This window comes from Bubalus kerabau, chromosome 9, assembly GCF_029407905.1.
Source record: "Bubalus kerabau isolate K-KA32 ecotype Philippines breed swamp buffalo chromosome 9, PCC_UOA_SB_1v2, whole genome shotgun sequence".
NCBI classification, from domain to species: Eukaryota; Metazoa; Chordata; class Mammalia; order Artiodactyla; family Bovidae; genus Bubalus; species Bubalus kerabau.
Genome location: NC_073632.1, coordinates 92,760,035 through 92,879,150, shown reverse-complemented (window position 1 = coordinate 92,879,150; position 119,116 = coordinate 92,760,035). Strand labels below are relative to the sequence as shown.

Genomic DNA, 119,116 nt, shown 5'->3' with positions numbered 1-119,116 from the left:
TATAGTAAGATCATTAATATTCACAGGAAAAATAATCCCCATAGCACTTTACAAGAAATTGATCAGTGATGAAAAGTATAATTAACAAAAACTGTAAACAGTATCTTCACATTCATTTTCAAATGAAAAAACATAATATATGGGCATAAATTTCAATTCAAGAAAACAAACACCCTGAAAGGGAAAAGAACAAAAAGAGGACACTTAAAGATAGAGAAGTGCTCTTTTTCAAAGTAAATACAGATATTCCTAGACTTTTTAATCTGTATTTACTTTGAAAAAGAGCACTTCTCTATCTTTAAGTGTCCTCTTTTTGTCCTTTTCCCTTTCAGGGTGTTTGCTTTCTTGAATTGAAAATTCTGCTTTATTGAATATGCCAAAGCCTTTGACTATGTGGATCACAATAAATTGTGGAAAATTCTTCAAGAGATGGGAATACCAGACCACCTGATCTGCCTCTTGAGAAATCTGTATGCAGGTCAGGAAGCAACAGTTAGAACTGGACATGGAACAACAGACTGGTTCCAAATAGGAAAAGGAGTACGTCAAGGCTGTATATTGTCACCTTGTTTGTTTAACTTATATGCAGAGTACATCATGAGAAACGCTGGACTGGAAGAAACACAAGCTGGAATCAAGATTGCCAGGAGAAATATCAATAACCTCAGATATGCAGATGACACCACCCTTATGGCAGAAAGTGAAGAGGAACTCAAAAGTCTCTTGATGAAAGTGAAAGTGGAGAGTGAAAAAGTGGGCTTAAAGCTCAACATTCAGAAAACGAAGATCATGCCATCTGGTCCCATCACTTCATGGGAAATAGATGGGGAGACAGTGGAAACAGTGTCAGACTTTATTTTTCTGGGCTCCAAAATCACTGCAGATGGTGGCTGCAGCCATGAAATTAAAAGACGCTTACTGCTTGGATGAAAAATTATGACCAACCTAGATAGCATATTGAAAAGCAGAGACATTACTTTGCCAACAAAGGTCCATCTAGTCAAGGCTATGGTTTTTCCTGTGGTCATGTATGGATGTGAGAGCTGGACTGTGAAGAAGGCTGAGTGCCGAAGAACTGATGCTTTTGAACTGTGGTGTTGGAGAAGACTCTTGAGAGTCCCTTGGACTGCAAGGAGATCCAACCAGTCCATTCTGAAGGAGATCAGCCCAGGGATTTCTTTGGAAGGAATGATGCTAAAGCTGAAACTGCAGTACTTTGGCCACCTCATGCGAAGAGTTGACTCATTGGAAAAGACTCTGATGCTGGGAGGGATTGGGGGCAGGAGGAGAAGGGGATGACAGAGGATGAGATGGCTGGATGGCATCACTGACTCGACAGACGTGAGTCTGAGTGAAGTCTGGGAGTTGGTGATGGACAGGGAGGCCTGGCGTGCTGTGATTCATGAGTTTGAAAAGAGTTGGACATGACTGAGCGACTGATCTGATCTGATCTGATCAAACTGATAAGGAACAAATTCTATAAACTACAAAATAAAAAACCTTCATTGACAAAAATACATAAACTCTGTTTTCATTTTGGAAATTTATTTTTTAAAAAGGTAGAAGAAAATATCTGGAAAACTATTTTAAATATATATATATATATATATATATATATATATATATATATATTAAACAATAGTTAAGGTAGGCATCCAACAGCAAGCTGCAGGTATTGAGAAAGACCTTATAATTATTGTTGTGAGAATTTTCCCCCAAATAAAATTAATATTTGAAAATGCTCAATAGAGGGTTTCTTTTAACCATAGGAATGGTATCTTTCCTGTCATGTGTGAAGACTTTTGAATGATGTATTATTCTTTAAAATTAACTGTATCTCGATATGAGATACCAGTATTTCTTATTATAAGCATAAAACAACTTTTTGTATGGATAATATACATACTTTTTAAGTACTTTGACTTAAACTTAACAAGTTGACCATTTTTAAAATTAAAGAATACACTTATAAAAATTATAAAATTCCATTTTAAAACTAAAAGTATATTGTCTAGCAGTATGTATAAATATAACACTTTCAGGGTGATGCTGGAGGAATAATAAAAACACTAATGAAGTAGCTACTGCTATTTTACAGAGGAGAAAAATGAGGTTTAGAATGGTGACCCTATGGACTGTAGCCCACCAGGCTCACTGTCTCTTTTCTCCTCCGAGTCCTTCTGGCCCCTCAGCTCTCCTCCCCATTCCTGCCTGCAGTCTTCCTGTGGTGGTTGTTGAGTTGCTCAGTTGTGTCCAACTCTTGTGACCCCGTGGACTGTAGCCCGCTGGGCTCCTCTCTCCATGGGGATTCTCCAGGCAAGAGTACTTCAGAGGGTCACCATGTCTTCCTCCTTGGGATCCTCCTGACCCTGGGATCGAAGCTGGATCTCCTACACTGAAGGTAGAGTCTTCACCGACTGAGCTATGAGGGAAGCCAAGATTTCCACGCCACCCACCACCCCATAACCACCCACACAGGAGAACTCTGTGGATCTCTTGAAAGGGCCTGAAGACAGCCCTTAACTGCAGTGTCATCAGCAATATGTTTTCTAGTAGTTTCTGCCCCAGAGTAGTCCTAGACCTTTGGTGGGCCAAGATCAGATCAGATCAGATCAGATCAGTCGTTCAGTCGTGTCCGACTCTTTGAGAACTCATAAATCATAGCACGCCAGGCCTCCCTGTCCATCACCAACTCCTGGAGTTCACCCAGACTCACGTCCGTCGAGTCAGTGATGCCATCCAGCCATCTCATCCTCTGTCATCCCCTTCTCCTCCTGCCCCCAATCCCTCCCAGCATCAGAGTCTTTTCCATGAGTCAACTCTTCGCATGAGGTGGCCAAAGTACTGCAGTTTCAGCTTTAGCATCATTCCTTCCAAAGAAATCCCTGGGCTGATCTCCTTCAGAATGGACTGGTTGGATCTCCTTGCAGTCCAAGGGACTCTCAAGAGTCTTCTCCAACACCACAGTTCAAAAGCATCAGTTCTTTGGCACTCAGCCTTCTTCACAGTCCAACTCTCACATCCATACATGACCACAGGAAAAACCATAGCCTTGAGTAGACGGACCTTTTTTGGCAAAGTAATGTCTCTGCTTTTCAATATGTTATCTAGGTTGGTCATAACTTTCCTTCCAAGGAGTAAGCATCTTTTAATTTCATGGCTGCAGCCACCATCTGCAGTGATTTTGGAGCCCAGAAAAATAAAGTCTGACACTGTTTCCACTGTCTCCCCATCTATTTCCCATGAAGTGATGGGACCAGATGGCATGATCTTTGTTTTCTGAATGTTGAGCTTTAAGCCCACTTTTTCACTCTCCTGTTTCACTTTCATCAAGAGGCTTTTGAGTTCCTCTTTACTTTCTGCCATAAGGGTGGTGTCATCTGCATATCTGAGGTTATTGATATTTCTCCCGGCAGTCTTGATTCCAGCTTGTGTTTCTTCCAGTCCAGCGTTTCTCATGATGTACTCTGCATATAAGTTAAACAAACAGGGTGACAATATACAGCCTTGACGTACTCCTTTTCCTATTTGGAACCAGTCTGTTGTTCCATGTCCAGTTCTAACTGTTGCTTCCTGACCTGCATACAGATTTCTCAAGAGGCAGATCAGGTGGTCTGGTATTCCCATCTCTTGAAGAATTTTCCACAGTTTATTGTGATCCACACATTCAAAGGCTTTGGCATAGTCAATAAAGCAGAAATAGATGTTTTTCTGGAACTCTCTTGCTTTTTCCATGATCCAGCGGATGTTGGCAATTTGATTTCTGGTTCCTCTTCCTTTTCTAAAACCAGCTGGAACATCAGGAAGTTCACGGTTCGCATATTGCTGAAGCCAGGCTTGGAGAATTAAGTAACTGCTAATTAGAAAAACTTTGAGGACTGAGGCCAGAACCTGAATTTGCAGGTTCCCCATGGAGACCGGGATGCAGCGCTGCCACCGAGCGCCACCTGGCGGTCTCTTCCGGCTGCTTGTTCTACTCTGGTGCGTTTGTGCATGATAAGTCGCTTCAGTCGCGTCTTGACTCCTTGGGACCCCATGGACTTTAGCCCACCAGACTCCTCTGTCCATGGGGATTCTCTAGGCAAGAATACAGGAGTGGACTGCAATGCTCTCCTCCAGAGGATCTACACTGGTAGCCTATGTGATCCATTTACTTCCCCCATCATAATTTACTTTTATGCAGTGTCCAAGCAGCATTGAGCATCTCACGCTCACATCTCAGGGCTATCCGCTGATGAAGAGTGAGATCATCCATCACTCGTTGGGACTGACAAGATCTTCTAGTTCTTAGGAAATGGGTCTACCAATGACATTGAGAGGTCAACATCTGTGACAGAGGGCTCCATCTCTCTGTTATCATGGGGCTCTTGGAGTGCGCCCTGACCTCGGAGGGTCGCGCTGACACGTCAGCACGGGCAGTGCTCCATTTCAGTCTTGTCACTGAGTGACGCTGGGCTCCCTATTTATAAATTTGGAAATGGATGCCAGCAGAATTGTAAGGAAGTGTCAAGAGCAATCAGGTGGAGTTTCATGTTCTTGGAAGTATGCTCGTTGTTGACACTCATTAAAATCACCTCCCAGTTGATTCCACTCCCATCTGGGGTCTACTCTGTGTCCAGCTGCCAGGAGCATGCACGTGTGGGGGTGGCCAGGGCTGTCCATAGAGCCGCGTCTTCCCCCACCTGGCTGTTCTGATCAGAACTCTAATGCTGTCCTTCTGCCTTTCTCCTCTCTCCCAGTCACTTGCCTCTTCACCAGCCTCCTCCACTGGGCTACGTGGTCCCCATGTTGCCTCTTGCCAGAGATTAAACCCAGGCCTCTGTCTGCCGGGCCTATTCATGAGGGTCTTCCCCTGACACATTGGTCACCTGAACCCACCAAGTTGGTGCCCCACCCAAGCCTGAGTCCTGTCCTCCTCCCAGCCCCCATGTGTCTCTTGTTCCCAAATTGTTACACACCAGGCTCTTGGCCTCCTTCATCAATATAAATCAATCTGAGGCCAGACAATAGAAATAAAACAAATTTCTTAATCAAAAGAAATTGAGGCACGGCTTTATTGGGGCTCCTGGTTCAGCAAAGGGGAGACAGAACAAGTGACAGTTTCCTTGCTTGCTCACTCCCCGAGGTGGTGGGGTGAGCTGGTTCCTTCTATGGGGTGAGGGGAGGGGTGTTCCCAGGGGTCAGTCAGAGGGGTGGCTTAGGGGACTGGCTGAACCTTCAAGTGTTGTGTGCTGGGGGCATGTGAGGCATCCTGCTTTTGCTCTGGGCTCTGCAAAAGTGGCAGTTGGGTTTTTCATCTCTTTGTATCTTTCTCCCAGAATAGCTTCAACTACTCCAACTAAAAAACAGTCTATTTTTAAAAACCTTTTTATTTTGTATTGCATATAGCTGATTTACAAACCGTGTTAGGATAGTTTCAGGTGAACAGCTAAGGTACTCACCTGTACACATACATGTATCCATTTTCCCTACACTCCCATCCTGACAGGGCAGTCACATAACATTGAGCAGAGTTGTGCGTTCGTTCTTTGAGCTGGGAAGATTCCCTAGATAAGGAAAGAGCAACCCACTCCAGTATTCTTGGTCGGAAAATCCCATGGACAGAGGAGCTGGCAGGCTACAGTCCGTGAGGACAGAAAGAGTTAGACACACAGAAAGAGTGCACACACACAGACACACCATGTGCCATACTCAGGTCCTTGACAGCTATCCATTTTAAATGGAGCAGGGTGTACATGACCTTTCCATACTCCCTAACGATCTCTTTCCTCCATCCTACCCCCAGCAACTATAAGTTTGTTTTCTAGGTAAGTCTGTGAGTCTCTATCTGAGAATGCAAAACGTCCTTAATTACTGATATGAAGAAAGTTTTATGGGTTTGGGTAGAAGATCCAACCAACCACAACATTTTCTGAAGCAAAAGCCTAATCGAGATCAAAGCCCTAACTCTCTTCATTTCTATGAAGGCTGAAAGAGGTGAAAAAGCTGCAGAGGAAAAATTTGAAGATAGCAGGGGGTGCTTCATGAAGTTTAAGGAAAGAAGGCATCTCCATAACATAAAGTGCAGAGTGTAGTAACTAGACCTGATATAGAAGCTGCTGCAAGTTTTCCAAAGGATTTAGCTAAGAGAATCTGTGAAGGTGGCTCCACTGAATCAGAGATTTCCAGTGTAGACAAAATATCCATCTACTGGAAGAAGATGCCTGCCGGGACTTTCATATCTAGAGGGGAGTGGTCGATGCCTGGCTTTAAAGATTCCAAGAACAGGCTGATTCTCTTGATAAGGACTAATGCAGCAGATTATTGGAAGTCGATGGTCATTTACCACTTGAAAAATTCTAAAGCCCTTTAGAATTCGGCTGAATCTGTTCTGCCTGTGCTTTGTAAATGAAACAATGAAACTTGGATGACAGCATACCTGTTTATGACATTGGCACCAAGTGTTTAAGGTCCAATGTTGAGACCAACTGCTCAGAAAGAAAGATTCCTTTCAAAATATTACTGCTGATTGATGAAGCATCTAAGAATCTGATGGAGAAGTACAATGAGATTCATGTTATTTTCATGGCTGCCAACACAACATCCATGCCAAAGTACATGGATCATGGAGTAATTATGATGTTCAATCCATAGTATTTAGGAAGTACATTATAGACTATAGCTGCATAGATAGCTATTCCTCTGTTGGATCTGGGCAAAGTCAACTGAAAAATTTCTGCACTGAATTCATTTTTGGAAAAAACTTATAGTCTTTTAAAAAAACATTTACTAATTTATTTTTTTGGTTGCATTGGTTTTATATATTTTTATTTTCATGTCTTTATTTTTTTATTTTTTTAAATTTTATTTTATTTAACTTTACAATATTGTATTGGTTTTGCCATATATCAAAATGAATATGCCACAGGTATACATGTGTTCCCCATCCTGAACCCTCCTCCCTCCTCCCTCCCCATACCATCCCTCTGGGTCGTCCCAGTGCACCAGCCCCAAGCATCCAGTATCGTGCATCGAACATGGACTGGCGACTCATTTCATATATGATATTATACATATTTCAATGCCATTCTCCGAAATCATCCCACCCTCTCCCTCTCCCACAGAGTCCAAAAGACTGTTCTATACATCAGTGTCTCTTTTGCTATCTCATATACAGGGTTATTGTTACCATCTTTCTAAATTCCATATATATGCATTAGTATACTGCCGGGGTCCAGCCCCGGCTGATCCAGGGTATTCGAACCGGGGACGGCGTCGGCGAGGATAAGGATACAATAGCTTCAATTAGATATTAATTAAAGATATAAAGAGTAATAGAATGAGGATAGCTCAGTAGGAAAATTCAGTGGAGAAAAGAGGCTGAGTAGCTTGGTTTACGCGGGAGACCAATAAAACTTCAAGACAAGAAGTTTGCACCACTTACGTAGGCCGCAGGCGTCCTTCCGTTCTCTCGAAGGAGAGGAGACACTGAGGCCTCCCCGGTCGGATCTTAGAAGCCCAGGCATAATTAGCAAGCATGGCGGGTTCTGCGCTCCAGATGGAGACTCAGCCAGAATTTGAGAGAGAGAGCGACATGGGGAGACCAAGTTTCAGTGAACAAGGCCCGCACTTTATTTTCCAAAGTAGTTTTTATACCTTAAGTTGTGCATAGAAGATAATGGGGGAAGGGGTGGAGTCATTCAAGGACAGCAGTTCCTGGTCCTAATCGAAGCCAGGCTTTCAAACTTATCATATGCAAAAGTTCAGGTGAATTACATCATCTTCTGGCCCGGAGGCCTGTTAACATTTTAAGAAACTTATTTTTCTCTAAAGGTGATTATTCCAAAGTCAGGCACCAGCCTCCAAAAAAGCATTGGACAAAGCTGCATTCCTATAGGGCAAAGGTGAGGTGGGCTCAATCAAGAAAAGAATTAACTCAAGGGTCCAAGGTTACAAACATTGAAGCTACTACTTACATTTCTATACACCCATTATATCAATCAACACACTGCCAAGGACACAGTAGGTAAGGAGTATGGAGACTTAGCAGCAAACATTGGCCCAATAAGTGAAAAACCCTTCACCAATACAATTTCTAATCAATCTTTTAACTACTCAAAGGAATCTGTGTTTAGACAGTTTAGAACATCTCCTGCCTCTCACAGTTGGGAGGCTCTGAACAATCACATGTGGCCGGAAAAACCTATTCAGGCAGGCTAGAGGATTTCCAAAAGAGTTTGTAGGTTAAACACTGTCACACCCAGGAATTATTAACTGGAGCTGTAAGCTAACTCTTTTTTCAGAGAGAGGTAGTGGGGGACTGCCCCCGTAAAGTCAGAGGTGTAGGTGAAAGCACAAAGCCGAAAGTAGGCAGACTCTGGTTTGGGGGTAGATGCTCGAGAATTTCCAGGGGGACTCCTGAGGCTTGATCCCGCCTTTGTGTGTGCCGAGCCTCCTTCCTCATGACCTTTGCCATGAGCGGAGCTCCTGCTCCCAGCAGTGATAGAATTCCAGTTGAGCTACTCCAGATCCTGAAAGATGATGCTGTGGAAAGTGCTGCACTCAATATGCAATATGCAATATGCACTCAATATGCAATATGCCGGCTCCCGGCAGTATACTGTATTGGTGTTTTTCTTTCTGGCTTACTTCACTCTGTATTATAGGCTCTAGTTTCACCCACCTCATTAGAACTGATTCAAATGTATTCTTTTTAATGGCTGAGTAATACTCCATTGTGTATAAGTACCACAGCTTTCTTATCCATTCATCTGCTGATGGACATCTATTGGTCTTAACTGAGGCATGTGGGGTCTTTGCTGGGTCGTGCAGGAACCTTCACTGCAGCACACAGACTCTCTAGTGGTGTCACCTGGGCTCAGTAGTTGTGACATGTGGGCTTAGTTGTTTGGCGACATGTGGGATCTTGGGTCTCTGAACAGGTAGCCTTCTGAACAAGTATCAAGCCATCATTCCTTGCATTGGAAGGTAGATTCTTCACCACTGGACCACCAGGGAAGTCCCTTTACATTGGATTCATGATTATAGATTCACTGAAAACAGTGAATCACGGGAATAGGTTGAAATGTCAACATTAATGTGAATATGGGAGAAGTAGATTTCTACCATCACAGATGACTTTGAGTGGTTCAAGAATTCACTAGAGAAAGTAAGTGCAGATGTAGTGGAAATAACAAGGAAGCTAGAGTTAGAAGTGGAGCCTGAAGATGTGGCTGAATTGCTGCAATTGCATCATAAAGCTGAAATGAATGAGGGTTCATTCTTATGCATGAGCAAAGAAAGTGGTTTCTTGAGACAGAAACTGCTCTTGGTGAAGAAGCTATGAAGTTTATGGAAATGACAACAAAGGATTTAGAATATAACATAAACTTAGTTGAAAACAGCAGCAGCAGACTGCAGAGGATTAACTCCAATTTTCAAAGAACTTCTACTGTGGGTAAAAACACTGTTAAAGGGCACTGCATGCTCCAGAGAAATCTGTGAAAGGAAGAGTCAAAGGATGTGGCAAACTTCATTGTTGTCTTTTCAGAAATTGCCCAACCCAACCCAACCTTCAGCAACCACCATCCTGATCAGTCAGCACACATAGACACTGAGACAAGACCCTGCACCAGCAAAAAGATTTTGACTTGTGAAGACAGAGATGATGCTCAAACTACTTTATTTTAGAAACAAAGTGTTGTTAATGAAATTCTGTATGGTATTTATTTAGTTGTAAAGCTATTGCACACTTAACAGATGTCGGACAGTGTCAATTAACTATATACAAAGTGAGAAATGAAAAATTTGTGTGACTCACTTTATTATGATATTCAATTTATTGCCCTGGTCTGGAACACAGCCTGGACTATCTCTGAGATTTGCTGTATCTACATGGCTTTTGGTCTACATTTTGCATCTGGAACTAACATTGGGTTGGTTGTGTAGTAAGATGGACAAACGATCTACTGTTGAGATACACTGAAATATACATCTCAAGACAGGATTCAGTTTTACTTCTACAAACAATGTACGAAAACTCCTGTTATTGCATTTCCTGTACCACTTGATTCAGATTTATTTTAAAGGCTGTCAGTTATATGAATATATGAGGATATCCCAGCAATTTTTTGTCAGGTTGATTATTCAGGATATGTTCAATCTTTTCACAGGTTTACAGTTCTATGAAGACCTACATGACCTTCTAGAACTAACACCAAAAGAGATGTCCTTTTCATCATAGGGGATTGGAATGAAAAAGTAGGAAGTCAAGAGATTCCTGAAGTAACAGGCAAGTTTGGCCTTGGAGTACAAAATGAAGGCAGGAAAACTCTACTTTGAGTTTTGTCAAGAGTACACACTAGTCATAGAAAAACACTTCCAACAAAACAAGAGAAGACTCTACACATGGACATTACCAAATTGTCAGTACTGAAATCAGACAGATTATATTCCTTGTCGCCAAAGGTGGAGAACCTCTATACAGTCAGCAAAAGCAAGACCGGGAGCTGACTGTGGCTTAGATCATGAGCTTTTTATTGAAAAATTCAGACTTAAATTGAAGAAAGTAGGAAAAACTACTAGGCCATTCAGCTATGACCTAAATCAAATCTCTTCTATTATCCAGTGGAAGTGACAAATAGATTTAAGGGATTATATGTGGTACACAGAGTTTCTGAAGAACTATGGATGGAGGTTCATGACATTTTATAGCAGGTGCTGACCAAAACCATCCCCAAGAAAAAGAAATGCAAGAAGACAATATGATTTCTGAGGAGGCCTTACAAATAGCTGAGAAAAGAAGAGACGTGAAAGACAAAGAAGAGAAGGAAAGGTCTATCCATCTGAATGCAGAATTCCCAACAGTAGCAAGGAGAGGTAAGAAAGGCTTCCTAGATGATCAATGCAAATGGGGGGGGGGGAACAGAAAGGGAAAGCCTAGAGATCTCTTCAAGAAAATTTGAGATACCAAGGGAACATTTCATGCAAAGATGGGCACAATAAAGGACAAATTGAAAGGACCTAACAGAAGCAGAGAGATGAAAAGGGGGTAACAAAAACGGACATAAGAAGTGTACAAAAAAGGTCTTAATGACCTGGATAACCATGATGGTGTGGTCACTCATTTAGAGCCAGGTCTCTTGCAGTGTGAAGTCAAGTGGGCCTTGGGAAGAATTACTAGGAACAAAGATAGTGGAGGTGATGGAATTCCAGCTGAGCAATTTAAAATCCAAAATGGAGATATTCTCTAAGATGGCAGAGGAATAGGACAGGGAGACCAGTTTCTCCCCCACAAATTCATTGAAAGAACATTTGAACGCTGAGCAAATTCCACAAAACAGCTTCTAAATGCTGGGAGAGGACACCAGGCACCCAGAAAGGCAGCCCATTGTCTTCAAAAGGAGGTAGGGAAAAAACTATAAAAGATAAAGAGAGAGACAAAAGAGGGAGGGATGGAGACCCATTCCAGGAAGGGAGTCTTAAAAAAGAGAGAAGTTTCCAAACACCAGGAAACACTCTCACCGGCGAATCTGTAGCAAGCCTTGGAACCTCAGAGGGCAACATAACTGGGAGGAAAAGTAAATAAATAATTAAAAGCCACAGATTATGTGTCTAAGGCAACTCCCAGCGGAGAAGCCGGCAGTCCCTTGCATCCGCCACTAGCAAGCGGGGGCTGGGCAGGGAGGTGTGGGCTGCATTGCTTAGAGTAAGAAATGGGCCTGAATGCCCCGAGGGCAATCTGAGGGAACTAACTTGAGGTAGCAAACCAGACTGTGGGATAGCTATCCTGAGAAAAGCCCTAACCTAAAACACTGCCAGGTCCGCTCATGGAACAAAGGACTGAGCAGAGCTAGCCGGCTGCAGACTGGCCCATCCCCCGCTGGAGACAGACAGGCGAGGGCTGCCAGAGCCAGAAGAGGGCAATCAGGGCCCCAGAGACGCATCATCTACCAAACTGCAAGCAGGCTTCATTGCTAACCAAGATTCCTTGGGATTCTGGATAGTCAACATCCGCCGGGAGGGTCGCAGCCGGAGATCACCTCCCCAGAGGGGACATATGGCACACATGAGAAGGCGCGCCTGTTGTACACCCAGAAAACTGAGCCGCTGGGATGGGGGAGGCGATAAGTAGCAGCCCACCAAGCACCTGGTCACCAAGCTACTTGGACTGGGGAAGCGCACAAAATGCAGGCCCAATCAAGTCTGCACCTTTGTGGAGTACCCGAGAATATGAACCTGAGTGGCTTTGACCTGGGAAGTCCACTCAACCCAGGACTGGCCTCAGACAGTTCCTGGCAGAGCAACCTAGATACTGAGCAGTGTAGATGGGGAAAGCTCACACGCCATGAGCAGGGGCAAACCCAGTGTGGCCGAGACACTGGGAGCACTCCCCACAGATGCCAGTGATATTTGTTTGCCGTGTTCCTCCCTCCCCACAGCATGACTGAACAAGTGAGCCTAAAAAAAAGTGACCACCACCACCCCCTTGTGTCAGGGTGGAAATTAGACCCTGTAGAGGCCAGCAAATAGAAGCTAAAATAAACAGAGGGAACCTCATTGGAAGTGACAGTTGCAATAGATTAAAACCCTGCAGTTAGCACCGACTACATAGGAATGGGCCTATAGATCTTGAGAAGTGTAAGCCGGATCAAGGAAGCATCTGCAAATGAACTGACCCCACACTGTCCACAACAACAGAGAAAGTCCTAGATATATTTTTACTTTTATTATTTTTTTAAAAAAATTTAACTCCTCTGCTGCTGCTGCTGCTGCTGCTAAGTCACTTCAGTCGTGTCCGACTTTGTGCGACCCCATAGACGGCAGCCCACCAGGCTCCCCCGTCCCTGGGATTCTCCAGGGAAGAACACTGGAGTGGGTTGCCATTTCCTTCTCCAATGCATGAAAGTGAAAAGTGAAAGTGAAATCGCTCAGTCGTGTCTGTCTCTATTACTTCTTTAATTTTCATTTTTATAACCTACTATTACTTTGCAAAAAAAAAAAAAAAGAAGACCCTATTTTTAAAGCAAATTTCATATATATGTATTTTATAATTTTTGTGACTTTGTTCTTTTCTTTAATATTGTATTTTTGAGAATCTAACCTCTACTCTAGATTTTTAGTCTTTACTTTTTGGTATTTGTTATCAATTTTGTACCTTTAAGAACCCAATCTTCAGTACCTGTTTTTACTTGGGAGTGAGATTACTGGCTGGATTACTCTCCCCACTTTGGATTCTCCTTTTTCTCCACCAGGTCGCCTGTATCTCCTCCCTCCCCCTTCTCTTCTCTATCCAACCCTGTGAATTTCTTTGTGTGTTCTGGGCTGTTCAGAACACTTAGGGAACTGATTACTGACTGGATCTGTCTCTTTCCTTTTGATTCTCCATTTTATCCTCCTGGCCACCTCTGTCTCCTTCCTCCCTCTTCTCTTCTCTGTGTAACTCTGTGAACATATCTGAGGGATCCAGACTGTGGAGAGCACATCAGTTCAGTTCAGTTCAGTCACTCAGTCGTGTCCGACTCTTTGTGACCCCATGAATCGCAGCACGCCAGGCCTCCCTGTCCATCACCAACTCCCAGACTTCACTCAGACTCACGTCCATCGAGTCAGTGATGCCATCCAGCCATCTCATCCTCTGTCATCCCCTTCTCCTCCTGCCCCCAATCCCTCCCAGCATCAGAGTCTTTTCCAATGAGTCAACTCTTCGCATGAGGTGGTCAAAGTACTGTAGTTTCAGCTTTAGCATCATTCCTTCCAAAGAACACCCAGGGCTGATCTCCTTTAGAATGGACTGGTTGGATCTCCTTGCAGTCCAAGGGACTCTCAAGAGTCTTCTCCAACACCACAGTTCAAAACCATTAATTCTTCGGCGCTCAGCCTTCTTCACAGTCCAACTCTCACATCCATACATGACCATTGGAAAAACCATTGCCTTGACTAGACGGACCTTTGTTGGCAAAGTAACGTCTCTGCTTTTGAATATGCTATCTAGGTTGGTCATAACTTTCCTTCCAAGGAGTAAGCATCTTTTAATTTCATGGCTGCAATCACCATCTGCAGAGATTTTGGAGCCCCCCAAAATAAAGTCTGACACTGTTTCTACTGTTTCCCCATCTATTTCCCATGAAGTAATGGGACCAGATGCCATGATCTTCGTTTTCTGAATGTTGAGTTTTAAGCCAACTTTTCCACTCTCCTCTTTCACATTCATCAAGAGGCTTTTTAGTTCCTCTTCACTTTCTGCCACAAGGGTGGTGTCATCTACATATCTGAGGTTATTGATATTTCTCCAGCGTTTCTCATGATGTACTCTGCATAGAAGTTAAATAAGCAGGGTGACAGTATACCAGTCTGTTGTTCCATGTCCAGTTCCAACTGTTGCACATAGGGAAGTGATTAATGGCTAGATTACTCTCTCCCCTTTTGATTCCCCCTCTTCTCCTGGTCACCTCTATCTCCCTCTTCTCCATGTAACTCTGTGTACTTCTCCGTGTGTCCCTCACTGTGGAGAAACTTTTCACCATTAACCTAGATGTTTTATCATCAGTGCTCTATAGATGGAGAAGTAAGTCTTGAGGCTACTGTAAGAATATGACTGAAAACCAGAGGCAGGAGGCTTAAGTCCAAATCCTGAGAACATCAGAGAACTCCTGACTCCAGGGAACATTAATCAATAGGAGCTCATCAAATGCTTCCATACCTACACTGAAACCAAGCACCACCCAGGGCCAAGAAATTCCAGAGAAAGACATACTACGCAAATTGTCCAGCAGCACAGGAACATAGCCCTGAGCTTCAATATACAGGCTGTCCAAAGTCACACCAAACCCACTGACATCTCAAAAATTATTACTGGACACTTCAGCACACTCCAGAGAGAAGAAATCCAGCTCCACCCACCAGAACACCGACACAAGCTTCCCCAACCAGGAAACCTTGACAAGCCACACGTCCAACCCCACCCACCACAAGAAACGTCCACAATAAAGAGGAACCATAAACTGCTAGAATACGGAAAGGCCACCCCAAACACAGCAATATAAACAAGATGAAAAGGCAGAGAAATACCCAGCAGGTAAAGGAACAGGATAAATGCCCACCAAACCAAAGAGGAAGAGATAGGGAATATACCTGATAAAGAATTTCAGATAATGACAGTGAAAATGATCCAAAATCTTGAAAACAAAAGAGTTACAGATAAATAGCCTGGAGACAAGGATTGAGAAGATGCAAGAAATTTTTAACAAGGACCTAGAAGTAATAAAAAAGAGTCAATATATAATGAATAATGCAATAAATGAGCTCAAAAACACTCTGGAGGGAACCAACAGTAGAATAATGGAGGCAGAAGATAGGATTAGTGAGGTAGAAGATAGAATAGTAGAAATAAATGAAACAGAGAGGAAAAAAGAAAAAAGAATGAAAAGAAATGAAGACAACCTCAGAGATCTCTGGGACAATGTTAAACACCCCAATATTCGAATTATAGGAGTCCCAGAAGACAAAAAGAAAGGCCATGAGAAAATACTTGAGGAGATAATAGTTGAAAACTCCCACAAAATGGGGAAGGAAACAGTCACCCAAGTGTAAGAAACCCAGAGAGTCCCAAACAGGATAAACCCAAGGCAAAACACCACAAGACACATATTAATTAAATTAACAAAGATCAAACACAAAGAACAAATATTTAAGCAGCAAGGGAAAAACAACAAATAACACACAAGGGAATTCCCATAAGGATAACAGCTGATCTTTCAATAGAAACTCTTCAGGCCAGAAGGGAATGGCAGGACATACTTAAAGTGATGAAAGAAAATAAACCTACAGTGCAGATTACTGTACCCAGCAAGGATCTCATCCAAATATGAAGAAGAAATCAAAAGCAAAGGCTGAGAGAATTCAGCACCACCAAACCAGCTCTCCAACAAATACTAAAGGATAATCTCTAGACAGGAAACACAGAAAGGGTGTATAAACTTGAACCCAAAACAATAAAGTAAATGGCAATGGGGTCATACTTATCAATAATTACCTTAAATGTAAATGGGTTGAATGCCCCAACCAAAAGACAAAGACTGGCTGAATGGATACAAAAACAACACCTCTATATATGTTGTCTACAATAAACCCACCTCAAAACAAGGGACACATACAGACTGAAAGTGAAGGGCTGGAAAAATATATTCCATGCAAATAGAGACCAAAAGAAAGCAGGAGGAGCAATACTCATATCAGATAAAATAGACTTTAAAACAAAGGCTGTGAAAAGAGACAAAGAAGGACACTACATAATGATCAAAGGATCAATCCAAGAAGAAGATATAACAGTTATAAATATATATGCACCCAACATGGGACCACACAATACGTAAGACAAATGCTAACAAGTATGAAAGGGGAAATTAATAATAACACAATAATAGTGGGAGACTTTCGGAGAAGGCAATGGCCCCCACTCCAGTACTCTTGCCTGGAAAATCCCATGGACAGAGGAGCCTGGTAGGCTGCAGTCCATGCGGTCGCTAAGAATCGGACACGACTGAGCGACTTCACTTTCACTTTTCACTTTTATGCACTGGAGAAGGAAATGGCAACCCACTCCAGTGTTCTTGCCTGGAGAATTCCAGGGATGGGGGAGTCTGGTGGGCTGCCGTCTATGGGGTCACACAGAGTCGGACACGACTGAAGTGACTTAGCATAGCATAGCATAGTGGGAGACTTTAATACCCAACTCACACCTATGGATAGATCAACTAAACAGAAAAGTAACAAGGAAACACAAACTTTAAATGATACAATAGACCAGTTAGACCTAATTGATATCTATAGGACATTTCACCCCAAAACAATGAATTTCACCTTTTTCTCAAGTGCACATGGAACCTCCTCCAGGATAGATCACATCCTGGGCCATAAATCCAACCTTGGTCAATTCAAATAAATTGAAATCATTCCAAGCATCTTTTCTGACCACAATGCAGTAAGATTAGATGTCAATTACAGGAGAAAAACTGTTAAAAATTCCAACATATGGAGGCTAAACAACACGCTGCTGAATAACCAACAAATCACAGAAGAAATCAAAAAAGAAATCAAAATTTGCATAGAAACGAATGAAAATGAAAACACAACAACCCCAAACCTGTGGCACACTGTAAAAGCAGTGCTAAGGGGAAGGTTCATAGCAATACAGGTATACCTCAAGAAACAAGAAAAAAGTCAAACAAATAACCTAACTCTACACCTAAAGAAACTAGAAAAGGAAGAAATGAAGAGCTCCAGGGTTAGTAGAAGGAAAGAAATCTTAAAAATTAGGGCAGAAATAAATGCAAAAGAAACAAAAGAGACCATAGCAAAAATCAACAAAGCCAAAAGCTGGTTCTTTGAGAACTTAAATAAAATTGACAAACCATTAGCCAGACTCATCAAGAAACAAAGGGAGAAAAATCAAATCAACAAAATAAGAAATGAAAAAGGAGAGATCACAACAGACAACACAGAAATACAAAGGATCATAAGAGACTACTATCAGCAATTATATGCCAATAAAATGGACAACTTGGAAGAAATGGACAAATTCTTAGAAAAGTACAACTTTCCAAAACTGAACCAGGAAGAAATGGAAAATCTTAGACCCATCACAAGCACGGATGAAACTATAATCAGAAATCTTCCAGCAAACAAAAGCCCAGGTCCAGACGGCTTCACAGCTGAATTCTACCAAAAATTTAGAGAAGAGCTAACACCTATCCTACTCAAACTCTTCCAGAAAATTGCAGAGGAAGGTAAACTCATTCTATGAGGCCACCATCACCCTAATACCAAAACCTGACAAAGATGCCACAAAAAAAGAAAACTACAGGCCAATATCACTGATGAACATAGATGCAAAAATCCTTAACAAAATTCTAGCTATCAGAATCCAACAACACATTAAAAAGATCATACATCATGACCAAGTGGGCTTTATCCCAGGGATGCAAGGATTCTTCAATATCCGCAAATCAATCAATGTAATACACCACATTAATAAATTGAAAAATAAAAACCATATGATTATCTCAATAGATGCAGAGAAAGCCTTTGACAAAACTCAACATCCATTTATGATAAAAACCCTCCAGAAAGCAGGAATAGAAGGAACATACCTCAACATAATAAAAGCTATGTATGACAAACCCACAGCAAACATTATCGTCAATAGTAAAAATTGAAAACATTTCCCCTAAAGTCAGGAAGAAGACAAGGGTGCCCACTCTCACCACTACTATTCAACATAGTTTTGGAAGTTTTGGCCACAGCAATCAGAGCAGAAAAAGAAATAAAATGAATCCAAATTGGAAAAGAAGTAAAACTCTCACTGTTTGCAGATGACCTGATCTTTTACATAGAAAACCCTAAAGACTCCACCAGAAAATTACTAGAGCTAATCAATGAATATAGTAAAGTTGCAGGATATAAAATTAACACACAGAAATCCCTTGCATTCTTATACACTAACAATGAGAAAACAGAAAGAGAAATTAAGGAAAAAATTCCATTCACCATTGCAATGAAAAGAATAAAACACTTAGGAATATATCTACCTAAAGAAACAAAAGACCTATATGTAGAAAACTATAAAACACTGGTGAAAGAAATCAAAGAGGACACAAATAGATGGAGAAATATACCGTGTTCAAAGATCAGAAGAATCAATATAGTGAAAATGAATATACTATCCAAAGCAATCTATAGATTCAATGAAATCCCTATCAAGATACCAACGGTAGTTTTCACAGACCTAGAACAAATAATTTCACAATTTGTATGGAAATACAAAAAAACCAAAATAGCCAAAGCAATCTTGAGAAAGAAGAATGGAACTGAAGGAATCAACCTGCCTGACTTCAGGCTCTACTACAAAGCCACAGTTATCAAGACAGTATGGTACTGGCACAAAGACAGAAATATAGATCAATGGAACAAAATAGAAAGCCCAGAGATAAATCCATGCACCTATGGTCACCTTATCTTCGACAAAGGAGGCAAGAATATACAATAAAGAAAAGACAATCTCTTTAAGAAGTGCTGGGAAAACTGGTCAACGACTTGTAAAAAAATGAAACTAGAACACTTTCTGACATCATACACAAAAATAAACTCAAAAAGGATTAAAGATATAAACATAAGGCCAGAAACTATAAAACTCGTAGAGGAGAACATAGGCAAAACACTCTCTGACATAAATCATAGCAGGATCCTCTATGACCCACCTCCCAGAATATTGGAAATAAAAGCAAAAATAAACAAATGGGACCTAATTAAAATTAAAAGCTTTTGCACAACAAAGGAAACTATAAGCAAAGTGAAAAGACAGCCTTCAGAATGGGAGAAAATAATAGCAAACGAAGCAACTGACAAAGAATTAATCTCAAAAATATACAAGCAACTCCTGCAGCTCAATTCCAGAATTCCTGGTCTGCTCTCCAGACTCTAAAGTGAACAGTAGGAGAACAAAGGCAGCCAAGCAAAGACTGAATCCTGAGGCTGACAGAGCACCTGTTGGGGCTTCCTGGGAGCAGCATCACCTGCAGAAAAGAAAGAGGCCTTTGTCCAGGAGGCTGAGGAACTCCTTTCACTTTCCTGGGGCTGCCCCTCCCCAACCCACCCTCCAGCCCCGCCATCACTGAGGGGCTTGTATGTCCTCCACCCCCACCCCCACCCCAGGCCCAGCAGCTTCTTGTCACCTCCTCCTTCCTTCCTGCATCATAGAGTCACCCCAGGCCCTGACACCCCCTGCTCAGGCTCAGAACTGGAGCCAGTGAGGAATCAATCTGCTCCCTTTACTCAGGTCCGGATACTCCCCAAGGAGGAGGATCCAAAAGGACCAGGGAGCAGGTCCCCGGAGGAGGGGCCTTGCTTCCTGACAGTCTAGGGGGGCTGCAGGCAAACTTCCTTCCTTTGCTCCCCTCCAGCCTCTGAGCCAGCAGCACACACAGCTCTCAGGACCAGGGTCCCTGGTCCCCATCTCTTCCTGGTCCTGCCCAGCTGGGCGCCTCCACCCCAGCTCAGGCTCACCATTCCCAGGCACCTCTGCTCAAGGCAGGGCAGCTCAGTGATGGAGGCTCTGGGTCCCCAGGAGGCTGGTGATGTGCAGGCCACACTGAGTCAGAACTCCTGCTGCTCCAGGAGCACAGGCCTGGCCTCAGCCCTTCTCACAGTCTCTGCTGTGGGGCTCCTGCCTTGCCTGCTGTGACCCAAGCCACTTCCTGTGAGAACAGGCCTTTGGAATTGGGTCTGCAAAGGCCTTCCCACCCCTTCCTCCTGGGATGAGAGCCTGGCCCCTCTCATCTTGGCCCCTGGGTGGGTCCCCTCCCCGCTGACACATCATGTGGAGCCCCCGTGCTGCTCTCAGCCCCCATGAGTCCTGCCCTTGCCCTGAGTGCCTGCTGTTCTCACACCACCTACTGGGGGCCCTGTCAGCCAGCAGTCTGTGCTCAGTCAGGGGACCTGGCTGAACCCTTTAAGCATCAATAGGCCCTCAGCCTAGTGAGGGCCCCTCCCTTTTCACAATGTCACCTGACAGTGGGGACTTTTCAGAACTCAGGGCTGAGCTTGTCGAGTTCTGCTCTCAGGTGATATGGGGTCTTTCCCCCTGCTCATTTCCAGGATGAGGAGGTTCAGTGAGGGGAGGGGTTGGCTGGGGTTCACCTTCCCTGGCCTCACACCAGGCCCCATGCCCCTGCCTTCCCTCTGAATTCTGCCCTCAGTACCTGTTCCTGGAAAGGACTCAGCCCAGGAAGACAGTTATGATGAAACTGGTGAGGAGCATGGGAGGATCCAGGCTTTGGACTTGATGGCTGTGGCCGTGGGCTGCAAGGTAGAGGGGCCCGTGGTTGGTGATGCTGCAAGGAGAGTAAGAGTGAAGCCCTTGTCCAGACCCCAAACTAAGCTGATGCCTCCTTGCCCCCCTGACTCAGGTACCCCTACTTTTCACAGTTTACACACATCACATGGAGGCCCCTGAGATAGATCCTCAGGTGAGATGGGGGGAAGGGAGTAGTCCAGTCCTCAGGGGGCTCTGACAGCTGATGGGGGAGCAAGGTTTCCAATACAGCCACTGAGTCCTGCTGTGACATGGAGATGGTGACATGAAAATGGAGTCCTCAGGAGCTGACAGCAGAGGTGGTATTGACAGATTTCCAGAAGTAGGATTGGTGACATTTGAAAAATGATTCTGGAAAGAGGGTAGAGTGAGAAATAAATCCATGAAATTAAAAAGATATCTACAGGTTTGGGATCAGCAAAAATCCATGTTCAATCGTCCAAAGGCCTGTGCTGTGAGGAGAGACATCAGGGGGTAGAAGAGGAAGGAGGATGACAGAGCATCCTGGGTCATTTCTCTCCCAGGACAACTCACCTCCGATGGATCACATTCTCAAACACACACACACACACACACACACAGGGGTGGATCCATGTCACTATGAGAAGACTATCACTTTCTCCTCCCTTCTCACTTACCCATGGTCTTCAACATTTTCTCCCAGCACGCCATGAAATCCTGAAGCCAAGCCCAACAGTCTCCCATGGAGACCTTCTTCAAGAAGTCAGTCACAGCTCTGTCATTCTCCCACTTCTCTTTCATCCATCTGCCTCCAGGGTGATCCACTCTCCAGTGTCCATTCTCCGAATCAAAGTGGAGTCTCATTTGTCCATTCAAGCCAGGATCTACTGACATGTCTGTCATCCTCATAGCGACATGGCATCCTGGCCTGCAGGGTGAGAGGGTCTGCTCCCACCATGGGAAAGAAAGAGCTCAGCCTTTGGGCTTGACAGATTCTTTGCCCCACCTGGGTCCACCTCCCCTGGGTCCACGTCACATGGGCCCAGCTCATCTGGCCCTGGTCTCTCATGCAATAGCTGCTCTTTCCACTGGACAGCTAGGGAAGGACCAATATCCAACTGTATTTTTAAGCCTCCAATTTGCTCCTCCTGTACTTGGACTTTCTAACGTACCTGTGACTGTGTGTTTCTCCATTGTAAAGTCGCGCAGTTGGTCCCTGATGTCTCTGAGTATTTCGATCTGTGTTTCCCAGGCCTTTAGGGTTTCACTTCTTCTCCCAATGGACTTGTGAATATGATCTTAGCATGACGACAATCATAGGAGAGAAAAACCTCTCTGTCCACCTGGCCTTGAACCTCACAGCACGGCTGTCCAGGTCTGGGCTGAGGATTGACAGTGAAGTTAAAGGAAAGAGAGTGAGGATCTGTGAAGGCAAACCGCAGTGAGGGTGAGGTTGGGAGAAGAAGACCCATAGGCCTCTTCCCCCAGTTCTGTGAGAGCAGAGTAGGCTGCAGGGCTGGGCTGACAGAGTGGCATGGCCCACCTGTCCCCCACCCCCTCACCAGTTACGACTGAGGAAGATGATGAAGCCTCAGTCAGGCAAGAAACACCACAACCCTGGATATGCCCCATTTCCACTCTGCCCACAAGCTCCGCATGTGGCACTAACTGACACATATATTTCCCAGGGATGGGCCAGGCTGATTCAGAAGGAAAGGCCTAAACGCAGAGGACTGTCAGCTTCTCTCTGAGTGTCCTGTGGGAGATGCAGAGGGTGAGGGGTCTGTTCCTGAGGAAGCGGATCACAGCCAGAGGGGCTGAGGGTGGGGAGGATGAGCTCAGAACCCAAACCTAGATAAGGGATAGTTTATAATCACGGGTCACTGGGCTTAGCAAGGTCGGGGAGACGTGGTGATCTCCCACTAGGATGGGTCTTGGAAACCTAGAAAAAGGCCTGGCTCACATGGCATGAAAGAGAAAATCTAGAACTTCCGAGGCAGGTGGTAGAGGAGGGGATCCAAGGCTCAGAGAAGTGAATCTGCCAGGGTGGACACGGTGTGAAAGGGCAGGAAAGAGTGCAGTCCACCAGCTTCATGGGAAAGCCTGATGGACTCCATGGAGCCTGAGAGGAAAGCGTGGATGAGAAGCATCTCCAATAGCTCAAAGATGACTTTTGCAGAAGGTCAGGGATGGTGATAGGACATGGTGTTCCTGTGGGCTTCTATCAGGAACAGGGATGGAAGTTGTGGAAAAATCAGATTCAGGTGGGGGTGCTCTAGGTCAGCAGAAAAGTAGGTGCAGTGGTCAAAGTGATTAGGGAGTCTCAATGCCAGCCAGGGCCTGACTGCAGAGAATATGATGCTGGCTCATAGCACAGGGCGATCCTAAAGGCAAGCAGATGGGCATGAACCTAGATACAAACTGTACCATTGAAAGAAATAAAGAGAGACAGAACACAGGGCTGGATGATCAGGAAGCCAAAGGCAGTCATCCCTACCAAACACCTGATCCAGGCCCATTTTCTGAATCTGAGCCACTTCTCAGAAGGCATCACTGGAGAAGGAAGCCACGTTCTAAAGAGGAGGGCCCTTTCATCACCACGTCTAGTGCAAAAGCCCTTCCATTCTTTCCCAAAGAGCCACATGGTTAGTCACTGGGGTAAGTGAACCTGCAGAAGCAGAAACTACTCTCACATTCACATTGCACCTAGTGTGGTCCTAATATCAGGCACAGGAAACATAGCATCATCATGGTCCCCTAATTGTTGAAGCAATGCTTGGAGTACCAGGCCATCAATGGACAGTAGTCCCAGGTTCTGCTTACAGTGATTATCACTGGGTCCATGGACCACATAGTGGTCATTTCACATGCCCTGGCCTGTGACATTCATTGAGACCTGTGTAGCTAGTAAATTATTGTGGGATGAAGGCTACCATATTAGTGAATTCCAGATTCTAACTTCAGACACTACCTCCCCATCCACCAATAGTACGTGTACACAATATCCTGGAGGAAATACAGAGACAAGTACCAACTGACAACCTCTCAAGGGCTGCAGGGGTGTGGTCCCTATCCTATCTTCATTTAATACCACTGTGGCCTTAGATTTCCTGTAAATGGTACAGAAGAAATAGTTTAGGCTTCGCAGACCCCAGGTCCCTGCTGTAACCTGCTGTCCTAGCACAAAAGCAGTCACAATTGGTGAATGATGAGCATGGCTGGAGCTGCTTCTTGGGCAGATGACCCAGCAGAACCGGTGATGTCAGAGGTATCTGTGGCCAGAAAGGTGCTACGTGCCATTTTCTACTTGAAGGCTCACAACACAGACCCTGAGTGTTGCACTGGAGAAAGTCACACCATTTAAATGTGGCTCCTGGTATGTTCCTGGGGCCTGGCAGAGATGAGGCCTCTCTGGTCATGGAATGTCAGAGTTGACCATCGTGATGAGGGTTCATCAACCCCTAATCATTAGTTCAGCTAGACCAGCCATCACAGGATAGAAGCGATTATGTGTTTTGGCATAAGCAGGGCCACAGGGAACAAACAAGACCCACCAGAAGCTGGCCTAGATGTGACACTAGAGTTGTTATATGGCCACTATCCTCTGCTCACATCTGTGGTTTCCTCTATGGCACTTTGGACCAAGGTAGCTACTCTGCAGCAAAGGAGAGGGGGGCATTAGCCCATAACTGCTGGACAGTTTTTATTTTCCTTAGAAAAAGTACTGTATGTTGAAGACAAATCACTCCCAAAAGAAAGAAAGCAAAACTTTAAAGGTGAATCATGTGCATTATCTTGCAGAAGTTAAGAAAATAAAAAGCAGTTGGTAGTAAGATTAATATGTATGTTTAAACAATTTTAAAAACTATTTTGTAAGAATATACCTATACCTCAAAGGCAACTATCTGTAAAAAATTTACACAAACATTTTCCGTTAAACCTAATAAAAGTGATATTGAGAAAGTATTCCACATCCGTAAGTCTGTCTTAGAAAGTTCAGATGCTAAAGCATTCCTAAGGCACGTTGTTCTGGAACACAAATCTGCTTCTGTGATTCTGGGTGATGTATGCGACTGGCTGGCTCCAAGTGGGCCTCGACAGGCACCTTCCTCCTGATGCTGGGGGACTGTGAGATGAGAGTCAGACACAGGCCCCCAGGGCTGCATGGACCTCTGTGAGACACTGGGCCAGCTTCTGGAACTCCACCTCTCCTCTGGATCGAAGGCCCAGGACAAGCCATCACAGCAAATCAGGACAGTTGATAATCTGGGGTATTTGGTAACCCTCTTTCAGGTACTGGCCCACATCAGACGGGTAGATGCCCACTTAGGGTGTTTGGCCAGAGTCATAAACACATGGGCTCTTTTAGTAGCAGCATGCTGACTTCTTAGTTGTGGCATGCAGGATCCAGTTCCCCCACCAGGATTGAACCCAGGCCCCTTGCACTGGGAGTGTGGAGTCTTAGCCACTGGATCACCAGGGAAGGGAAGGCTGGAGAACTCATTATTAACCAGACTTTCAAAAGCCATCCATCAATCCCACGTTTTTGTTGTTCCCCAGACAGTGAGAGTCCATGGGGAACAAGACTCTGGAGAGGGATTGGCTTTGCTCTTGACTTGAAGTTGTCATCAATGACAGAGATCCTAGGAGCCAGGTCTTTGCGGAAGACTTCTCTTCTGACCAGGTAGCTCATTCCACAGGCAATCTGAGCAGCCATGTGAACTAACTTTTGTTGAGAAGTTTCCTGCTGACTATTGGCCTCTACATATTTGCACTGTCATAAAAACAATTTAAGATACCCCCAGTTCATGTAAGGCAACCCACCATGGGCTTTTCCCCTTCTTATGTTCACACATGGCTAATAGGAAGATTTCTGTGATGAAGATGTAGCTCACAACTTTCAGGGAGCATCGTAGTCACTTGAATTTCAGAAGCTCGATCTCTGTTTTTACAAATGCTTGTTGCTCTTTATCTGGATATTATTCATCTACATAAACCCCATGGGAAGTACACCAAAAGGTACCTTCTTAGAATATATCTTTTGAGTTCCTCTCCCTGGATAGATATTTTGATATCATTCACCTAAGCTCTGGCCTCCAAAAGAGCAACACTTCTCAAGTCGTACTCCTCTAGCCACAAGGTCGGATAACTGGAGATTGGAGTTGTATTGTTGGGTGTGTTGCCTCTCACATACTGAGACATCTGGGAATGACTGGGACTGAGACAGCCCTTGGGAACTACTGCTATCTCCCAGTTCAATCCTTTTCACACTATGAAGATGCAAAACAGCTAATACTAGTACCACAAGAAATATAACTGGACAGCAAACCCCTAGGCTGATATAAAACACACATGTAGACACGGCAGGAGCTACATGTACAGGATCATAAATGGGTTCTTCCACTAGTGGTTTTGTCCAAGGCTGAAGTTTTCCTTCCTCAATTTCTGGAGGGCAACTTTTCCTTCGTTTCAACTCTTAAGATGTGAAGCTTTTTGAAGTTACTGTCAAGTTGAGGTGCATTTAGTGTCATAACTTCAGAATCTACTTTGCCAGGACAGGACAGCTCGAGCCCAAACACTGATATAGTGCCTGGGAGTTCCAGGAGCAGGGAGGGCAGGGGGGCCCAGGCCACAGGCAGCCTAGGGGACCCAAGCTGTACCAGCGGCAGCCTGCCAGATCCCCATCCCAGGGAGACCACCCTGCACATCCATCCTGCTGTGAGCGCCCACCTCCACCACCCAGGAGAAGGAAGCTAGGACACTTGCTGCTGCCCACCTGGCCCGAGTCCTTGAAGGATGAATAGCTCCTACCCCGGCCACCCTGCCAGTGTTAACTGATCTGCCTTAAAGAGTGCTAGTCCTTCAAGGGCCCAGAGCGGTAGGGAAGGGACCTAATTCCCTTCAGCAGTAGTAAGAAGGGACCAGAGAGCAGTAGAGAAGGGACGTACATCTCTTCAGCAGTAGTAAGAAGGGACCAGAGAGAAGTAAGGAAGGACCTGCTGGTCCTTCAATGGCCAAGAGCAGTAAGAAAGGGATCTACTCCCCTTCAGCAGTAGTAAGTAGGGACCAGAGAGCAGTAGGGAACGGAGGTACATCTCTTCAGCAGTAGTAAGAAAGGACCAGAGGCAGTAGGGAAGGGACCTGGTGGTCCTTCAAGGGCAGAGAGCAGTAGGGAAGGGACCTACTTCAGTTCATCAATACTACGAAGGGACCAGAAGGAGCTCTGTGCACAGATCATCAATTCAGTTCAGTCACTCAGTCATATCCGAATCTTTGCAACCCCATGAACCGCAGAAGGCCAGGGCTCCCTGTCCATCACCAACTCCGGGAGTCCACCCAAACCCATGTCCATTGTGTCGGTGATGCCATCTAACGATCTCATCCTCTGTAGTCCCCTTCTTTTCCTGCTCTCAATCTTTCTCAGCATCAGGGTCTTCTCAAGTGATTCAGCTCTTCACATCAGGTGGCCAAAATATTGGAGTTTCAGCTTCACCATCAGTCCTTCCAATGAATACCCAGGACTGATCTCCTTTAGGATGGACTGGTTGGATCTCCTTGTAGTCCAAGGGACTCTCAAGAGTCTTCTCCAACACCACAGTTTAAAAGCATCAATTCTTTGGTGCTCAGCTTTCTTTATAGTCCAACTCTCACATCCATACATGACCACTGGAAAAACCAAGGCCCTGGCTAGATGGACCTTTGTTGGCAAAATAATGTCTCTGCTTTTTAATATGCTGTCTCAGTTGGTCATAACTTTCCTTCCAAGGAGTAAGTGTTTTTTAATTTCATGGCTGCAATCACCATCTGCAGTGAGTTTGGAGCCCAGAAAAGTAAAGTCAGCCACTATTTCCATTGTTTCCCCCTATTTGCCATGAAGTCATGGGACCAAATGCCATGATTTTTGTTTTCTGAATGTTGAGCTTTAAGGCAACCTTTTCACTCTCTTCTTTCACTTTCATCAAGAGGCTCTTCAGTTCTTCATTTATCCCATATCAAAAAGGCTGGAAGTTAGGGTTCACAAGGGGCTCTTATTGTATAGTTAAAATATGGGCCATTGTGGTGATCTGAAAAACAAGGGATGAAGTCACAGTGGCCACATTGCCCTGATGGGCATCCTGTTTCTTCCTTAAGGTGATATCCTGCTTTCCCCTGCTGGTGCCAGTTTCTCAAGACTCCTTGACCACCCGACCATGAGAACCCTTTGACTAAGTGACCACAAGACCCCAGCTGTGGGCTAAAGATCAATTGTGGCCCCCTCCCTCTGGGGAACAATTTCCCATCGATAGGGTATAAGAAGTGTTGGCTGTGAAAAGACAGCACTGGTTTCTCTCTAAATCCAGTTGCTTTCTTTCTTTCTTCTTATAATAAATCTTTCTCTGCCTGAATTTGTGGCTCATTCTCTTTTTCTCCACGCTCGCCTTAAAGCACATGCATCTTGGGGAGGTTCCATGGACCAGGCAGTTGTGAAGAAAGAAACAAGATAACTGGCCAAAGGTAAACAAAGACCCGAAGGACTGTCCTACATAAGTAATTTGCATCACCTTCATACTGAGCTCCTCCTCCCTCAGGATGCCTGCACTCCTCTCCGGTGTGTGTCTCTGCAGAGCTTGTGACATACTGCACTCCTCCTCATTATAGACAATGCCCATGCCCTTTCTCTCTGGGTATTTATTTCTGCCTTGCTTCTGTCTTAAATAAACAGCCAGTTTTTCTATGTTCTCTCTCAAACATTGTGCTGTGTCTCTAATAATAAGCTTTGTACCTATTTACAGTTTTTGCTTCCTTGAAACATTCTTGATTTCAAATGGGGGAAAGGACCAGGGACACTTTGCTTCTAGCCTCTAGTCCCTGGTGGTCTTGTGGCTAGGGTTCCGGGGTTTTCATCCAGGCTACCAAGGTTCAATCTCTGTCCAGGGAAGAAAAGTCTCTCTTCAGGACAACTCACTGCTCTCCCTCCAAAATCAATGGGAAGATTTCAGCTCAGTTCAGTTCGTTCTCTTAGCTGTGTCCAACTCCTTGTGACCCCATGAACCACAGCATGCAAGGCCTCCCTGTCCATCACCAACTCCCGGAGTCCACATAAACCCATGTCCATTGAGTCAATGATGCCATCCAACCATCTCATCTTCTGTCGTCCCCTTCTCCTCCTGCCCTCAATCTTTCCCCCATCAGGGTTTTTTCCAATGAGTCAGCTCTTCGTATCAGGTGGCCAAAGGACTGGCGTTTCAGCTTCACCATCAGTCCTTCCAATGAACACCCAGGACTGATTTCCTTCAGGATGCACTGGTTGAATCTCCTTGCAGTTCAAGGGATGCTTAAAGAGTCTTCTCCAACACCACAGTTCAAAAGCATCAATTCTTTGGCCCTCAGCTTTCTTTATAGTCCAACTCTCACATTGACACATGACCACTGGCAAAACCAAGGCCTTGACTAGATGGACCTTTGCTGGCAAAGTAATGTCTCTGCTTTTTAATATGCTGTCTCAGTTGGTCATAACTTTCCTTCCAAGGAGTAAGCGTCTTTGAATTTCATGGCTGCAATCACCATCTGCAGTGATTTTGGAGCCCAGAAAAATAAAGTCAGCCACTGTTTCCATTGTTTCCCCATCTATTTGCCATGAAGTGATGGGAGAAGATGCCATGGTCTTAGTTTTCTGAATGTTGAGCTTTAAGCCAACTTTTTCACTCTCCTTTTTTACATTCAAGAGGCTCTTTATTTCTTCTTTTCTTTCTGCCATAAGGGTGGTGTCATCTGCATATCTGAGGTGATTGATATTTCTCCTGGCAATCTTGATTCCACCTTGTGCTTCTTCCAGCCCAGCGTTTCTCATGGTGTACTCTGCATATAAATTAAATAAGCAGGGTGACAATTTACAGCCTTGACGGACTCCTTTTCCTATTTGAAACTAGTCTGTTGTTCCATGTCCAGTTCTAACTGTTGCTTCCTGACCTGCATATAGGTTTCTCAAGAGGCAAGTCAGGTGGTCTGGTATTTCCATCTCTTTCAGAATTTTCCACAGTTGATTGTGATCCACACAGTCAAAGGCTTTGGCATAGTCAGTAAAGCAGAAATAGATGTTTTTCTGGAACTCTTTTGCTTTTTTGATGATGCAGAGGACGTTGGCAATTTGATCTCTGGTTCCTCTGCCTTTTCTAAAACCAGCTTGAACATCTGGAAGTTCACGGTTCTTGTATTGCTGAAGCCTGGCTTGGAGAATTTTAAGCATCACTTTACTAGCATGTGAGATGAGTGCAATTGTGTGGTAGTTTGATCATTCTTTGGCATTGCCTTTCTTTGGGATTGGAATGAAAACTGACTTTTTCCAGTCCTGTGGCCATTGCTGAGTTTTCCAAATTTGCTAGCATATTGAGTGCAGCATTTTCACAGCATCATCTTCCAGGATTTGAAATAGCTCAACTGGAATTCCATCACCTCCACTAGCTTTGTTTGTAGTGATGCTTCCTAAGGCCCACTTGACTTCACATTCCAGAATGTCTGGCTCTAGGTGAGTGATCACACCATTGTGATTATCTTGGTCATGAAGATCTTTTTTGTACAGTTCTTCTGTGTATTCTTGCCACCTCTTCTTAATATCTTCTGCCTCTGTTAGGTCCATACCATTTCTGTCCTTTATCAGGCCCATCTTTGCATGAAATGTTCCCTTGGTATCTCTAATTTTCTTGAAGAGATCTCTAGTCTTTCTCATTCTGTTGTTTTCCTCTATTTATTTGCATTGGAAGGCTTTCTTATCTCTCCTTGCTATTCTTCAGAACTCTGCATTCAAATGGGTATATCTTTCCTTTTCTCCTTTGCTTTTTGCTTCTCTTCTTTTCACAGCTATTTATAAGGCCTCCTCGGACAGCCATTTTGCTTTTTCACATTTCTTTTTCTTGGGGATGGTCTTGATTCTAGTCTCCTGTACAATGTCACGAACCTCCATCCATAGTTCATCAGGCACTGTATCTATCAGATCTAGTCCCTTAAATCTAATTCTCACTTCCACTGTATAGTCATAAGGGATTTGATTTGGGTCATACCTGAATGGTCTAGTGGTTTTCTCCACTTTCTTCAATTTAAGTCTGAATTTGGCAATAAGGAGTTCATGGTCTGAGCCACAGTCAGCTCCCAGTCTTGTTGTTGCTGACTGTATAGAGCTTCTCCATCTTTGGCTGCAAAGAATATAATCAATCTGATTTCAGTGTCGACCATCTGGTGATGTCCATGTGTAGCGTCTTCTCTTGTGTTGTTGGAAGAGGGTGTTTGCTATGACCAGTGCATTCTCTTGGTAGAACTCTATTAGCCTTTGCCCTGCTTCATTCTGTACTCCAGGGCCAAATTTGCCTGTTACTCCAGGTGTTTCTTGACTTCCTACTTTTGCATTCCAGTCCCCTATAATGAAAAGGACATCTTTTTTGAGTGTTAGTTCTAAAAGGTCTTGTAGGTCTTTATAGAACTGTTCAGTTTCTTCAGCGTTCCTGGTCGGGGCATAGACTTGGATTACCGTGATATTGAATGGTTTACCTTGGAAACAAATAGAGATCATTCTGTCATTTTTGAGATTGCATCCAAATACTGCATTTCAGACTCTTTTGTTGACCATGATGGCTACTCCATTTCTTCTAAGGGAGTCCTGCCCACAGTAGTAGATATAATGGTCATCTGAGTTAAATTCACCCATTCCAGTCCATCTTAGTTTGCTGATTCCAAGAATGTTGATGTTCACACTTGTCACCTCCTGTTTGACCACCTCCAATTTGCCTTGGTTCATGGACCTGGCATTCCAGGTTCCTATGCAATATTTCTCTTTACAGCATAGAATTTTGCTTCTATCACCAGTCACATCAACAGCTGGGTATTGTTTTTCTTTGGCTCCATCCCTTCATTCTTTCTGGAGTTATTTCTCCATTGATCTCCAGTAGCATGTTGGGCACCTACCAACCTGGGGAGTTCATTTTTCAGTGTCCTGTCTTTTTGCCTTTTCATACTGTTCATGGGGTTCTCAAGGCAAGAATACTGAAGCGGCTTGCCATTCCCTTCTCCAGTGGACCACATTCTGTCAGACCTCTCCACCATGATCAAACTAGAGTCTGGCTGCTTCCCGCTCAAAAGCCATAAAGAGGTCATGTTGATGGAAAGGAAAGTTTGCCTTATTTTGGATGCCAGCAATGGTGGAGCGGAAGAAGGTAGAGGACTTCCATGATGGCTCACTGGTAAAGAATCTGCCCAGAAGCCACCCGTCAATGCCCGTCTTGGGTGGCCCCACATGGCATGGCTTGGTTTCACTGAGTTAGACAAGGCTGTGGTCCATGTGATCAGATTGGCTAGTTGTCTGTGATTGTGGTTTCCATCGGTCTGCCCTCTGATGCCCTCTCTCAGTGCCTATGGTCTCACTTGGATTTCTCTTACCTTGGATGTGGGTTATCTCTTCATGGTTGCTCCAGCAAAGCACAGCCACTGCTCCTTACCTTGGACGTGGGGTACCTCCTCTCGGTTATTTAATCAATAGAAATTGATAAGAGGCCAGATGAGAAATTCAGGCTAGGTTTTATTGGTGTTCCTGAAACTAGGGTCTGGCTGCTTCCCGCTCAAAAGCCATTAGAGAGGTCATGTTGATGGAAAGGAAAGTTTGCCTTATTTTGGATGCCAGCAATGGTGGAGGGGAAGGGGGTAGGGGACTTCCATGGTGGCTCAGTGGTAAAGAATCTGCCCAGAATCCACCCATCAATGCAGGAGGTGTGGGTTCAATCCCTGCCTCAGAAAGATTCCTTGAAGAGGGAAATAGCAACCCACCCCAGTATTCTTTCCTGGAAAATCCTATGGACAGAGGAGTCTAGCAGGCTACAGTCCATGGGGTCACAAAGAGTCACACACTTAGCGACTAAACAACAAATGGAGGTGAGTGGGGTGTGGAAAGGATGGACATCTGTCCAAAGGCTGACTCCCCCCAACTGACCATCAGTGGGCAAGAACTTTTATAGACAGAGGGATGGGGCTGCATGCAGAAACAGCAGAGTCAGCTCTGACAGTCATCTCCAAATTGGTCATGGATGGTCTGACCAGAGTCATCTTGATTGTTTCAAGGACAATTAATCTTTGGTTCCATGGTTGGTTTGTTCTCATCTCCTTGAGGACAATTCTTGGAATTGTGGAAGCTTATATCATGGCGACAGTCTGGTCATCATGTAGCTAATTTCTTCCAGCTGGTGGGAATTTATGTATCTATGAGACAGCTCACAGGATAGAGCTCAGAATATTATCAATAGCCCTTGAGAAGGACCTCAAAGTCCTTGACTACACTTAGTGACTACATTATTCTTATTTGGTCTCCTTTGACTATTTTCCTTAGTTTCTGCATTTTCTCACTTCTCTGCTTAAGCTTAGTGTGTGGCTAAAGCTTTTCCACAGACAAAAGGCAGGCTGAGGACATGGCGGGGCAAGGACCATAGAGTCCCGCTCTGTTTCATCAGAATTCTTGCTACAGTTTGAGGGAAGGGAAACAAGTTCCCTCGCTTGATCCTGAGGGGGACAAGCTGGTCCCTTATGTGGGGTGAGGGTGGGGGAGGATCCATGGGTCAGGCAGGAGGGGTGGCTTAGGTGGTCTGCCCACCCCGTTGGTGATGCTGTGTGTCGGCTTATATGCACTACCTTGCTTTTGCTCCCAACACCTCAGTAGAGGCAGCTGGAATTTGATCTTTTTGTATCTTGTTGCTCATAATTTGTCCCAACTGTGCATACATGCAGCACTTTTTCTCCCTTTATACTGTCTTTGCATTTTTATGCTTCATGAGACCTTTGTCCAGGTCCCAGCCAGTCTCAGGTGTGACAGAAGCAGGAGGAGAAGAGGGAATTCTGGCTTGGACTCCCTGGTCATAAACTTTCCCATGGTCTATACTCAACACCTAGAAAATGATTTTTAAAAATAACTGAACCCCCTTCCATCTGATTTCATCAATCTAGTTAATTGGAAGAACTGCTGTATGGAGTTAATTTCACAGTGTGTAGTGAATTCTTCTCATCCAGACATCTAAAACTGCTTCTGGCTACATGCCATCCTTGTGGGATGAATTGAGGAAATAGTCACTGAACTCAATTACTGTGCTCTGTGGTTCAGATGAAGAGTGTGGTTGACACAGAGAGAGATCCTGGCCACACTGTGTGAGGAGATGCGATCTCTGTGGCTGCCAAGTTCCCATTTTTCAGCAAGAGCCCAATAAATATTTATTCAATGAATACATGTTCAGTTACTGCTTTTTTTCTAGTGTTAATGAATATGTTATCAGTCCAGGATCATCAATAGATGGTAAAATTATGGGCTGAAATATTGTCAGGGAACAGGATATTCCTGTTTTATTAATAGAGGAATATTACAATATTCCTATTATTATTACTGTTTTATAATAGAGGAATATCCCTCTATTCTAACACAGAAGTGAAGCTTCAACCCACATTTTTTTTGTCTGTGCAAATATCAGAATCAAACTCACCTTTTATTTATATCATTATCTTTATCATTATCATCATCATCACTCGCTAGTCTGTATCTTATTGACATTCTGGAGACTTTGGTTTGACCTCCTTTATCCTGACTATTGAGGACTTTTTCTTCCTTATGTGAGTTGCTGTGTGGTTTACCCTGGCTTTATTCTGACAAGTGTGACCAGGGTAACCTTAATATTTCTTATAGCTGGACTAAAATACCAGACCACCTGATCTGCCTCTTGAGAAATCTGTATGCAGGTCAGGAAGCAACAGTTAGAACAGGACATGGAACAACAGTCTGGTTCCAAATAGGAAAAGGAGTATGTCAAGGCTGTATATTATCACCCTGCTTATTTAACTTATATGCAGAGTACATCAAGAGAAACGCTGGACTGGAAGAAACACAAGCTGGAATCAAGATTGCCGGGAGAAATATCAATAATCTCAGATATGCAGATGACCCCACCCTTATGGCAGAAAGTGAAGAGAAACTCAAAAGCCTCTTGATGAAAGTGAAAGTGGGTTAGTATACTATATTGGTGTTTTTCTTTCTGGCTTACTTCACTCTGTATAATAGGCTCCAATTTCATCCACCTCATTAGAACTGATTCAAATGTATTCTTTTTAATGGCTGAGTAATACTCCATTGTGTATATGTACCACAGCTTGCTTATCCATTCATCTGCTGATGGACATCTAGGTTGCTTCCATGTCCTGGCTATTATAAACAGTGCTGTGATGAACATTGGTGTACACGTGTCTCTTTCCCTTCTGGTTTCCTCAGTGTGTATGCCCAGCAGTGGGATTGCTGGATCATAAGGCAGTTCTATTTCCAGTTTTTAAAGGAATCTCCACACTATTCTCCATAGTGGCTGTACTAGTTTGCATTCCCACCAACAGTGTAAGAGGATTCCCTTTTCTCCACACCCTCTCCAGCATTTATTGCTTGTAGACTTTTGGATCGCAGCCATTCTGACTGGTGTGAAATGGTACCTCACAGTGGTTTTGATTTGCATTTCTCTGATAATGAGTGATGTTGAGCATCTTTTCATGTGTTTGTTAGCCATCTGTATGTCTTCTTTGGAGAAATGTCTATTTAGTTATTTGGCCCATTTTTTGACTGGGTCGTTTATTTTTCTGGAGTTGAGCTGTAGGAGTTGCTTGTATATTTTTGAGATTAGTTGTTTGTCAGTTGCTTCATTTGCTATTATTTTCTCCCATTCTGAAGGCTGCCTTTTCACCTTGCTAAGTTTCCTTTGATGTGCAGAAGCTTTTAAGGTTAATTAGGTCCCATTTATTTATTTTTGCTTTTATTTCCAATATTCTGGGAGGTGGGTCATAGAGGATCCTGCTGTGATGTATGTCAGAGAGTGTTTTGCCTATGTTCTCCTCTAGGAGTTTTATAGTTTCTGGTCTTAGGTTTAGATCTTTAATCCATTTTGAGTTTATTTTTGTGTATGGTGTTAGAAAGTGTTCTAGTTTCATTCTTTTACAAGTGGTTGACCAGATTTCCTAGCACCACTTGTTAAAGAGATTGTCTTTAATCCATTGTATATTCTTGCCTCCTTTGTCAAAGATAAGGTGTCCATAGGTGCGTGGATTTATCTCTGGGCTTTCTATTTTGTTCCATTGATCTATATTTCTGTCTTTGTGCCAGTACCATACTGTCTTGATAACTGTGGCTTTGTAGTAGAGCCTGAAGTCAGGCAGGTTGAGTCCTCCAGTTCCATTCTTCTTTCTCAAGATAGCTTTGGCTATTCGAGGTTTTTTGTATTTCCATACAAATTGTGAAATTATTTGTTCTAGCTCTGTGAAGAATACCGTTGGTAGCTTGATAGGGATTGCATTGAATCTATAAATTGCTTTGGGTAGTATACTCATTTTCACTATATTGATTCTTCCAATCCATGAACATGGTATATTTCTCCATCTATTAGTGTCCTCTTTGATTTCTTTCACCAGTGTTTTATAGTTTTCTATATATATAGGTCTTTAGTTTCTTTAGGTAGATATATTCCTAAGTTTTTTATTCTTTCCGTTGCAATGGTGAATGGAATTGTTTCCTTAATTTCTCTTTCTGTTTTCTCATTATTAGTGTATAGGAATGCAAGGGATTTCTGTGTGTTGATTTTATATCCTGAAACTTTACTATAGTCATTGATTAGTTCTAGTAATTTTCTGGTGGAGTCTTTAGGGTTTTCTATGTAGAGGATCATGTCATCTGCAAACAGTGAGAGTTTTACTTCTTCTTTTCCAATTTGGATTCCTTTTATTTCTTTTTCTGCTCTGATTGCTGTGGCCAAAACTTCCAAAACTATGTTGAATAGTAATGGTGAAAGTGGGCACCCTTGTCTTGTTCCTGACTTTAGAGGAAATGCTTTCAATTTTTCACCATTGAGGATAATGTTTGCTGTGGGTTTGTCATATATAGCTTTTATTATGTTGAGGTATGTTCCTTCTGTTCCTGCTTTGTGGAGAGTTTTTATCATAAATGGATGTCGAATTTTGTCAAAGGCTTTCTCTGCATCTATTGAGATAATCATATGGTTTTTATTTTTCAATTTGTTAATGTGGTGTATTACATTGATTGATTTGTGGGTATTGAAGAATCCTTGCATCCCTGGGATAAAGCCCACTTGTTCATGGTGTATGATCTTTTTAATGTGTTGTTGGATTCTGATTGCTAGAATTTTGTTAAGGATTTTTGCATCTATGTTCATCAGTGATATTGGCCTGTAGTTTTCTTTTTTTGTGGGATCTTTGTCAGGTTTTGGTATTAGGGTGATGGTGGCCTCATAGAATGAGTTTGGAAGTTTACCTTCCTCTGCAATTTTCTGGAAGAGTTTGAGTAGGATAGGTGTTAGCTCTTCTCTAAATTTTTGGTAGAATTCAGCTGTGAAGCTGTCTGGACCTGGGCTTTTGTTTGCTGGAAGATTTTTGATTACAGTTTCAATTTCCGTGCTTGTGATGGGTCTGTTAAGATTTTCTATTTCTTCCTGGTCCAGTTTTGGAAAGTTGTACTTTTCTAAGAATTTGTCCATTTCTTCCACGTTGTCCATTTTATTGGCATATAATTGCTGATAGCAGTCTCTTATGATCCTTTGTATTTCTGTGTTGTCTGTTGTGATCTCTCCATTTTCATTTCTAATTTTATTGATTTGATTTTTCTCCCTTTGTTTCTTGATGAGTCTGGCTAATGGTTTGTCAATTTTATTTATCCTTTCAAAGAACCAGCTTTTGGCTTTGTTGATTTTTGCTATGGTCTCTTTTGTTTCTTTTGCATTTATTTCTGCTCTAAGTTTTAAGATTTCTTTCCTTCTACTAACCCTGGGGTTCTTCATTTCTTCCTTTTCTAGTTGCTTTAGGTGTAGAGTTAGGTTATTTATTTGACTTTTTTCTTGTTTCTTGAGGTATGCCTGTATTGCTATGAACCTTCCCCTTAGGACTGCTTTTACAGTGTCCCACAGGTTTTGGGTTGTTGTGTTTTCATTTTCATTCTTTTCTATGCAAATTTTGATTTCTTTTTTGATTTCTTCTGTGATTTGTTGGTTATTCAGCAGCGTGTTGTTCAGCCTCCATATGTTGGAATTTCTTATAGTTTTTCTCCTGTTACTGAGATCTAATCTTACTGCATTGTGGTCAGAAAAGATGCTTGGAATGATTTCTATTTTTTTGAATTTACCAAGGCTAGATTTATGGCCCAGGATGTGATCTATCCTGGAGAAGGTTCTGTGTGCGCTTGAGAAAAAGGTGAAATTCATTGTTTTGGAATGAAATGTCCTATAGATATCAATTAGGTCTAACTGGTCTATTGTATTGTTTAAAGTTTGTGTTTCCTTGTTACTTTTCTGTTTAGTTGATCTATCCATAGGTGTGAGTGCAGTATTAAAGTCTCCCACTATTATTGTGTTATTGTTAATTTCTCCTTTCATTCTTGTTAGCATTTGTCTTACATACTGCGGTGCTCCCGTGTTGAGTGCATATATATTTTTAATTGTTATATCTTCTTCTTGGATTGATCCTTTGATCATTATGTAGTGACCTTCTTTGTCTCTTTTCACAGCCTTTGTTTTAAAGTCTATTTTATCTGATATGAGTATTGCTACTCCTGCTTTGTTTTGGTCCCTATTTGCATGGAAAATCTTTTTCCAGCCCTTCACTTTCAGTCTGTATGTGTCCCCTGTTTTGAGGTGGGTCTCTTGTAGACAACATATGTAGGGGTCTTGTTTTTGTATCCATTCAGCCAGTCTTTGTCTTCTGGTTGGGGCATTCAACCCATTTACGTTTAAGGTAATTACTGATAAGTATGATCCCGTTACCATTTACTTTATTGTTTTGGGTTCGAATTTTACACTGTTTTTGTGTTTCCTGTCTAGAGAATATCCTTTAGTATTTGTTGGAAGCTGGTTTGGTGGTGCAGAATTTTCTCAGCTTTTGCTTGTCTGAAAAGCTTTTGATTTCTCCTTCATACTTGAATGAGATCCTTGCTGGGTACAATTATCTGGGCTGTAGGTTATTTTCTTTCATCATTTTAAGTATGTCTTGCCATTCCCTCCTGGCTTGAAGAGTTTCTATTGAAAGATCAGCTGTTATCCTTATGGGAATTCCCTTGTGTGTTATTTGTTGTTTTTCCCTTGCTGCTTTTAATATTTGTTCTTTGTGTTTGATCTTTGTTAATTTGATTAATATATGTCTTGGGGTGTTTCACCTTGGGTTTATCCTGTTTGGGACTCTCTGGGTTTCTTGGACTTCGGTGATTATTTCCTTCCCCATTTTGTGGAAGTTTTCAACTATTATCTCCTCAAGTATTTTCTCATGGTCTTTCTTTTTGTCTTCTTCTTTTGGGACCCCTATGATTCGAATGTTGTAGCGTTTAATATTGTCCTGGAGGTCTCTGAGATTGTCCTCGTTTCTTTTAATTCATTTTTCTTTTATCCTTTCTGATTCATTTATTTCTACCATTCTATCTTCTAATTCACTAATCCTATCTTCTGCCTCTGTTATTCTACTATTTGTTGCCTCCAGAGTGTTTTTAATTTCATTTATTGCATTATTCATTATATATTGACTCTTTTTTATTTCTTCTAGGTCCTTGTTAAACCTTTCTTGCATCTTCTCAATCCTTGTCTCCAGGCTATTTATCTGTGATTCCATTTTGATTTCAAGATTTTGGATCAATTTCACTATCATTATTCGGAATTCTTTATCAGGTAGATTCCCTATCTCTTCCTCTTTTGTTTGGTTTGCTGGGCATTTATCCTGTTCCTTTATCTGCTGATATATATATGGAATTTAGAAAGATGGTAACAATAACCCTGTGTACGAGACAGCAAAAGAGACACTGATGTATAGAACAGTCTTATGGACTCTGTTGCAGAGGGAGAGGGTGGGAAGATTTGGGAGAATGGCATTGAAACATGTATAATATCATGTATGAAACGAGATGCCAGTCCAGGTTCGATGCACGATACTGGATGCTTGGGGCTAGTGCACTGGGATGACCGAGAGGGATGGTATGGGGAGGGAGGGGGGAGGAGGGTTCAGGATGGGGAACACATGTATACCTGTGGCGGATTCATTTTGATATTTGGCAAAAATAATACAATTTGTAAAGTTTAAAAATAAAATAAAATAAAAAGAAAAGAAAGTGAAAGTGGAGAGTGAAAAAGTTGGCTTAAAGCTCAACATTCAGAAAACAAAGATCATGGCATCCGGTCCCATCACTTCATGGGAAATAGATGGGGAAACAGTAGAAACAGTGTCAGACTTTATTTTTGGGGGCTCCAAAATCACTGCAGATGGTGACTGCAGCCATGAAATTAAAAGACGCTTACTCCTTGGAAGGAAAGTTATGACCAACCTAGATAGCATATTCAAAAGCAGAGACATTACTTTGCCAACAAAGGTCCATCTAGTCAAGGCTATGGTTTTTCCCGTGGTCATGTATGGATGTGAGAGTTGGACTGTGAAGAAGGCTGAGTGCCGAAGAATTGATGCTTTTGAACTGTGGTGTTGGAGAAGACTCTTGAGAGTCTCTTGGACTGCAAGGAGATCCAACCAGTCCATTCTGAAGGAGATCAGCCCTGGGGTTTCTTTGGAAGGAATGATGCTAAAGCTGAAACTCCAGTACTTTGGCAACCTGATGCAAAGAGTTGACTCATTGGAAAAGACTCTGATGCTGGGAGGGATTGGGGGCAGGAGGAGAAGGGGATGACAGAGGATGAGATGGCTGGATGGCATCACTAACTCGATGGACGCGAGTCTGAGTGAAGTCCGGGAGTTGGTGACAGACAGGGAGGCCTGGCGTGCTGCGATTCATGGGGTTGCAAAGAGTCGGACACGACTGAGCGACTGATCTGATCTGATCTTATTTTTTGATGCATTTCAAACTTGAAGACAACACAACATTTGCCTCAAACACTTCATCATGTAGTTCAGGAACTAATGGTCTATTCTGCCTTTGAATCTGTACTCTGTTTCCTCATGTTACCTTGAACTTCTAATTTAATGAATACTGCTGCATTTTCTTTAATGGACTGTATTAATTTTTTAGTTTTAATATTTAAAGTTTAAGGTTTAAAATTTAGTTTCCCAGGATAGAAATTAAGATGCATCATTTTTATTTTTTGGCTGTGCCATGAGGCATGTAGGATCTTGTTCCTTAACCAGGGATCAAACCCCTACCCCTAGCAGTCTAAGCATGGAGTCTTTACCACTGGACCACCAGGGAAGCCCCCCGATCCACCATTTTAATATATATATATATTTATATATAAATATGTATTTATAATATGGATATTATAAACATATTTTATATTTACCTTTTATCTCAGTAAGAGATAAATGATCACTAAAGGGAGCCTCCCCAACTGCATAAATAGTACAAATTGAAGAGCTCTGGTCCATGGATGGAAATGAAGAAAGAACATAAGATAAAAATAGACATCAGGAATCAAGACAGCCTTTCATTACCGTCCCTTTTGGTTGTTGTTAGTGTTAGTCCTGTTCAGAATGATCATCTCCAATACATTATTAGGGGATATATCAACCAGTTCAGTTCACTTCAGTTCAGTCGCTCAGTCGTGTCCGACTCTTTGCGACCCCATGAATCGCAGCACGCCAGGCCTCCCTGTCCGTCACCAACTCCCGGACTTCACTCAGACTCACGTCCATCGAGTCAGTGATGCCATCCAGCCATCTCATCCTCTGTCGTCCCCTTCTCCTCCTGCCCCTAATCCCTCCCAGCATCAGAGTCTTTTCCAATGAGTCAACTCTTCGCATGAGGTGGCCAAAGTACTGGAGTTTCAGCTTTAGCATCATTCCTTCCAAAGAAATCCCAGGGCTGATCTCCTTCAGAATAGACTGGTTGGATCTCCTTGCAGTCCAAGAGACTCTCAAGAGTCTTCTCCAACACCACAGTTCAAAAGCATCAATTCTTCGGTGCTCAGCCTTCTTCACAGTCCAACTCTCACATCCATACATGACCACAGGAAAAACCATAGCCTTGACTAGACGGACCTTTGTTGGCAAAGTAATGTCTCTGCTTTTGAATATGATATCAACCAGGCTCCCCTCTAATTTTCAGAAAATGATAGGGACCTCAGCTCCAGAATTCTCTCTCCCAGGGGACTCATGAACGTGATGTTAGCAAGACCACAGTCATAGGAGAGAAAAACCTCTCCGTCCACCTGGCCTTGAACCTCACACCATGGCTGTCCAGGTCTGGGCTGAGGATTGATGGTGAAATTATAAGAAAGAGAGTGAGCATGTGTGAAGGCAAAACACAGTGATGGTGAGGTTGGGAGAAAAAGACCCATAGGCTCCTCCCCCAGTTATGTGAGAGCGGAGTAAGGCTGCAGGGCTGGGCTGACAGAGCAGGACAGCCCCGCCTGCCCCACCACCCCAAACACACCCCAGGTACTGGCTGAGGTAGAGGAGGAAGCCTTGATCAGGCAAAAAAACCACACGGCTCTGGATATGCTTATCTCCACTCTGTTCAAAAGCTCCACACCTAGCATGAACTGACACAATTTTTTCCAGAGGCGGGCCAGGCCAGCTCAGAAGGAGAGGCCTAAACACAGAGGGCTGTGAGAATGTCTCCGAGTGTCCTGAGGAGAGATGGGGAGCCTTTGGGGGCTGCTCCTGAGGAAGCAGGATCACAGTGGGGCAGGATGAGCACAGAACCCAAAGCTGGAGAAAGGAGAGCTCACAATTAGGGGTCACAGGACTTAGCAAGGCCAGGGAGATGGTGCTGATCTCCCACTAGGATGGGTCTTGGAAGCTTGGAGAAAGGCCTGGCCCACTTGGCATGAAAGAGAAAGTCCAGAACTTCCAAGGCAGGTGGAAGAGGAGGGGATCCAAGGCTCAGAGAAGTGAATCTGCCAGGGCAGACACGGTATGAAAGGGCAGGAAAGTGTGCAATCCACCAGCTCCATGGGAAAGCCTGATGGGCTCCATGGAGCCTGAGAGGAAAGCGTGGATGAGAAACATGTCCAGCAGCGAAAGTGAGATCTGCCAGGACTTGAAACCTAGGATCTGTAGACCTTCACTCTAGTGCTTGCACCTGGACAGTGATCTCCTCCAGCAGCAAAATACAAAGAAATTATGAGGGACTGAAAATAACTGCATGCATGCCAAGTTGGGCTTAATTATGAATGAAAAGATAAAAAACCCAACTGGAAAAGCAGGGTGTGGGGTATGATCCCTGCACAGGGCACTGCCATGACGGTGGGCAGACCACCTAAGCCATCCCTCAGGTCCTAAGCCTTGACCTGCCCCTACCCTCACCCCATATAAGGGAGCAGCCTGCCTCCCCCCACCGCCCTCCCCCCAAGGGAATGAGCAAGGAAACCTGTTGCTTGTGCTTGCGCCCTCACACTGCAGCACGTGTCCCAGTGAAGCCTCGCCTAAATTTCTTATCTGGCCTCGTATCCACTTCTATCGATTAGGGTTCTGTTCGTGCCCTTCAAGAGTCTATTTCCCCAGTCCTGTGTACGTTCTGGCAGTTCTTTGGTGGGGTTAATGGCAACCTCCACCAAGAGGTCTTATGCAATACCCATGTCTGCAGCACCAAGCATACCCAAGTCTGCCGAAGCCAGAGCCCCTGCCCCTGCGGCATCACTGACTCAATGGGCATGAGTTTGAGTAAACACTGGGAGTTGGTGATGGACAGGGAAGCCTGGCGTGCTGCAGTCCATGGGGTCACAAAGAGTCAGACACGAATGAGCTACTGAATGAACTGAACTGAATGATTGATGAAGGAGGCCAAGAAGCCTGGTCGCTAACATACTCTGTGGCAACCATGAAGGGCTACTGTCCCCTTTCTTCCAGAGCATCTGGGCATCTCTGTGACCTCGGGGTGCAACTGCTCTGTGGTGACAAGTGGCCGCCTGAACCTCGGCTCAGAGTCACCAGTTTGGTTGGTCTGTCTTCCTGGCCCCTGGGGGCCTCAGGGCCTTCATTCAGGCATTGAGCTCCCCCTCACCCTTTGAACCTTTCCCTCATCTATTATCTCTCCACTTCTCCTCCCTCTGTCTTATCCTTCTGAGAGAGTGGACCTCGGCAAGGACAGCCTCACTCCTCTCAACTTAGGAGACAAAGCTCCCTCTGGCTGTCAATGGTTCACTTTGATGGGTGACAAGGTGGTGGGACAGACCCACCTCATACCCTGCAGGTCTTGGTCCAGCAGGTTCTGCCTCATAGGAGATTTGTGAGAATGATAGAGGTTCAAACCTCTTATTAGGTAGTGGCTGGATGTCTGATCATACCAATATTCTCATTTCTATTTTCCTGCCACCAAGAGAAGTCCCGTTGGGAACTCAGTGAAGTGGCAGATTTCTATATGCTGGTTTATGCGTGGGTGAGAATCCCACCTCTGGGCTGCAGGCCCACAGCTGATGTACAAGGGGCTGGTTTCTGGGCTTGATCACCCCAGTGGGCAGTGGACAGGGTGCTCCCTCCCTCACTGGCCCTTTCTGGAAGCCTGCAGGTTGGTGCCTGAATAAATAGACACCCGCAGGTGCAGGGGTTGAAAAGGCAATGGCTCCCTTTCCGTTTTTCAGTCTTTTCTGTCCCTCCTCCCTTTTGCTCTCCCTTAGTCCTCATACCTGCACTCCTGTCCTTTTACATCCGAGAGACTCCCTGTTGGGTCACCTTTTTCACCACCACTTGTTTGTTTTGTGTCCCCAGGCTTGAGGTTCCCACTGGCCCCCTTGAGAGAAGAGTTGGGCTGGACTGGACAAAGTGCCCCAGAGGCCACCTCCCAGTAAGACCCTCTCTTTGTTTCTTGTTTGTTAATTTTCTGTCATTGGTAGGTTCTCTCAGTCAGTGAATTTAAAAGCAGCTTTATTTTATGTACTTTTCTCTGTCCAATTGCTCCTGCAAATCTCTGCTACAATTGTGGGCATGGGTTACTTGTTCAGTCACTCAGTCATGTCTGACTCTTTGCGACCCCATGGACTGCAAGAACCAGGCTTCCTTGCCCTTCACCATCTACTGGAGCTTGCTCACACTCATGTCGATTGAGTCAGTGATGCCATCCAACCATCTCATCCCCTGTCATCCCTTTCTCCTCCTGCCTTCAATCTTTCCAGCATCTTTCCCAGGTCTTTTCCAGTGAGTCGGCTCTTCACATCAGGTGGCCAAAGTATTGGAGCTTCAACTTCAGCATCAGTCCTTCCAATGACTATTCAGGACTGATTTCATTTAGGATTGACTGGTTTGATTTCCTTGCTGTCCAAGGGACTCTCAAGAGTCTTCCCCAACACCACAGCTCAAAAGCATCAATTCTTCAGTGCTCAGCCTTCTTATGGTCCAACTCTCACGTCCATACATGACTACTGACAAAACCATAGTTTTGGCTATAGGGACCTTTGTTGGGAAAGTGATATCTCTGCTTTTTAATATGCTGTCTAGGCTTATCATTGGAGAAGGCAATGGCACCCCACTCCAGTACTCTTGCCTGGAAAATCCCATGGACGGAGGAGCCTGGTGGGCTGCAGTCCATGGGGTCGCTAAGAGTCGGACACGACTGAGCGACTTCACTTTCACTTTTCACTTTCATGCATTGGAGAAGGAAATGGCAACCCACTCCAGTGTTCTTGTCTGGAGACTCCCAGGGACGGTGGAGCCTGGTGGGCTGCCGTCTATGGGGTCGCACAGAGTCGGACACGATTGAAGCGACTTAGCAGCAGCAGCAGCAGTCTTATCATAGCTTTTCTTCCAAGGAGCAAGCATCTTTTAATTTCGTGGCTGCAGTCACTGTTCACAATCATTTTGGAAGACTTTAAAAACAAAACAAACAAAAAAGGGAGCTTCCATTTCTCCCTTCCAAAATGTAAGTCTTTCGCCTGGGTTCTCAGGAACCATCTGATCCATCTGTGGTCCCCCAGAGTGAGGGGGAAAAAATAGCATTTTTAAAACCGAAGCAGTAAAACAAAGAGATCTCTGGTTCTGTCTTTACATGAAAATGAATTTGTAACTGAGCTGGATTTAATTGGGTTAAGGGAAAGTAAGTACTATATAAATAAACTCTCAGAAATATCAATAAAGCTCGCCAGGACACATTTCTGATACCAGGGACAACCCTGGTTCAGAATGATTGGGCAGAGATGACCCAGAAACTAACTCCATCACCAAAGAACCTGAGACTACAAGCCATGTGGCAAAGCAGTTCTCCTGGGTTCCCTTACCCTGGTGCTCTCCGCCCTATAGCCCCTTCCCAAAAAAAGCCTCTTCCCTTGTCAGCATGTGTGTCTCCTGACACAATTCATTTCCCAATGTTAGACAAAAGCCCACTCTCACACCCTGCAAGGAGTCCCCCTTTCTGTAACAGATGGCGACTTTGGTGGGATTTCCTCACTGCGACTGATGCCCTGACCATTCAGGTACTTAGGGACAAGCTTGTCCGCTGACTGACCCGACCCTGTGGCCCGAACAAGAATTTTCTTTTGTTCCTTGTCTCCTCCCAACTCAGATGACTGGCCTGAGTGCCCCCGATCTGACAAGGAACAAGAGACTTAAGACTGATAAGGAACAAGGTGAGGAACAAGAGCCTTAAGTTCAGTGGCTCAGTCGTGTCCGACTCTTTGCGACCCCATGGACTGACTGCAAGCCCATTACCAACTCCCGGATTTTACTCAAACTCATGTCCATCGAGTCGGTGATGCCTTCCAACCATCTCATCCTCTGTCGTCCCCTTCTCCTACGTCTTCAATCCTTCCCAGCATCAGGGTCTTTTCCAGTGAGTCAGTTCTTCGCATCAGGTGGCCAACGTATTGGTGTTTCAGCTTCAGCAACAAGATCTAGACGGTCTCCTATCACCATTGCAAGTTGGCGCACCGCGAAAGCAAGTGGCACGCGAGTACACAGGGAGGCCGGCTAGTGAGGGAGTGAGCTGTTAAGAGAGCCCCGCCCAGCCCCCGGCGCGGGGCTTCCTAATGGTTACTGCTAGGAAACCTAGGGCGGGGCCTGTCGGCGGAGGGGTGGGCCAGGCAGTCCGCGCAGGAGCGGAGGCCAGACTGCAGCTGTGGGCTAGCGGGAAAAGATAGTTCTGGCTTGGCAGCCTCGCACTCCTGCAAAATTGGGATCCAGGTGGCAAAGGGAGAAATGGGTGGCTCCAAGACCAGTCTTGGTTTCCTCGTTTTGCTTCCGATTGTCTTGTTCAGCGGGACGTCCAGCGGTGAGTTCGGGGATAACCCTGCGCAGGCCGTGGTGATGGGCGGGGGTCGGGGGGTGGGACGCGAGATTGCATGGGCTATGACCCGGAAAGGGGATGGGGGTGGTGTCCGCGGGGTTTCGCGAAACTTTTTACAGGGTGGCGCAGCCGCCCCCACCTCTTTCCCTTCCCTGGCCCATTTGGTCCTCGGAGGCTCCTCCCGGCTTCTTGCCGGCTCTCCGGCCCACAACAGGGATGACTTGAGTGGAGTAGTAGTGCCGGGAATTTGGGAAGTGACCCTGAGAGACGAGGGGGCCGGGACGCGGCAGGAAATAGGGTTGAAACCCCCCCCCCCAAGGGTCCAGACCGCCCTGGGAAGTGGGAGCCCTGGAGCCCCACCAGTCGGGCATCCCGCGGGGAAGAGACCCAGACCGGCCCCGAAAAGCACACCCTCCCGCCCCGACCTGTGCAACAGAGACCCTTCTGGTCCCTATATCTCCCGGCCCTTGAAGGACCAGCGCTCTTTCCCGGCCGTAAGTTATAAACGCAGAGCGGACCCTGGTGCCCAGGAGGCGGCGGCGGCGCACTCTCGGCTGAAACGTGCTTGAGTGCACTTGTCCGAGACGTCGCTGCTGGCTCCAGCCCCGGCCCCAGGGATCCACACCCGGCTCCCGGGCTCCTTGGCACGGCTCCACCCCCGGCCCCCGGGCTCCACCCTCGGACACCGGGCAACTTGGCCCGGCTCCATCCCCGGCCCCCGGGCTCCATCCCCGGCCCCCGGGCTACACCCTCGCCCACCGGGCTCCGCGGCACGGCTCCACCCCCGGTCCCGGGCTCCACCCCCGGCCCCCGGGCTCCACCTCCGGCCCCCGGGCTCCGCCCTCGGCTCCCGGGCTCCGCGTCACGGCTCCACCCCCGGCCCCCGGGCTCCACCCCCGGCTCCCGGGCCCCTTGGCACGGCTCCACCCCCGGCCCCCGGGCTCCACCCTGGGCCACCGGGCTCCTTGGCACGGCTCCATCCCCGGCCCCTGGGCTCCAGCCCCGGCCCCCGGGCTCCACCCTCGGCCACCGGGCTCCGCGGCACGGCTCCACCCCCGGTCCCGGGCTCCACCCCCGCCCCTCCGGGCTCCACCTCCGGCCCCCGGGCTCCGCCCTCGGCGCCCGGGCTCCGCGTCACGGCTCCACCCCTGGCCCAAGGGCTTCGCGTCACAGCTCCACCCCCGGCCCCAGGGCTCCACCCCCGGTCCCCGGGCTCCACCCCCGGCTCCCGGGCTCCGCGTCACGGCTCCACCCCCGGCCCCCGGGCTCCACCCCCAGACTTGGGCTCCACCCCCGGCCCCCGGGCTCCACCCTCGGCCACCGGGCTCCGTGGCACGGCTCCACCCCCGGCCCCCGGGCTCCACCCTCGGCCACCGGGCTCCGTGGCACGGCTCCACCCCCGGTCCCACGCTCCACCCCCGCCCCTCCGGGCTCCACCTCCGGCCCCCGGGCTCCGCCCTCGGCGCCCGGGCTCTGCGTCACGGCTCCACCCCTGGCCCCAGGGCTTCGCGTCACAGCTCCACCCCCGGCCCCAGGGCTCCACCCCCGGTCCCCGGGCTCCACCCCCGGCCCCCGGGCTCCACCCCCGGCCCCCGGGCTCCACCCTCGGCCACCGGGCTCCGCGGCACGGCTCCACCCCTGGCCCCAGGGCTTCGCGTCACAGCTCCACCCCTGGCCCCAGGGCTCCACCCCCGGTCCCCGGGCTCCACCCCCGGCTCCCGGGCTCCGCGTCACGGCTCCACCCCCGGCCCCCGGGCTCCACCCCCAGACTTGGGCTCCACCCCCGGCCCCCGGGCTCCACCCTCGGCCACCGGGCTCCGTGGCACGGCTCCACCCCCGGCCCCCGGGCTCCACCCTCGGCCACCGGGCTCCGTGGCATGGCTCCACCCCCGGCCCCCGGGCTCCGCGTCACGGCTCCACCCCCGGCCCCCGGGCTCCACCCCCAGACTTGGGCTCCACTCCCGGACCCCGGGCTCCACCCTCGGCCACCGGGCTCCGCGTCACGGCTCCACCCCCGGCTCCCGGGCTCCACCCCCAGACTTGGGCTCCACTCCCGGCCCCCGGGCTCCACCCTCGGCCACCGGGCTCCGTGGCACGGCTCCACCTCCGCCCCCCCGGGCTCCACCCTCGGCCCCCGGGTTCCACCCTCGGCCCCAGGGCTCCACCCCCGGTCCCCGGCTCCACTCCCGGCCCCAGGGCTCCACCCCCGGTCCCCGGGCTCCACCCCCGGCCCCAGGGCTCCACTCCCGGTCCCCGGGCTCCACCCCCGGCCCCAGAGCTCCACCCCCGGTCCCCGGGCTCCACCCCCGGCCCCCGGGCTCCACTCCCGGTCCCCGGGCTCCACCCCCGGCCCCAGGGCTCCACCCCGGTCCCCGGGCTCCACCCCCGGCCCCAGGGCTCCACCCCCGGTCCCCGGGCTCCACCCCCGGCCCCAGGGCTCCACCCCCGGTCCCCGGGCTCCACCCCCGGTCCCAGGGCTCCACCCCCGGTCCCCGGGCTCCACCCCCGGCCCCAGGGCTCCACCCCCGGCCCCAGGGCTCCACCCCCGGTCCCCGGGCTCCACCCCCGGTCCCAGGGCTCCACCCCCGGTCCCCGGGCTCCACCCCCGGCCCCGGGCTCCACCCCCAGCCCCCTGGCCTCACCCGCGACCCCGGGGGCCTGTGCGAGCCTCTTCCCGGTGCGAGGATGGACCAGGTGCCTGGGCTCATTGGTCTAGATGCAGAACTTTTTTTATTAGAGAAGTGGCCTTGTTGGGCACTACGTCTATTCTTTAACCCAGCGAAACAGATGTCCTGCCTTTCACTTGGCCTGCAGAGTCCAAGTTGAATATAAGCAGGTTTCCAAGTAGACAATTTCGTGGACCTGCCCCAGGTCAGCATTTCTGCTTGATGGGGGGGTGGGGCGTGCGAGGGGCACAGGGTGCGGGGATTTCCACGCACTATATCGGTTCTAGCTTTCCTTTTCTGCAAAGTGGATGATGAGGTTATGATACTAAATGCAGCTCAACTTGACAGTAAATTCTTCAAAAACTTCCCTTCTTCAAAAATTTGAAAGGAAGGAAAATGTGCTACAAAAAAAGCAGAACTATTTATGATCCTGTTCATGCAGCTCCAGCTACTTCTACCCGTGTGTTTTATATCAGCGCAGGGGTTTGCTGTGCAGTTGTGTTTCTTGTAGTAATAATATTAGCTGTTTTGCACCTTCATAGTATGACAAGAATTGAACTGGAAGACAGCATCAGTGTCCAGTAGTTCCCAAGGGTTGTCTCAGCCATGTCCCAGATGACTCAGTTATCTGAGAGGAGACACACCCAACAACGGTACTTGCATCCCGTTATCCTACCTTGTGGGTGGGTAGAGGAGTGTTTTGAGAAGTGCCACTCTTTTGGAGGCCAGAGCTAAGGTGAAGGATATCGAAATATCCAAGGAGAGGATAACTCTGTCCACGGAGAGGATGTACTCCAAGAAGGTAGTTTAGGGCATATTTTCCATGGGATATATGTAGATGAAAAAGATCCAAATAAAGAACAGCAATCATCTGTAAAAACACAGATTAAGCTTCTGAAATTCAGGTGACAGTGATACTCAATGAACGTTGCAAGCTATGAGATCTTCATCACAGAAATCTTCCTCCTATTTCCCTTGTGTGTATAGAAGAAAGAGAAAACCCCTCGTGATATTGCCTTACATGAATTGGGAGAATCGTAAATAGTTTTCACAGCATTGCAAATTGTGTGTCTGTGTGTGTATTAGTCAGTCAGTCCTGTCCGGCCCCTGCCACCCCATCTACTGTAGCCCACCAAGCTCTTCTGTCTGAGGAATTCTTCAGGCAAGAATAATGGAGTGGGTGGCCATTCCCTTCTCCAGGTGATCTTTCCAGCCCAGGGATCAAACTCGGGTCTTCTGAATTGCAGGCAGATTCTTTACTGTCTGAGCCACCAGGGAAGCCTGCAGCACAAATTAGTAGAGGCCAATAATCTGCAGGCAATTTCTCAACAGCACCTGGTCCACAAGGTCAGATTGCCTATGGAATGGATTACCTGGTTAGAAGAGAAGTCCTCCACAAAGACCTGGCTGCTAGGAGCTCTGCCATTGATGACAACCTCAAGTTAAGAGTACAGATAGCCCCTCTCTAGAATCTTGTTCTCCATGGACTCTCACTGTGTGGGGGACAATGAAAAAGTGGGATCGATGGATGGCTCATGAACGTCTGGTTAAGAATGAGGTCTCCGGACTTCCCTGGTGATCCAGTCACTAAGACTCCACACTCCCAACGAAGGGGCCTGGTTCGATCCTTGGTCGGGGAACTGGATCCCGCATGCTACAACTAAGAAGTCAGCATGTTGCAACTAAGAGTCTTCATGCTGCAAAAAGATCCCAAGTGCCACAACTAAGACCCAATACAGCCAAAAATATATATATATAGATATAGATATTAAAAAAATAATTTTTTTTAGTTCTCCAGTGCTAGTGATGTATGGGCCTTCAGAGTGATAGTGTAGGAGCTCGTGGCTCTGGATCAAATACCCTACACGGATGTCGACTCTTTAGAGATATGAAAGACGGTTATCAAATAGCCCAGCCTATCAACTGTCCTGATGAACCATTTGCTGTGATGGCTTGTGCTGAGACTTAGATTTGGAGGAGAAGCCCAGTTCCAGCAGTTGGCCCAGTGTCTCACAGGGTTCCATGCAGCCCTGGAGGCCTGTGTCTGACTGTCCTCTCACAGTCCCCCAGCGTCAGGGGGACAGTGCCTGTTGAGGCCCACGTGGAGCCGGCCAGTCACATACATCACCCAGCACCGCAGAAGCACATTGTCTTCCAGAACACTGTGCCTTAGGAATGCCATAGCATCTGAACTTTCTAAGACAGACTTAATGATGTGGAATATTTTCTAGATATCACTTTCTTTAGGTTGAACTGAAAGTGTTTGTATAAATTTTTTGACCAAGAAAATTTTAAACAGTGTTATAAAATAAATAGTTTTTAAAATCGTTTCAGCACAAATACTTGGACTAGCTTAGTGCCAAGTGCTTTTTAGTTTTTACTTCATCAAAGTAATGTAGTTGATTCACCCTTGAATGTGCTGGGCTTAGTTGCTCAGTCGTGTCTGACTCTTTGTGACTCCATGGACTATACAGTCTGTGGAATTCTCCAGGGTTGAATACTGGAATGGGAAGCCTTTCCCTTCTCTAGGGGATCTTTCCAACCCAGGGATCGAACCCAGGTCTTCCACATTGCAGGTGGATTCTTTACCATCTAAGGCACCAGGGAAGCTCAAGAATACTGGAGTGGGTAGCCTCTCCCTTTTCCAGGGGATCTTTCTGACCCAGGAATTGAACTGGGGTCTCCTGCATTGCAGGTGGATTCATTACCTGCTGAGCATTCAGGGAAACCCTTAAGTTTCTTTTTTCTTCTTCTTTTTTTTAAATATTTGTCATTAGTCTTGGGAATTATTTGTCTATAAGATAAAATACTTTGTCTTAGGAAAAGAAAAATGAAAAAATGCTGTTGCCTTGTACAGGAAAAGGCAGTGTTGGAGGAAGAAAACTTAAAAGCTAGAAGGAAAAAAAAAAGAAAAATACAATAGAAACAGAAGCTACTCTTTCATGAAAAATTGCCTTTTTAATTTTTTTTTTTTTAATAAAGAGGAGTTCTGCCTTCTTACTTTGGGAAAAGTAGGAGCGGAATCCACTGAAACATCTTAAATTTGGCAGATCCTAGCATATGGCACCCCACTCCAGTACTCTTGCCTGGAAAATCCCATGGATGGAGGAGCCTGGTAGGCTGCAGTCCATGGGGTCGCTAAGAGTCGGACACGACTGGGAGACTTCACTTTCACTTTTCACTTTCATGCATTGGAGAAGGACATGGCAACCCACTCCAGTATTCTTGCCTGGAGAATCCCAGGGACGGGGGAGCCTGATGGGCTGCCGTCTATGGGGTCACACAGAGTCGGACACGATTGAAGCGACTTAGCAGCAGCAGCAGCAGTACTCAGGGCCAGAAGTGGATTCGGGGCAGGTCAATAGTAAACAATGGTGATTTTATTTATTTTTACTTTCTGGAAAAGGAGGATAACACAATTCCAAAAGGTGCACTCATGGTTTAAGGTTAAGAATCCCTTTTACTGCACCTAGAACAGTGCTATGCACAGAATGGGTGCCTGAGTTGTGTTGCATAAAAAAAAAAAAAAAAGTAAACAGATTTTGTGCTTATCTTCAAGGCTGGCTTAAGTATAAAACGGATTTTTAAAAACACTTGAAAAAATTAAAGAATTTAATTTATTAAAAAAAATTACATACGCATTGCGAGGAAGGGGCTCAATGCCTTGCCACTAATCAGCGCCTCCCTGGAGTCAAAGCTCCACCCAGACAGCTCAGGCTGTTACTAATTGAAGCTGGTTATGACCCAGATCCTACCACCGGTGAAGTTAACAAGTGGTGGAAAAGGACAAGTTGAGCACCACCAAGCTTATGGTTTCAACCAGTCTGGGGGTCTGCGTGCTTGCAGCCAGCAGTTTTTATGTGCTGGGGGTCTGCTTCCTGTAGAAACAACTTGAGGCTTGTGCCCTCACCCATGGCAGTTTACTAACAACACAGACTGTCCATTCATGTCAGAAGTCCAGGACATGTGTAATGGACACTGAGTGGATCTGTGGACCCAGAGATAACCGCTGTCAGCAGGACCTGGGACAGGTGTCTATTAATTGTCTGGTCCTTGGAGCATCACTTTCACAGCACGGGGGCCATGACCATGCTACCGTTCCTGTGCATGGTGTTAGTAACACACTGTGTCCAATATGAATGTGGGAGTAGTTTCTCCTTCTGCAGTTCCAGTTCAGTTCAGTCACTCAGTCATGTCTGACTCTTTGCCACCCCATGGACTGCAGCACGCCAGGCTTCCCTGTCCATCACCAACTCCCAGAGCTTACTCTAACTCATGTATATCGCATTAGTGAAGGCATCCAACTGTCCCATCCTCTGTCATCCCCTTTCCTCTGGCCTTCAATCTGTCCCAGCATCAGGGTCTTTTCCAATGACTCAGTTCTTTGCATCAGGTGGCCAAAGTATTGGAGTCAATTGCCCCAGTAAATAACCGTGTGGCTCATCGGGAGAGAATGGAAGGACTTCTGCACTTGCTGTGGTGATGAAAGGGCCCTCCTCACTGGGACGTGGCTTCTTTCTCTGGTGATGCCTTCTGAGAAGTAGCTCAGTTCTGGAAATTTTGATAGGGATGTTTGGTAGGGATGGCTGCTTTCAGCCTACTGATCATCCAGTCTTGTGTTTGTCTCTCCTTGTTTTCTGTCTCTCAATCAAGCAGTTTGCATCCAGGTTCACTGACCGTCGCTCTGCCTCTAGGATCACCCTGTGCTAGGAGCCAGCATTGTACTCTCTGCAGTCGGGTCCTGGCTGGCACTGGGACTCTCTAATCACTTTCAGCTTTCCTGATAGCTCAGATGGTAAAGAATCCACGAGCAACACAGGAGACCCCAGTTCGATTCCTGGGTCAGGAAGATCTGCTGGAGAAGGGATAGGCTAGCCACGCCAGTATTCTTGGGCTTCCCTTGTGGCTCAGCTGGTAACGAATCCGCCTGCAATGTGGGAGACCTGGGTTCGATTCCTGAGTCGGGAAGATCCTCTGGAGAAGGGAAAGGCTACCCATAGCAGTATTCTGGCCTGGAGAATTCCATGGACTGTATAGTCCATGGGGGTCACAAAAGTCAGACATGACTGAGTGACTTTCACTAATCATTTTGACCGTTGTACCAACTTTGCTCCTGACATACAACACTCCACCTGGAATCTGATCTTTCCCCATTTTCCATCCCTGTTCCTGCCGGAAGCCCACAGGAACACGGTCTCCTACCACTATCCCTGATTTCCACAAAAGTCATCCTTGAACTATTGGAGATGCTTCTCATCCACACTTTCCTCTCAGGCTCCATAGAGCCCATCAGGCTTTCCCATGGTGCCTGGTGGACTGGACACTTTCCTGCCCTTTCATACCGTGTCTGCCCTGGCAGAGTCACTTCCCTGAGCCTTTGATCCCCTCTTCTACCACCTGCCTTGGAAGTTCTGGATTTTCTCTTTCATGCCATGTGGGCCAGGCCTTTCTCCAGGCTTCCAGGACCCATCCTAATGGGAGATCAGCAGTGTCTCCCCGGCCTTGCTAAGTCCTGTGACCCCTAATTGTGAACTCTCCCTTCCCAACTTGGGGTTCTGTGCTCACCTGTCACCTCTTTGCCCCTCTCCCTGTGATTCTGCTTCCTCAGGAGCATCCCCACAGGCTCCTCATCTCTCACAGGACACAGGGTTAGATTCTGACAGTCCTCTGTCATCTAGACTTTTCCTGCAGAGCAGCCTGGTACGTCTCTGCAATGGTTATTATGCTGAGAACTGACCTGGTGGACAAGGGGACACACCCAGGATGTGTGAAATTTGCCAGGCAGGGGACTCCTCCTTCTTCACAAGGAGAGGAGGGGCACTGGCTGTATGGTGTGTGTTGTGGGGTGTCATTGCTCTATCAGCCCAGCCCTGCACTGTACTCTGCTCTCACATAACTGGGGGAAGGGGCCTCAGGGTCTTTTTCCCCAACCTCACCCTCACTGTGTTTTGCCTTCACAGACGCTCATTCTCTTTCCTATAATGTCACCATCGATCCTTGGCCTAGAGATGGTCAGCCATGGTGTGAGGTTCAAGGAGAAGTTGATCAAAAGGTCTTTCTCTCCTATGACTGTGGTAGAGCTAAGATCAAGTACATGAGTCCATTGGGAGAGGAAGTGAAAAGTATGAACGCGTGGGAAACACAGACTGATACACTCAGAGACACTGGAGACTTGCTCAAGGAGCAGATGCCTGACGTCACACCGGAGAAACACATAGACAAGGGTGAGTTAGAAAGTCCAAATGCAGGAGGAGTAGACTGGGGGCTTAGCTGCATCCACTGTTTTCGGGAGGAAAAAAAATAAAGGATATTGTCCTTGTCTAGTAGTCCAGTGGAAAGAACAGCTGTTGCAGGAGAGACCAGGGCCAGATTAGCTGGGCCCAGGGAATGTGGACCCAGGTGGGGCAAAGAATCTGTCAAGCTCAGAGGCTGAGCTCTTTCTTTTCCTCGGTGGGGTCAGGCCTTCTGACCCTGCAGGCCAGGATGTCATGCTGGCGTGAAGACAATGGACACACCAGTGCATCCTGGCAGTTTGGCTTCAATGGACAACTGTGCCTCCTCTTTGATTCGGGGAATGGATACTGGACAGTGGTGCATCCTAAAGGGAGGCGGATGAAAGAGAAGTGGGAGAATGACAGAGCTGTGACAGACTTCTTCAAGAAGGTCTCCATGGGAGACTGTCAGCACTGGCATCAGGATTTCTTGCTGCGCTGGGAGAAAATGTTGAAGACCACGGGTAAGTGAGAAGAGTAGGAGAAAGTGGTAGTTCTCTCATGGTGACATGGACCCATCCCTCTGTGTGTGTGAAAATGATCAGTCAGAGGTGAGCTGTCCTGGGAGAACAATGGCCCGGGGATGCTCTGTCATCCTCCTTCCTCTTCCACCTCCTGACTTCTCTCCTCACAGCACAGGCCTTTGGACGAGTGAACATGGATTCCCACGGATCCTAAACATGAGAGCATCTCTGTGATCCCAATCTCCTTCTTACTATTCCCTCTTTCCAGAATCTTCTTTTAGATGTCACCAATCCTACTTCTGGAAAACTGTCAATACCACCTCTGCTGTCAGCTCCTGAGGACTCCATCCTCAGGTCACCATCTCTGATGTCACAGCAGGACTGAGTGGCTGTGTTGGAAACCTTGCTCCCCCATTAGCTGTCAGATCCCCGTGAGGACTGGGCTCCTCCCTTCCCCCCATCTCACCTGAGGACCTATCACAGGGGCCTCCATGTGATGTGTGTAAACTCTCTGCACAGTAGGGGTACCTGGGTCAGGGGGATGAGCAGGCATCTGCTGAATTTGGGGTCTGGACAAGGGCTTCACTCTTACTCTCCTTGCAGCATCACCAACCACGGGACCCTCTACAATGCAGCCCACAGCCCCAGACAGCAGTTACATCGCCTGGATCACCACCGGGGTTCTCGCCGGTTTGGTCATAATAATCATCATAATAGCCTATATCCATTACAAGAAGAAGTACAGAAGGCAGAATTCAGAGGGAAGGTAGGGGCACAGGGCCTGGTGTGAGGCAAGGGAAGGTGAACCCCAGCCAACCCCTGCCCCTCACTGAACCTCCTCATCCTGGAAATGAGCCGGTGAATAAGACCCCATATCACCTGAGAGCAGAATTCGGACAAGATCAGGCCTCAGTTCTGAGAGGTCCTCACTGTCAGATGACAGTGGGAAGTGAGGGGTGGCTGGGGCACGGGAAGGCTGAGGGCCTATTGATGCTTAAAGGGTTCAGCCAAGTCCCCTGACTGAGCACAGACTGCTGGCTGGCAGGGCCCCCGTAGGTGGTGTGAGAACAGCAGGCACTCAGGGTGAGGGCAGGACTCACGGGGGCTGAGAGCAGCACGGGGGCTCCACATGATGTGTCAGCGGGGAGGGGACCCACCCAGGGGCCAAGATGAGAGGGGCCAGGCTCTCATCCCAGGAGGAAGGGGTGGGAAGGCCTTTGCAGACCCAACTCCAAAGGCCCGTTCTCACAGGAAGTGGCTTGGGTCAAGCAGGCAAGGCAGGAGCCCCACAGCAGAGACTGTGGGAAGGGCTGAGGCCAGGCCTGTGCTCCTGGAGAAGCAGCAGTTCGGACTCAGCCTGTGGCCTGCAGGTCATCAGCCTCCTGGGGACCCAGAGCCTCCATCACTGAGCGGCCCTGCCTTGAGCAGAGGTGCCTGGGGATGGGGTCCCTGAGCTGGGGTGGAGGCGCCCAGCTGGGGGGACCAGGAAGAGATGGGGGCCAGGGACCCTGGTCCTGAGAGCTGTGTGTGCTCCAGCTCAGAGGCTGGAGGGGAGCTAAGGAAGGAGGTTTGCCTGCAGCCCCCCAGGGCTGTCAGGAAGCAAAGCCCCTCCTCCGGGGACCTGCTCCCTGGTCCTTTAGGCCCCCCTCGGGGAGGATCCGGACCTGAGTAAAGGGAGCAGATTGATTCCTCACTGGCTCCAGTCCTGAGCCTAAGCAGGGGGTGTCAGGGCCTGGGGTGACTCTATGATGCAGGAAGGAAGGAGGAGGTGACAAGAAGCTGCTGGGCCTGTGGTGGCGGTGGGGGTGGAGGACATAGGAGCCCCTCAGTGAGGGCGGGGCTGGAGGGGTTGGGGAGGGGCATCCCCAGGAAAGTGACAGGAGTTCCTCAGCCTCCTGGAACAAGGCCTCTTTCTTTTCTGCAGGAGACGGTGCTCCCAGGAAGTGCAACAGGTGCTCTGTCTGCCTCTCTCCTGCTCTTCACTTTAGAGCCAGGAGATCAGACCCTATGAATCTTGAGTCTGTTTTCCAGTTACAGTGACACAGTAGATGCATCATCTCATGGGCTTTATCATATTTGGGGAAATCCTACTCAATGTTTAAAAAAAACCAGAAGCAATTTATTTCACCACTTCTTCCTGGTGCTAACTGATGGAATTTATACACTGAAATGCTCAAGTCCTTGAAGAAATCTCCACAAACAGGACATTTTTCATCGTACTCTAGTTTGTGGATAATTAGACTCTGCCTCGTGACCTCTTTCTTGCAAATGATATTGCAAAAAAAATACCATCTGCTATTACAGGACTCAGGGATTCTTTCTGTGTCTGGAGAAATCATCTCAGCCTATTTTCAATAGAACAAAGTTTTATTTATGACTGTTTCCCTTAATAATTTATCATACTTAGTTGCTGTGTTAGTCGCTCAGTCGACCAACTCTTTGTGACCCTGTGATCTGTAGCCCAGCAGGCTCCTCTGTCCATGGGATTCCCAGGCAAGAAAACTGAGGAGGGTTACTGTGTCCTTCTCAGGAGACCTCTCCAACTCAGGGATTGAACCTGCGTCTCCTGTGTCTCCTGCATTGACAAGCAGATTCTTTACCATCTGAGCCACTGGGGAAGCCTATTTATTATGCTCAGATCAGATCAGTCGCTCAGTCATGTCCGACTCTCTGCGACCCCATGAATCGCAGCACGCCAGGCCTCCTTGCCCATCATCAACTCCCAGAGTTCACTGAGACTCACGTCCATCGAGTCAGTGATGCCATCCAGCCATCTCATCCTCTGGCGTCCCCTTCTCCTCTTGCCCTCAATCCCTCCCAGCATCAGAGTCTTTTCCAATGAGTCAACTCTTCGCATGAGGTGGCCAAAGTACTGGAGTTTCAGCTTTAGCATCATTCCTTCCAAAGAAATCCCAGGGCTGATCTCCTTCAGAATGGACTGGTTGGATCTCCTTGCAGTCCAAGGGATTCTCAAGAGTCTTCTCCAACACCACAGTTCAAAAGCATCAATTCTTCAGCACTCAGCCTTCTTCACAGTCCAACTCTCACATCCATACATGACCATTGGAAAAACCATAGCCTTGACTAGACGAACCTTTGTTGGCAAAGTAATGTCTCTGCTTTTCAATATGCTATCTAGGTTGGTCATAACTTTCCTTCCAAGGAGTAAGCGTCTTTTAATGTCATGACTGCAATCACCATCTGCAGTGATTTTGGAGCCCAGAAGAATAAAGTCTGACACTGTTTCCACTGTTTCCCCATCTATTTCCCATGAAGTGATGGAACCGGATGCCATGATCTTTGTTTTCTGAGTGTTGAGCTTTAAGCCCACTTTTTCACTCTCCTCTTTCACTTTCATCAAGGGGCTCTTTAGTTCCTTTTCACTTTCGGGTATAAGGGTGGTGTCATCTGCATATCTGAGGCTATTGATATTTCTCCTGGCAATCTTGAATCCAGCTTGTGTTTCTTCCAGTCCAGTGTTTCTCATGATGTACTCTGCATATAAGTTAAATAAGCAGGGTGACAATATACAGCCTTGATGTACTCCTTTTCCTATTTGGAACCAGTCTGTTGTTCCATGTCCAGTTCTAACTGTTGCTTCCTGACCTGCATACAAATTTGTCAAGAGGCAGATCAGGTGGTCTGGTATTCCCATCTCTTCCAGAATTTTCCACAGTTTATTGTGATCCACACAGTCAAAGGCTTTGGCATAGTCAATAAAGCAGAAATAGATGTTCTTCTGGAACTCTTTTGCTTTTTCCATGATCCAGCAGATGTTGACAATTTGATCTCTGGTTCCTCTGCCTTTTCTAAAACCAGCTTGAACATCAGGAAGTTCACGGTTCACATATTGCTGAAGCCTGGCTTAGAGAATTTTGAGCATTACTTTACTAGCATGTGAGATGAGTGCAATTGCGCTGTAGTTTGAGCATTCTTTGGAATTGCCTTTCTTTGGGATTGGAATGAAAACTGACCTTTTCTAGTCCTGTGGCCACTGCTGAGTTTTCCAAATTTGCTGGCATATTAAGTGTGGCACTTTCACAGCATCGTCTTTCAGGATTTGGAATAGCTCAACTGGAATTCCATCACCTCCACTAGCTTTGTTCGTAGTGATGCTTTCTAAGGCCCACTTGACTTCACATTCCAGGATGTCTGGCTCTAGGTGAGTGATCACACCATCGTGATTATCTGGGTGGTGAAGATCTTTTTTGTACAGTTCTTCTGTGTATTCTTGCCATCTCTTCTTAATATCTTCTGCTTCTGTTAGGTCCATACCATTTCTGTCCTTTATCAAGCCCATCTTTGCATGAAATGTTCCTTTGGTATCTCTGATTTTCTTGAAGAGATCTCTAGTCTTTCCCATTCTGTTGTTTTCTTCTATTTCTTTGCATTGATTGCTGAAGAAGGCTTTCTTATCTCTTCTTGCTATTCTTTGGAACTCTGCATTCAGATGTTTATATCTTTCCTTTTCTCCTTTGCTTTTCGCTTCTCTTCTTTTCATAGCTATTTGTAAGGCCTCCTCAGACAGCCATTTTGCTTTTTTGCATTTCTTTTCCATAGGGATGGTCTTGATCCCTGTCTCCTGTACAATGTCACGAATCTCATTCCATAGTTCATCAGGCACTCTATCAGATCTAGGCCCTTAAATCTATTTCTCACTTCCACTGTATAATCATAAGGGATTTGATTTAGGTCATACCCGAATGGTCTAGTATGCTAGTGCTATTTATTTATTTTTTTTTTTAATTTTATTTTATTTAACTTTACAATATTGTATTGGTTTTGCCATATCAAAATGAATCTGCCACAGGTATACATGTGTTCCCCATTCTGAACCCTCCTTCTTCCTCCCTCCCCATACCATCCCTCTGGGTCATCCCAGTGCACTAGCCCCAAGCATCCAGTATTGTGCATCGAACCTGAACTGGCAACTCATTTCATATATGATATTATACATATTTCAATGCCATTCTCCGAAATCATCCCACCCTCTCCCTCTCCCACAGAGTCCAAAAGACAGTTCTATACATCAGAGTCTCTTTTGCTGTCTTGTATACAGGGTTATTGTTACCATCTTTCTAAATTCCATATATATGCGTTAGTATACTGTATTGGTGCTTTTCTTTCTGGCTTACTTCACTCTGTATAATAGGCTCCAGTTCCATCCACCTCATTAGAACTGACTCAAATGTATTCTTTTTAATGGCTGAGTAATACTCCATTGTGTGTATGTACCACAGCTTGCTTATCCATTCATCTGCTGATGGACATCTAGGTTGCTTCCATGTCCTGGCTATTATAAACAGTGCTGCGATGAACATTGGGGTACACGTGTCTCTTTCCCTTCTGGTTTCCTCAGTGTGTATGCCAAGCAGTGGGATTGCTGGATCATAAGGTGGTTCTATTTCCAGTTTTTAAAGGAATCTCCACACTGTTCTCCATAGTGGCTGTACTAGTTTGCATTCCCACCAACAGTGTAAGAGGATTCCCTTTTCTCCACACCCTCTCCAGCATTTATTGCTTGTAGACTTTTGGATCGCAGCCATTCTGACTGGTGTGAAATGGTACCTCATAGTGGTTTTGATTTGCATTTCTCTGATAATGAGTGATGTTGAGCATCTTTTCATGTGTTTGTTAGCCATCTGTATGTCTTCTTTGGAGAAATGTCTCTTTAGTTCTTTGGCCCATTTTTTGACTGGGTCATTTATTTTTCTGGAGTTGAGCTGTAGGAGTTGCTTGTATATTTTTGAGATTAGTTGTTTGTCAGTTGCTTCATTTGCTATTATCTTCTCCCATTCTGAAGGCTGTCTTTTCACCTTGCTAATAGTTTCCTTTGATGTGCAGAAGCTTTTAAGGTTAATTAGGTCCCATTTGTTTATTTTTGCTTTTATTTCCAATATTCTGGGAGGTGGGTCATAGAGGATCCTGCTGTGATGTGTGTCGGAGAATGTTTTGTCTATGTTCTCCTCTAGGAGTTTTATAGTTTCTGGTCTTACATTTAGATCTTTAATCCATTTTTGAGTTTATTTTTGTGTATGGTGTTAGAAAGTGTTCTAGTTTCATTCTTTTACAAGTGGTTGACCAGTTTTCCCAGCACCACTTGTTAAAGAGATTGTCTTTAATCCATTGTATATTCTTGCCTCCTTTGTCAAAGATAAGGTGTCCATATGTGCGTGGATTTATCTCTGGGCTTTCTATTTTGTTCCATTGATCTATATTTCTGTCTTTGTGCCAGTACCATACTGTCTTGATAACTGTGGCTTTGTAGTAGAGCCTGAAGTCAGGCAGGTTGAGTCCTCCAGTTCCATTCTTCTTTCTCAAGATTGCTTTGGCTATTCGAGGTTTTTTGTATTTCCATACAAATTGTGAAATTATTTGTTCTAGCTCTGTGAAGAATACCATTGGTAGCTTGATAGGGATTGCATTGAATCTATAAATTGCTTTGGGTAGTATACTCATTTTCACTATATTGATTCTTCCAACCCATGAACATGGTATATTTCTCCATCTGTAGTGTCCTTTTTGATTTCTTTCACCAGTGTTTTATAGTTTTCTATATACATAAGTCTTTAGTTTCTTTAGGTAGATATATTCCTAAGTATTTTATTCTTTCCATTGCAATGGTGAATGGAATTGTTTCCTTAATTTCTCTTTCTGTTTTCTCATTATTAGTGTATAGGAATGCAAGGGATTTCTGTGTGTTGATTTTATATCCTGCAACTTTACTATAGTCATTGATTAGTTCTAGTAATTTTCTGGTGGAGTCTTTAGGGTTTTCTATGTAGAGGATCATGTCATCTGCAAACAGTGAGAGTTTTACTTCTTCTTTTCCAATTTGAATTCCTTTTATTTCTTTTTCTGCTCTGATTGCTGTGGCCAAAACTTCCAAAACTATGTTGAATAGTAATGGTGAAAGTGGGCACCCTTGTCTTGTTCCTGACTTTAGAGGAAATGCTTTCAATTTTTCACCATTGAGGATAATGTTTGCTGTGGGTTTGTCATATATAGCTTTTATTATGTTGAGGTATGTTCCTTCTGTTCCTGCTTTCTGGAGAGTTTTTATCATAAATGGATGTTGAATTTTGTCAAAGGCTTTCTCTGCATCTATTGAGATAATCATATGGTTTTTATTTTTCAATTTGTTAATGTGGTGTATTACATTGATTGATTTGTGGGTATTGAAGAATCCTTGCATCCCTGGGATAAAGCCCACTTGGTCATGGTGTATGATCTTTTTAATGTGTTGTTGGATTCTAATTGCTAGAATTTTGTTAAGGATTTTTGCATCTATGTTCATCAGTGATATTGGCCTGTAGTTTTCTTTTTTTGTGGGATCTTTGTCAGGTTTTGGTATTAGAGTGATGGTGGCCTCATAGAATGAGTTTGGAAGTTTACCTTCCTCTGCAATTTTCTGGAAGAGTTTGAGTAGGATAGGTGTTAGCTCTTCTCTAAATTTTTGGTAGAATTCAGCTGTGAAGCTGTCTGGACCTGGGCTTTTGTTTGCTGGAAGATTTTTGATTACAGTTTCAATTTCCGTGCTTGTGATGGGTCTGTTAAGATTTTCTATTTCTTCCTGGTCCAGTTTTGGAAAGTTGTACTTTTCTAAGATGGAGAAGGCAATGGCACCCCACTCCAGTACTCTTGCCTGGAAAATCCCATGGACGGAGGAGCCTGGTAGGCTGCAGTCCATGGGGTCGCTAAGAGTCGGACACGACTGAGCGACTTCACTTTCACTTTTCACTTTCATGCATTGGAGAAGGAAATGGCAACCCACTCCAGTGTTCTTGCCTGGAGAATCCCAGGGATGGCAGAGCCTGGTGGGCTGCTGTCTATGGGTCACACAGAGTCAGACACTACTGAAGTGACTTAGCAGCAGCAGCAACTTTTCTAAGAATTTGTCCATTTCTTCCAAGTTGTCCATTTTATTGGCATATAATTGCTGATAGTAGTCTCTTATGATCCTTTGTATTTCTGTGTTGTCTGTTGTGATCTCTCCATTTTCATTTCTAATTTTATTGATTTGATCTTTCTCCCTTTGTTTCTTGATGAGTCTGGCTAATGGTTTGTCAATTTTATTTATCCTTTCAAAGAGCCAGCTTTTGGTTTTGTTGATTTTTGCTATGGTCTCTTTTGTTTCTTTTGCATTTATTTCTGCCCTAATTTTTAAGATTTCTTTCCTTCTACTAACCCTGGGGTTCTTCATTTCTTCCTTTTCTAGTTGCTTTAGGTGTAGAGTTAGATTATTTATTTGACTTTTTTCTTGTTTCTTGAGGTATGCCTGTATTGCTGTGAACTTTCCCCTAAGGACTGCTTTTACAGTGTCCCACAGGTTTGGGGTTGTTGTGTTTTCATTTTCATTCATTTCTATGCATATTTAGATTTCTTTTTTGATTTCTTCTGTGATTTGTTGGTTATTCAGCAGCGTGTTGTTCAGGCTCCATATGTTGGAATTTCTAATAGTTTTTCTCCTGTTACTGAGATCTAATCTTACTGCATTGTGGTCAGAAAAGATGCTTGGAATGATTTCAATTTTTCTGAAGTTACCAAGGTTAGATTAATGGCCCAGGATGTGATCTATCCTGGAGAAGGTTCTGTGTGCGCTTGAGAAAAAGGTGAAATTCATTGTTTTGGGATGAAATGTCCTATAGATATCAATTAGGCCTAACTGGTCTATTGTATCGTTTAAAGTTTGTGTTTCCCTGTTAATTTTCTGTTTAGTTGATCTATCCATAGGTGTGAGTGGGTATTAAAGTCTCCCACTATTATTGTGTTATCATTAATTTCTCCTTTCATACTTGTTGGTATTTGTCTTACATATTGCAGTGCTCCCGTGTTGAGTGCATATATATTTATAATTGTTATATCTTCTTCTTGGATTGATCCTTTGATCATTATGTAGTGTCCTTCTTTGTCTCTTTTCACAGCGTTTGTTTTAAAATCTATTTTATCTGATATGAGTATTGCTCCTCCTGCTTTCTTTTGGTCTCTATTTCCATGGAAAATCTTTTTCCAGCCCTTCACTTTCAGTCTGTATGTGTCCCCTGTTTTGAGCTGGGTCTCTTGTAGACAACATATATAGAGGTCTTGTTTTTGTATCCATTCAGTCAGTCTTTGTCTTTTGGTTGGGGCATTCAACCCATTTACATTTAAGGTAATTATTGATAAGTGTGATCCCGTTGCCATTTACTTTATTGTTTTGGGTTCGAATTTATACACCCTTTTTGTGTTTCTTGTCTAGAGAATATCCTTTAGTATTTGTTGGAGAACTGGTTTGGTGGTGCTGAATTCTCTCAGCTTTTGCTTGTCTGTAAAGCTTTTGATTTCTCTTTCATGTTTGAATGAGATCGTGCCACTTCCGTGTTCCCTTTTTGGTGTCCTTTACAGTGGGAGACTGAAACCTCAGTGGGCAGATAGACTGCCTCCAAGAGTCGAAGAATCTGATCACCATACTTGATTGGGGACCCTTGGGTGGCCAAGTGGCCCCTTTCTTTCCAAATAGCCGCATGTGCATGTAGCACCAGAAAGGCATACTTAGAGTCAGTGTAAATGGCTATTCTTTTTCCGTTTCCCAGCTCTAAAGCTCGAGTCAGGGGTATGAGCTCAGCTCATTGGGCTGAAGTACCTGGTGGCAGAGGCTTAGCCTCTATGGTCTCAAAATTGGAGACTACTGCATACCCAGCTCTTCTTTTTCCATCCAAGACAAAGCTGCTTCCATCAGTGTACCAGATTTCCTCAGGATTGGTCAGAGGATCTTCTGACAATCCCTCTCGGGGTTTTGTCCAGTGGGCCAAGGTTTCTTAACTGGAGGTCTTCTGGAATCTGAGACTGGGCCGCGTGAGCTTTCTGCTGAGTTCATTTTTCACTGTCCCAGTTTCCAGCACGATGGGCCTTTCCCTGCGCTGGGTTTCTTCGCCTTCTGCTTCTAACTTTGGAGTTTTGCTGAGTTGGGCTCCTGCTGTGCTTGGCCTCTTCCGAGCAGACGTTGTTTCAGCCAGGTTAAATTGGAGTCACGGCACCATAGATGTCACGTGAGTGTATGATCCTTGGTTCTTTGTCTCGTCACAACAAAGATTTGGAGCGATGGACATTAAAACCCTCGGCGCGTCACAGCTCTCAGGTCTTGGATAAATCGTGTTATAGCTCTTAGGCAAATCAGTGTTACAGCTCTATTTTATTTAGAAGATAGCAGGAGAGTGAGAGAGAGAGATAAAGAAAAGAGAAACAAAAGAGCGCACGCATGCGGGAGAGAGAGTCCTGCTAGTGCTATTTAAATAAAAATCTCAGTACTCCAGAAAACTTGAAGTACTTAAAATTTTTGTTTTCTAACCCCCAAGAGAGGTCATGATGTTTCACCCTTTGTCCATCTTGTGGGATTCGATGTACCTGGCGATTCTGAGGACACATGGTCTGAGAGGACACGTGCACCCTGTGTTCACAGCAGCACTGCTCACAGTAGCCGGGACCTGAAAGCCACGTCCACGTCCACCCACAGATGAATGAGTAAAGAAGATGTGGGACATATACATAGGGCAATATTACTCAGCCATCAAAAAGAATGAAATAATGCCATATGTAGCAACATGGATGGACCTGGAGATTGTCATATTGAATGACATAAGTCAGACAGAGAAGCAGAAACACCTTCTGAGGTCCTTCATACTCAGAATCCAAAAAGTCGTGATACAAGTGCTCTTACTTACAAACCAGAAAGAGACTCACAGACTTAGAGAATGAATTTATGGTTGCCAGGGGGAAAGGATGAGGGGAAAGGGATAGATAGGGAGTCTGGGATCAACATATACACACTGATTTATTTAAAATGGATAACCAGCAAGGACCTACTGTATAGCACATAGAACTCTGCTCAATGTTATGTGGCAGCCTAGGTGGGGATGGGAGGGGAGGTGGGGATGGGAGGGGAGGTGGGGATGGGAGGGGAGTTGGGGAAGAATAGATGCATGTATGGAAGTGAAAGTGAAAGAAGGTTAGTTACACAGTCATGTCTGACTCTTGGGGATCCCATGGACTGTAAGCTGCCAGCTCGTCTGTTCATGGAAATCTTCAGGCAAGAGATTACTGGAATGGGTTGCCATTTTCTTCTCCAGGAGATCTTCACGACCTGGGGATCGAACTTGGGTATCTTGCATTGCAGGCAAATTTTTTACCAACTGAGCCACCAGGGAAGATAGAGACATGTAAGTAAGTAAGTGTTAGTCGCTCAGTCATGCCCAACTCTTTGCAACCCCATGGACTGCAGCCCACCAGACTCCTCTGTCCATGAGATTTTCCAGGCAAGGATACTGGAGTGGGTTGCCATTTCCTTCTCCAGGGGATCTTCCCAACCCAGGGATCAAACCTGGGTCTCCTGCACTGCAGGCAGATTCTTTACTGACTGAGCTACAAGGGAAGCCCTGTATGTGTATGTTAAATCCGTAGCCTAGCTTCTTTGTGCTGCTCATTCAGGACTCCTGCACTCCTCTCTGGGTGTATATTTCCGCCTTGCTTCCGTCTTAAATAAATGAACTATTTCTGTATATCTCCAGTAATAACTTTGGTACCTGTTTTTACAGTTTTTGCCTCCTTGAAACATTCTTGCTTTCAAAGATGGTAAGAGCCAAGGGAAATTTGCATCTCGCCCCTGGTGTTTAGTGTCTAGAATTCCTCATTTTACACCAAGCTACCCAGGTTCAATTCCTGGGCAGGAAACTAAGATCCTTCTTTACCACCACTCACTGCTGTCTCTCTGAGATCAATATTAAGGAAATATACACCTTATATCACTACACCTTATATTAAGGTGTAACTATGCACCTTAAATATACAGGTAGAGGGGCTTCACAATTTTGTCATGGCAGATTTCGCCTCTGCCAAGAGTTTAAAAAAAAGAGAAAGTCCTTCCAAAGTTAACCCGGTTCATTCCCTTGCTAGGCCCTTTAATGGCTATTGTTGTTCTTTCCTTTCTAGTCCTTGTTCATTTAACCTTTTGATTGACTTTGTGCCTGTAGGATCTACCAGTTTGAAATAGCACTCATGGTGGCTCAAGGAATAAAGCCCGTTCCAGTGGAGGGTGGCCCAGATCCATGTAGGTCCTTGTGAGGGACTTCTGCACCTTGAGGGGAGGCTCAGTTCAGTGGTCCCTGTCCAGCAGGGAGAAGTTTTGATAGAAGAAAGCGTCAGCCCCTTAACCCTTAAGAATAAGGGTGTAGAACCCCTCAGTGGGGAATGAGACAGGCTGGGACAGTTTGCTGCGGTGAGTGTACCTGGACAAAAGTCACATCAAACATCAAAATACAAAGAAATTATAAGGGGCTAAAAATAATTGCATGCATGTGCAGTTGGGGCAAATAATCAATAACAAGATACAAAAAAAAAAAAAAAAAACCCAAACCCAAGGCGATTTCAGAGCAGCCAGGCGCAAAAGCAAGGTACTGGTCATGATCCCTGCACATAGCACCACCAAGGAGGAACAAACACCCAGGTCACCCCCCTGGTCTGAACCCAGGACCCGCCCCCACCCTCATCTCATATGTGGGACTGGCTCCCCCACCCTCTGGAGCCAGCAAGGGAACATGTTACTTGTTTTTGCTCCCTCATGAGTCCCAATAAAGCTTTTCTCCCCTGAATTTGTGTCTGGCCATTTACCAAATTCTATTGATCGAGTCCAAGAACCCTGGTCAGTAACACAGGAGGACTTTTGCTGAAGCTCAGGATGCTGCTCAGAGATGGTGTCTCCAGTGGGCTTCCAGCAGAAACAGGGGTTGAACATATGCAGATCCCAGGTGGGGATGCACTGTGTCAGGAACAAAGCACGCGTAATGGTTGATATGAGTAGAGAGATGGGAAAGCCAGCCAGGTCCTTACTGCAGAGTATGACGCTGGTTCCCAGCACAGGGCGATCCTAGAGGCAAACACCCTGGGTGGGCGGCCAACCTAGACACAAACTGCACCACTGAAAGGAATGAGACAAGGGTATGCCCTGGGGCTCCACTGGTTAGGACTCTGGGCTTTCGCTGCCAGGTGCCCGGGTTGATCACTGGTCAGGGAACTAAGATCCCAAAAGCCAGGCAGCCGACCAAAACACAAAAAAACTCCAGAAATGAAAAGAAAATAGAACACAAGCTGGATGATCAGGACGCTGAAAATAGCCATCCAACAGCTTGTCTGGATACTTTGCTCAGTTTCTAGAACTGAGCCAGTTATCAGAACAGAGAATCCATCACCTGAGAGAGATGCTAGTTTCCAGCAGGAGGGCCCTCTTATCACCATGGCAAGCGCAGTGCAGCAGTCCTCTGGTCTTCCCCATCCTTGGAAGCCACATGGCCATTGACTCAGGTAAGTGCACACGGGGAAGCAGAAGCCACCCCACATTCCTATGGACCCAGTGTGTGACTCACATCATGTCCAGGAATCTGAAGCATCATCACAGCCCTGCTGTTATTAATGTGATGCATGAGATGCAGGGTATTGAATATATAACCGTCCTGCATCCTGCTTACAGGGGTATCACGGTGTGTGAAGACCCACACAGTGGTTATTTCACATTCTCCAGATTTGAACCAATGATGGAAAAGTCTCTGTAGTTAGGAATGGGGTGAAGGCTGCCATAGTTGAGAAGTACGAGTACATTCTCATATTGCCTTTCCATTGCTACAAATAGAACGTTGCAAGACCACCCTTTTCTGGGTAAAATGACAGAGATTAGTGACAATCATGGCCTGAAAGCATGCAGGGCTGTGATCCCTTCACATCTTCTTTTTATATCTGCCTGGTGTAAAGCATTTCTATCAATGGCCGGACACTAAATATTTCAGGATTTGCAGACCAGAGGCTTCTGCAACTGCTCAACTCAGCTGTGGAAGGTGTTCATGGAAAGGACATGAAGGAATGAGTGTGGTGGGAACTGCCACTGGGACCCTAGGACCCTGCAGCACCCATGACACAGAAGTCCACCAGTGGGAGAAATCATGCCAGGGGTAACCTGCCTGCCTGCTAAGTCACTTCAGTCGTGTCTGACTCTTTGAAACCCTATGGACTGTAGCCCACCAGGTCCCTCTGTCCATGGGATTCTCCAGGCAAGAATACCAGTGTGGGTTGCCATACCCTCCCCCAGGGACAGCTTATGACATCCTAATCAGAGCATCACAACCCAGCCCCACAGGGTCAGAGGCATGGCCACGCCACTTGTAGTGGGGAAAGCCTATCATTTTAAGACGGCTACTGATACGGTCCTGAGTCTGGTAGAGAAGGGACCTCCAGTCTTGATGAACTGGGCTCATCCACTCGGTAATCATTACTGAGAGGTCAGCTGTCATGGGATAGAAGTGATCGTGTGGTTTGGCATAAGCAGGGCCACAGGGAACAGACAAGATGACCAGCAGGGGACCAAGACCTGACAGCAGAACTGTGGTACCTCCCTGTCCTCTGCTCACCTCTGTGGTTACACAGGGTCCCCGTGGCCCCTTGGACCGAGGAAGCCACTCTACAGCAAAGGAGAGGGGCCTTAGCCTGTAACTGCAGGACCCACCCTCCTATCACATTCCCACCACCAGAGGCTACAAGGCAGGACCGGGCAGGGTTGGGATTCATAAACAGGCAGCTGAGGGAGCCCCTGGATAATTCCCCAGGTGATGAGTCACCCAGTGCTGGGGTTCGCAAACCAGGGCAGTGGTCAGAGGGATTCCTTTGGTTTTTCATGTTGTCTTTGCCTGTTGTTGCACCACAAACCTGGAGATGCACAGAGACAGACGCCAAAAGGACTGAAGAGATGGACAGATTTATTGTCTTCTGTAGAAGATTTCCCCAACTCCTGTCTTAATCAATAACCTTTATAGGCTGCCATCTCCATGGACTGTGGACGATATGAATATGGGACCAAAGGGTAGAAGTGGGAGTGCCCCTCCTCACCCTCAGGCCCCATGTCACACTTTGAGGAGCCAGGCTCCCGACCCTCCTGGGGACCAGGCTGGGAGGCTTTTGCTGGGGTAAGTCCTCAGGCAAGGGGATAAGATGCCAGTGGTGGAGAGTGTGATTCGGGTCCCTTCACAGATGGGAAGGTATTGGAGGCCCTGGGTTTCTCGGGATGCAAAGTTGTGGAATGAACTTAGTGAGCTGCGGGGCAGGAGTGTGGCCACTAAGGGGATGTGTCTGGGGAAGGGAGAGGCCGGGGCGGCACAGGTGATTTATAGCTGGTAAAGTGGCCTGGGAGTCAAGGGCAGGGAGTCATGTGGACAGATGAGGTCATTGGTGTGTGCTTTTCAGGGGGTGTCTAGGTTCCTCCCCACAGGAAGGTTGCCTGTCCCAGGCCTGCCACGGGGGCTCCCACTCCTGGAGGCATGGCTGAGGGGCTGGGACCTTAGGGATGGCAGTGTTTCCTGCCATGCTCTCCTTGTCCTCTCGCCTCCCCACCTCCCATTGTGTGAGCATTGCTATTTCAACCAGTTTGCCCTTTTGCTGGCCTGAAAGTGGCCAACCAGCCCAGTAGCTGCCAACAAGGAAAGGAGCTCACCTAAGGATTGAGGAGGAGGAGGCGGAGGCAACACCACGCCCGGGGACTTTCTAACCAAGGCCAGCTCGGGTCTTGCTCTCTGGTTTATGCATCATCCCCGCCCTCTCCCAGCAGGTTCATCAGGAGCTCACCACCCTGCTCTTCGTGGGCATAGTTGGGCAGTAGAAGCAGGACCAAGAAGCATGACTGAAGTTGGTGCCAGCAGCCCTTGCTACCTGGAGCCCTGGGGTGACCCACCCTTGGGGAGGAGCCTGGTTGGCCAGTGGAGAAGGGAATGAGTCCCCAGAGTCCTCCCACTGGAGTCTCTCCTGGGGGCTCCCCCCAGGCTCCCCACACCCTCTGTGGGACTGATTTTCCTCAAAATTTCAATGATCTGTCCCTCACCTTTCTTCTATCCATCCCCTTCTCTGGATCCCCGTGGTCCTTGTGTTTTTTTAGCGGCACTAACACCTGATAAGGGGCTTCCCAGGTGGCTCAGCGGTAAAGAATCCGCCTGTCAATGTGGGAGATGTCTGTTCCATCCCTGGATGGGGAAGATCCCATGCAGGAGGAAATGGCAACACACTCCAATATTCTTGCCTGAGGAAATCCCATGGACAGAGGAGGCTGGCGGGCTACAGTCCACAGAATCACAGAGATACGACTTAGTGACTAAACAACAACTCCTGAGACAGGGGTTGGCGAGTCCTCAGCATATACAAATTCAGGGTTACCTGCATGATCTCCTCAGGTCCTAAATGAATATTTAGCCTCTATTCAATCCCATAGGTAGCGTTTCCCATTTACAAATGTGTAAATTGAGGCATGGCAAGATGAAGAAACTAGCAGAGTCAGAATTTTATCCAGATCCCTGTTTCTTGAGGTATCTATAGTCCACATCCATGAAACTGCCTCAGGTACTAATTCCAATCTCCACAGCCCTCCACCTCTGACCTCACGCCTGGGGATCTGGGGTGATGCCGGGGTCAGGGGCATGCCTGGGGTGAGTCTGGGTGCCCAGGTCCCTGGGGCCCACACTCCTCTCTCCGGGCTGACCTGGCCCATCTCTGATGGCAGCCTCTGACTTCCTCCTGTTCTCCCAGTCCTTCCTCCCTGTGGTCTGAGTCTACCAGGGGCTTCCGGGTTGCCTCCTCTGGGGGATTCAACCCAGGCTCCCACCCCCAGCCCTTCATAAGGGAGTGTTTCCCCACGCAGCTCACCTGGCCCCACCAAGCTCTTGCCCCACCCAACCCTGAGTCCTGCCCACCCTTGTGGGTCTCTTGTCCTCCAACCAGCCTCCCAGCACAGGTCCATCCCACACAGAGACTCTAGTGAGTCAGTTGAGAACCTTCTTGTCTCCTTTGCACCTGTTGATTCACAGAGTTTGCTGCTCTCTGTGGGCGGCAGCTGGGTGACCCCAAGGTAGAGCATGGTGCCGGACTGGTGTGAGTCAGGGCTTCTACCAGATAAGCCTGTGTGTGGCATTGCAGTCACACAACTCATCAGGATCCCAGGGACCTGCAGTGATTGTCTTAGCCTGGGCTACTGCCACATGGAGGTGGAGCAGAGCTGAAAGATTGGCTACAGCCAAGCTTTGGCTTCTCCCTGTGTGTCTGTGTGTGTGTTGGTGGGGGGATGGGTTGCGGGGAGTCTCCTGTCTGGAGCTCTGTTGGTTGTGAGCCCCAGCCAATGCTAGGCATGTTCTCCAAATGCTGGCCAGAGCACCAGACATTTTGCAACCTCCTTAGGCAGAATGCTCCAGTTTGTGATGACCCCTCCGTTTGAGAGTACCTGGCCAAAGGGCCCTGACTAGATCCTTTCTTTTCTGCTCCTGCCCTTCTCAGCGTGGTTCTTTCTCTATGCTGGTTGTAGAGGGGATGTTGTGCTGGTTTTAGGTCGGTCATTTTCTCGGAAAGAGAACTGTTTTGTATGTGGCTGTAGTTTTGGTCTGTTCATGGGAGAGTGGAGCTCAGGGCATCCTACTTGGCCATCTTGATTTTGCCTTTGTGTGATCAATGATCTTTCATGTTAGTATTGTAATTGTTTTGGGGTGCCAGGAATCATGGGCACATTGCCATCCGATATGTGTCTGTGTTCTGACTGCTCTGTTGACCCGTCCATCTCTCTCCTGAGACTCCTGAATCCCTGAGACACAGCAATATCGAAATTAAGCCAATTAATAACATTACCTCTACATGTCCCATTGACAGGAAGAATCACGCCTCTCTCACTTTATATTTTTTATTTTATTTTATTTTTAAACTTTACATAATTGTATTAGTTTTGCCAAATATCAAATGAATCTGCTACAGGTATACATGTGTTCCCCATCCTGAACCCTCCTCCCTCCCCATACGATCCCTCTGGGTCATGCCAGTGCACTAGCCCCAAGCATCCAGTATCCTGCATCGAACCTGGACTGGCAACTCATTTCATACATGGTATTTTACATGTTTCAATGCCATTCTCCCAAATCTTCCCACCCTCTCCCTCTCCCACAGAGTCCACAAGACTGTTCTATACATCAGTGTCTCTTTTGCTGTCTCGTACGCAGGGTTATTGTTACCATCTTTCTAAATTCCATATATATGCGTTAGTATACTGTATTGGTGTTTTTCTTTCTGGCTTACGTCACTCTGTATAATAGGCTCCAGTTTCATCCACCTCATTAGAACTGACTCAAATGTATTCTTTTTAATGGCTGAGTAATACGCCATTGTGTATATGTACCACAGCTTGCTTATCCATTCATCTGCTGAGGGACATCTAGGTTGCTTCCATGTCCTGGCTATTATAAACAGTGCTGCGATGAACACTGGGGTACACGTGTCTCTTTCCCTTCTGGTTTCCTCAGTGTGTATGCCCAGCAGTGGGATTGCTGGATCATAAGGCGGTTCTATTTCCAGTTTTTTAAGGAATCTCCACACTGTTCTCCATAGTGGCTGTACTAGTTTGCATTCCCACCAACAGTGTAAGAGGGTTCCCTTTTCTCCACACCCTCTCCATCATTTATTGCTTGAAGACTTTTGGATCGCAGCCATTCTGACTGGTGTGAAATGGTACCTCATAGTAGTTTTGATTTGCATTTCTCTGATAATGAGTGATGTTGAGCATCTTTTCATGTGTTTGTTAGCCATCTGTATGTCTTCTTTGGAGAAATGTCTCTTTAGTTCTTTGGCCCATTTTTTGACTGGGTCATTTATTTTTCTGGAGTTGAGCTGTAGGAGTTGCTTGTATATTTTTGAGATTAGTTGTTTGTCAGTTGCTTCATTTGCTATTATCTTCTCCCATTCTGAAGGCTGTCTTTTCACCTTGCTAATAGTTTCCTTTGATGTGCAGAAGCTTTTAAGGTTAATTAGGTCCCATTTGTTTATTTTTGCTTTTATTTCCAATATTCTGGGAGGTGGGTCATAGAGGATCCTGCTGTGATGTATGTCAGAGAGTGTTTTGCCTATGTTCTCCTCTAGGAGTTTTATAGCTTCTGGTCTTACGTTTAGATCTTTAATCCATTTTTGAGTTTATTTTTGTGTATGGTGTTAGAAAGTGCTCTAGTTTCATTCTTTTACAAGTGGTTGACCAGATTTCCCAGCACCACTTGTTAAAGAGATTGTCTTTAAACCATTGTATATTCTTGCCTCCTTTGTCAAAGATAAGGTGTCCATATGTGCGTGGATTTATCTCTGGGCTTTCTATTTTGTTCCATTGATCTATATTTCTGTCTTTGTGCCAGTACCATACTGTCTTGATAACTGTGGCTTTGTAGTAGAGCCTGAAGTCAGGTAGGTTGATTCCTCCAGTTCCATTCTTCTTTCTCAAGATAGCTTTGGCTATTCGAGGTTTTTTGTATTTCCATACAAATTGTGAAATTATTTGTTCTAGCTCTGTGAAGAATACTGTTGGTAGCTTGATAGGGATTGCATTGAATCTATAAATTGCTTTGGGTGGTATGCTCATTTTCACTATATTGATTCTTCCAATTCATGAACATGGTATATTTCTCCATCTGTTAGTGTCCTCTTTGATTTCTTTCACCAGTGTTTTATAGTTTTCTATATATAGGTCTTTAGATTCTTTAGGTAGATATATTCCTAAGTATTTTATTCTTTCCGTTGCAATGGTGAATGGAATTGTTTCCTTAATTTCTCTTTCTGTTTTCTCATTATTAGTGTATAGGAATGCAAGGGATTTCTGTGTGTTGATTTTATATCCTGCAACTTTACTATAGTCATTGATTAGTTCTAGTAATTTTCTGGTGGAGTCTTTAGGGTTTTCTATGTAGAGGATCATGTCATCTGCAAACAGTGAGAGCTTTACTTCTTCTTTTCCAATTTGGATTCCTTTTATTTCTTTTTCTGTTCTGATTGCTGTGGCCAAAACTTCCAAAACTATGTTGAATAGTAATGGTGAAAGTGGGCACCCTTGTCTTGTTCCTGACTTTAGAGGAAATGCTTTCAATTTTTCACCGTTGAGGATAATGTTTGCTGTGGGTTTGTCATATATAGCTTTGATTATGTTGAGGTATGTTCCTTCTATTCCTGCTTTCTGGAGAGTTTTTATCATAAATGGATGTTGAATTTTGTCAAAGGCTTTCTCTGCATCTATTGAGATAATCATATGGTTTTTATTTTTCAATTTGTTAATGTGGTGTATTACATTGATTGATTTGCGGATATTGAAGAATCCTTGCATCCCTGGGATAAAGCCCACTTGGTCATGGTGTATGATCTTTTTAATGTGTTGTTGGATTCTGATTGCTAGAATTTTGTTAAGGATTTTTGCATCTATGTTCATCAGTGATATTGGCCTACAGTTTTCTTTTTTTGTGGGATCTTTGTCAGGTTTTGGTATTAGGGTGATGGTGGCCTCATAGAATGAGTTTGGAATTTTACCTTCCTCTGCAATTTTCTGGAAGTGTTTGAGTAGGATAGGTGTTAGCTCTTCTCTAAATTTTTGGTAGAATTCAGCTGTGAAGCTGTCTGGACCTGGGCTTTTGTTTGCTGGAAGATTTTTGATTACAGTTTCAATTTCCGTGCTTGTGATGGGTCTGTTAAGATTTTCTATTTCTTCCTGGTCCAGTTTTGGAAAGTTGTACTTTTCTAAGAATTTGTCCATTTCTTCCACGTTGTCCATTTTATTGGCATATAATTGTTGATAGTAGTCTCTTATGATCCTTTGTATTTGTGTGTTTTCTGTTGTGATCTCTCCATTTTTGTTTCTAATTTTATTGATTTGATTTTTCTCCCTTTGTTTCTTGATGAGTCTGGCTAATTGTTTGTCAATTTTATTTATCCTTTCAAAGAGCCAGCTTTTGGTTTTGTTGATTTTTGCTATGGTCTTTTTTGTTTCTTTTGCATTTATTTCTGCTCTGAGTTTTAAGATTTTTTTCCTTCTACTAACCCTGGGGTTCTTCATTTCTTCCTTTTCTAGTTGCTTTAGGTGTAGAGTTAGGTTATTTATTTGACTTTTTTCTTGTTTCTTGAGGTATGCCTGTATTGCTATGAACTTTCCCCTTAGGACTGGTTTTACCGTGTCCCACAGGTTTTGGGTTGTTGTGTTTTCATTTTCATTCGTTTCTATGCAAATTTTGATTTCTTTTTTGATTTCTTCTGTGATTTGTTGGTCATTCAGCAGTGTGTTGTTCAGCCTCCATATGTTGGAATTTTTAATATTTTTTCTCCTGTAATTGAGATCTAATCTTACTGCATTGTGGTCAGAAAAGATGCTTGGAATGATTTCTATTTTTTTGAATTTACCAAGGCTAGATTTATGGCCCAGGATGTGATCTATCCTGGAGAAGATTCCATGTGCACTTAAGAAAAAGGTGAAATTCATTATTTTGGGATGAAATGTCCTATAGATATCAATTAGGTCTAACTGGTCTATTGTATCGTTTAAAGTTTGTGTTTCCTTGTTACTTTTCTGTTTAGTTGATCTATCCATAGGTGTGAGTGGGGTATTAAAGTCTCCCACTATTATTGTGTTATTGTTAATTTCTCCTTTCATACTTGTTAGCATTTGTCTTACATACTGCGGTGCTCCCGTGTTGAGTGCATATATATTTATAATTGTTATATCTTCTTCTTGGATTGATCCTTTGATCATTATGTAGTGACCTTCTTTGTCTCTTTTCACAGCCTTTGTTTTAAAGTCTATTTTATCTGATATGAGTATTGCTCTTCCTGCTTTGTTTTGGTCCCTATTTGCATGGAAAATCTTTTTCCAGCCCTTCACTTTCAGTCTGTATGTGTCCCCTGTTTTGAGGTGGGTCTCTTGTAGACAACATATGTAGGGGTCTTGTTTTTGTATCCATTCAGCCAGTCTTTGTCTTCTGGTTGGGGCATTCAACCCATTTACGTTTAAGGTAATTACTGATAAGTATGATCCCGTTACCATTTACTTTATTGTTTTGGGTTCGAATTTATACACCCTTTTTGTGTTTCCTGTCTAGAGAATATCCTTTAGTATTTGTTGGAGAGCTGGTTTGGTGGTGCTGAATTCTCTCAGCTTTTGCTTGTCTGAAAAGCTTTTGATTTCTCCTTCATACTTGAATGAGATCCTTGCTGGGTACAATTATCTGGGCTGTAGGTTATTTTCTTTCATCATTTTAAGTATGTCTTGCCAGTCTCTCCTGGCTTGAAGAGTTTCTATTGAAAGATCAGCTGTTATCCTTATGGGAATTCCCTTGTGTGTTATTTGTTGTTTTTCCCTTGCTGCTTTTAATATTTGTTCTTTGTGTTTGATCTTTGTTAATTTGATTAATATATGTCTTGGGGTGTTTCGCCTTGGGTTTATCCTGTTTGGGACTCTCTGGGTTTCTTGGACTTCGGTGATTATTTCCTTCCCCATTTTGTGGAAGTTTTCAACTATTATCTCCTCAAGTATTTTCTCATGGTCTTTCTTTTTGTCTTCTTCTTCTGGGACCCCTATGATTCAAATGTTGTAGCGTTTAATATTGTCCTGGAGGTCTCTGAGATTGTCCTCGTTTCTTTTAATTCATTTTTCTTTTATCCTTTCTGATTCATTTATTTCTACCATTCTATCTTCTAATTCACTAATCCTATCTTCTGCCTCTGTTATTCTACTATTTGTTGCCTCCAGAGTGTTTTTAATTTCATTTATTGCATTATTCATTATATATTGACTCTTTTTTATTTCTTCTAGGTCCTTGTTAAGCCTTTCTTGCATCTTCTCAATCCTTGTCTCCAGGCTATTTATCTGTGATTCCATTTTGATTTCAAGACTTTGGATCAATTTCACTATCATTATTTGGAATTCTTTATCAGGTAGATTCCCTATCTCTTCCTCTTTTGTTTGGTTTGCTGGACATTTATCCTGTTTGTTTATCTGCTGGGTATTCCTCTGTCTCTTCATCTTGTTTAAATTACTGAGTTTGGGGTGTCCTTTCTGTATTCTGGCAGTTTGTAGAGTTCTCTTTATTGTGGCATTTCCTCACTGTGTGTGGGTTTGTACAGGTGGCTTGTCAAGGTTTCCTGGTTAGGGAAGCTTGTGTCGGTGTTCTGGTGGGTGGGGCTGTATTTCTTCTCTCTGGAGTGCAATGAAATGCCCAGTAATGAGATATGAGATGTCTATGGTTTTGGGGTGACTTTGGGCAGCCTGTATCTTGAAGCTCAGGGCTGTGTTCCATTGTTTCTGGAGAATTTGCTTGGTATGTCTTGCCCTGGAACTTGTTTGGTGTGGTGCTTGTTTCAGTGTTGGTATGGAGGTGTTTGATGAACTCCTGTCAATTAATGTTCCTTGGAGTCAGGAGTTCCCTGGAGTCAGGGTTTGGACTTAAGCCTCCTGCTTCCAGTTATCGGTCTTATTTTTACAGTAGTTTCAAAACTTCTCCTTCTATACAGCACCATTGATAAAACATCTACGTTAAAGATGAAAAGTTTCTCTACTGTGAGGGTCACTCAGAGAGGTTCACTCAGAGAGGTTCACAGCGTTACATGGAGAAGAGAAGAGGGAGGAGGGAGTTAGAGGTGACCCAAATGAGATGGGGTGGAATCAATAGAGGAGAGAGTGGGCTAGTCAGTAGTCACTTCCTTATGTGCACTCCACAACTGGACCTCTCAGAGATGTTCACGGAGTTATACAGAGAAGAGAAGAAGGAGGAAGGAGACAGAGGTGGCCAGAAGGATAAAAGGGGGGAATGAAAAGGAGGGAGACAGATCCAGCCAGTAATCAGTTCCCTAAGTGTTCACCACCGTCTGGAACACACAGAAATTCACAGAGTTGGGTAGAGTAGAGAGGGGTTAGGGAGGAGACACAGGCGACCTGGTGGAGAAAAAGGAGAGTCCAAAGGGAGAGAGAGCAGTCAAGCCAATAATCTCGCTCCCTAGTGAAAAATGGGTCCTGAAGATTGGGTTCTTAAAGGTACAAAATTGGTAACAAATACATAAAAGCAAAAATTAAAAATCTAGAGTAGAGTTTGGAATTTCAAAAATACGATGTTAAAGAAAAGAAGAAGGAAAAGAAAGAGAGAAAAAATGAACAAAGAAAAACAAACAAGGTCGTGAAAATTATAAAGAAAATACAGGTACAAAATTGATAACTAATACCAAAAAGCAAAAATTAAAAATCTAGAGTAGAGTTTGGAATTTCAAAAATACAATGTTAAAAAAAAGGAAGAAGAAAAATAAAGAGAGAAAACAAACAAACAAACAAAAACAAACAATGTCGCAAAAATTATAAAGAAAATACAGGTATGAAATTGATATCAAATACCAAAAAGCATAAATTAAAAATCTAGAGTAGAGTTTGGAATTTCAGATATACAATGTTATATAAAAGAAGAAGAGAAAGAAACAGAGGAAAAAAAAAGTCACAGAAATTATAAAAAAAACTATAGGTACAAAATTGATAACATATACCAAAAAGCTAAAATTAAAATTCTAGAGTAGAGTTTGGAATTTCAAAAATACAATGTTAAAGAAAAGAAGAAAAAAAAAAGGTCAAAAAATTATAAAATATATATATATGAAGTTTGCTGAAGAAGAAAAAAATAGGGTCTTTTTTTTTTTTTGCAAAGTAATAGGTTATAAAAGTGAAAATTAAAGGAACACTAGAGGACTTAAAATTTTTTTAAAAAAATTAAGAAAAAAGAAAGAAAGAATGAATGATCATAAAAATAGTAAAAATACATCTAGGACCTTCTCTGGTTTTGTTGTGAGTATTGTGGGTTCAGTTCATTTTTGGCTAGTTCCTTGGTCCGACTTATATTTCTCAAGATCTATAGGCCCTTCCTATGTAGTCCGTAGTAACCACAGGGTTTTAATCTATTGCCTGTAGCTTCCAAGGCGTTTCCCTATGTTATAGCTTCTTCTGTTTGCTGGTCTCTTTAGTGTCTGGTTTCCGCCCTGACACAAAGGGGACGGTGGAGGACACTTTTTTTTTTTTTTTTTTTTTTTTAGGCTCACTTGTTCAGTCGTGCTGTGGGGAGGGAGGGAGGGATGCTGCAAACAAATAACATTGGCGTGCGCTCGAAGTGCCTCAGCCACACTGGGTCTGCCCCCGCTCACGGCATGTGTAGCCTCCCTGCCCACACTGCTCGGGCTCTAGGTTGTTCCGCCGGGAACAATCTGAGGCCGGCCCTGGGCTGCATGCACCTCCCAGGTCCAAGCCGCTCAGGTTCAGGCACTCGGGTAGTCCTCAGAGGCGCAGACTCGGATGGGCCTGCGTTTTGTGCTCTTCCCAGGTCCGAGCAGCTCAGGTGATGCCTCTCTCACTTTAAATGCAGGGATAGAAATGGTTAAGCTTTTGAAGAAGGCATGTCAAAGCCAAGATGGGCCAGAAACTAGGCCTCTTCCCCCTAATAGTCAAGTTGTGAAAGCAAAGGAAATGTTCTTAAAGGAAATCAAAAGTGCTCCTCCAGTGAACACACAAAGGAGAAGATAGCAAAAGAGCCTTACTCCTGATATGGAGAATCTTTCAGTGGACTGGACGAAAGGACACAACACTGCCTTAGGCCAAAACCTAATCCAGAGCAAGGCCCTAGCTCTCTTCAAGTCTATGAAGGCTGAAGGAGGTGAGGAAGCTGCAGAAAAAAGAGTTGAAAGCCGGTAGAGGTTGGTTCATGAGTTTTAAGGAAAGATGCCATCTTCCTAACTTAAAGCGCAGAGTGGAAGAGAGAGGGATGATGCCAAAGCTGCAGCAAGTCATCCATAAGATCTAATAAAATAATCTCTGAAGATGGCTATCCTAAATTAGAGCTTTCCAGTGTAGAGAAAAGAGTGTTCTATTGGAAGAAGATGCCCCCGAGGACTTGCATAGCTAGCAAGAAGTCAGTGCCTGGCTTCAAAGATTCAAAGGATAGGCTGACTCTCTTGTTAGGGCCTAATGCAGCTGGTGACTTGAAGTTGAAGCCAGGCCTCACCTACCTTCTGAAAATCCTAGTGACTTTCAGAATTATGCTAAACCTGCCCTGCCTGTGCTCTGCAAATGGAACAACAAAGTCGAGATGACAGCATATCTGTTTACAACACTGATTACCAAAAATATTAAATCCACTGCTGAGACCTACTGCTCCCACAAAAGATTCCTTTCAAAATATCACTACTCATTGAGAAAGCACCCAAGGGCCCTGATGGAGAAGTACAATGAGATTCATGTTGTTTTCACACCTGCTAACACAGCATCCATTCTGCAGCCCATGAATCAAGGAGTAGTCATGATGTTCAAGTCGTGGTGTTTAGGAAATAGTTTCTGTAGGGCTATAGCTGCCACAAATAGTGATTCCTCTGATGGATCTGGGCAAAGTCAATTGAAAACTTTCTAAAGCGAATTCATGATTATAAGTTCCACCCAAAACATTCATGATTCATGAATAGAGGTTGAAATTTCAACATTAATAGAAATTTAGAAGTTGATTTTAACTTTCTTAGATGACTTTGAGGGGTTCAAGAGTTCACTTTTGTAGAAGTAACTACAGATGTGGTGAAAATAGCAAGAGAGCTAGAATTAGAAGTGGAGCCTAATGTAAAGATGGGACTGATGGTTGCAATCTAATGATAAAATTGGAATAAATGAGAGTTGACTCTAATGGATGAGCAAAGTGGTTTCTTGATATAAAATCTACTCCTGGTGAAGATTCTGTGAAGATTGTTGAAATGACAACAAAGGACTTAGAATATTTTAAGTTTAGAATAAATTTAGTTGAAAAGGCAGGAGGAGGATTTGAGAGGATTATCTCCAATTTTGAAAGAAGTTCTACTATGGGTAAAACGCTGTCAAAGAGCATTGCATGCTAAGAGGATTCTGTGAAAGGAAGAGTCAAATGATGTGGCAAATTGCATTGCTGTCTCATTTTCAGAAATTGCACTACCCACCAAAACCCTCAGCAACCACTACCCGGATTACTCAGCAGCCACAGACACTGAGACGGGACCCTCTACCAGCAAAAACATGGTGACTTCCTGGAGGCTCAGATGATGCTCAACATATTTTATTTTAGAAACAAAGTGTTGTGTATTAAGGTCTGTACATTGTTTATTTAGACATAAAGGTATTGCACACTTAACAGACTTCAACATCAACACAATATTATGTGCAGTAGAAATGAAAAAATTCGTGTGATTCCCTTTATTGTGAAATGTACTTTATTGCCCTGGTCTGGAACCCAGCCCACAGTATCTCTGAGGTTGGCCTCTGTCTACATGGCTTTTAGTCTATGTTTTCCAGCCTGGAACTAACACCCAGATGGCTGCATAGTAGGGTGAACACATGACCTACTGTTGGGATATGGTGAAATATACATTTAAAAATCCAGAGAATTTAAGGATCACTTCACAGCTGGACTGCATGTTACTTTAGGAATGATCCTTAAATTCTCCGTTTCCACAAGAAATAAAGCATTATCATTGGTTTTATTTAATCCCATAATGTGGAGGAATGGGGAAATACCATGACTTTTCTCCTGGATTAGAAAACAGGCATGAAGTACTTAACTTTTCTGCAATATAGAGATGTTGATTTAAGAATCACTATAAAGGCTTCCCAGGTGGCGCTTGTGGTAAAAAATCAGCCTGCCAACGAATGAGGTACAGGAGACACAGGCGACATGAGTTCGATCCCTGGATCAGGAAGATCTCCTGGAGAAGGAAATAGCAACCCACTCCAGTATTCTTGCTTGGGAAATCCCATGGACAGAGGAGCCTGGTGGCCTACAGTCCATGGGGTCGCAAAGAGTCGAACATGACTCAGCACCAATAGGGTAATAAATTATGAAGGGAACCAGTCAATGTAAAATTTTATTCCTTTGAAAATATAATGAAGTTGTTTCCCTGGATATAGAAAAAAAACACTGAGTCCTGTAATAGCAGATGTATTTTCCCAGCAATATCATCATTTTTAAGAATAAGGTCACGATGCAGGGAAAAGTCTAATTTTCCAAAAACTAGAAGACTGAAAGTGTTATGTTTGTGGTGATCTCTTGTTCAAGCAGTTGAAACTACCAGTGCAGAGATTGCATCACTCAACACCAAGAGGAAGTGGGAAAGGAGATTTGAAAAAAATAAAGATTGAGGAGGATGCTCATCAGATGTGACAGGAGATGCAGATGGTGCAGCCACTGTATCATCATAACTGGTAGACAGACTTGGGACTCCTAAGGTCTGATCTCTTGGCTCTAAGATGAACAGCAAGAGAACAAAAGGAGCCAAGCAAAGACTGGGTCCTGAAGCCAACAGAGCACCTGTCAGGGGCTTCCTGGGAAGATAGTCTCCTGCAGAAAAGAAACAGGTATTGGTCCAGGAAACTGAGGAACTCCCGTCACATTCCTGGGGCTGCCCCTCGCCAGCCCCCCTCCAGCCCCGCCCTCCCTGAGGGGCTCCTATGTCCTCCGTCCCCACCCCCACCCCAGGCCCAGAAGCTTCTGGTCATCTCCTCCTTCCTTTCTGCATCACAGAGTCACCCCAGGCCCTGACACCCCATGCTCAGGCTCAGGACTGGAGCCAGTGAGGAATCAATCTGCTCCCTTTACTCAGGTCTAAATCCTCCCCGAGGGGGGCCTAAAGGACCAGGGAGCAGGTCCTCGGAGGAGGGGCGTTGCTTCCTGACAGCCTTGGAGGGCTGCAGGCAAACCTCCTTCCTTCACTCCCCTCCAGCCTCTGAGCCAGCAGCACACACAGCCCTCAGGACCAGGGTCCCTGCCCCCCATCTCTTCCTGGCCCCGCCCAGCTGGGTGCCCCCAACCCAGCTCAGGGCCACCATCCCCAGGCACCTCTGCTCAAGGCAGGGCCGCTCAGTGATGGAGGCTCTGGGTCCCCAGGAAGCTGGTGACCTGCAGGCCACAGGCTGAGTCCAAACTGTTGCTTCTCCAGGATCACAGGCCTGGCCTCAGCCCTTCTCACAGTCTCTGCTGTGGGGCTCCTGCCTTGCCTTCTTGACCCAAGCCACTTCCTGTGAGAATGGGCCTTTGGAGCTGGGTCTGCAAAGGCCTTCCCACCCCTTCCTCCTGGGATGAGAGCCCGGCCCCTCTCATCTTGGCCCCTGGGTGGGTCCCCTCCCCGCTGACACATCATGTGGAGCCCCCGTGCTGCTCTCAGCCCCCATGAGTCCTGCCCTCGCCCTGAGTGCCTGCTGTTCTCACACCACCTACTGGGGGCCCTGTCAGCCAGCAGTCTGTGCTCAGTCAGGGGACTTGGCTGAACCCTTAAAGCATCAATAGGCCCTCAGCCTAGTGAGGGCCCCTCCCTTTTCACAATGTCACCTGACAGTGGGGACTTTTCAGAACTCAGGGCTGAGCTTGTCGAGTTCTGCTCTCAGGTGATATGGGGTCTTATCCCCCTGCTCATTTCCAGGGTGAGGAGGTTCAGTGAGGGGCAGGGGTGGGCTGGGATTCACCTTCCCCAGCCTCACACCAGGCCCCATGCCCCTGCCTTCCCTCTGAATTCTGCCCTCAGTACCTGTTTCTGGAAAGGACTCAGCCCAGGATCCGGGCTGATGAAACCAGTTGTTATGAAATCCATGAGGACCACAGAGAGGATCAAGGTGATGGACTTGATGGCTGTGGTTGTCGACTGGACTGTGAGGAGAGCTTCGGTTAGTGATACTGCAAGGAAAATAAGAGTGAAGCCCTTCTGCATACCCCAAACTGAGCAGATGCCTCCTCAACCCCCTTTACCCAGGTACCCTACTATAGAGTCTGGGTTTTGTTTTTGTTTTTGTTTTTTAATTGGAGGATAATTTCTTTACAATGCTATGTTGGTTTCTGTTGTAGGACAAAGCAAATGAGCCATAATTATATATATATACCCCCTCCATCCTGAGCCTCCTGCCCTGCCCCCATCCCAACCCTCTAGGCCATCACATAGTGCCAGGCTGGGCTCCTTGCGTTATATAGCAGCTTCCCACCGGTTAGCTATTTTCCACATGATAGTGTGTATATTGGAGAAGGCAGCGGCACCCCACTCCAGTACTCTTGCCTTGAAAATCCATGGATGGAGGAGCCTGGTAGGCTGCAGTCCATGGGGTCGCACAGAGTCGGACATGACTGAAGTGACTTAGCAGTAGCAGCAGCAGTGTGTATTTAGGGGCTTCCCTGATAGCTCAGTTGGTAAAGAATTGGCTTGCAATGCAGAACCCTGGTTCAATTCCTGGGTCAGGAAGATCCGCTGGAGAAGGGATAGGCTACCCACTCCAGTATTCTTGGGCTTCCCTGATGGCTCAGCTGGTAAAAAATCCGTCTGCAATGTGGCAGACCTGGGTTTGATCCCTGGGTTGTGAAGATACCCTGGAGAAGGAAAAGGCTACCCACTCCAGTATTCTGGCCTGGAGAATTCCATACAGTCCATGAGGTTGCAAAGAGTCAGACATGACTGAGCAACTTTCACTTTCAGTGTGCATATACGTCACTGCTACCATCTCAGTTCATCCACCCTGTCCTTCCCCTGCTCTGTTCACAAGTCTGTCTCTGTGTCATGCAGTCATTTCAACCAACCATATGGCAGCCCCTGTGACAGGTCCTGAGGTGAGATGGAGGAAGGGAGGTGCCCCATCTCCACAGAGCTCAGACAGTGGATGGGCGAGCAAGGGTCCCCATACAGCCCCTCAGTCCTGCGTGACGTCAGATGAGGCAACACAAGGATGGGAACAGATTAAGTCCTCTCAGGAGCTGATGTTTGAGGCGGTATCAACAGATTTCCAGAACTAGAATAGCTAATATTTTTAAAACGTTTGTAGAGAGAGGGTCAGTAAGAAGGAAATCTTTAGAATCGGAGGGGTGCCCTCATGTTAGGGGTCAGCAAGAATCCATGTACAATGGTTCAAAGGCCTGTGCTGTGAGGGAGAGATGTCAGGAGGTGGAAGAGGAAAGAGGATCACAGAGCATCCCCAGGGCCATTGTTCTCCCAGGAATGACTCACCTTGAATAAATCACTTTCACAAACACACACTCACACACACAGAGGGGTGGGTCCATGTCCCTTTGAGTGGACTACCACTTCTCCTCATCTCACTTACCCATGGTCTTCAACATTTCCTCCCAGCGCACCAAGAAATCCTGAAGCCAGGCCCAACAGTCTCCCATGGGGACCTTCTTGAAGAAGTTGGTCACAGCTCTGTCCTTCTCCCACTTCTCTCTCATCTATTTCCCTCCAGAATGAACGACTGTCCAGTGTTCATTCTCTGAGTCAAAGAGGACATTTGTCCATTGAAACCAAACTGCCAGTATCCACTGGTGTGTCCATCCTCTTCACACCAACACGTTATCTTGCCCTGTAGGGTGAGAGGGCCTGCCTCTACTGTGGGAAAGCTCAGCTTCTGGGCTTGACAGAATCTTTGCCCGACTTGGGTCCACTTCCCCTGGGCCCACCTAATCTGGCTCTGGTCTCTCCTCCAAGTCTTGGTCCTTCCACTGGACTACTAGGAAAGGACAATATCCTTTATTTTTTACCTGAAAACAATGAATGTAGCTAAGCCCTCAATCTGGCCCTCCTGCCCTTGGACTTTCTTTTTCAATTTATTTTTTACTTGAAGGATAATTGCTTTAGAATATTGTATGGTTTCTGCCATGCATCAGCATGAATCAGCCATAGGTGTACATATGTCTCCTCCCTCTTGAACCTCCCTCCCACTTCCCTCTCATCCCACCCCTCTAGGTTGTTATTGAGCCTTGGTTTGAGTTCCCTGAGTCATACAGCAAATTCCCATTGGTTATATATTTTACATATGGTAGTGTATTTGTTTCCATGTTACTCTCTCCATTTGTCCTGCTCTTCTCCTTCCTTCTCCCACCCCACCATGTCCATAAGTCTGTTCTCCACAGCTGTCCTGCAAATAGATTCATAATATTTTCCATATATATGGGTTGCTGCTGCTGCTGCTGCTGCTAAGTCGCTTCAGTCATGTCCAACTCTGTGTGACCCCATAGACGGCAGCCCACCAGGCTCCCCCGTCCCTGGGATTCTCCAGGCAAGAACACTGGAGTGGGTTGCCATTTCCTTCTCCAATGCATGAAAGTGAAAAGTGAAAGTGAAGATCACTCAGTCATGTCCGACTCCTAGCGACCCCATGGACTGCAGCCCACCAGGCCCCTCCGTCCATGGGATTTTCCAGGCAAGAGTACTGGAGTGGGGTGCCATTGCCTTCTCCATATATGGGTTAATATATGGTATTTGTTTTTCTCTTTCTGACTTACTTCACTCTGTATAATAGGCTCCAGGTTCATCCACCTCATTAGAACTGACTCAAATGCATTCCTTTTTATGGCTGAGTAATATTCTATTGTATAGATATACCACAGCTTATTTATCCATTCATCTGTTGATGGATATCTAGGTTGTTTCCATGTCTTAGCTATTGTAGATAGTGCTACAATGAATATTGGGATACATATGTCTTTTTCTCTTTTGGTTTCCTCAGGGTATATGCCTAGTAGTGGGATTGCTGGATCATATGGTAGTTTTATTCCTAGATTTTTAAGGAATCTCCATACCGTCTTCCATAGTGATTGTGTCAATTTACATTCCCACCAACCTAACTCACCCAGGACCCTGTGTTTCTCCACGTAATGTCAGGCAGTTGCTCCTTGAGCAACTCCCTGATGCCCAATGTCTCTGAATGTTTCAGCTTGTGTTTTCCAGACCTCTGTAGTTTTCATTTCCTCTCCCAATGGACTTATGTACTTGATCTTAGACCCACCACAATCATAGTAGAGAAAAGCCTTTCCATCCACCTGGTCTTGAACCACACACCATGGTTGCCTAGGTCTGGTCTGAGGACCAATGGCGAAATGATAGGAAAGAGAGTGAGCATCTGTGAAGGCAAAACACAGCAAGGGTGGGGTCGGGAAAAAGAGATCCATAGCCCTCCCGGCATCTCTCCACCCCCAGTTATGTGAGAGCAGAATAAAGCTGCAGGTCTGGGCTCTCTGAGCAAGGACCTCCCTGCCTGGCACCACCCTCAGCAGTTACAGGCTGAGGAAGAGGATGAAGCCTCTGTCAGGCAAGAAGCCATGCAATATTATGTCCACTCTGTTCACAAGGCCAACACCTAGCATTAGCCAACATATTTTTTTCCAGAGCTGTGCCAGGCCGGATCAGAAGGAAAGCCCTAAACCTAGAGAACTGGCAGAATCTAGCCCAGTGTCCTGAGGGGAGATGGGGAGCATGGGAGGGCTGCTTCTGAGGAAGAGGGGTCAGGTGTGTGGTTCTGAGGAAGTGGGGGAGGATGAGCACAGAACCCAAGCTGGAGAAGGGAGAGTTCACATTTAGGGGTCACAGGACTTAGCAAGGCTGGGGAGATGCTGCTGATCTCCCACTAGGATGGGTCTTGGAAGCCTGGAGAAAGGCCTGGCCCACATGGCATGAAAGAGAAAATCCAGAACTTTCGAGGCAGGTGGTAGAGGAGGGGATCTATTAGGGAAATGGAATAGTCTTAGCAAGGAGAGAGGAAAAACAAAACTATGTCTGGATGTGTGTGAGTCAGTGCATGTCTTTATTTGATATTGCTGAGGTTACATTGTAAATGAGCTCTATTCAGTTGGATTTAAAAAAAGTAAGCCCTTACAAATCGAACAATTACAAGAGAAATTAACCTAAATGAATATCAGGTTCACATGAACTGGGAAATATTCAATATTTAATATCTACTATTAATGTTTGTGGCCACTGCTGAGTTTTCCAAATTTGCTGGCATATTGAGTGCAGCACTTTCACAGCATCATCTTTCAGGATTTGGAATAGCTCAACTGGAATCCTATCACCTCCACTAGCTTTGTTCGTAGTGATGCTTTCTAAGGCCCACTTGACTTCACATTCCAGGATGTCTGGCTCTAGGTGAGTGATCACACCATCGTGATTATCTGAGTTGTGAAGATCTTTTTTGTACAGTTCTTCTGTGTATTCTTGCCACCTCTTCTTAATATCTTCTGCTTCTGTTAGGTCCATACCATTTCTGTCCTTTATCGAGCTCATCTTTGCATGAAATGTTCCTTTAGTATCTCTGATTTTCTTGAAGAGATCCCTAGTATTTCCCATTCTGTTGTTTTCCTCTATTTCTTTGCATTGATCACTGAGGAAAGCTTTCTTCTCTCTCCTTGCTATTCTTTGGAACTCTGCATTCAGATGTTTATATCTTTCCTTTTCTCCTTTGCTTTTCGCTTCTCTTCTTTTCACAGCTATTTGTAAGGCCTCCCCAGACAGCCATTTTGCTTTTTTGCATTTCTTTTCCATGGGGATGGTCTTGATCCCTGTCTCCTGTACAATGTCACGAACCTCATTCCATAGTTCATCAGGCACTCTATCTATCAGATCTAGGCCCTTAAATCTATTTCTCACTTCCACTGTATAATCATAAGGGATTTGATTTAGGTCATACCTGAATGGTCTAGTGGTTTTCCCTACTTTCTTCAATTTAAGTCTGAATTTGGCAATAAGGAGTTCATGGTCTGAGCCACAGTCAGCTCCTGGTCTTGTTTTTGCTGACTGTATAGAGCTTCTCCATCTTTGGCTGCAAAGAATATAATCAATCTGATTTCGGTGTTGACCATCTGGTGATGTCCATGTATAGAGTCTTCTCTTGTGTTGTTGGAAGAGGGTGTTTGTTATGACCAGTGGCCACAGGACTGGAAAAGGTCAGTTTTCATTCCAATCCCAAAGAAAGGCAATGCCAAAGAATGCTCAAACTACTGCACAATTGCACTTATCTCACACGCTAGTAAAGTAATGCTCAAAATTCTCCAAGCCAGGCTTCAGCAATATGTGAACCGTGAACTTCCTGATGTTCAAGCTGGTTTTAGAAAAGGCAGAGGAACCAGAGATCAAATTGCCAACATCTGCTGGATCATAGAAAAAGCAAGAGAGTTCCAGAAAAACATCTATTTCTGCTTTACTGACTATGCCAAAGCCTTTGACTTGTGGATCACAACACACTGTGGAAAATTCTTCAAGAGATGGGACTACCAGACCACCTGATCTGCCTCTTGAGAAATCTGTATGCAGGTCAGGAAGCAACAGTTAGAACTGGACATGGAACAACAGTCTGGTTCCAAATAGGAAAAGGAGTTTGTCAAGGCTGTATATTGTCACCCTGTTTATTTAACTTCTATGCAGAGAACATCATGAGAAATGCTGGACTGGAAGAAACACAACCTGGAATCAAGATTGCCGGGAGAAATATCAGTAACCTCAGATATGCAGATGACACCAGCCTTATGGCAGAAAGTGAAAAACTAAAGAGCCTCTTGATGAAAGTGAAAGAGGAGAGTAAAAAAGTTGGCTTAAGATTCAACATTCAGAAAACTAATATCATGGCATCTGGTCTTATCACTTCATGGCAAATAGATGGGGAAACAATGGAAACAGGGACAGACTTTATTTTTTTAGGCTCCAAAATCACTGTGGATGGTGACTGCAGCTATGAAATTAAAACACACTTGCTCCTTGGGAAAAAAGCTATGACCAACTCAGACAGCATATTAAAAAGCAGAGACATTACTTTGCCAACAAAAGTCCGTCTAGTCAAAGCTGTGGTTTTTCCAGTACTCATGTATGGATGCGAGAATTGGACTGTGAAGAAAGCTGAGCACTGAAGAATTGATGCTTTTGAACTGTGGTGTTGGAGAAGACTCTTGAGAGTCCCTTGGACTGCAAGGAGATCCAACCAGTCCATTCTGAAGGAGATCAGCCCAGGGATTTCTTTGGAAGGAATGATGCTGAAGCTGAAACTCCAGTACTTTGGCCACCTCATGCGAAGAGTTGACTCATTGGAAAAGACTCTGATGCTGGGAGGGATTTGGGGTAGGAGGAGAAGGGGATGACAGAGGATGAGATGGCTGGATGGCATCACCGACTCGATGAACATGAGTTTGAGTGAACTCCAGGAGTTGGTGTTGGACAAGGAGGCCTGGCATGCTGCGATTCATGGGGTCGCAAAGAGTTGGACATGACTTACCGACTGAACTGCACTGAACTGAACTATGGCAGAAAGGGAAGAAGAACTAAAGAGCCTCTTGATGAAAGAGGAGCATGAAAAAGTTGGCTTAAAGCTCAGCATTCAGAAAACTAAGATCATGGCATCTGGTCCCATCACTTCATGGCAAATAGATGGGGAAACAGTGGAAACAGTGGCTGACTTTATTTTTTTGGGCTCCAAAATCACTGCAGATGGTGATTGCAGCCATGAAATTAAAAGATGCTTACTCCTTGGAAGGAAAGTTATGACCAACCTAGACAACATATTAAAAAGCAGAGACTTTGTCAACAAAGGTCCATCTAGTCAAGGCTATGGTTTTTCCTGTGGTCATGTATGGATGTGAGAGTTGGACGAGAAAGAAAGCTGAGTGCCAAAGAATTGATGTTTTTGAACTGTGGTGTTGGAGAAGACTCTTGAGAATCCCTTGAACTGCAAGGAGATCCAACCAGTCCATGTTAAAGGAGACCAGTCCTGGGTGTTCATTGGGAAGACTGTTTAAGCTGAAACTCCAATCCTTTGGCCATCTGATGCAAAGAGCTGACTCATTTGAAAAGACCCTGATGCTGGTAAAGATTGAAGGCGGGAGGAGAAGGGGACAACAGAGGATGAGATGGTTGGATGGCATCACTGACTCAATGGACATGGGTTTGGGTGGACTCTGGGAGTTGCTGATAGACAGGGAGGCCTGGCGTGCTGCAGTTCATGGGGTCACAAAGAGTCCCACATGACTGAGCGACTAAACTGATAAAAACTGATCTCCCTGGATATCTCAATATCCTTCACCTTAGCTTTTGTCTCCAAAAAGTGACACTTTTCAACTCCACTCCTCTCTCCCAAGGGTAAAATAACTGGAGATGGGAGTTGCACTGTTGGGTGTATCGCCTCGCAGACACTGAGTCATCTGCAACATGTCTACTGTTGGGAACTTCTGGGCACTGATGCTGCCATCCAGTTCAGTCATTTTCATACTATGAAGGTGCAAAACAGCTGCTATTATTATTACAAAATATTGCTGCAGAGTAAACGCCTGTGCTGATATAAAACACATGTAGAAGGGGTTGGAGCTGCATGAACAGGATCATAAATAGTTCTGCTGGTGATTCTGTACAAAACTGAAGTGGTTACTTCTTCAAATTTTTTGTGGCACATTTTTCGTCGTTTCAACGTTAAGACTAAAGCTTCTTGAAGACTACTGTCAAGTGGAGCTGTATTGGAAGATTAAAGATTCTTATAACCTCAGAATCTACTTTGCCAGAACAGGAAAACTCAGTCCGAAACACAGATACAATGCGTGACAACTGCCCCCCAAGTAGAAACGATGAAGAGGGAATTCCCACGAAATTGTTTACTTGGAAACCTGCTTTATGTTCAAACTCTGACTTTGTAAGCCAAGTGAAGGGCAGGGAATTTGTCTCGCTGAGTATTAACAGGTTAAAGGATTAGTGTTAATCGCTCAGTCCTGTCTAACTCTGCGACCCCATGGACTGTAGCCCGCCAGGCTCCTCTGTCTATGGGATTCTCCAGGCAAGAAGACTGGAGTCGGTTGCCATTCCCTTCTCCAGGGGATCCTCCCAACTCAGGAATCAAACCTGGGCTTCCTGCATCGCAGGCAGATTCTTTACTGGAATAAGGTCATTTCTCACATAATGAAGTTATGCATCAAGACCGAAGAGCCAACACAACCGGTTCTCGCTCAGGTAGAGGGTCGCGCTGACCTCCCTCCCCCTGCCCCTTCCCCCACCACCTCCCCCGACCCCGGCTGCTGGTGGCAGGGCGCTGGGAGCTGGAGGGGCGGAGGGCGGGCGTAGCCGGGCTGGCGCGAGCGCAGCAGAGCCACCAGGAGCAGCACCGGCGGCAGAGGCAGCCCGCAGGATGCGCGGCCCCCGGGAGAAGGTCCCGCAGATCCATCCCGCTCGGAACCGCGCCTCTGCCGCCCAGGAGAAGCTGGGCCGCGGGCCGTCGCCACCGCCGCCCGAGGCCCTTCACAGACCCGAGCTTCGGCCGCCGCCCAGCTCATCTCGTCGTAGCACGTGGCGGCCAGCCGCGGCCGCCACTTCCGCGCTCTCAAGCTCGGCCCTGCCTTCTCTGCACTCCGTCAGTCTGTTCTGCAGGTGAAATTTATCACCTGTAAAGAGCGCTGGTCTTTCAAGGACAGAGCGGTACCGATGTGAAGGGTTTGTGTGAGCAGATGGGGTCGGGGGAGGGCATGTTTTCGAGGAGTTACCTGGGTCTCTTCTCCCGGGGAAGGCCACCTGTCCCAAACCCCCTGGCTCCAGGGCTCCCACTTCGCAAGGGCAGGCCGGGGTCTTGAGGGCAGCATTTCCTGCTGCTTTCTCGCCACCTTTTCTACCAACTTCACCTCCGAAACTCCTGGCACCACTATTTCACCAAAGTCATCTCTTTTCCGGCCCTGAGTCTGGGTAACCAGCCCGGGGAAGCCCCCAACCCCAGGAGCAAAGGGGCTAGGGGAAGGGACAGAGGAGAGCGGGGGTCAACACAAAGTTTCCCTAACCCCCTTGTATACCCCCATCCCCTTCCCGGGTTAAGTCATTCCCTCCACCCGCTCCACCCACAACCGAGAAGGTTCATCCCTGAACTCACCGCCTGGCGTCGCCCTGAACGGGTAAAACAGAAGTAGAAGCAGAAAGCAAAGACTGGGCTTGGAATCCCCCATCCAGGCCATTGTGACCCTATCCCAATTCCTCAGGAATGCGAGATTGCCGGTCGGAAGTGGGGATTATCTGAGACCTAGATAGCTCTGGCTGGTTTCTTTCTACCCGCTCCTTTCCAGCCGCACCCGTCTGGGTCCCGCCCGCTGGGCTGGGCCGAACCAGCTTGGCCAGGCTTGTCCTGAAAGACCGGCTGGCTCCTGATTGCCAGTTGCTGTGTCCCATCCTTTCCCTCTAGAATCATGGGCTCATAGCTAGAATCTTTGCAGTCAGATAGCATGGGCAATGGCACCCCACACCAGTACTCTTGTCTGGAAAATCTCATGGATGGAGGAGCCTGGTGGGCTGCAGTCCATGGGGTTGCCAAGAGTCGGACACGACTGAGTGACTTCACTTTCACTTTTCACTTTAATACATTGGAGAAGGAAATGGCAACCCACTCCAGTGTTCTTGCCTGGAGAATCCCAGGGACGGGGGACCCTGGTGGGCTTCCATCTGTGGGGTCGCACAGAGTCGGACACGACTGAAGTGACTTAGCAGTAGCAGCCTAGGGAGGCCTTACAAATAGCTGTGAAAAGAAGAGAAGCGAAAAGCAAAAGAGAAAAGGAAAGATATAAGCATCTGAATGCAGAGTTCCAAAGAATAGCAAGAAGAGATAAGAAAGCCTTCCTCAGCAATCAATGTAAAGAAATAGAGGAAAACAACAGAATGGGAAATACTAGGGATCTCTTCAAGAAAATTACAGATACCAAGGGAACATTCATGCAAAGATGGGCTCGATAAAGGACAGAAATGGTATGGACCTAACAGAAGCAGAAGATATTAAGAAGAGGTGGCAAGAATACACAGAAGAACTGTACAAAAAAGATCTTCACAACTCAGATAATCACGATGGTGTGATCACTGACCTAGAGCCAGACATCCTGGAAAGTGAAGTCAAGGGGGCCTTAGAAGGCATCACTATGAACAAAGCTAGTGGAGGTGATGGAATTCCAGTTGAGCTATTCCAAATCCTGAAAGATGATGCTGTGAAAGTGCCGCACTCAATATGCCAGCAAATTTGGAAAACTCAGCAGTGGCCACAGGACTGGAAAAGGTCAGTTTTCATTCCAATCCCAAAGAAAGGCAATGCCAAAGAATGCTAAAACTACCGCACAATTGCACTCATCTTACACGCTAGTAAAGTAATGCTCAAAATTCTCCAAGCTAGGCTTCAGCAATATGTGAACTGCGAACTTCCAGATGTTCAAGCTGTTTTTAGAAAAGGAAGAGGAACCAGAGATCAAATTGCCAACATCTGCTGGATCATGGAAAAAGCAAGAGAGATCCAGAAAAATATCTATTTCTGCTTTATTGACTATGCCAAAGCCTTTGAATGTGTGGATCACAATAAACTGTGGAAAATTCTTCAAGAGATGGGAATACCAGACCGCCTGATCTGCCTCCTGAGAAACCTGTATGCAGGTCAGGAAGCAACAGTTAGAACTGGACATGGAACAACAGACTGGTTCCAAATAGGAAAAGGAGTTCGTCAAGGCTGTATATTGTCACCCTGCTTATTTAACATATCTGCAGACTACATCATGAGACGCTGGGCTGGAAGAAGTACAAGCTGGAATCAAGATTTCCGGGAGAAATATCAATAACCTCAGATATGCAGATGACACCACCCTTATGGTGCAAAGTGAAGAGGAACTCAAAAGCCTCTTGATGAAAGTGAAAGAGGAGAGTGAAAAAGTGGGCTTAAAGCTCAACATTCAGAAAACTAAGATTATGGCATTTGGTCCCATCACTTCATGGGAAATAGATGGGGAAACAGTGGAAACAGTGTCAGACTTTATTTTTTTGGGCTTCAAAATCACTGCAGATGGTGATTGCAGCCATGAAATTAAAAGACACTTACTCCTTGGAAGGAGTTTAAGTTGAACTGCTTTCTTCGTTGAAATACTCAACTATTTTGTAAAAGGTGGGAAATACCAGAGTAATTTAGAGTGCAACCTTTGGTGTCAGATTGTCAGCGTTCCAACTCTGCTGTGTAGTTTTAGGCAAGTTACTTAGCCTCTCTGTGCTTCAGTGTCCTGATCTGTAAAATGGGAATGATAAAAATAGTACCTACTCTTGTGTTACTGTTGTGAGCATTCTATAAAATAATAAAGTGTTTTAAGACAGTAAAAAAAAAAAAAAAAGAAAGTTATGACCAACCTAGATAAGATATTGAAAAGCAGAGACATTACTTTGCCAACAAAGGTCTGTATAGTCAAGGCTATGGTTTTTCCAGTAGTCATGTATGGATGTGAGAGTTGGACTGTGAGGAAAGCTGAGCGTCAAAAAATTGATGCTTTTGAACTGTGGTGTTGGAGAAGACTCTTGAGAGTCCCTTGGACTGCAAGGAGATCCAACCAGTCCATTCTAAAGGAGATCAGTCCTGGGTGTTCTTTGGAAGGAATGACACTAAAGCTGAAATTCCAGTACTTTGGCCACCTCATGTGAAGAGTTGACTCATTGGAAAAGACTCTGATGCTGGGAGGGATTGGGGGCAGGAGGAGAAGGGGACGACAGAGGATGAGATGGTGGGATGGCATGACAGACTCCATGGACGTGAGTTTGAGTGAATTCCGGGAGTTGGTGATGGACAGGGAGGCCTGGCGTGCTGCAATTCATGGGGTCGCAGAGTCAGACACGACTGAGTGACTGAACTGAACTGAGCATTCACTCATGGAAAAGGCAATGGCATCCCACTCCAGTACTCTTGCCTGGAAAATCCCATGGACGGAGGAGCCTGGTAGGCTGCAGTCCATGGGGTCGCGAAAGGTCTGATACGACTGCGTGACTTCACTTTCACTTTTCACTTTCACGCATTGGAGAAGGAAATGGCAACCCACTCCAGTGTTCTTGCCTGGAGAATCCCAGGGACGGGGGAGCCTGGTGGGCTGCTGTCTATGGGGTCGCTCAGAGCCGGACAAGACTGAAGTGACTTAGCTTAGCAGCATTCACTCAAGATACCTCCACAGTGCAACAGAACCAGAATTTCTAATTTCAGAAGGCAGAATGGCCATCAAGTATCATAACACAGAACACAAACTATACACTTAGGCCCAGCCACCCTAATTGGTCGCCCCTTTAAATGAAAGGCTGCAGTCTCTCAGAAAATCTCCTACAGAGACCCAGAACTTCAGCTCCAAGTACTAACAGAGTAAACTGAAATATCTTGGGTCTTGCGATGTTGCAAAGGGAGGAAAGGAGGCCAGGTTGAAAGAAGAGGGGAAGGAGGGGAGACTAAAGGGGGCCTTGTGGACATCACCTGCCACCAGGCATTGCAGGACTTTCCCCTGGGCTTCCAGGCAGGGAGGACTGGAACTCAGCCCTCCAGAAACCAGACAGCAGGCCAGAATTTGAGTTCTCTGCTCACTGGAGGTCATCAGGCTCCAACCCTCAGTTCAGGCTGAGGCCCTTCCAGTAGACTCCTGCATTCGGAACCAGGACAGAAGAAAAAAGTACAAAAGGAGGGACTGAAAAGAAGAAAGGGGGAAAGGTCAATAAAGTCTCTTGTTTCTTACCCAGTTGGGGCACTAGCCTGTTGTCTGCATCAGGAGGAGAACAGGGACAAAAGAGTCCCTGTTTCTACCACCGGGTCTGGTTGGTCAGCAGATGAGCTGGTCCTTGAGTACCCGAGTGGTCAATTGTATTGAAGAAATCCCACCAGAGTTGCCCTTTGTTGCAGGAAGGGGGAGCCCTTCCCAGGATCAAGAGTGGGCTCTTGCCTAACATTTGGAAATGAATTGTCTGAGGAGACCCAGGCACTGACAAAGCAACAGAGTTCATTGGGAAGGGGTGCCCAGGTGGAGAGAAACAGTGTAAGGGAACCCAGGAGAACTGCTCTGCCACGTGGCTCATGGTATCAGATTTTATGGTGATGGGGTTATGGAAGGCCTCTGGAAATTGTCTCTGCCTGGTCATCTTGCTTGATCCATATTTGGTCTTAGGATCCTTTCTGGAGGTGCAGGCATCTCTCAGCCAAGATGGATTCCAGGGAGGATTCCGGCAAGCTGGTAGGACATATGGACTGTTGTATCCTCTCCCCTTTGGACCTTCCCCCAATTCTTCTGGTTGATGGTATCTTGTAAGTTCGGCATTCCTCACCAGGACTTCCGGTTGTAAGACAATTCATGCAAGTGGTCAGTATCAGGCCTGGCCAGGGCCCGTGGTTTTGGTCAGCAGTTCCCGTAACAGAACCTTTGTGGAGGATTTTCCCCCCACACGTTTGTCTCATTCATTCAGTCTTCTGTGCTGCTTCCAACCAAGATTTCAACATCTCTGAATTCACATCTTGGGGCTGTCTATCTGGTGATGAAGAGTGAGCTCATCTCCTGTTGGGACTGACAAGCCCTCTTAATTCTTTGAAAGTGGGTCCTTGTCTTTGGACATTATTTTTCACTCCAGGAGACTGCCAGTGACATTAACATCTGTGACAGAGGGCTCCATCTCTGTTATCATGGGGGTCCTGGCCTTTGCTGGCTTCAGGGGTGACTGAGCCCTGAACTAGGAGGGGCATGCGGAGTCCTCAGCATGGGCAGTGCTCCATTTCATGTCTTGTCACTGAGTGAGGCTGGGTTTCCTATTTATAGATGCAAGCAGAATTTTAAGGAAGTAGCAAGAACAATGCGGTTCTTGGAAGTATGCTCTGTTGCGGACACCCATTAAAATCACCTCCCAGTTGATTTCACTCCCATCTGGGGTCTGCAATGTGTCCGGGTGCAGGAGCATGCATGGGGTAGGGTTGGCCAGGGCTGTCCAGGTGTCAGGAGAGGCCCGTTTTCCCCCACCTGGCTGTCCTGACCAGGACTTTAATGCTGTCCTTCTGTCTTTCTCCTGCTCTCCCAGTCATTTGCTTCTTCACCAGCCTCCTCCACTGAGGCTACCAGGTCCCCCATGTTGCCTCTTTCCAGGGATTAAACCCAGGCTCTTGTCCCCCAGGCCTATGCATGAGTCTTCCCCTGACACATTGATCACCTGAACCCACCAAGCTGGTGCCTCACCCAAGCCTGCGTCCTGTCCTTCTCCAAGCCTCCCTGTGTCTCTTGTCCCCAAGCCATCCAGGCCCCCTCCTGAATAGAGACTCGGGTGAATCAGTGATGTGAAAGTGAAAGTCGCTCAGTCGTGTCCGACTCTTTGCGACCCCATGGATTATACAGTCCATGGAATTCTCCAGGCCAGAATACTGGAGTGGGTAGCCTTTCCCTTCTCCAGGTGATGTTCCCAATCCAGGGATCGAACCCAGGTCTCCTACATTGCAGGCGGATTCTTTACTAGCTGAGCCACAGGGGAAGCCCAAGAATACTGGAAGAGTAGTGCCTTTTCTTTATAATTGGCAATTTACAAAACCTGTTGTCCCATGGCCCTGCCCCAGGGCAGAGACAGATCCTGTGTCCTGGTACAGGTTCTTCTGCCTCCCCACAGCTGCAGCACAGTAGAATTTATTGTCAGTAGATGTCTTGCCATCAGTTGATGAATGTGTAGAGTAGGAGGGCTGTGACTCCTATTGTTTGGTGAGGAAAGGGCTCAGGTCTTAGGATTGGGCCCATGCAGCTCAAACACCTAATATGGGAAGCATAGGTTGTATATCCAGTCACTCCTGCTGTGATGGAAAATGAGGAGACTCATGAGGAAGGTAGTAGAGAGTGTTTCCAGAAGCTGGCATGTCAGGTGGTATGAAGGTATTCCAGAAATAGAACAAGTGAGATGAAAAAGAAAAGATTCTGGAAAGAGGTAATAAGAAATAAATCTCTGGAATCAAAATTATTCCATAGTTGAATCTTTTCAATTAGTGACTAGTCCAAAGGCCTGTGATGTGAGGAAGAGATGTCAGGAAGTGGGAAGAGAAAGGGAGGATGACAGTATCCCCAGGGCAATTGTCCTCCCAGGACCAAGTCATGGCACATGGACCGTTTTCCCGAACACACACACACACACACACACACACACACACACACACACACACAGAGTGGGATAGGTCTATCTCATTTCGAGAGAACTACCACTCCATCCTGAGCATCTCAATTACCTGTTGTCTTTGGCAATTTATCCCAGTGCATGAAAACTTGCTCATGCCAGCCCTTACAGTCTCCATTTGGGATTTTCATGAGGAACTCAGTCACAGCTCTCTGATTGTCCAATGTCTGCCTCCAAGATGAACCACTGTTCAGTTTCTGTTCTCTGAGCCAAAAAGTCTTCTTTCCGTCCTTGGAAGCCAAACTGCCAGAATCTGCTGGAGCATCCATTGCTTTGCCCTGACACATCACCCTCCCTGCAGGGTGGGAAGTCCTGCCCCCAGCGGGGAGGTCTGTGTCTGGTCTAGACAACCTGTCTCAATGCCCCATCACTCCTCTGCTTTTCTTCCAGTCTCCTGGTCCTGCTCTATCCTCTCTGTCCCTGCCCTGGCTGCTGGGCCTCTTAGGTAGGACCAACTTCCAGTCTGTATGCAAACACATAGTTCTGTAACCCTACAGTGATTCTTCTGCCTCTGCCCTGGGCCTTCCTACTTCCCATTGGTTGTGACAGTTTCCAGCTTCATGTCAAGCTGGCTTTGTTTTTAGTTCTTCCCCAGGTTTTTTGGAGCCTCTGTCTGTCTTCCCTGGCCTTTCACCTTCATGTCCCAGAGGACCAAAGAATTTAACCTTCTCACTAAACAAGGATAGTAAATGAAAGTCTCACTGACCTGGCCTGGACCACACCCTATGGTTGTCCTAGTCTGGGCTCAAGATTGGTAGTGAAGTCATGGCAAAGAGAGTGAGAGTCTGTGACAGAGAAATGCAGGTGATGGTTGGGGTTGGGAGGAAAGGACCCACAGGCATCCCTTCCTGATCCCTGTGACAGCAAGTGCGTCCCTCTGTAGGGCTGCGCTTGGCAGAGCAAGGACTGTCTCTGCTCAGCCCTCCCCATCACCAGTCAAAAGGGTGCCCTTTGCTGGCTTGAGGCAGAAGAGGAAGTTGCAGGGAGATGGAAAGCATGTGGAGGACGCTCCTGAGGAAGCGGGAACACAGAGGGGGCGAGGAGCACAGAATCCAAAGCTGGATACCATAGGATATCAAGGGACCTGGCAACCCAGGAGTGCCCGTCGTGATCTGCGCTCCTCAACCCAGTACTCATTAGGTCAGGTGGGCTCAGTGGTCATCAGATACACCCTCTCCTCACACCTTCAGCTTCACGAATCATCTCTCGTGGCCCCTTAGACCAGGAAGGCACTCCATAGCACACCCACACTCCTAGCACATCCACTGTCCCGAAACCACAGCCAGGGCTCTTCAAAGACAGGCTGAGGAGCCCCTCAGCAGGTTCACTAGGGGTGAGGCACCCATTTCTGGGACCCCATATACCCTAAATCTGAGGATGTTAAGCTAGGACAGTGGCACTCCTGTCCCCCTCATTGATTTGCCTGTTGTCTTCAGCTGCTTTTGCTCTACAAAGGTGGGGGTAGGTCCCTGAGACAGAGACTGATTCCAAACGGCCTGCAGGGAAAAGTTTGCAGGGTCCCGCTTCAATCAAGAACCACTGTGACATTTATGTCTCCAGCAGGTGACTATATGGATCTGGGACCAGAGGGTAGAAGTGGGGTGCCCATCCTCACCCTCACGGCCCAAGCCCCACTTTGGGAAACTGTACTTCCGTTCCTCCTACTTCAGAAACTGAGGGCTTCACTGGGGTTTGTCCTCAGGCAAAAGGGTAACATGCCAGTGTTTGGGGGAAGTGAGCGCTAACTCGCTTTGATTAGTGGTTTTCCTCTGGCAAGTTCAAGGGTAAAAGCAGAGGTGTCATGAATTTATCAACTGAGGGAGAGGGGTATGTTTGTGTGTGTGTCTGTGCACGTGCATGCATTCATTTGCTCACTTGCTTTTTAAAGCATTTCAGGTCTTCTCACGGTTCTCTAGGGAACCACAGGGAGGAACTGCCTTATCCTGCCCTGCCCAACTCAGGGGCTCCTGCTTTCTGAGGGTGAAGGGTGTCCTGCGGCCAGCAGCATTTCCTGCCATGCCCTCTTCTCTGTGCTCTACCTCTCCACCATACTGTACTTTTTTTTTTGCCAGTTTTTTAAATTGTATCTGGCCTTGCTTTGACTGGAGGATGTCAACAAGCCCCAGGAGAATTTACAAGGAGAAAGAGTCTGCAGAGGGAAATGAGTCAGGGGTGAGGAACCACCAGCAAGAAACTTCTGGGGCACCCCCTCCTAGTCCTGGGTCTTAATGGCTTCCCAGTCCAGAAACTCTAAGGAAATGGCTTCTGTTAGTGATCTAGTGAGGTGGGGAGGTGGGGTACAAAGCTGATTCCTCTCAGGGCCCCAGGCCAGGGGCCCAGCTGGTCCACACTTTGATTTCAAGCTGGGGAGAACCAGAGTAGTGAAACTCAGGGAGTCACCTCGGACTTCTGTCCTGCAGGCAAGAAGTGTGTGAAAATAGTGGGTTTGATTTGAGCAGCTGAGTCTGTCGTGTGTTATGGCAGAAATAGAAAACTAATACATACACCCATCCCATTTAAATGAAACTGTCTGGATATAAAACTGTAGGCCCAAAACTCTTTTCCTGTAAGACTTTGGCGATAGAGCTCCTAGGGGCTTCCCAGGTGGCTCAGTGGTAAAAACAATCCTCCTGCCAATGCAGGAGACCTGGGTTCCATTCCTGGCTTGGGAAGATCCTCTGGAGAAGGAAATGGCAGCCCACTCCAGTATTCTTGCCTTGAGAATTCCATGGACAGAGGAGCCTGGCGGGCTACCATCTGTGGGGTCGCAAAGAGTCAGACACAACTGAAGCAACTTAGCATGCATGCACACACAGGCAGTCATTTAGTCCTAGTGGAGGTGGGGGAAGGTTTAAAAACTGTTTTCAAACAACAGATCAATAGATGTGCTCATAGGTGGGACAATTTCACTGTTTTTCTTTTGTTCCACTATTATTAGTCTTCTCTCTTTCCATCTTTAATGTACATTAGTTACTGAGACATAATTTACAGACAGTTATAATTGAGATATAATTTATAGAAAGTTATTGAGATATAGTTTATAGAGTGCCTTCCTTTTGAATAAAGCAGCTTAAAGTCCTTTATCTTTGGGAGTATATTAGAAACATGTAGGCATTTGGCAAAATTATAAGACACGTTCCCAGGCTATGGAAGTAAGAGCAGATGAACGGTATTACTTCAGCCATGAATCATCATACCAACCTGTAAATTCTGTGGAGAATCATATTTCCAGCAGTACTATTGTCAAGTTTGCAGAACTGAAAAAACTAATGATTTTTCTTAGTGAAGCCCTTGATCTTTTAGACAAAGTGAATGCCAGAACTAGAAGTCACTTCCACTTACTATGATGTTTATAGTTTATGAGCTTCATAAAATTAGTCCATATAATACTATATTTATTACAAGTATGATAGATATTTTAACGAACTGCCCACTCACTTTTAGTCACTGGAAACACTTATGTTGATTATCAGATCAGATCAGATCAGTCGCTCAGTCGTGTCCGACTCTTTGCGACCCCATGAATCACAGCACGCCAGGCCTCCCTGTCCATCACCAACTCCTGGACTTCACTCAGACTCACGTCCATCAAGTCAGTGATGCCATCCAGCCATCTCATCCTCCGTCATCCCCTTCTCCTCCTGCCCCCAATCCCTCCCAGCATCCAGAGTCTTTTCCAATGAGTCAACCCTTCGCATGAGGTGGCCAAACTATGTTGATTATAGACTTTAAAAAACATGGACTTCCTTGGTGGTCCAGGGGTTAAGACCCTGTGCTTCCAATGCAGGGGCATGGGTTCGATCCCTGGAAAGGGAAGTTCTATATGCTGCATGGTGTGGGCCCCCACCCCCTAAAAAAAAGCCACAGTGATTGGTGACAACATGGATGGACCTAGAAAGTGAAAATGAAAGTCGCTCAGTCGTGTCTGACTCTTTGCGACCCCATGAACCATACAGTCCATGGAATTCTCCAGGCCAGAATACTGGAGTGTGTAGCCTTTCCCTTCTCCAGGGGATCTTCCCAACCCAAGGATTGAAACCAGGTCTCCCACATTGCAGGTGGATTCTTTACCAGATGAGCCATCAGGGTAGTCCAAGAATACTGGAGTGGGTAGCCTAACCCTTCTCCAGTGAATCTTCCCGACCCAGGACTCAACCTGGGGTCTCCTGCATTGCACACGGATTCTTTACCAACTGAGCTATCAGGGAAGCTAAGTGGAATAAGTCAGAGAGAGAAAGACAAATATTGTATGCCTTTGCATGTGAAATCTAAAAAACAAATGAACAGAGTCATAGATACAAAGAAAAAACAAGTGGTTGTCAGAGTGGGTGGAGGGTGAAAGAAGTAGGGGATGGAGATTAAGAGGAACAGACCCGCAGCTACAAAATAAATGAGTCAGGGGCATGAAAAGTACAATGTGGGGAACATAGTAGAGTTTAACATCTTTGCATGGTGGCAGAAGGTAGCTCGACTTACTGACTTACGGTGATCATTTTGAAATACATAGAAATATTTAGTTCTGAATTTGGCAATAAGGAGTTCATGATCTGAGCCATAGTCAGCTCCTGGTCTTGTTTTTGTTGACTGTATAGAGCTTCTCCATCTTTGGCTGCAAAGAATATAATCAGTGTGATTTCAATGTTGACCATCTGGTGATGTCCATGTGTAGAGTCTTCTCTTGTGTTGTTGGAAGAGGGTGTGTGCTATGACCAGTGCATTTTCTTGGCAAAACTCTATTAGTCTTTGCACTGCTTCATTCCATATTCCAAGGCCAAATTTGCTTGTTACTCCAGGTGTTTCTTGACTTCCTACTTTTGCATAATATATATATGTAAATCATAAAGGCATATAGGAAAGAACAAAAATAATTGCAAATAATGAGACATTGTCAAAATAGACTTCTAGCAGTGAAAATGTTTGCTGAATTTAAAACTCACTGCATTGGTGAACCAGCATTTTAGACAAAGCAGCATAGAGAATCTGTGAACTAGATGATTGATATGAAGAAATTAATCCAAATTCAGCAGAGAGTTTCATTCTGAAACTGAGAGGTATAAGAGAAAGCTATACAATAAGAGGGCCCAAACTACATCTAACAGGACTTTCAAGAGCAGAAAGGAAACAAATGAGAGAGAGGAAATTTTCAAAGAGCTAGGAATTTCCCAGATTTTTATGAAAGACATTAATTCTCAATTTCTGGAAACAACAAACCCCAAGAAAGATACACAAAAATAAATTAATTACTAGATGTATTGTAGTGAAATTGCAAAATATCTTCAAGATCTTAAAAGAGAAAAAGGAGAAAAAATTAAAAGTGACTATTCAATATCACAGTAATCCAAGTCTATGCCCCAACCAGTAACGCTGAAGAAGCTGAAGTTGAACGGTTCTATGAAGACCTACAAGACCTTTTAGAACTAACACCCAAAAAAGACGTCCTTTTCATTATAGGGGACTGGAATGCAAAAGTAGGAAGTCAAGAAACACCTGGAGTAACAGGCAAATTTGGCCTTGGAATACGGAAAGAAACAGGGCAAAGACTAATATAGTTTTTCTAAGAAAATGCACTGGTCATAACAAACACCCTCTTCCAACAACACAAGAGAAGACTCTATACATGGACATCACCAGATGCTCAACACCGAAATCAGATTGATTATACTCTTTGCAGCCAAAGATGGAGAAGCTCTATACAGTCAGCAAAAACAAGACCAGGAGTTGACTGTGGCTCAGACCATGAACTCCTTATTGCCAAATTCAGACTTAAATTGAAGAAAGTAGGGAAAACCACTAGTCCATTCAGGTATGACCTAAATCAAATCCCTTATGATTATAAAGTGGAAGTGAGAAATAGATTTGAAAGCCTATATCTGATAGATAGAGTGCCTGATGAACTATGGAATGAGGTTCGTGACATTGTACAGGAGACAGGGATCAAGACCATCCCCATGGAAAAGAAATGCAAAAAAGCAAAATGGCTGTCTGGGGAGGCCTTACAAATAGCTGTGAAAAGAAGAGAAGCGAAAAGCAAAGGAGAAAAGGAAAAATAAACATCTGAATGCAGAGTTCCAAAGAATAGCAAGGAGAGATAAGAAAGCCTTCCTCAGTGATCAATGCAAAGAAATAGAGGAAAACAACAGAATGGGAAAGACTAGGGATCTCTTCAAGAAAATCAGAGATACCAAAGGAACATTTCATGCAAAGATAGGCTCGATAAAGGACAGAAATGGTATGGACCTAACAGAAGCAGAAGATATTAAGAAGAGATGGCAAGAATACACAGAAGAACTGTTCAAAAAAGATCTTCACGACCCAAATAATCACGATGGTGTGATCACTGACCTAGAGCCAGACATCCTGGAATGTGAAGTCAAGTGGGCCTTAGAAAGCATCACTACGAACAAAGCTAGTGGAGGTGATGGAATTCCAGTTGAGCTATTCCAAATCCTGAAAGATGATGCTGTGAAAGTGTTGCACTCAATATGCCAGCAAATTTGGAAAACTCAGCAGTGGCCACAGGACTGGAAAAGGTCAGTTTTCATTCCAATCCCAAAGAAAGGCAATCCCAAAGAATGCTCAAACTACTGCACAATTGCACTCATCTCACATGCTAGTAAGGTAATGCTCAAAATTCTCCAAGCCAGGCTTCAGCAATATGTGAACCGTGAACTTCCTGATGTTCAAGCTGGTTTTAGAAAAGGCAGAGGAACCAGAGATCAAATTGTCAACATCTGCTGGATCATGGAAAAAGCAAGAGAGTTCCAGAAAAACATCAATTTCTGCTTTACTGACTATGCCAAAGCCTTTGACTGTGTGGATCATAATAAACTGTGGAAAATTCTTCAAGAGATGGGAATACCAGACCACCTGATCTGCCTCTTGAGAAATTTGTATGCAGGTCAGGAAGCAACAGTTAGAATTGGACATGGAACAACAGACTGGTTCCAAATAGGAAAAGGAGTTCGTCAAGGCTGTATATTGTCACCCTGTTTATTTAACTTCTATGCAGAGAACATCATGAGAAATGCTGGACTGGAAGAAACACAAGCTGGAATCAAGATTGCTGGGAGAAATATCAATAACCTCAGATATGCAGATGACACCACCCTTATGGCATAAAGTGAAGATGAACTAAAAAACCTCTTGATGAAAGTGAAAATGGAGAGTGAAAAAGTTGGCTTAAAGCTCAACATTCAGAAAACGAAGATCATGGCATCCAGTCCCATCACTTCATGGGAAATAGATGGGGAAACAGTGGAAACAGTGTTAGACTTTATTTTTGGGGGCTCCAAAATCACTGCAGATGGTGACTGCAGCCATGAAATTAAAAGACACTTACTCCTTGGAAGGAAAGTTATGACCAACCTAGATAGCATATTGAAAAGCAGAGACATTACTTTGCCAACAAAGGTTCGTCTAGTCAAGGCTATGGTTTTTCCTGTGGTCATGTATGGATGTGAGAGTTGGACTGTGAAGTAGGCTGAGCGCCAAAGAATTGATGCTTTTGAACTGTGGTGTTGGAGAAGACTCTTGAGAGTCCCTTGGACTGCAAGGAGATCCAACCAGTTCATTCTGAAGGAGATCAGCCCAGGGATCTTTGGAAGGAATGATGCTAAAGCTGAAACTCCAGTACTTTGGCCACCTCATGTGAAGAGTTGACTCATTGGAGAAGACTCTGATGCTGGGAGGGATTGGGGGCAGGAGGAGAAGGTGACGACAGAGGATGAGATGGCTGGATGGCATCACTGACTCGATGGACGTGAGTCTGAGTGAACTCCGGGAGTTGGTGATGGACAGGGAGGCCTGGCGTGCTGCGATTCATGGGGTCGCAAAGAGTTGGACAGGACTGAGCGACTGATCTGATCTGATCGGATTGATAAAATATAGGCTATCTGTAATGGAAAAACAATCAAATTGACACCAGACTTCTAATTAGTTTTAAACAATTCTGAGCTATCATCTCTTCAGATATGACTTCTTCCTTGTTTTCTTTTACCTCTTCCTTTTGGGATTCCAGTGAAATGTGGGGTAAACTTCATTGTGTCTGCCTCGTCTCTTACTCTTTCTTCTGTATTTTTTCACCCTTTGGACTTTTTGTACCTCATTCCAGATAATTTCTTTTTATTTACCTTCCAGTTTACTAATTCTCTCTTCAGCCATGTATAACCTGCTATTAGACACATGTATTGAATTCTTAATTTTAGTTACTCAGTTTTACAGTCATAGGTTATTCCATATATCAAGTGTATATAATTTCTAGTCCTACATTGAATTTCCATCTTTTTTAGCTCCTTAAACATGCTACTGCTGCTGCTGCTGCTAAGTCGTTTCAGTCGTGTCCAACTCTGTGCGACCCCATAGACGGCAGCCCACCAGGATCCCCTGTCCCTTGGATTCTCCAGGCAAGAACACTGGAGTGGGTTGCCATTTCCTTCTCCAATGTATGAAGGTGAAAAGTGAAAGTGAAGTCGCTCAGTCGTGTCCGACTCCTAGCGACCCCATGGACTGCAGCCCACCAGGCCCCTCCGTCCATGGGTTTTTCCAGGGAAGACTACTGGAGTGGGGTGCCATTGCCTTCTCCTTAAACATGCTAAGTATAGCTATTTTTAATTCCTGCCTGATAGTTCTAAAATCTAAAACGGTAAGATCTAAAATGGTATTTACTAGCTACATTCAGCTCCTGAGCACTTGAAATACAGCAAGTCTGATTTGGGATATTGTAACTGTAAAGTGCATGCTAGATTTTGAAGACTTGGTACAAAAAAATTGTCCAGTATCCCATTGATGCCGGGAGCCAGCGTGAGGAACTCTGCCCGTGGCAAAGGTCATGAGGAAGGAAGCTCGGCATACGCAAAGGTGGGATGGAGCCTCAGGAGATCTCCTGGAAATTCTAGAGCATCTACCCCCAAAACCAGAGTCTGCCTACTTTACTGCTTTGTGCTTTCACCTACACCTCTGACTTTATGGGGGGCTGTCCCCCACCACTTCTCTCTGAAAAAGAGTTAACTTACAGCTCCAGTTAATTAAGTTCCTGGGCGTGACAAGAGTGTTTCAACCTACAAACTCCTTTGGAAGTCCTCTAGCCTGCCTGAATAGGTTCTTCCGGCCACATGTGATTGTTCAGAGCCTCCCAACTGTGAGAGGCATGAGATGTTCTAAACTGTCTAAATACAGATGCCTTTGAGCAGTTAAAAGATTGATTAGAAATTGTATTGGTGAAGGGTTTTTCACTTGTTGGGCCAATGTTTGCTGCTAAGTTTCCATATCCTTTACCTACTGTGTCCCTGGGAGTGTATTGATTAATATAATTGGTGTATAGGAATGTAAATGTAGCTTTAATGTTTGTAACCTTGGACCCTTGAGTTAATTCTTTTCTTGTTATAGCCCACCACACCTTTGCCCTATAGGAATGCAACTTTATCTAATGCTTTCGGAGGGTGGCGCCTGATTTAGAATAAGCACCTTTAGAGAAAAATAAGTTTTCTGAAGAAAGGGTCATAAAATGTTAACAGGCCTCTTGGCCAGAAGATGATGTAAATCACCTAAACTTTTGCATATGATAAGTCTGAAAGCCTGGCTTTGATGAGGATCAAGGACTGCTGTCCTTGCGTGACTCTACCCCTTCCCCAATTGTCTTCTATGCACAAACTGAGGTATAAAAACTTTTTTGGAAAATAAAGTGCAGGCCTTGTTCACCGAAGCTTAGTCTCCCCATGTTGTTCTTTCTCTCACCTTCTGGCTGAATTCCCAACTGGAGCGTGGAGGCTCGTCAAGCCTACTGATTGTGCCAGGGCTTCTAAGATCTGACCGGGGAGACCTTAGTGTCTCCTCTCCTTCGGGAGGATGGGAGGACGCCTGTGGCCTATGTAGGTGATGCAAATTCCTTATCTTGGAATTTTATTAGCTTTCCACGTAAACCAAGTTATTCAGCCTCTTTTCTCCACTGAATTTTCTCACTGAGCTATCCTTATTTAACCACTCTCTATATCTTTAATTCTATCGTATCCTGATCGCCGAAGCCATCTCCCCTTCGAAACCCCTGAATCCTGCTGGGGCTGGACCCTGGTACATTATGAATTTTATATTGATTTTGTATTTATATTGATTACATGCTGAAATAGTTTGAAATAGCAATTTGGGTTAAATAAAAACTTGAGTAAAAATATACTGAGTTAAAATTTAAAAAAATAATTTCAATTGTTTCATTTTGCTTTTTAATGTGGTTACTAGAAAATTTGAAATTACATGCATGATTCACGTTTGTGGTTTGCAGTCTAGTTCTATCAGAGCACTGATCTAGACCTTCTGTGTGTTTTTTGCTTCTGTTGTCTTATCTACAAAGCATGAGGCACTTGGTTGCTATAAATCAAGAAGTTAGATATTTTTGGCCATGTAGAACCTTTGAAGCTGGATTGCAGTCTGTTTGAGGACTGGTTTGCCTGCAGTTGACCTTTACTCCTAGGGTGCAATCCTTTGGCATCTCTACCCAAAGAGCAGGAAGCTTACCAGGGTCCCTACCTTTGGCAGGCCCTGGACTTCAACATGTGTTTGCTCTACCCCATGAAGTTGTCCAAAGCCTGCATAAGCCACCAAGACAGAAATGTTGCTTCTGCAATTAAAAAACTGTGATGCCATTATTATATCAATACTGTTGCAATTTGAAAGCCGCCAAGATTAGGACTGTAAAACTACTCAGGAAACTCCAGAACCACACTGTGCAGGCATGCAGGCGATGGTTTGCATGAATGGATGCCATGTGCCACAAGTCCTGCTCTCAACACGGCAAGGCCAGTAACCAGAGCCCAGCAGCTCTGCTACTACTCCTGCAGAAGCACTAAATGTCTTCCCAACTGGGCTTGCCAGCGAGCAGCAAAAACTTGGCGTTTGTGCTCCAATTAGGTCAGGTTGGATTGAAAGTGAAAGTGATAGTGGGTTGCCATTCCCTTCTCCAGAGGATCTTCCCAACCCAGGGATCAAGCCCAGGTCTCCTGCACTTTACTATCTAAGCCACCAGGGAAGCCCCCGTCTATGTAGACAATTTCTATAAAGGCAGAAAGATCAGTTGTGACTTCAAGCTTGGTTTCTGGAATCACGCTGCCTGGTTTAAAACCTGCATTTTTGTGACCTGGAGTATTTCCCCATGCTCTCTCAAACTTCTAGTTCTCTGTCTGTAAAATAGGTATACTGATAGTACCTACTTTAAAACAATGTTGTGGAGGGACTTCCCTGGCAGTCCAGAGGTTGAGACTTTACCTTCCAATGCAGGGGGTGCAAGTTCAGTCCCTGGTTGGAAAGCTAAGATCCCCATGTGCCTTGTGGCCAAAAATTCAAAATATAAAACAAAAACAATATTGTAACAAATTCAATAAGGACTTTAAAAATGGTCTGCATGAAAATAGAGCTTAAAAAAATTGCTGTGGGGCTCAAATAAAATAAGGCCTTTAACAGACCTCACAATAAGTACTTAGAAAATTTTAACTGTTCATCATAAGGATGACAAAAGATCTAGTTGCTAACTCTCGTTATATTGCCTTGGCAAGTCTCTTAAATTCTGAGTCCTGATTTCTTTGTTTTTCAGATGAGGGTCTTGTCTTACATGCTCTGTAAGGTGAGTTTCTGAGCTAAAAATCTCTAGATCCATGACTGGAGAAAGCGAAGCACTGAAAAAAGCTATTAGCCTACTAAGAAATTAGGTTGGAGAGTCTGGCATCTAGACATTCTAATTTTTAATTTCTTTTTTTCCACACAAAGTCTTATAATTTTAGCGCTAGATGCTAATTAAGAGAAATATGATGATGAAACTAATACCAGGAAGCATGTTTAAACAGGACTCCATGACTTCAATTGCTAAAATGAAGAAAAACACCAGAGGGCACTTGAGTTAAAGAGTGAGGTGAAACAATTCAGTTCAGTCGCTCAGTCGTGTCCGACTCTATGAGACCCATGGAATGCAGCACACCAGGCTTCCCTGTCCATCACCAACTCCTGGAGTTTACTCAGACTCATGTCCATTGAGTCGGTGATGCCATCCAACCATCTCATCCTCTTCGTCCCCTTCTCCTCCTGCCTTCAATCTTTCCCAGAATCAGGGTCTTTTCAAATGAGTCAGCTCTTCGCATGAGGTGGCCAAAGTATTGGAGTTTCAGCTTTAGCATCAATCCTCCCAGTGAATATTCAGGACTGATTTCCTTCAGGATAGACTGATTGGATCTCCTTGCTGTCCAAGGGACTCTCAAAAGTCTTCTCCAACACCACGGTTCAAAAGCATCAGTTCTTTGGCGCTCAGCTTTCTTTATAGTCCAACTCTCACATTCATACATGACCACTGAAAAAACCATAGCCTTGACTAGACGGCCCTTTGTTGGCAAAGTAACGTCTGTGCTTTTTAATATGCTGTCTAGGGTGGTCATAACTTTTCTTCCAAGGAGCAAGCGTTTTTTAATTTCATGGCTGTAGTCACCATTTGCAGTGATTTTGGAGCCCCCGCAAAATAAAGTCCGTTACTGTTTCCACTGTTTCCCCCTCTATTTCCCATGAAGTGATGGGACCAGATGCCATGATCTTAGTTTTCTGAATGTTGAGTTCTAAACCAAGTTTTTCACTCTCGTCTTTCACTTTCATCAAGAGTTTCTTTAGTTCTTCACTTTCTGCCATAAGAGTGGTGTCATCTGCATGTCTGAGGTGGAACAAAGTTCAGGCAAACATTGGCAGTCTTTTTAGGAGGTGAAAAGAAAGTGAGAGCAAGAGGCCTGATGGTGAAAGTAGTAGGAGTTTAGTCTTTCATGAAAATCATGTGAAAAATGTTATTTAATTTCATTTTCAGCTTTCTGGACGTGCATGACATAGGAGGATGGTTGTGTAGTTTTGTTGCCCTCATCTGGATTGTTGATATAAAGCTTTAAGGGTCCCATTAATAAGAACAAACAGCAAAGACAAAGTCTTCATCTTTCGCTGGAGATTCTTATGCCATGCCGGTGTCTCTAGATGTCTGGTACTTGGTGAACCAGAAAACACTGTTTACAGTGTTTGTCAGCACTCCAGACCTTCCCATGAATCAGGGAGAGGAACCCGGGAGTGAACTGCCCTGGTGGCAGTATACACACGGTGCCTTCAGTCCCCAAGAAAAACAGAGGTTCAAAGGAAAGCATATTAGACTATAATAAACCTTGGTGATGGATAAAGATGGATGCCTAATAACTGAAATATAATCCATTGAAATTATACTACCTAAATGAACCATTTCTAACTCTCACAGAAATGATGCTTTTTAAAAATTAGAAATACAAGCAACTTCAGATTATGACCTCATGAATGTTCAGTTCACAGAGCTCATAGATGATCTTCCTATGTCTATTAATGTGACAAGGGTTTATATTCTGTCCTATAGTCTTTCCCCCCTCTCCAGTTAACATCAGTTCAAGGAAACAATAAAAAAAGATCTTTATGCAAATGTCCTTTTATAATACAATAAACTGCCCTATGGTTCAGAAATAATGAAAAGCTGGGCAAATGAAACCTCTCATAGAAAACAAAAGATTTCCATTAATTGCTGCCTTCCATCTTTATGAAGGCACTACATGATTAGAAACTTGGGAAGTCTCATTAGCTGTAATTGTAGCTCTGACCTATGGAAATTCAAAAAAGAGATACTTATACAGTACACTAGCTACTTCCATGAAAGGAAGGGCTTAAATTCAATTAAAAAAATATTTTTGGTAATCAGGAACCATCAAAAGAAGCATGGATGCTTTCCATTAGACCTTGACAGTAGATTTGCTTGAAAGTGAAAGTTGCTCAATCCTGCCCAACTCTTTGCGACCCCTTGGACTATACAGTCCATGGAATTCTCCAGTCCAGAATACTGGAGTGGGTAGCCATTCTCTAGTGATTAATAAATGATGGGGTAGTGTGTAGCATTTGAGCTGATTTCTAGCTCTTGAGTGTTACTCTGCGCAACCTGAGATATGCTCATTGGTTCAGCCTGAAGCAATCCTCCTTCAGGGAACACCTGAGTTCTGGGCCAGCCTGGAGTGGGTGCAAGTTGAGGGTTTATCCTCTTTTGGAGCTGGTATAAATGTAAAAAAGCATTATTTTTAAATTTACTTGTCAGTACTCATATAAAACCTGAGTGTGACTTCACACCTTATTTGAAATCCAGCTATAGAACTTTAAGGGCTTCCCTTGTGTCTCAGTAGTAAAGGATCCATCTGCTAATGCAGGAGACTTGGGTTCCATCCTTGGGTCAGAAAGATTCCCGGGAAAAGGAAATGGCAATCTACTCAACCTTCTTGCCTGGGAAATCCCATGGACAGAGGAGCCCGGTGGTCTATAGTCCATGGGGTTGTAAAAGAGTCAGACACAAGTTGTCGACTAAACAACAACAACAACAATAGGACTTCAAAGTGGGAGATGGAAACTTAAGAGATAATTTTCTGTATCTCACACTGGGTACATGAAACAGTTAGTACAATGCTGAATGACAACAGTTAAAAATCAGAGGATAAGTTTGTGCATCACCTTAGAGAATCCATGTGGTCAAAATTGTATGGTATAAGCATACTGATTTCTGCTTTTTTAAAAGAAAGGTTTATTTATTTGACTGTGTTGGGTCTTAGTTGTGGCATGCAGGATCTTTCGTTGCAGTGCTTGGGTTTCTCTCTAGTTGTGGCACATGGGCTTAGTTATCCCATGACATGTGGTCTTAGTTCCTCTATCAGGGACTGAACCTATGTCCCCTGCATTGGAAGATCGATTGTTCACCACTGAATCACCAGGGAAGTCCCTAATTTATGTTTATATTAAAACAAATCCAAGTATTGTTGTTGTTCAGGTACTAAGTTGTGTCCAACTCTTTGCAATCCCATGAATTGCAGTGTGCCAGGCTTCCCTGTCTTTCACTGTCTCCAGGAGTTTGCCCAAATTCATGTCCACTGAGTTGGCGATGCTATCTAGTATATTATGAAGTAAAATGCAGAACTGTATTGACCTTTTTTTTTCAGTGAGGACATGGAACTTCAAAGAATTTTTTCTCTTGCAGAAGGCTCCTTTGGGCTGGGCTTCTTGGTCTTTAGATAAGGAAGCAACTTCTTGCTCATGTTCCACCACAAATGGCATTTTAGGGGAAACATCTGAAATTCTTGTTTAGCAATTTCATTTGACATCCAAATGAAAACCAAAACACAAAGAGAAAACTTTTCATCTATGAATGTGATTTGAGCTTCATATACCTTCCTTCTTTAACCTCAAATATTGCTTTCCATTCCCAAACCCAAGTAGAAAATTCAGAGAAATCATGATTTAGTTATACTGAAGAACACAGGGCTGTCCATAAACTTAGTCCTTGTTCTGCCTGTGTAACTTGAACAAGGGGATTCAGTATCCCAGTCCCTCAGCAATGAAGAAATGCATTTTAAAATAAAGAAATAAAAAATCCATTTTACTTGCCTTGTGTGGCTGTTGGACAGATCAAATCAGGCAGCATATGTGAAGTTTGAAATGCTGTAAAAAGAGATAGAATCCATTTTTTGACAAATGGTGCTGAGAAAACTGGATATCCATATGCAAAAGAATAAAGGGGGACTCCACACCATATACAAAAATTAACTCAAAAGTGAATCAAGGACCTAAATGTAGACCTGAAATGATAAAACTCTTAGAATAAAACAGGATAAATGTTTTATCACTAATCACTGAGGGAAATGCAAATCATGACTTTGGACTTGAAATAATTTTTTTGGCTATGATATAGGAGGCAAAGGTATGAAAAGAAAAAAATAGACAACTTGGACTTCATGAAGAATTTAAAAAAATAGTATGTCAAAAGAAAGTATCCAGAGTAAAAAGGCAACCCACAAGATGGGAGGAAATATTGCAAATCATATATCTGATGAAGGATTAGTATCCAGAATATATAAAGAACTCCTACAACTCAACAACAAAAAGACAAACAACTTGATTCAAAAATGGGCAAAAGACTTGAATAGATTATTCTCCAAAGAAGATATACAAATGGCCAATAAGCACAGGAAAAGATGCTCAACATCATTAATCATTGAGGGAAATGCAAATCAAAAGCACAGTGAGTTACCACCTCACTCATTAGAATGACTCCAAGTGTTGGTGGGAATATAAAATGGTAGAGCCACTGTGGAAAACAGCATGGTAGTTCCTCAAAAAAAAAAAAAAAAAAAGAATTATATATGATTCAGCAACTCCACTTCTGGGTATGTAACCCAAAGAAATGAAAGCAGGGTCTTGAAGAGCTATTTGTACATCATGTTCATAGCAGTGTTATTCCACAATAGCAAAAACATGGAAGCAACCTGTTTCTATCAAAAGATGAAAGGATAAGCAAATAAACTGTGTACATTCAGCCCTTTAAAAAGGTAAACTTTGCAATGTGCTATAACATGCATGAACCTTGAGGACATTATGCTAAATGAAATAAGACAGTCACAAGCATACACACACACACACTCACAGTACTGTATGATCCCACTTTGTTGTTGTTCAGAGGCTCAGTCATGTCCTACTCTTTGTGACCCCATGGACTGCAGCACACCAGGCTTCCCTGTCCTTCACCATCTCCTAGAACTTTCTCAAACTCATGTCCATTAAGTCAGTGATGCCATCCAACCGTCTCATCCTCTCATCCCCTTCTCATCCTGCCTTCAATCTTTCCCAGCAACGTGGTCTTTTCCAATGAGTCAGCTCTTAGCAGTAGGTGGCCAAAGTATTGATTCCACTTAAGTGAGGAAACTTGGAGTAGTCAAAATTATAAAGACAGAAAGTGTAATGATGGGACTTCCCTGGTGGTCTGGTGGTTAAGAATCTGCCTGCCAGTGCAGGGAGACACAGGTTCGATCCCTGGTCTAGTAAGATCTCACATGCTGTGGAACAACTAAGCCTGTGTACCACAACTACTGAGCCTGTGCTCCACAACAAGCAAAGCCACCGCAATGAGAACCCCAAGCACCAAAACTAGAGAGCAGCTCTCGGTTGCCGCAACTGGAGAAAGCCTGCAAACAGCAACGAACACCTAGCACAGCCAGAAAAGAAAATAAATTAAAATAGACCCACTTAAAAAAAGAAAGTGTAATAGTGGTTTCCAGGAGCTGGAGGAGCAGAGAATGAGGAGTTATTGATTAATAAGTATAGAATTTCAGTTTTACAAGATAAATATTAATGTGGATGGATGGTACAACAATATGAATGTATTTAGTACCACTGAACTGTGCTCTTACAAATTAAGATGGTAAATTTTATGTTTATTTTACTCAATTAAAAAAGAGAGATAGAACCCAAAGACTAGAGTCCACCCCTTGAAGCTACTTTAATAAAGGTTGAAAGTGGGCTTCTCATGAGCAGTTCTAATTTCAGGCTTGTGTTCTTGACTGCTGTTTTGTCTGCAGGTTCTGTGGTTCGTGACTCATCAGGTTGCCCCCACTGCCAAGTTTTGTTTTGTTCCTTAGTTATGGACTTTTTCCTAATCCTGGTCCATGGAAACTAGAAATTCATACCCAGGCCCCTAGGAGGAGTCAGAGCAAGAAGGAACCTCCACCAACACTTTCCCTCCCTCCAACTGCTGGGAACCCGGATCTGCTGGGTGTGGGGTGTTGTCAAGTCCTGGGCTCAGCCTTGCTGCCTAATCCTCTCAAAAACGCCATTTGGGCTGCGCCGTCTCTCATTTTATAGATACAGACGCTGAAGGCACAGAAGTTAAGTGTTTTATTCATGTGTTCTGTCTGCCATGCCTCCCCTGACTCTTGGCTGGTGAACTCTTCCTGCCCCCTCCTTACCTCCCAGCTCCCTGTCGCCTCCCCCAGGGCCCCCCCAGTTTGGGGTCCCCTCCCGAATGCTCCTGTGAAGTGGTTTCTCACTTTCCGCCCCAGTGTTTGCCTCCGCCTCCAGAGATGGATTGAGAGATTAGGAGCTGCACACGTGTGACGTGTGGGCTCCAAGTACATGAGGGAACGGGCGCATGAATGAATAAATAACGTTTTAAGATACCAGGTCCCCAGATGAGAAGTCCACTCTGGCTTATGAGTCCCTGGAACGTCTTACCCAGCCTCCCTCTTCACAGCTATTAATATGAACAGCCTTGGCCCCATCCCAGCTGGTAAGAGTTCAAATATCACTGAGACAATATTTAGAAA

The 119,116-nt window shown here is 45.3% G+C and overlaps 1 protein-coding gene and 3 pseudogenes across 4 annotated transcripts; 1 reads left to right on the top strand and 3 right to left on the bottom strand.

Annotated features, from left to right (window-relative positions):
* Positions 1-20,752: 20,752 nt before the first annotated feature.
* LOC129659923 (UL16-binding protein 1-like) lies at positions 20,753-22,281 on the bottom strand (annotated as a pseudogene).
* A 2,668-nt stretch (positions 22,282-24,949) lies between these two features.
* Positions 24,950-95,177, bottom strand: LOC129659922 (tyrosine-protein kinase RYK-like; annotated as a pseudogene).
* LOC129620118 (UL16-binding protein 3-like) lies at positions 46,756-83,304 on the top strand. 4 transcript variants are annotated; one of them, XM_055535899.1, is made up of 6 exons: positions 46,756-46,967; positions 55,609-55,872; positions 56,109-56,384; positions 56,988-57,150; positions 57,636-57,814; positions 58,309-62,611. In XM_055535899.1, exons 1-6 carry the CDS (start codon positions 46,895-46,897, stop codon positions 58,422-58,424), a joined length of 1,071 nt encoding a protein of 356 aa, XP_055391874.1. In that variant the 5' UTR covers positions 46,756-46,894; the 3' UTR covers positions 58,425-62,611. The 4 variants fall into 4 exon arrangements, with proteins under 4 accessions (XP_055391874.1, XP_055391872.1, XP_055391871.1 ...); XM_055535897.1 differs by lacking the exons at positions 57,636-57,814; positions 58,309-62,611 and adding an exon at positions 83,183-83,304 and having other exon boundaries at positions 46,786-46,967; XM_055535896.1 differs by lacking the exon at positions 57,636-57,814 and having other exon boundaries at positions 46,786-46,967; positions 58,290-62,611.
* On the bottom strand, positions 87,110-89,173 carry LOC129619524 (UL16-binding protein 1-like; annotated as a pseudogene).
* Positions 95,178-119,116: the final 23,939 nt, after the last annotated feature.

Coding starts and splice junctions, on each gene's coding strand:
- LOC129620118 (XM_055535899.1), top strand. CDS start 46,895: ATGGGTGGCTCCAAGACCAGTCTTGGTTTCCTCGTTTTGCTTCCGATT. Junction 56,385..56,987: donor GAAAATGTTGAAGACCACGG/GTAAGTGAGAAG, acceptor CTCTCCTTGCAG/CATCACCAACCACGGGACCC. Junction 57,815..58,308: donor CGGCCCTGCCTTGAGCAGAG/GTGCCTGGGGAT, acceptor TCTTTTCTGCAG/GAGACGGTGCTCCCAGGAAG.